At 41.4% G+C, this 144,179-nt stretch overlaps 9 protein-coding genes and 1 long non-coding RNA gene across 19 annotated transcripts in view; 4 read left to right on the top strand and 6 right to left on the bottom strand.

Moving 5' to 3' along the window:
• Positions 1 to 49,242: 49,242 nt before the first annotated feature.
• Positions 49,243 to 52,639, bottom strand: LOC139388546 (TNF superfamily member 13). Of its 3 annotated transcripts, none has more exons than XM_071135266.1 (6): positions 52,347 to 52,639; positions 51,048 to 51,138; positions 50,908 to 50,955; positions 50,432 to 50,553; positions 50,208 to 50,346; positions 49,243 to 50,083 (listed from the first exon to the last, which is right to left on the bottom strand). In XM_071135266.1, exons 1-6 carry the CDS (start codon positions 52,539 to 52,541, stop codon positions 49,974 to 49,976), a joined length of 705 nt encoding a protein of 234 aa, XP_070991367.1. In that variant the 5' UTR covers positions 52,542 to 52,639; the 3' UTR covers positions 49,243 to 49,973. The 3 variants fall into 3 exon arrangements, with proteins under 3 accessions (XP_070991367.1, XP_070991366.1, XP_070991368.1); XM_071135265.1 differs by having other exon boundaries at positions 49,846 to 50,083; positions 50,908 to 50,958; positions 52,347 to 52,623; XM_071135267.1 differs by lacking the exon at positions 50,432 to 50,553 and having other exon boundaries at positions 49,865 to 50,083; positions 50,908 to 50,958; positions 51,048 to 51,121; positions 52,343 to 52,623.
• A 1,084-nt stretch (positions 52,640 to 53,723) lies between these two features.
• LOC139388196 (protein INCA1) lies at positions 53,724 to 55,394 on the bottom strand. The gene is made up of 5 exons (XM_071134756.1): positions 55,275 to 55,394; positions 55,040 to 55,162; positions 54,853 to 54,928; positions 54,521 to 54,741; positions 53,724 to 53,949 (listed from the first exon to the last, which is right to left on the bottom strand). Exons 1-5 carry the CDS (start codon positions 55,373 to 55,375, stop codon positions 53,724 to 53,726), a joined length of 747 nt encoding a protein of 248 aa, XP_070990857.1. The 5' UTR covers positions 55,376 to 55,394.
• A 570-nt stretch (positions 55,395 to 55,964) lies between these two features.
• On the bottom strand, positions 55,965 to 58,934 carry LOC139388022 (proteasome subunit beta type-6-like). The gene is made up of 6 exons (XM_071134506.1): positions 58,810 to 58,934; positions 58,459 to 58,526; positions 58,152 to 58,283; positions 57,790 to 57,919; positions 56,663 to 56,807; positions 55,965 to 56,266 (listed from the first exon to the last, which is right to left on the bottom strand). The coding sequence occupies exons 1-6, from the start codon at positions 58,903 to 58,905 to the stop codon at positions 56,139 to 56,141; spliced, it is 699 nt and encodes a 232-aa protein (XP_070990607.1). The 5' UTR covers positions 58,906 to 58,934; the 3' UTR covers positions 55,965 to 56,138.
• A 10,383-nt stretch (positions 58,935 to 69,317) lies between these two features.
• Positions 69,318 to 85,895, top strand: LOC139387856 (voltage-gated potassium channel subunit beta-3). The gene is made up of 15 exons (XM_071134154.1): positions 69,318 to 69,571; positions 78,617 to 78,660; positions 78,824 to 78,861; positions 79,372 to 79,451; positions 79,601 to 79,645; positions 79,962 to 80,006; positions 80,098 to 80,141; positions 80,318 to 80,404; positions 80,614 to 80,699; positions 80,823 to 80,943; positions 81,028 to 81,122; positions 81,286 to 81,406; positions 81,825 to 81,913; positions 84,098 to 85,213; positions 85,724 to 85,895. The coding sequence occupies exons 1-14, from the start codon at positions 69,318 to 69,320 to the stop codon at positions 84,185 to 84,187; spliced, it is 1,239 nt and encodes a 412-aa protein (XP_070990255.1). The 3' UTR covers positions 84,188 to 85,213; positions 85,724 to 85,895.
• Positions 85,896 to 89,604: 3,709 nt separating this feature from the next.
• Positions 89,605 to 95,227, top strand: LOC139387857 (sperm associated antigen 7). Its single transcript, XM_071134155.1, has 7 exons — positions 89,605 to 89,711; positions 92,299 to 92,366; positions 92,576 to 92,664; positions 92,804 to 92,888; positions 93,069 to 93,158; positions 93,520 to 93,676; positions 93,788 to 95,227. Exons 1-7 carry the CDS (start codon positions 89,627 to 89,629, stop codon positions 93,907 to 93,909), a joined length of 696 nt encoding a protein of 231 aa, XP_070990256.1. The 5' UTR covers positions 89,605 to 89,626; the 3' UTR covers positions 93,910 to 95,227.
• A 1,234-nt stretch (positions 95,228 to 96,461) lies between these two features.
• On the top strand, positions 96,462 to 102,673 carry LOC139388500 (chordin-like protein 2). The gene is made up of 11 exons (XM_071135197.1): positions 96,462 to 96,656; positions 97,248 to 97,360; positions 97,595 to 97,688; positions 97,935 to 98,080; positions 98,744 to 98,837; positions 98,932 to 98,993; positions 99,236 to 99,404; positions 99,628 to 99,816; positions 99,918 to 100,100; positions 100,220 to 100,312; positions 100,688 to 102,673. Exons 1-11 carry the CDS (start codon positions 96,581 to 96,583, stop codon positions 100,819 to 100,821), a joined length of 1,353 nt encoding a protein of 450 aa, XP_070991298.1. The 5' UTR covers positions 96,462 to 96,580; the 3' UTR covers positions 100,822 to 102,673.
• Positions 102,674 to 129,712: 27,039 nt separating this feature from the next.
• Positions 129,713 to 132,953, bottom strand: LOC139388309 (uncharacterized). Of its 5 annotated transcripts, XR_011629265.1 has the most exons (7): positions 132,803 to 132,953; positions 131,506 to 131,630; positions 131,136 to 131,391; positions 130,962 to 131,034; positions 130,125 to 130,222; positions 129,910 to 130,010; positions 129,713 to 129,788 (listed from the first exon to the last, which is right to left on the bottom strand). It is a non-coding gene; the product is annotated as an uncharacterized lncRNA (long non-coding RNA). The 5 variants fall into 5 exon arrangements; XR_011629264.1 differs by lacking the exon at positions 130,962 to 131,034 and having other exon boundaries at positions 130,125 to 130,219; XR_011629266.1 differs by lacking the exon at positions 130,962 to 131,034.
• A 135-nt stretch (positions 132,954 to 133,088) lies between these two features.
• Positions 133,089 to 140,306, bottom strand: LOC139388030 (X-ray radiation resistance associated 1). Of its 2 annotated transcripts, XM_071134523.1 has the most exons (17): positions 140,012 to 140,306; positions 139,675 to 139,853; positions 139,450 to 139,521; positions 139,233 to 139,305; positions 139,028 to 139,125; positions 138,673 to 138,821; positions 138,176 to 138,277; positions 136,219 to 136,397; positions 136,079 to 136,131; positions 135,837 to 135,959; positions 135,663 to 135,756; positions 135,003 to 135,121; positions 134,493 to 134,792; positions 134,214 to 134,379; positions 133,983 to 134,098; positions 133,727 to 133,832; positions 133,089 to 133,621 (listed from the first exon to the last, which is right to left on the bottom strand). In XM_071134523.1, exons 1-17 carry the CDS (start codon positions 140,103 to 140,105, stop codon positions 133,467 to 133,469), a joined length of 2,178 nt encoding a protein of 725 aa, XP_070990624.1. In that variant the 5' UTR covers positions 140,106 to 140,306; the 3' UTR covers positions 133,089 to 133,466. The 2 variants fall into 2 exon arrangements, with proteins under 2 accessions (XP_070990624.1, XP_070990625.1); XM_071134524.1 differs by lacking the exon at positions 134,493 to 134,792 and having other exon boundaries at positions 140,012 to 140,288.
• Positions 140,307 to 140,566: 260 nt separating this feature from the next.
• Positions 140,567 to 143,266, top strand: LOC139388031 (sialidase-3-like). Of its 3 annotated transcripts, none has more exons than XM_071134525.1 (3): positions 140,567 to 140,614; positions 140,983 to 141,234; positions 141,374 to 143,266. In XM_071134525.1, the coding sequence occupies exons 1-3, from the start codon at positions 140,591 to 140,593 to the stop codon at positions 142,367 to 142,369; spliced, it is 1,272 nt and encodes a 423-aa protein (XP_070990626.1). In that variant the 5' UTR covers positions 140,567 to 140,590; the 3' UTR covers positions 142,370 to 143,266. The 3 variants fall into 3 exon arrangements, with proteins under 3 accessions (XP_070990626.1, XP_070990627.1, XP_070990628.1); XM_071134526.1 differs by having other exon boundaries at positions 140,571 to 140,765; positions 140,986 to 141,234; XM_071134527.1 differs by having other exon boundaries at positions 140,583 to 140,765.
• Positions 143,267 to 143,319: 53 nt separating this feature from the next.
• LOC139388033 (WD repeat-containing protein 73-like) overlaps positions 143,320 to 144,179 on the bottom strand; it is a 3,634-nt gene continuing 2,774 nt past the window's right edge. Inside the window, exon 3 of the mRNA XM_071134528.1 lies at positions 143,320 to 144,179. This exon is cut by the window's right edge and continues 1,544 nt beyond it. The gene's annotated coding sequence lies outside the window, so the exon portion shown is untranslated.

The following is a 144,179-nucleotide window of genomic DNA, read 5'->3' on the forward strand; positions in this document are numbered from 1 at the left end:
AGAGGAGTGACAGAGAGGACAGGAGAGACAGGGGAGAGGAGTGACAGAGAGGACAGGAGAGACAGGGGAGAGGAGTGACAGAGAGGACAGGAGAGACAGGGGAGAGGAGTGACAGAGAGGACAGGAGAGACAGGGGAGAGGAGTAACAGAGAGAACAGGAGAGACAGGGGAGAGGAGTGACAGAGAGGATAGGAGAGACAGGGGGAGGAGTGACAGAGAGGACAGGAGAGACAGGGGAGAGGAGTGACAGAGAGGACAGGAGAGACAGGGGAGAGGAGTGACAGAGAGGACAGGAGAGACAGGGGAGAGGAGTGACAGAGAGGACAGGGGAGACAGGGGAGAGGAGTGATAGGGGAGAAGTGATAGAGAGGAGAGGAGTGACAGAGAGGACAGGAGAGACAGGGGAGAGGAGTGATAGGGGAGAAGTGATAGAGAGGAGAGGCGTGACAGAGAGGATAGGACAGACAGGGGAGAGGAGTGACAGAGAGGATAGGAGAGACAGGGGAGAGGAGTGACAGAGAGGACAGGAGAGACAGGGGAGAAGTGACAGAGAGGAGAGGAGAGACAGGGGAGAGGAGTGACAGAGAGGACAGGAGAGACAGTGGAGAGGAGTGACAGAGAGGACAGGAGAGACAGGGGAGAGGAGTGACAGAGAGGACAGGAGAGACGGGGGAGATGAGTGACAGAGAGGACAGGAGAGACAGGGGAGAGGAGTGACAGAGAGGACAGGAGAGACAGGGGAGAGGAGTGACAGAGAGGACAGGAGAGACAGGTGTGAGGAGTGACAGAGAGGACAGGAGAGACAGGGGAGAGGAGTGACAGAGAGGACAGGAGAGAGGAGTGACAGAGAGGACAGGAGAGACAGGGGAGAGGAGTGACAGAGAGGACAGGAGAGACAGGGGAGAGGAGTGACAGAGAGGACAGGAGAGACAGGGGAGAGGAGTGACAGAGAGGACAGGAGAGACAGGGGAGAGGAGTGACAGAGAGGACAGGAGAGACAGGGGAGAGGAGTGACAGAGAGGACAGGAGAGACAGGGGAGAGGAGAGACAGAGAGGACAGGAGAGACAGGGGAGAGGAGTGACAGAGAGGACAGGAGAGACAGGGGAGAGGAGTGACAGAGAGGACAGGAGAGACAGGGGAGAGGAGTGACAGAGAGGATAGGAGAGACAGGGGGAGGAGTGACAGAGAGGACAGGAGAGACAGGGGAGAGGAGTGACAGAGAGGACAGGAGAGACAGGGGAGAGGAGTGATGGGGAGAAGTGACAGAGAGGAGAGGAGTGACAGAGAGGACAGGAGAGACAGGGGAGAGGAGTGACAGAGAGGACAGGAGAGACAGGGGAGAGGAGTGATAGGGGAGAAGTGATAGAGAGGAGAGGAGTGACAGAGAGGACAGGAGAGACAGGGGAGAGGAGTGACAGAGAGAACAGGAGAGACAGGGGAGAGGAGTGACAGAGAGGAGAGGAGTGACAGAGAGGACAGGAGAGAGGAGTGACAGAGAGGACAGGAGAGACAGGGGAAAGGAGTTGTTGGGTGGTCCTTTGCATGGGGGGATGTACGTTTCCTTTAACAATCAGTCTTCCAGATAGATGACACAGACACAGGAACCTTGGTATAAAACTCTTTAGTAATAAAATGCAATTGCAGACAGAGATTCACATACAGAATACCTCAGTAGTCAAAGTAAAGATCTGTGTGGCGAAACAGGAGACAACACTCTTTATACAACCTACCGTCAATCATATCTTAACATTGTTGCATTGGATTAGATACAAAGTATCTAAGATGAGAAAACATGTCTAGACTGTGGTTTGTCACTCTACTATCTCGGCATTCCTCAATGCCTCAATGGAGTGACAGAGAGGACAGGAGAGACAGGGGAGAGGAGTGACAGAGAGGACAGGAGAGAGGAGTGACAGAGAGGACAGGAGAGACAGGGGAGAGGAGTGACAGAGAGGACAGGAGAGACAGGGGAGAGGAGTGACAGAGAGGACAGGAGAGACAGGGGAGAGGAGTGACAGAGAGGACAGGAGAGACAGGGGAGAGGAGTGACAGAGAGGACAGGAGAGACAGGGGAGAGGAGTGACAGAGAGGACAGGAGAGACAGGGGAGAGGAGAGACAGAGAGGACAGGAGAGACAGGGGAGAGGAGTGACAGAGAGGACAGGAGAGACAGGGGAGAGGAGTGACAGAGAGGACAGGAGAGACAGGGGAGAGGAGTGACAGAGAGGATAGGAGAGACAGGGGGAGGAGTGACAGAGAGGACAGGAGAGACAGGGGAGAGGAGTGACAGAGAGGACAGGAGAGACAGGGGAGAGGAGTGATGGGGAGAAGTGACAGAGAGGAGAGGAGTGACAGAGAGGACAGGAGAGACAGGGGAGAGGAGTGACAGAGAGGACAGGAGAGACAGGGGAGAGGAGTGATAGGGGAGAAGTGATAGAGAGGAGAGGAGTGACAGAGAGGACAGGAGAGACAGGGGAGAGGAGTGACAGAGAGAACAGGAGAGACAGGGGAGAGGAGTGACAGAGGAGAGGAGTGACAGAGAGGACAGGAGAGAGGAGTGACAGAGAGGACAGGAGAGACAGGGGAAAGGAGTTGTTGGGTGGTCCTTTGCATGGGGGGGTGTACGTTTCCTTTAACAATCAGTCTTCCAGATAGATGACACAGACACAGGAACCTTGGTATAAAACTCTTTAGTAATAAAATGCAATTGCAGACAGAGATTCACATACAGAATACCTCAGTAGTCAAAGTAAAGATCTGTGTGGCGAAACAGGAGACAACACTCTTTATACAACCTACCGTCAATCATATCTTAACATTGTTGCATTGGATTAGATACAAAGTATCTAAGATGAGAAAACATGTCTAGACTGTGGTTTGTCACTCTACTATCTCGGCATTGAGGCTGTGTGACTATCAGCAGGTGCAGACACTTCTCATCCTGAGAACTAAAGCAGTACATCTCCATTACCCAGTACTTTTCCATCATTGCGCATTGCAAGCATACAAAGGTTATCACATACAGTTGATGTCAGAAGTTTACATACACCTTAGCCAAATACATTTAAACTCAGTTTTTCACAATTCCTGACATTTAATCCAAGTAAAAATTCCCTGTCTTAGGTCAGTTAGGATCACCACTTTATTTTTAGAATGTGAAATGTCAGAATAATAGTAGAGATAATTATTTAGTTCAGCTTTTATTTCTTTCATCACATTCCCAGTGGGTCAGAAGTTTACATACACTCAATTAGTATTTGGTTGCATTGCCTTTAAATTGTTTAATTTGGGTCAAACGTTTTGGGCAGCCTTCCACATGCTTCCCACAATAAGTTGGGTGAATTTTGGCCCATTCCTCCTGACGGAGCTGGTGTAACTGAGTCAGGTTTGTAGGCCTCTTTGCCACTCCAATACCTTGACTTTGTTGTCCTTAAGCCATTTTGCCACAACTTTGGAAGTATGCTTGGGGTCATTGTCCATTTGGATGACCCATTTGCAACCAAGCTTTAACTTCCTGACTGATGTCTTGAGATGTTGCATCAATATAGCCACCTAATTATCCTCCCTCGTGATGTCATCTATTATGTGAAGTGCACCAGTCCCTCCTGCAGCAAAGCACCCCCACAACATGATGCTGCCACCCCCGTGCTTTACGGTTACGATGGTGCTCTTACGCTTGCAAGCCTCCCCCTTTTTCCTCCAAAGATAACAATGGTCATTATGGCCAAACAGTTCGATTTTCATTTCATCAGACCAGAGGACATTTCTCCAAAAAGTGTGATCTTTGTCCCCATGTGCAATTGCAAACCGTAGTCTGTCTTTTTTCTGGCGGTTTTGGAGCAGTGGCTTCTTCCTTGCTGAGCGGCCTTTCAGGTTATATCAATATAGGACTTGTTTTACTGTGGATATAGATACTTTGTACCTGTTTCCTCCAGCATCTTCACAAGGTCCTTTGCTGTTGTTCTGGGATTGATTTGCACTTTTTGCACCAAAGTACATTCATCTCTAGGAGACAGAACGCGTCTCCTTTCTGAGCGGTATGACGGCTGCATAGACCCATGGTGTTTATACTTGCATACTATTGTTTGTACAGATTTACGTGGTACCTTCAGGCGTTTATAAATTGCTCCCAATGATGAACCAGGTCTACAATTTTTTTCTGAGGTCTTGGCTGATTTATTTTGATTTACCCATGATGTCAAGAGGGGCCTTGAGGCCCTGAGTTGGAAGGTAGGCCTTAAAATACATCCACAGGTACACCTCCAGTTGACTCAAATGATGTCAATTAGCAATTGTTAGAAAAATTACCTGTGTCATGCACAAAGTAGATGTCCTAACCGACTTGCCAAAACTATAGTTTGTTAACAAGGAATTCCATATTGTATATAGACTACATTATATATATTGTATATATGTATACATTGTATATAGACTTATTTTTTCTACTGTATTATTGACTGTATGTTTGTTTTACTCCATGTGTAACTCTGTGTTGTTGTTTGTGTCGAACTGCTTTGCTTTATCTTGGCCAGGTCGCAGTTGTAAATGAGAACTTGTTCTCAACTAGCCTACCTGGTTAAATAAAGGTGAGATAAATAAATACAAAATACAAATATCTAGGAGCTTTCATCACAGTGTGGGTGTTATGACAGAACCCAGTAGTCCAAATCAGAGTTACCAGTTGGATTGTTTTCTGTGGGAAAGGGACCATCAACAGCTTTAATAATAACTTTTAGAAAACAGTACTGTATGTAAGATTCATGGATAGCATTATCAAAGGTTTGTGTGTTATACTTCTAAAGCCACACGGTTATGCCACTCATCAAAGCTCATAAAACATCTTAGATGCACACAAGCACCAGTGTCAATCCAAATGTAGAGGAGAATATAAAAGAGAAACGCTATACCGTTGAGGATATACTGCATGGTTTGTTGTATTGGATCCTCTGCTCAGCTGAGGTGTGGGAACATTGCCTGGTGACGTCAGTGGCCTGCAGCTCCACTGTCGTCAGACAGACTCTGGTAGCGAGACAAGGAATCAGCAGCGGTGGCAGCGTTGCTTCAAGACTGAAACACACAAGAGGACCTCAGGTAGGTGTCATGTGAACACAAATTAATCTTCCCTCTTTGCAGGGCTTCCTCCTCTGCAGATACCAGCCAATTCCAGGCCTCCAGGTGGGTAGAGCTGCCACACTGTTTCCGAGTCAGGGTACCTGAATATAACAAAGCTGCCATAAAAGCAGACCTAGTAGCACACAATAACAGGAAGACTGGAGTAGTATTCATAGTTCAATTCACAGTGAATATCCAATAATTACTCACTCAGTGATGTTAAATAGTTAGGTTGCAGTTGTGACAGTCACGACAGTCACTTCTGGATCCATAAAAGTCCTGCAGAAGCAGGAGAGAAAAGGCGCATACACACAGATGGTTATCTGAGCCTTCTAAAGTAATGATAAATGAATGGCTTGTCTTGGTTTAAAATATCTTAAATGTAACTAAATTAAATCTACGAACCCCCAAAAGTAATTATTTATCATGAGACGGCCATAAACAATAACTAGTAAAGCTGCATACTCCAAGAAAGGTTCAAATCTCACCTTTCTGGTAAAAATAGTTATCAATTGCTGAGATGTAGTCACTTTTGAGGACACAAGCTCAAGTACACAATATAAAAATGACAAATAAACTATGTAAACATGAAATAAAACTATGAATAAGGCTTGAAATGACTTGTATTTTTTTCTAATTATAGCATAATCAATAAAACAAATGACTAACTATAATATTTCACCTTTTTATAACTGTAAAATACATATTTGTATATTTAGTGTTAGAGAAAATGTGCATATTTTCTAAAGGTCTCTCTTGATCAAAACATCTGCTCTCATCGCTGTAAATGTCTCACAAAGCTCTAGCTTGTCTTCCTGAACTCTTTAGGAACTCACCTTTCATATTTATATTGTCCCTCTAAGACAAAAATAACGTGTTTTTTGTTTAAAATCCCAGAATCGTTTTTTATAGCTGGCTATAACTCGATCTCCGAATGTGCTACAGCCATGAAACCTGTCACATTGGTATGAATGATTCGGGAGACAGGCGCAGGAAGGTGTAATAGTGTTTTTTATTTTACCCAAAATGATGGCGTGCCATGTAAAGGCACGGGGACGAAGACCAAACAAACACATAACAAAACACAGGGTAGAAACCCAAAACAAAAGAGTGAGGAGTACCTCAAATAAATAACACAAGCGCACAATGATTAACCCACGGGACGAGACCCGTAATCATCTGCGCAATCCACAATGGCACGAAAGCCAAAACGAAAGCCAAAACACACAGCACGGGCACCAACGGACATAGTAACAATAATTTACCCCCAATGGAAACCAAAATCACATATATACAAATACTAATCAGTGGGAATAGGGGACAGGTGTGCGTGATGAAAGTCCCGGTGGGATCTGTTATGATGTAAGGATTCCAGGCAAATTAGTTGTTAGTGGGGCCTCCCGGGTGGCGCAGTGGTGGCGCACTGCATTGCAGTGCTAGCTGTGCCAACAGAGACTCTGTGTTCGAACCCAGGCTCTGTCGCAGCCGGCCGCGGCCGGGAGGCCCATGGGGCGGTGCACAATTGGCCTAGCGTTGTCCGGGTTAGGGAGGGTTTGGCCGGCAGGGATATCCTTGCCTCATCGTGCACTAGCAACTCCTGTGGCGGGCCGGGCACAGTGCACGCTGACCAGGTCGCTAGGTGTACTGTGTTTCCTCCGACACATTGGTGCAGCTGGCTTCCAGGTTGGATGTGCGCTATGTTAAGAAGCAGTGCGGCTTGGTTGGGTTGTTTCGGAGGACGCATGGCTCTTGACCTTTGCCTCTCCCGAGTCTGTGCGGGAGTTGTAGCAATGAGACAAGACAGTAACTACTGACAATTGGATACCACAAAAAAGGGGGTAAACATTTTTTTTTAAACATTTTTTTTAAAATGAGTTGTTTGTGGCTGTGACTGACATAGGGTTCAGCCAGGACTTGATGGCCCATAAGATCTTCTGGACATCAGAACTGGGATTACTCACGACGGACTGGAAGAAGCTTTTTACTCACAACGGACTGGAAGAAGCTTTTCACTCACGACGGACTGGAAGAAGCTTTTTACTCACGACGGACTGGAAGAAGCTTTTTACTCACAACGGACTGGAAGAAGCTTTTTACTCATAACGGACTGGAAGAAGCTTTTTACTCACAACGGACTGGAAGAAGCTTTTTACTCAGGACGGACTGGAAGAAGCTTTTTACTCACAACGGACTGGAAGAAGCTTTTTACTCATAACGGACTGGAAGAAGCTTTTTACTCACAACGGACTGGAAGAAGCTTTTTACTCACGACGGACTGGAAGAAGCTTTTTACTCACGACGGACTGGAAGAAGCTTTTTACAAAAGTCCAACGAGAAAGATATACTGCTCTCCCGGGAACAGACCCAGATCCCCGCCTTTTGCGTGAAGAAAAGACGGAGGAAAAGAGGATGAGGCTCAGGCTGTCTTTTGAGAATCTGTAGGCGAATGAGTAAACTCCCATTGCCATCAATTCTACTTGCTAACATGCAATCATTGGAAAATAAAATGGATGACCTACGATTACGATTATCCTACCAACGGGACATTAAGAACTGTAAAATCTTATGTTTCACCGAGTCATGGCTGAACAACGACACGGACAATATAGAGCTAGAGGAACTTTCAATACACAGGCAGAACAGAGAAGCTACCTCTGGTAAGACGAGGGGTGGGGTTGTGTGTCTTTTCGCCAGTAGCAGCTGATGTGCGATGTCTAATATTAAAAGAAGTCTCGAGGTATTGCTTGCATCGAGTACCTTACGATATACTGTAGACCACACTATCTACCAAGAGAGTGCTCATCTTTATTATTCGTATTCATCTATTTACCACCACAGACAGATGCTGGAACTAAGACCGCACTCAACCAGCTCTATAAGGCCATAAGCAAACAAGAAAATGCTCACACAGAAGCGGCGCTCCTAGTAGCCGGGCACTTTAATGCAGGCAAACTTAAATCAGTTTTACCAAATTTTTACCAGCATGTCACATGTGCAACCAGAGGGAAAATAATTCTAGGTCACCTTTACTCCACACATAGAGATGCATACAAAGCTCTCCCCCGCCCTCCATTTGGCAAATCTGACCATAATTCTATCCTCCTTATTCTTGCTTACAAGCAAAAACTAAAACAGGAAGTACCAGTGACTCGCTCAATACAGAAGTGGTCAGATGACGCGGATGCTATGCCACAGGACTGTTTTTCTAGCACAGACTGGAATATGTTCCGGAATTCATCCAATGGCATTGAAGAGTATAGCACCTCAGTCATCGGCTTCATCAATAAGTGCATCAACGACGTCATCCCCACAGTGACCGTACATACATATCCCAACCAGAAGCCATGGATTACAGGCAACATCCGCATTGAGCTAAAGGCTAGAGCTGCCGCTTCAAGGAGCGGGACAATAATCCAGACGCCTATAACAAATCCTGCTATGCCCTCAGACAAACCATCAAACAAGCAAAGCGTCAATACAGGACTAAGATTGAATCCTACTACACCGGCTCTGGCGCTCGTCAGATGTGGCAGGGCTTGGAAACAATTACAGACTACAAAGGGAAACCCATCACCATCCTTCTTGGTCAAAGAGCCCTTATACAGCCTGGAGGTGTGTGGGGTCATTGTTCTGTTGAAAAACAATGGTGTATCGCTGCAGAATGCTGTGGTATCCATGCTGGTTAAGTGCACCTTGCTTCATGGTGGGAAGCACACGTGGTGATAATCCGTTCATCTACTCTGCGTCTCACAACGACACAGCGGTTGGAACCAAAAATCAAAAATTTGGACTCATCAGACCAGAGGACAGATTTGTACCTGTCTAATGTCCATTGCTCGTGTTTCTTGGCCCAAGCAAGTCTCTTCTTATTATTGGTGTCCTTTAGTAGTAGTTTATTTGCAGCAATTCGACCATGGAGGTCTGATTCACACAGTCTCCTCTGAACAGTTGATGTTGAGATATGTCTGTTACTTGAACTCTGTGAAGCATTTATTTGGCCTGCAATCTGAGATGCAGTTAACTCTAATGAAATGATCCTCTGCAGCAGAGGTAAATCCAGGTTTTCTTTTCCTGTGGCGGTCCTCGTGAGAGCCAATTTCATCATAGCGTTTGATGGTTTTTGCGACTGCACTTGAAGAAACTTTCAAAGTTCTCAAAATTTTAAGGATTGACTGTCTTAACTAAAGTAATGATGCACTGTCATTTCTCTTTGCTTATTTGAGCTATTTTTGCCATAATATGGACAATTTTGCCAAATAGGGCTATTTTCTGTATACCACCCCTACCTCGGCACAACACAACTTATTGGCTCAAATGCATTAAAGAAGGAAATAAATTCCACAAATTAACTTTTAACAAGGCACACCTGTTAATTTAAATACATTCCAGGTGACTACCTCATGAAGTTGGTTGAGAGAATGCCAAGAGTGTGCAAAGCGGTCATCAAGGCAAAGGGTGGCTACTTTGAAGAATCTCAAATATAAAATATATTTTGATTTGTTTAACACTTTTTTGGTTACTACATGATTCCATATGTGTTACTTCATAGATTGATGTCTTCACTGTTATTCTACAATGTAGAAAATAGTAAAAATAAAGAAAAACCCTGGAATGAGTAGGTGTGTCCAAACTTCTGACTGGTACTGCATACTGTACAAAAATATAAACGCAACATGTGAAGTGTTGGTCCCATGTTTCGTGAGCTGAAATAAAAGATCCCAGACATTTTCCATACACACAAAAAGCTTATTTTCTCACATTTTGTGCCCAAATTTGTTTACATCCCTGTTAGTTAACATGTCTCCTTTGCCAAGATAATCCATCCACCTGACATATCAAGAACTTTCTGCAGGGGACAATAAAAGGCCACTCTAAAATGTGCAGTTTTGTCACAGATGTCTCAAGTTTTGAGGGAGTGTGAAATTTGCATACTGACTGCAGGAATGTCCACCAGAGCTGTTGCCAGAAAATGTCATGTTAATTTCTCTGCCATAAGCCGCCTCCAACGTCATTTTAGAGAATTATGCAGTATGTCCAACCGGCCTCACAACCGCTGACCACATGTAACCACGCCAGCCCAGGACCTCCATGTCTGGCTTCTTAACTTGAGGGATCGTCTGAGACCAGCCACCTGGACAGCTGATGAAATCGAGGAGTATTTATGTCTCTACTAAAGCCCTTTATTGGGGAAAAACTCATTCTGATTGGCTGGGCCTGGCTCCGCAGCAGGTGGGCCATTCTCCCAAGTCGGTAGGCCTATGCCCTCCCAGGCTCACCCATTTCTGCGCCCCTGCCCAGTCATGTGAAATCCATAGATTAGGGCCTAATTAATATATTTAAATTGATTGATTTCCTGATTTGTACTGTAACTCAGTAAAATCGTTGTGATCGTTGCTTTATATTTGTGTTCAATATAGTTACGGCCATGAGTACTATTACAGCTGTTATAATATTACAGTGCCGTTACAGTTATACAATTGCAGTGCTTTTATTTTACTAAGGCTGCCAAGGTGATTACAGTGCTACACTATATTATTTCTGCCGTGTGTTTATTAGAGAGAGAGAGAGAGAGAGAGAGAGAGAGAGAGAGAGAGAGAGAGAGAGAGAGATGTTTAAGGCTTTATTGGCATGGGAAACATATGTTAACATTGCCAAAGCAGGTGGAGTAGATAATAAACAAAAGTTAAATGAAGAATACATTGCATCTGGTGCAACCAATTACCTACAGAAGTCACATAATTACTTAGATTGCACACAGGTGGACTTCATTTAAGTGTCTCATGATCTGTCACATGATCTCAGTATATATACACCTGTTCTGATAGGCAACCAGAGTCTGCAACACCACTAAGCAAGGGGCACCACTAACCAAGCGGGACTATGAAGACCAAGGAGCTCTCCAAATAGGTCAGGGACAAAGTTGTGGAGAAGTACAGATCAGGGTTGGGTTATAAAAAAATATCTGAAACTTTGAACATCCCATGGAGCAACATTAAATCCATTATTAAAAAATGGAAAGAATATGGCACCACAACAAACCTACCAAGATAGGGCCGCTCACTAAAACTCACGGACCAGGCAAGAAGGGCATTAATCAGAGAGGCAACAAAGAGACCAAAGATAACCCTGAAGGAGCTGCAATGCTCCACAGCAGAGATTGGAGTATCTGTTCATAGGACCACTTTAAGCCGTACACTCCACCGAGCTGGGCTTTACGAAGAGTTGCCAGAAAATAAATAAGCAAACATATTTGGTGTTCGCCAAAAGGCATGTGGGAGACTCCCCAAACATATGGAAGAAGGTACTCTGGTCAGATGAGACTAAAATTGAGCTTTTTGGCCATCAAGGAAAATGCTATGTCTGGCGCAAACCCAACACCTCTCATCACCCTGATAACACCATCCCCACAGTGAAGCACGGTGGTGGCAGTATCATGCTGTGGGGATGTTATTCATTGGCAGGGACTGGGAAACTGGTCAGAATTTAAGGAATGATGGAGGGCGCTAAATACAGGGAAATCCTTGAGGGAAACCTGTTTCAGTCTTCCAGAGATTTGAGACTGGGATGGAGGTTCACCTTCCAAAAGGACAACGACCCTAAGCATACTGCTAAAGCAACACTCGAGTGGTTTAAGGGGAAACATTTAAATGTCTTGGAATGGCATAGTCAAAGCCCAGACCTCAATCCAATTGAGAATCTGTGGTATGACTTAAAGGTTGCTGTACACCAGCGGAACCCATCCAACTTGAAAGAGCTGGAGAAGTTTTGCCTTGGAGAATGAGCTAGATGTGCCAATGGGCCAGTGGCTAGATGTGCCAAGCTTATAGAGACATACCCCAAGAGACTTGCAGCTGTAATTGCTGCAAAAGGTGGCTCTACAAAGTATTGACTTTGGGGGGGTGAATAGTTATGCACGCTCAAGTTTTCTGTTTTTTTTTGTCTTATTTCTTGTTTGTTTCACAATAAAAAAAATATTTAGCATATTCAAAGTGTGTATATCAAATGATACAAACACCCAACAATCTATTTTGATTCCAGTTTGTAAGGCAACAAAATAGGAAAAATGCCAAGGGGGTGAATACTTTCGCAAGCCACAATAGGTCAGTCACAGTGATCAGGTATTCTGCCAATGTGTACTCTCTGTTTAGGGCCAAATAGCATTCTAGTTTGCTCTGTTTTTTTGTTGTTAATTCTTGCCAATGTGTCAAGTAATGATCTTTTTGATTTCTCGTGATGTGGTTGGGTTTAATTGTGTTGCTGTCTTAGGGCTCTGTGGGGTCTGTTTGTGTTCATGAACAGAGCCCCAGGATCAGCTTGCTTAGGGGACTTCTCCAGGTTCCTCTCTTTGTAGTTGATGGCTTTGTTATGGAAGGTTTGGGAATCGCTTCCTTTTATGTGGTTGTAGAATTTAGCGGATCTTTTCTGGATTTTGATTATTAGCGGGTATCGGCTATTTCTGCTCTGCATGCATTATTTGCTTTGTCTCTCAGATTGTTCACAGCTTTGTGGAAGTTACCTGTGGCACTGCTGTTTTGGCCGGGGTCTTGTTATATAGATGGTATTCTGATGCCTTGGACAGTCTTTGGTAAATATAGCCATCATCTGGTTTTATACCCATGACAAACACTAGCTGAATGTGTTTATATCTTCGTTTACAAAACTCCAGTCTAGTAAATGAGAGACAATCATGGGTATCTGAGGAAATAAAGGCTACAAACACCAGAGTGGTATTCAATAACATTTTTACTACCAATATTGCCAGTTAAGGCATTTAATATGCAATACATGTCTGACAGTGCAAAATACTTCTGGTTTCCATATTCCATTTCTGAAGTATTATAACACAGACGGAAGGGGAAACCTTTCATTAGCTATGGGCTGGTTATCATAATCTTTCATTACACTCTAATACAACACCGACACCCTGTGGTGTACACACGAAGTACAACCACACAAACACTTCCAGGCTTTGTAATCAATCGTTGAGTCACCGGTTGTTTTAACGAGACCGGGATTGATTCGTCATGCCCTTATCGTCTCCAGACAGTCTGTTTCAATGGGCGCGTTCGACTTGTTTTGAAAGCTCGGAGTCGGAGCTAAATTTGATTTAGGGGTTTGAAAAAGATGCCGAACGATTTAAGTTAATGTTGCCCGATATGTCTTAATTCATTCATTGTGTGGAGAATCGATGCTGCGAACCATTGACGGTATAGCCAGCGAGTAAGCGACTTTAGGAACATTACTCTTTGGCTAACATCCATCTCGTTCAATCTTCTCTCACTGCCAGCCAGAGGGCTTCCTCTCACTACCATATTTGTGACTGTAGTTAATCGATAGCTGTAGTGACGTAGTCCAGCTAGCTACAGGCAACTGCCAAATAAAGTAAACACTTGAGTAAATGAGGAACGAAGTATAGACCCCTTTCTGTGTTTACAAATATTGCCGCACGAGGGCGATGCGCGCAAGTTTGTCAGAACTCTGGGGCGTTTAACATTATATAGAATGCCATACAAAAAATACTATGTCCATGTTGCATTTCACACTACTGCTTATTTTAGGCTCGTATGAACGTCCTGTTTTATATGTTTGTATCATCATCACAAATCAACTGCATTATACTTTTTTTTAAACACTTCAACCAGTAAAATGCCTCTTCAGCTAGCTTTTGCTACAGCCTATGTCAATGAGCGTTAGTGTTGTAGATAGCAATTTTTGATGCAGCAGTTATTTTGCAAAGATCACAACCAAATATAATCTTAGCGACTGTTGAAGCAATAATCAAAACATAATTGTAAGCTTATGAGAACCGCACAAAGTTATTTTGTTTAGAAGTAATAACGTAAATGTAGTCTGTTGAGCAGATGTCCATGGCTTTCTTACTGCAGCTAACGCGCATCTGTGCATGGCGTCAGTGTGTCATGTGCTGGAAACGGGTCTATATTGTAACGACCCTGGGTTTATAAGCGCGGAAATCGATTCTGCCGCACGAACTTAGCAGTAGAGACGGTTGAACAGGAGCTGCTGTTTAATGGAAACCGAGAACGAAAACCTACCGGCCATGAGGTGTATTATCAACAACGTATTAACTAACACACACTACACAGGAATTACAACCAATCATAACGTTAAGAAAAGTGCAAGGGTGACAATATGCACTGCTCAAAAAAATAAAGGGAACACTAAAATAACACATCCTAGATCTGAATGAATGAAATATTTGTATTAAATACTTTTTTCTTTACATAGTTGAATGTGCTGACAACAAAATCACAAAAATTATCAATGGAAATCAAATTTAGCAACCCATGGAGGTCTGGATTTGGAGTCACACTCAAAATTAAAGTGGAAAACCACACTACAGGCTGATCCAACTTTGATGTAATGTCCTTTTAACAAGTCAAAATGAGGCTCAGTAGTGTGTGTGGCCTCCACGTGCCTGTTTGACCTCCCTACAATGCCTGGGCATGCTCCTGATGAGGTGGCGGATGGTCTCCTGAGGGATCTCCTCCCAGACCTGGACTAAAGCATCCGCCAACTCCTGGACAGTCTGTGGTGCAACGTGGCGTTGGTGGATGGAGCGAGACATGATGTCCCAGATGTGCTCAATTGGATTCAGGTCTGGGGAACGGGCGGGCCAGTCCATAGCATCAATGTCTTCCTCTTGCAGGAACTGCTGACACACTCCAGCCACATGAGGTCTAGCATTGTCTTGCATTAGGAGGAACCCAGGGCCAACCGCACCAGCATATGGTCTCACAAGGGATCTGAGGATCTCATCTCGGTACCTAATGGCAGTCAGGCTACCTCTGGAGAGCACATTGAGGGCTGTGCTGCCCCCCAAAGAAATGACACCCCACACCATGACTGACCCACCGCCAAACCGGTCATGCTGGAGGATGTTGCAGGCAGCAGAACGTTCTCCACGGCTGTCACATCTGCTCAGTGTGAACCTGCTTTCATCTGTGAAGAGCACAGGGCACCAGTGGCGAATTTGCCAATCTTGGTGTTCTCTGGCAAATGCCAAACGTCCTGCACGATGTTGGGCTTTAAGCACAACCCCCACCTGTGGACGTTGGGCCCTCATACCACCCTCATGGAGTCTGTTTCTGACCGTTTGAGCAGACACATGCACATTTGTGGCCTGCTGAGGTCATTTTGCAGAGCTCTGGCAGTGCTCCTCCTGATCCTCCTTGCACAAAGGCGGAGGTAGCGGTCCTGCTGCTGGGTTGTTGCCCTCCTACAGCCTCCTCCACATCTCCTGATGTACTGGCCTGTCTCCTGGTAGCGCCTCCATACTCTGGACACTACGCTGACAGATACAGCAAACCTTCTTGCCACAGCTCGCATTGATGTTCCATCCTGGATGAGCTGCACTACCTGAGCCACTTGTGTGGGTTGTAGACTCCGTCTCATGCTACCACTAGAGTGAAAGCACCGCCAGCATTCAAAAGTGACCAAAACATCAGCCAGGAAGCATAGGAACTGAGAAGTGGTTTGTGGTCACCACCTGCAGAACCACTCCTTTATTGGGGGTGTCTTGCTAATTGCCTATAATTTCCACCTGTTGTCTATTCCATTTGCACAACAGCATGTGAAATGTATTGTCAATCAGTGTTGCTTCCTAAGTGGACAGTTTGATTTCACAGAAGTGTGATTGACTTGGAGTTACATTGTGTTGTTTAAGTGTTCCCTTTATTTTTTTGAGCAGTGCATTTGGCCACAATTGTATCTGTAGAACCAACCATGATAACATAGAAAATGTCATGTCTACCCTAAGTTTTGATGGTGCCAACAGTGCCGTGTATAACATCATAAACAGTTCAGATTATATAATGTTGGACTGCCATGGCAAAAAAATGCTGTTTCTGACAATGTTTACAATAGAAAATGATTTCTGCGGAATATAAAGTCTTATAGTTGTCTACTGCTGTTGTCGTTCCCCTTGCTGTGAATGTGTATACTGTGTGACACTGTAAATTCATGGAACACAGGAAGGCCTATGAAATGGTCTGGACCCAGGGACTTGGGGATTTCATGGGCACGTACAGTATGGACCTCAAGTGCCTGTGGGTTCCAAATGCTACTCATCAAATTATATTTGTTACGTTCACCAGCAAGAAAACCAAAAATGTCCCTCAAACAGAAGTCACTGATAACAATCTAAATGAAACAGGAGTGGTTCTGAAAGACACATGGGGGTGTCCACTGAAAGTTGCATAGCAACAATAACTGGGACCTAAAAGACACACCATGAGCGGCCACAAAATTTGCCCAACAAAAGAAAAACCCACAACAAACTTTAAGACAGGAAGAAAACCAAAAAGTGAGGCAATACAAAAACACAGAAGATCAGATAAAGGACTTAGTTATCTAGAAACAAATCGGGCGAGCCAACTAAAGGTGTTAACCTTCCACATCTCTCAAGACAACTGGAGCACTGGGCCACCCACTCTTAAATATCACCTCGGACAGCACAGGTGAAACACCTTCCAACTAATGAGATGAACAAGCCAGCACATGTGTAACACGTACTGACTAACGATGTGACAGCAATCGGTGCGCCCGACGTGCTAACGTGCTAACTTCCAACCTCGAAATGTAAAAGGAAAAACCAAAGCCTGCAACATCTTAACAGAACATTTCCATTTTGGAGTAATTCACAATTCTCCTTTATGATTGCACTAACAGTCAAGATAACAACATCAATCAAGCTCATTTGGAGATGTTCATGATGAAAGGAACAGAAAAGGAGTGAATCCTCCCACAAATTATGCATTTGTGCCGCACGTCAAAATCAGTTAACACAAATTGCCCTTTTCACAACAACTATTGTCACGGAGCGCTTTACAACAAACCAGCCAGACCCCCAAAGAGCAAGCGGCAGCTAAGTAAACATTAAAATATGAAACTAGGTGAGACAAACTGTCAATATTCTAGACTTCAATCAACTTCATCCCCATTGAGACTGAAGTCCATAATGAGTGTATCTGGGCATTCTGAGAACGTGACCAAGCCACCAGAGTCATAGTCTCTTGATGTGCTCGGTGACATTTTGACAACTGGTCTTCTTGTATAGCTTACTGTAGTGTATTTTATTCGGCCAGAAGATTCTGTTGAGACATCCACTGCTGAAAGACTCCATCCTTCTCCTGTCATTCTTGACAACACGGCGACACTCCAAACTATACAGCAGAACAGATTTGACGTTGCTGTTGTATTATAGGTGGATATTTGTTTTGAGGCTGTTCTGCTCAGACCTCCAAATGGGCCAATGAGAGATTGTTGTCTAGAGATCCTACAGCTGGGGAGAACAGGGTCCTCTCAATACCTCTGGGTTGTATGATGTGGTTTTGGCCATGAACCAGTCAGTGGTAATAAGGCTGTATCCCAGGCTGTATAACACCCGGATGTGATTGGGAGTCCCATAGTGCGGCGCACAATTGGCCCAGCGTCGTCCGGGTTTAGCCGGGGCAGGCCGTCATTGTCAATAAGAATTTGTTCTTAACTGACTTGCCTAGTTAAATAAAGGTTACATAAAAAATAAAAAATAAATATATATATATATATATATATGTATATACAGTGCCTTGCGAAAGTATTCGGCCCCCTTGAACTTTGCGACCTTTTGCCACATTTCAGGCTTCAAACATAAAGATATAAAACTGTATTTTTTTGTGAAGAATCAACAACAAGTGGGAATCAATCATGAAGTGGAACGGCATTTATTGGATATTTCAAACTTTTTTAACAAATCAAAAACTGAAAAATTGGGCGTGCAAAATTATTCAGCCCCCTTAAGTTAATACTTTGTAGCGCCACCTTTTGCTGCGATTACAGCTGTAAGTCGCTTGGGGTATGTCTCTATCAGTTTTGCACATCGAGAGACTGACATTTTTTCCCATTCCTCCTTGCAAAACAGCTCGAGCTCAGTGAGGTTGGATGGAGAGCATTTGTGAACAGCAGTTTTCAGTTCTTTCCACAGATGCTCGATTGGATTCAGGTCTGGACTTTGACTTGGCCATTCTAACACCTGGATATGTTTATTTTTGAACCATTCCATTGTAGATTTTGCTTTATGTTTTGGATCATTGTCTTGTTGGAAGACAAATCTCCGTCCCAGTCTCAGGTCTTTTGCAGACTCCATCAGGTTTTCTTCCAGAATGGTCCTGTATTTGGCTCCATCCATCTTCCCATCAATTTTAACCATCTTCCCTGTCCCTGCTGAAGAAAAGCAGGCCCAAACCATGATGCTGCCACCACCATGTTTGACAGTGGGGATGGTGTGTTCAGGGTGATGAGCTGTGTTGCTTTTACGCCAAACATAACGTTTTGCATTGTTGCCAAAAAGTTCAATTTTGGTTTCATCTGACCAGAGCACCTTCTTCCACATGTTTGGTGTGTCTCCCAGGTGGCTTGTGGCAAACTTTAAACGACACTTTTTATGGATATCTTTAAGAAATGGCTTTCTTCTTGCCACTCTTCCATAAAGGCCAGATTTGTGCAATATACGACTGACTGATTGTTGTCCTATGGACAGAGTCTCTACAGTTTAGAGGGACGGCCAGGTCTTGGTAGATTTGCAGTGGTCTGATACTCCTTCCATTTCAATATTATCGCTTGCACAGTGCTCCTTGGGATGTTTAAAGCTTGGGAAATCTTTTTGTATCCAAATCCGGCTTTAAACTTCTTCACAACAGTATCTCGGACCTGCCTGGTGTGTTCCTTGTTCTTCATGATGCTCTCTGCGCTTTTGACGGACCTCTGAGACTATCACAGTGCAGGTGCATTTATACGGAGACTTGATTACACACAGGTGGATTGTATTTATCATCATTAGTCATTTAGGTCAACATTGGATCATTCAGAGATCCTCACTGAACTTCTGGAGAGAGTTTGCTGCACTGAAAGTAAAGGGGCTGAATAATTTTGCACGCCCAATTTTTCAGTTTTTGATTTGTTAAAAAAGTTTGAAATATCCAATAAATGTCGTTCCACTTCATGATTGTGTCCCACTTGTTGTTGATTCTTCACAAAAAAATACAGTTTTATATCTTTATGTTTGAAGCCTGAAATGTGGCAAAAGGTCGCAAAGTTCAAGGGGGCCGAATACTTTCGCAAGGCACTGTATATATACAGTATATATATTAAATAAGTAAGACGATAGGAGAGATGAGTGTCTCACTACAGGCTGCATAGGGAACCACCTGGAGATGGTACTGCCAAAGATCTGCATGTTGCTCATGTGTAGGCTGTCAAATCAAGATTATATCAAGTTGTTTTTGACCAATGAAAACGTGTCAGTTTGTCGCTTTCACAAGTTTGTAGTAACGACATGTTTAGCTACTTGAGAAATTGGCTTGAATATAGGTTGAGAGAAAAGCAACTACTAAGAAAGAAATGTTCACTTCTCCCATTGACTCCCCAACCCCCAGCTGGTCTGTTGAGTCTGCTTCACGAGATGTTGCCGGTAGTATTGGCCACTTGGAACTCTGGGTTTGAAAACTCTTTGGTTTTGCCCATAAGGAAATGACATTTGAAGTAGTTGAAAAATGGCCCTATGATTGTATCAATCTTGATTAGAATACCATAGAATCTCAGAAACTTGCAGCCTTTTTTTTTACTGTTTTATGAGGTTTAGGAGTAGCAGTGTGCAGTTGCTCCTGCCTTAGGTGGGTGTCAATGGTGACTCCATGCATAGATTTTTTGTAGAGCACATTAAGAATACATTAAAACAAAAAAATGTATGCAATCCAATTTTCAAATCAACAACCGAAATAATATGATATTGTCCGAGGATGCTACATTGTCCCGAAACAGCGTTTTGATTGGATTTCTTCCCATGGCCGTCCACCATTGCATAATAATCTGAACTGTCTATGTTATTTTAATCATTTGCCATCAAAACATGGGGTAGACATCTTTTCTGTGTTATCATGTTTGGTTAAACTGACATAACAGACAATACATTGTCCGTTTATGACGAAATAGCAACATGGCCGCCTGTAGTCGTTTCTGATGTTGTGCGTGCATAAAGGAGAATTGTGAATTGCTCCAAAATGGAAGTGTTCTCTTCTGAAATATAATTAGAGAAGTGGAGGGTGGAATTTGGGACCCACAAGCACTTGAGGTCCATACTGTACGTGCCCATGAAATCACCAAGTTCCTGGGTCCAGACAATTTCAAAGGCCTTCCTGTGTTCCATGAATTTACAGTGTCACACAGTAAACACTTTCACAACCAGGAACAAGACGACAGCAGTAGACAACTGTATGGCTCTGTATGCCACATAAATAACATTCTATTGTGTTTACGTTGTCAGAAACTGCGAATATATAATAAATCAGAAATGTGTACGATGTTGTACATGGCACCATTGTATTCATTGACCTGAGATGTAGACATTAAAACATAAGTGTAGACATCAGCTTTCCTGTGGTATCATGGTTTGTTCTACAGATATGAAGGAAAATACATTTTCTGATTATGGCGGAATAGCAAAATGTCCTCCATGGCCACCTGAAGTAGTTTTTTATGTTCTGCATGGCATTATTGTAATCCTTGTTTCATCATGTTCATTCAGGAGATATGACGCAAAATACATTATTTGGTTATAGTGGAATGGAAAATGTCCCCCACGGCTGCGTGGAGGCATTTTTGTGATGGCTACATATCTGAAAATGTTCAGGGCCCCAAACATGTTCAATTGTACTAAATGTCATGCTTTTATGAAAAAGTTAACATATCACCTTGACATTTGGAAACAGGATCTTTCTCAATTCGTCTTTCTGCTATTTCTCGCCTCCTTGTCAACCGCATTGGTGGAGAAGGTCTAAGGTCCCTCCCCTAGACCCCCTTATCCAATGTGATTTGATTTGAGGAGGTGGTGAGGAGACAGGATGCAAGAAAAAAACTGTATTTTCTCGATTGGAATTGCTAAACTCCTGCGTCCTCTCTCCTATGTCCTCTCTCACTTTTTTAATTTTTTAAAAAGGTCAAATGTAATCGAGGAGAGAGAACGTGGACAAAAATGTGGTGGTATGAAATTAGACTCTCCTTCTCAACTCGTGCAGCATCAGGCAAATGCTGTTTTCAGGGGTTGATCCCAAAATAAATGTGTTAACCTCTGCGCACGGAACCCGGTAGCGGGCTGAAATTCCACAACATATGGTGATCGCTACATAAATAGTCATATTAAACATTCATGAATATACAAGTGTCTCACATGTATCGAAAGCCTAGAATCTTGCTAATCCAACTGCGTTGTCAGATTTAAAAAAGGATTTACTGCGAAAGAATATGATGCGATTATCTGAGGATAGAGCCCCATAAAAAAACTATTTCAACCAGCACAGGCTAGCTAACAAAATCACAAACTGCATTCAAATATATAGTTTACCTTTGACGATCTTCATCTGTTTGCAATCCCAATGCTCATTGTTACACAATGAATGATCTTTTGCTTGATAAAATACGTTTTTATAGCCTAACACAAAACATTTTGTGAACCGCTTGTGTCCTGAATTCCGTCTCATTCCATTTTCGACGACACATTTCGAGGGTAAATACCCACACAAAACGTGACTTTTCCAGTCATGTTTGGTTTCATTGCAATCAACTGGTTTGTTAGTAACATAACCAAACTTGATGGGCCATTTTGCGGGACGTATTGACTGAAAGAAACCGATTTGAAGACAACAAGTAATGACATCACTGTGCACCAATGATATGACCACTGTTTCGTTGATTGACTGTATTTTAACCCAATGACCACTGATCGTCTTGAAAGCTAGCTGGGTAGATAGCCAATGAGCTGAGGTAAATGGCAATATGCAATGGTTATGTGTTGAAAGACCAACCCATTGTAGTAAACACTGCGTAAAGAGAGTCATTCTCTATTGAAGTTTTATACCGGAAGGAGCTATGCATATTACGCACAGTATTGTTTGGTAAATGCGCAGATTCAGCTGTTTATATATCAATCAATATGGCGACTAAGTCAGGGAAAGCTAAATCGAAGTCTAGATATACAGGTGTACACACAATTTTAGAAGAAATTGATCGGAAAAGTGAGACAGAGATTGTTGTAGTACAATTCATTTAGCGATTCCCAAGTGGAGGAATATTTTTTGAACAGAGAAGACATGTTTTGGACTGGTAAGTTCTTCTCATGCTAATGCCCTTGTTTGAAATTAATAATATAAAATATTATTTGTAATTTTATTTATTTTAGAAGCAATATACAGTATAAAAAATTTAATATAATGAAATGTGAGATGCGTGTGTCTGCCGCCCCACCCCAACCCACATGAAATAGCCTATTTGAGGCTGTTGAGGGGAGGGCAGGCCCACAACAATGGCCAAGGTGAAATGGAGACAGTAGATACAGCTGGTCTGTTGTAATATAATAAAGACAGTAGATCTAGCTGAAATGTCATAATATAAAAGAGACAGTTGATCTAGCAGGTCTATAATAATATATTCAACCTTATGCTCTCTGTACTCTATATATATATATCTGTTTATTATACCTGTTGATACTCACTTTACAGCAGAAAGAGACTGCTATGGCACCTGGCATCAGCAGCACAATATTATGTAGAGCTTTGGCAAAGTGGGTGGGGTTATATCCTTCCTTTTTGGCCCTGTCCGGGTGTCTCATCGGATGGGGCCACAGTGTCTCTTGACCCCTCCTGTCTCAGCCTCCAGTATTTATGCTGCAGTAGTTTATGTGTCGGGGGGCTAGGGTCAGTTTGTTTTATCTGGAGTACTTCTTCTGTCTTATCCGGTGTCCTGTGTGAATTTAAGTATGCTCTCTCTAATTCTCTCTTTCTCTCTCTCAGAGGACCTGAGCCCTAGGACCATGTGTCAGGACTACCTGGCATGATGACTCCTTGCTGTCCCCAGTCCACCTGGCCTTGCTGCTGTTCCAGTTTCAACTGTTCTGCCTGCGGCTATGGAACCCTAAACTGTTCATATTTACTCTTGAGGTGCTGTCCTGTTGCATCCTCTACAACTACTGTGATTATTATTATTTGACCCTGCTGGTTATCTATGAACGTTTGAAAATCTCGGCCATGTTCTGTTATAATCTCCACCCGGCACAGCCAGAAGAGGACTGGCCACCCCTCATAGCCTGGTTCCTCTCTAGGTTTCTTCCTAGGTTTTGGCCTTTCTTGGGAGTTTTTCCTAGCCACCGTGCTTCTACACCTGCTTTGCTTGCTGTTTGGGGTTTTAGGCTGGGTTTCTGTGCAGCACATTGAGATATTAGCTGATGTACGAAGGGCTATATAAATACATTTGATTTGATAGAGGACTGAGGGTCTTCCAAATATTGAAAGTGTGTAAATAGTTACCCATGTTATTTTGTAAATGTATATATTTATTCATTTTTTTTCTTCATTTTTTTCCCTCCATTTTTTTAGGGGGGGGGTGTGTTAAAATACCATTTTGGCAATTTGTATATAGTTATTTGTTTTATATAGTTATTACCTTCACCAATTTGGCCACTTGGGTACATTTGGGCTACTTGTGTGGGACACCTGGGTGACTTCATGATAAATGTCATGTAGCACACTCATTTTGGAAGTTATCATTCTGAACCTTTGCACAAGTACTGTTGCCCTCTTATGTTTTTAACTGAAATTGTCCCCATCATCCTATCTGAATGTTTGTTTTATCTTGTTCATTTTAAAGATGATGATACAACAAAAATAAAAAACGTGTGTTTTTTTTCAATGTATTATTTAAACCAGATCTATTGTGTTATATTCTCCTACATTCAATTCACATTTACACAAACTTCAGAGTGTTTTCTTTCAAATGGTACCAAGAATATGCATATCCATGGTTCTGTGCCTGAGCTACAGTCAGTTAGATTTGGGTATGTCTTCAGGCGGAAATTGAAAAAAAGTAGGGGGTTAGCTCTAAAAGGTTTTAAGTGATGAAAACAAATGAAGTTAGTTTTGCAATACAACATAAAAAATAAGCAGCATGTTGTTTTTAAATATGTACATACTTTTCTCCTCCGACAAAACAAAACAAAAGCTGATTCGAAAGGGAAAGATTTCAAAACTCTTCTGTTTGCCTACTAGCGAATTGACAACTCCTCGACCACTCAACCACTTATTGGTTTCTGTGTGATGGAGGAGAGAGAATGGAGTAGAGAGGGAGGAGGACAGACTTTTTCCCAAATTAGAAATGGCCAAGGAAAGATGAGTTGAGAAAGAGCTATCAGTCTTAAACATGTCTAGATTGATGTCCACCAACTGTCTGCTTTCGATGATGTCATCAGACATATTAACAATGCATTCGGAAAGTATTCAGACCTCTTGACTTTTGGAAAGGCACACACCTGTCTATCCCCCAGTTGACAGTGCATGTCAGAGCAAAAACCAAGCCATGAGGTCGAAGGAATTGTCCATAGAGCTCCGAGACAGGATTGTGTCGAGGCACAGGTCTGGGGAAGGGTACCAAAACATTTCTGAAGCATTGAAGGTCCACAAGAACACAGTGGCCTCCATCATTCTTAAATGGAAGAAGTGTGGAACCACCAAGACTCTTCCTAGAGCTGGTCGCCCGGCCAAACTGAACAATCAGGGGAGAAGGGCCTTGGTCAGGGAAGTGACTAAGAACCCGATGACCACTCTGAACGAGCTACAGAGTTCCTCTGTCTTGATGGGCAAACCTTCCAGAAGGACAACCATCTCTGCAGCATTGCACCAATCAGGCCTTTATGGTAGAGTGGCCAGACGAAAGCCACTCCTCAGTAAAAGGCACAACAGCCCGCCTGGAGTTTGCCAAAAAGGCACCTAAAGGACACTCAAACCATGAAAAACTAGATTCTCTCGTCTGATGAAACCAATATTGAAGTCTTTGGCCTGAACTGAAGGCCAAGCGTCACATCTGGAGGAAACCTGGCACCATCCCTACGGTGAAGCATGGTGGCAGCATCATGCTGTGGGGATGTTTTCAACATAGGAGTCTCTGAATATCCTTGAGTGGCCCAGTCAGAGCCCGAACCCGATTGAACATCTCTGGAGAGACCCGAAAATAGCTGTGCAGCGACTCTACCCATCCCAGAGTCACACCCAAGAGGACTCGAGGCTGTAATCGCTGCCAAAGGTGTTTCAACAAAGTACTGAGTAAAGGGTCTGAATACCTATGTAAATGGGATATTTCGGGGGGGGGGGGGGGGGGGGTTTAATACATTTTGCAAGAAATTCTAAACCTGTTTTTGCTTTGTCATTATGGGGTATTGTGTATAGATTGATGAGGGGGGAAAATAACAATTTAATCAATTTTAGAATAAGGCTGTAATGTAACGAAACGTGGAAAAAGTCAAGGGGTCTGAATACTTTCTGAATGCACTGTACAGTATATTGTGAGTTTGACATGGATGACTTCTGCCCCACAGACTGAACTAACACACATCTGGGTTCTGCTGTCTCTCTCCTTCTGTTCTCAGGAACATGGAGAAGGAAAGAAGAGAACAGACAAGCTGCCTGATAGGACAGATAGAAACAGGTAGATGGACGGATGTGTGTATGACATCTGTCCTGTATTCTGTTACTGGTTGTTTTCAGATGTGTTTAATGTTTGGATTTCATGAAGCACTTTTTTAGTTTAATGTAACCTTCATTTAAACAAGCAAGTCAATTAAGAACAAATTCTTATTTACAATGATGGCCTGTCCAGAGGTGGAGACGACAGTTAAATAGAACACAACACACAGAAATCACAAGAGAGCAAGACAGATATACAGTACGATTCAAAAGTTCGGACACACATACTCATTCCAGGGTTTTTCTTAATTTTTACTATTTTATACATTGTATAAAAGTAGTGAAGACATCAAAACTAGGAAATAGCACATATGGAATCATGTAGTAACCACAAGTGTTTAACAAATTAAAATATATTTGAGATTCTTCAAAGTAGCCACCCTTTGCCTTGTTGACAGCTTTGCACACTCTTGGAATTCTCTTAATTAACCACCTTTATGAGGTAGTCAGTCACCTGGAATGCATTTCAATTAACAGGTGTGCCTTGTTAATTTGTGGAATTTCTTTCCTTCTTAATGCGTTTGAGCCAATTAGTTGTGTTGTGACAAGGTAGGGGTGGTATACAGGAGATAGCCCTATTTGGTAAAATACCAAGTCCATATTATGGCAAGAACAGCTCAAATAAGCCAAGAGCAATGACAGTCCATCATTACTTTAAGACATGATGGTCAGTCAATCCGGATAATTTCAAGAACTTTTAGTTTCTTCAAGTGCAGTCGCAAAAACCAAACTATGATTAAACTGGCTCTCATATGGACCGCCACAGGAGAGGAAGACCCAGAGTTACCTCTGCTGCAGAGGAAAAGTTCATTAGAATTACCAGCCTCTCTTGTCGGCAATTAACTGCACCTCAGATTGCAGCCCAAATAAATGCTTCACAGCGTTCAAGTAACAGACACATCTCAACATCAACTGTTCAGAGGAGACTGCATGAATCAGGCCTTCATGGTCGAATTGCTGCAAAGAAACTACTACTAAAGGACCAATCAGAAGAAGAGACTTGCTTGGGCCAAGAAACGCGAGCAATGGTCATTAGACCAGTGGAAATCTGTCCTTTGTCTGAGGACTCCAAATTTGAGATTTTGGTTCCAACCACCATGTCATTGTGAGACGCAGAGTAGGTGGACGGATGATCTCCACATGTGTGGTTTCCACCGTGAAGCATGGAGGAGGAGGTGTGGGGGTGCTTTGCTGGTGACACTGTCAGTGATTAATTTAGAATTCTATTCACACTTATCCAGCATGGCTACCACAGCATTCTGCAGTGATACGCCATCCCATCTGGTTTGTGCTTAGTTGGACTAACATTTGTTTTTCAACCGGACAATGACCCAACACACCTCCAGGCTGTGTAAGGGCTATTTGACCAAGGAGATTGATGGAGTGCTGCATCAGGTGACCTGGCCTCCACAATCACTCAACCTCAACCCAATTGAGATGGTTTGGGATGAGTTAAACCACAGAGTGAAGGAAAAGCAGCCAACAAGTACTCAGCATATGTTGGAAAGACTGTTTGAAAAGCATTCCAGGTGAAGCTGGTTGAGAGAATGCCAAGAATATGCAAAGCTATCATGAAGGCAATGGGTGGCTACTTTGAAGAATCTCAAATATAAAATAACCGTACGGCCGTGATGCGGCCGACCCGGTGTGCACGTTCTCCGCGCTACAGTCCGAGTACGGCCTGAAGCCACACTTCCTGCAGAACCTCTCAACAGCCGGACTCAGCATGCACGCACACACACACACACACACACACACACACACACACACACACAGCTGAATGACTGCCTATGAATATATGTAATGTAACACAAAGCCTTCTTGTCTTTGTATGTATCTTGAGTCTCTCCTTCCCCAGGGTCGTGAGTTGTTGGCAGGTGCTCCAACAGGTTCTGTCTCCCTCTCCTCACACACCTCCAACAGCCTGCTAACCTGGGCTTCAGAGCACTGGTCATCTCCCCAACCAGAGAACTGGCCAGCCAGATACACACACACTCACCTTAAATAGCCAGCTAACCTGAGCTTTATTTAGAACAGTGTTTCCCAACTCCAGTCCTCCAGTATGTATGCCCAATAGCACACATTTGTGTTACGGGCCCAGCTCCAACAGTAATATGGTAAGAAATACAGGGCCAGCTCCAACAGTAATATGGTAAGAAATACAGGCCCAGCTCCAACAGTAATATGGTAAGAAATACAGGCCCAGCTCCAACAGTAATATGGTTAGAATTACAGGCCCAGCTCCAACAGTAATATGGTTAGAATTACAGGCCCAGCTCCAACAGTAATATGGTAAGAAATACATGCCCAGCTCCAACAGTAATATGGTTAGAAATACAGGCCCAGCTCCAACAGTAATATGGTAAGAAATACAGGCCCAGCTCCAACAGTAATATGGTTAGAAATACAGGCCCAGCTCCAACAGTAATATGGTTAGAAATACAGGCCCAGCTCCAACAGTAATATGGTTAGAAACACAGGCCCAGCTCCAACAGTAATATGGTTAGAAATACAGGCCCAGCTCCAACAGTAATATGGTAAGAAATACAGGCCCAGCTCCAACAGTAATATGGTTAGAAACACAGGCCCAGCTCCAACAGTAATATGGTTAGAAATACAGGCCCAGCTCCAACAGTAATATGGTAAGAAATACAGGCCCAGCTCCAACAGTAATATGGTTAGAAATACAGGCCCAGCTCCAACAGTAAAATGGTTAGAATTACAGGCCCAGCTCCAACAGTAATATGGTAAGAAATACAGGCCCAGCTCCAACAGTAATATGGTAAGAAATACAGGCCCAGCTCCAACAGTAATATGGTAAGAAATACAGGGCCAGCTCCAACAGTAATATGGTTAGAAACACAGGCCCAGCTCCAACAGTAATATGGTTAGAAATGCAGGCCCAGCTCCAACAGTAATATGGTTAGAAATACAGGCCCAGCTCCAACAGTAATATGGTAAGAAATACAGGCCCAGCTCCAACAGTAATATGGTTAGAAATACAGGCCTAGCTCCAACAGTAATATGGTAAGAAATACAGGCCCAGCTCCAACAGTAATATGGTTAGAAATACAGGCCTAGCTCCAACAGTAATATGGTAAGAAATACAGGCCCAGCTCCAACAGTAATACGGTTAGAAATACAGGCCTAGCTCCAACAGTAATATGGTAAGAAATACAGGCCCAGCTCCAACAGTAATATGGTTAGAAATACAGGCCCAGCTCCAACAGTAATATGGTTAGAAATACAGGCCCAGCTCCAACAGTAATATGGTTAGAAATACAGGCCCAGCTCCAACAGTAATATGGTTAGAAATACAGGCCCAGCTCCAACAGTAATATGGTAAGAAATACAGGCCCAGCTCCAACAGTAATATGGTTAGAAATACAGGCCCAGCTCCAACAGTAATATGGTTAGAAATACAGGCCCAGCTCCAACCGTAATATGGTTAGAAATACAGGCCCAGCTCCAACAGTAATATGGTTAGAAATACAGGGCCAGCTCCAACCGTAATATGGTTAGAAATACAGGCCCAGCTCCAACAGTAATATGGTTAGAAATACAGGCCCAGCTCCAACAGTAATATGGTTAGAAATACAGGCCCAGCTCCAACAGTAATATGGTAAGAAATACAGGCCCAGCTCCAACAGTAATATGGTTAGAAATACAGGCCCAGCTCCAACAGTAATATGGTAAGAAATACAGGCCCAGCTCCAACAGTAATATGGTTAGAAATACAGGCCCAGCTCCAACAGTAATATGGTAAGAAATACAGGCCCAGCTCCAACAGTAATATGGTAAGAAATACAGGCCCAGCTCCAACAGTAATATGGTAAGAAATACAGGCCCAGCTCCAACAGTAATATGGTAAGAAATACAGGCCCAGCTCCAACAGTAATATGGTAAGAAATACAGGCCCAGCTCCAACAGTAATATGGTTAGAAATACAGGCCCAGCTCCAACAGTAATATGGTAAGAAATACAGGCCCAGCTCCAACAGTAATATGGTTAGAAATACAGGCCCAGCTCCAACCGTAATATGGTAAGAAATACAGGCCCAGCTCCAACAGTAATATGGTAATAAATATATGCCCATCTACAACAGTAATATGGTAAGAAATATATGCCCATCTACAACAATAACTACAGTACGTAGGCAGGGAATATATTCAAATGATATGTAAATACACTGAGCTCTTTCTTTTTTTTCTCTCTCTCCCTTCCCTCTCTTCCTCTTCCTCACAGCCAGGAGAAAGAAAACAGCAGTAAACAACTGTATGGCTCTTTATTCCACAAAAATAATATTCTATTGCGTATGTTTTTAGAAACAGTGATTTCATTGTATTCTTTGTTTTGTTGAAGTCAATTAAGAACTAATTATTATTTACAATGACAACCTGTCCAGAGGTGGAGACAACAGTTAAATAGAACAACACAGTTATCAACACAGACATCAGACATTAAAAGAGATCACCATGACAGATACACAAGACAAGATATACATGGCAACAGGGCTTTCATTGGTAGCAGTACTGCTAAAATCTCTACGCATCTGAGGTCGAATTAGCATTTATTTGCATATTGTTGAAACCATAGTGCTCGTCAGATCTGTTGTTACTCAGACTTGTAGGAAAACCTCTGAGTTTGAGCACCTCGTTTTGTAGATTTTGTAATGTTATTGATCTTCAACCAGATATGAAGGAGAGGAGAAAACATGAAGGGGAAAGAGGAAGGTGGAAGTCTCCGGGATTGAACCCTTACCACTAGGATTACATCCTGAATCCAGGATGCAACACTACCACTAGACCAAACTCAAACTAGTCATGGAAGAGATAAAGTTATTTTACAGTTCAACCTGATTACATTATTTTACAGTTCAACCTGACCAGACGTCCACATGATGGAGAAGCAAGGTATGTTGGGAAAGTTTACCTCACTATTAAACTTGAGGGGCAGTGTTTCCAGACTCGTATTAAGCCTAGTTCAAAACTAAAACACTTTTAATGGAGATTCTATATTGAGAATTTGTGGGATCAAGTTTTGGGGGTAAAAATGTTAACATGGCAATGTATGCATGATGATATAATTTCGTATGTACTGTATATCACTGTAGTTTTACCGGAAGATACACACTCTTCCGGTAATATCTACCAAACTACACAAGGTTGACACAGGAAGGATATCTCTGTCAAAGTAAAGTATTTAGTATTCAACATTATTGCCTGTTGTAACATGGGGGTAAGTTTATTAGCTAATATCATGATTTGTTAAATGTTTACTATTGTATTTGTTGTGTACTGGAAGTATATCATTAAACTTTGTCTGATGTGCGGCGCTGAATGTGGTTGCATGTGGTCCCCACCATGCTTAGCATGGACAGTACGGAACAGATACTACGGATGAATGTTGTGAATGTGTTTTGTTTATATGGCTAGTCAGCAGACATCCAAGCTACAGTACTTTATGATCTGTTGCTTGTGTTATACATTTGAATATTTGAATGATTAGAAGGTTTTAAGTTTTGGATGAGGCCTGCTAACGACTCAGCAGCACCACGTGTTGAGCAGATCAGCAGACAAAAGAGGGACAAAAAGTTGTGATTCACAAATACAGTATATTACAATACAACTTTTAGAAAAATAAATGAACAAGTGTTTAGATTTGGCCTTTTGGTATTTTTTTGTGACGAGAATTTGGTGTTTCAGGTACCATTGTTGAACTCCAGAGCTGGGACTGACATCCTTAGCCTATAATGGTGCAGTTTATAAATATAATATAAGCATATTTGGATGAAAATGTGTTGAGGGTAGATACTGCTATTTTACAAGTGTAGTAGTATTGTGTATTAAGTTTGTTTTATTGCAGCCAATGTTTCATCTCCATTGCACTGCCTTTTCAGACATGAGATGTTTTATTGCATCGTGGTTGTAAAACAGATGTTTTATTGCATCGTGTTTGTAAGACAGATTATTTATTTAATTGTGGTTGTAAGACAGATGTTTTATTGCATCGTGGTTGTAGGACAGATGTTTTATTGGATCGTGGTTGTAGGACAGGTGTGTTTATTGGATCGTGGTTGTAGGACAGGTGTGTTTATTGCATCGTGGTTGTAGGACAGGTGTGTTTATTGCATTGTGGTTGTAGGACAGATGTTTTATTGGATTGTGGTTGTAGGACAGGTGTGTTTATTGGATTGTGGTTGTAGGACAGATGTTTTATTGCATCGTGGTTGTAGGACAGGTGTGTTTATTGCATCGTGGTTGTAGGACAGATGTTTTATTGGATCGTGGTTGTAGGACAGGTGTGTTTATTGCATCGTGGTTGTAGGACAGATGTTTTATTGGATCGTGGTTGTAGGACAGGTGGGTTTATTGGATCGTGGTTGTAGGACAGATGTTTTATTGGATCGTGGTTGTAGGACAGGTGTGTTTATTGCATCGTGGTTGTAGGACAGGTGTGTTTATTGCATCGTGGTTGTATGACAGATGTGTTTATTAGCTAATGGCATCTTGTTTTATTCTTCTACCTCTCAATCATATTAACATGTCTTGATTACTTATTACAATGTAATAAATTATAACCTAATTCACAGAATGAACACTCAAATGATCAACTTGACCAGGCAGTCCCAGAACCCCTCTCTGGAGAGACCAACCCTCCTCCCAGCATCACCCCTCCTCCTGTGAGTGTAGACATACACACAAATTGGCAAATAATCAGTGACTATGGTTAAAAACAGTTTTCAGACACATTGATACTGTAGGTTACTATGTTTACTATGTGTTGTGTTTCAGGGTCCAGTCCAGTGTGTAGACAACCCCTCAGGTGATCCTGGAGAGGTGGTCTATGACACAGACACATTTCCCATCAGACATCAGCCTCCTGTGAGTAAAGTGTGACAGTTCAGAGACCCTCAGTTCATATCTGGCTGTTGTTTGGTTGTCTGACTGCTGTCTGTGAAAAATAGAGGTAGGGTTGTAGAGAATCGAAGGACCATGAATGTAACCACTTTAGAATGTCCGGTCAGAACAAGGATGAGGTGGCTTTCCAGGTTAAGGGGAGTTTAACGGAAGAAGATGTCCACATTCACACGTCACACACATCTGACCACTCATGGTTCATATCACTGAGAATCATGTCCAGTGAGAACTGACATGAACTATATGTTGTTTAGATGCACGCACAATTAAACATCAGACATACAGGAATTCAGTCCACAGGAGGAAAAGTGCAACAGGAGGGTAAACTGTGGAAGTGCTCATCAGGATAGGGAAAGCACGTCTTTGACCACACAGTGTGCTGGGGTCAGACTAACTAAAACTGTAGTCCCGGGAATCAAGGCTGCTGATAGGCTGAACGAGAAGTGGTGATAAGTATTTGGCGTGACCTTGACCAATAAGACACTAACAAAAGTGGGGGTCCTCTGAATAGGAGACTAACACCGTACCCAAACCGGCCGCAGGTGTGCGCTGTCTTGCGCAAATAGATTTTGTTTTTATGGTTAAAAACAGTTTTCAGAAACATTGATACTGTAGGTTACTATGTTTACTATGTGTTGTGTTTCAGGGTCCAGCCTTACACACCATGAACAATCAGATCCTCTCACGGTTGGGTGCCTCAGGCTCTGCACACTCTTGGCTTGCAGATTGTAAAATAAACAAACATTTTTGCTAAAATGATGATTATATTATTGATTGATTGACTATGGCTTTTCAAATCACCCAGTATTGCTATCTGCAATGTTAGTTCTAGGCAAATGTTGCATTTCTTCAGCCATTCCTGGACCTGTAACCAAAAACAAGCTACATGTGGACAATACCAAAATAAATGATCCAATGACTGCCTCCTCTCAGCAAGATCTGCAGAGCTTGGTTGCAAGAATGTTGTATAGTAATTTAAATTAAAAAATGTAAAGCTTTGAATCCAGCGTTGTTTTGCGTATCAATTCATAAACCATGTGCCATGGCATGGGTCGAAAAACATCGAAAATCTCTTCCCAACTATTTTGCAGTTTATATGGCACAGCTGTCAGTGTTTTGGTCCTTAAATGAAATTGCTATATGTTTTCATTTATCACACACGACATATAAATTCCTTACTTTTTTCTCCTTCTACTTGTCTCTTCCATTTTTTGGTTGTAATTTTGGGTAGAGCAGACATTTCTATATGTGTGTGTTAACTGCATGTGTAACATAACTCCACAAGTCCTATTTATGATATCATTCACTAAGATTATACATTTTTTTTAAAGTTTCTTCGAAAAATACGTATTTTTTTTATTATAAATTTGCATATTCGAGTTTAACCACAATATTAGTTGCATTATTGTTCTGTCTTTTCAGATGGATTAAACTGAAATTGCAACCAACTTTCTAAGGCTTGTTTAAAAAATAAAAACATTTTTGAGATGATTTCCTTTTCAAACAACCGGAAGTGAGCAAGTGTAATCTGAATAAATGGGAAAAGGTCATTCTTGAACATAGCATGAGACATTCCTATCAATTTACTAGAGAACCAGTTTGGATTTAAGTATAACTTCTGTATGACTGATGCCTTTAGTGAGAGGTCTAATGCTTTAATATTTAATCATTTCTGCCCTCTGAATTCATATTCGTAATATAAAGAGGCCCTTTTAATTTTGTCTCGCTTGCCATTCCAAATCAATATTTTTTGTTGTTGATATAATTTAAAAAGCAGGTCACTAGGTGTAGGCAAAACCATAAGAAAATAGATAAACTGTGATATGACTAAAGAGTTAATTATCATGATTTTTCCACAAATAGACAGGAATTTTCCTTTCAAAGTTGGCAAGATCTTTTCTATTTTTGCTAACTTTCTATAAAAATGTATTGGAGTGAGAATGTATTTATTTTGGGATTTGTTTTCCGAGTATGTCCACATCTCCGTCAGACCATTTAATTGGTAAATTGCAAAATGTGCATTGTTTTGTGATCCAATATGTAATACTTGGTTTTATGTCATTTGGCTTTCCAGAGAGGATAGCAAAAGTATCTAGATCCTCTATGAGGCCGTGGAGAGATTCTAATTGTGGTTTAAAAAGAAACGTGAATCATCAGCGTACAATGACACCTTCGTTTTTAAACCACGGATTTCTAATCCCTTAATATTAATGTTTGATCTAATTTTAACAGCTAACAACCTTGTTTTACTCCTCTAGATAGTTTAAATCTTTCTGAGATGTACACATTATTTACTATTTTACACCTAAGATTACTATATAGAACTTTAACCCATTTTATAAGAGGTTCCCCAAAATGGAAATATTCTAGGCATTTACAGTGCCTTGCAAAAGTATTCGGCCCCCTTGAACTTTGCGAACTTTTGTCACATTTCAGGCTTCAAACATAAAGATATAAAACTGTATTTTTTTGTGAAGAATCAACAACAAGTGGGACACAATCATGAAGTGGAACGACATTTATTGGATATTTCAAACTTTTTTAACAAATCAAAAACTGCAAAATTGGGCGTGCAAAATTATTCAGCCCCTTTACTTTCAGTGCAGCAAACTCTCTCCAGAAGTTCAGTGAGGATCTCTGAATGATCCAATGTTGACCTAAATGACTAATGATGATAAATACAATCCACCTGTGTGTAATCAAGTCTCCGTATAAATGCACCTGCACTGTGATAGTCTCAGAGGTCCGTTAAAAGCGCAGAGAGCATCATGAAGAACAAGGAACACACCAGGCAGGTCCGAGATACTGTTGTGAAGAAGTTTAAAGCCGGATTTGGATACAAAAATATTTCCCAAGCTTTAAACATCCCAAGGAGCACTGTGCAAGCGATAATATTGAAATGGAAGGAGTATCAGACCACTGCAAATCTACCAAGACCTGGCCGTCCCTCTAAACTTTCAGCTCATACGAGGAGAAGACTGATCAGAGATGCAGCCAAGAGGCCCATGATCACTCTGGATGAACTGCAGAGATCTACAGCTGAGGTGGGAGACTCTGTCCATAGGACAACAATCAGTCGTATATTGCACAAATCTGGCCTTTATGAAAGAGTGGCAAGAAGAAAGCCATTTCTTAAAGATATCCATAAAAAGTGTTGTTTAAAGTTTGCCACAAGCCACCTGGGAGACACACCAAACATGTGGAATAAGGTGCTCTGGTCAAATGAAACCAAAATTGAACTTTTTGGCAACAATGCAAAACATTATGTTTGGCGTAAAAGCAACACAGCTCATCACCCTGAACACACCATCCACCCTGTCAAACATGGTGGTGGCAGCATCATGGTTTGGGCCTGCTTTTCTTCAGCAGGGACAGGGAAGATGGTTAAAATTGATGGGAAGATGGATGGACAGAGATTTGTCTTCCAACAAGACAATGATCCAAAACATAAAGCAAAATCTACAATGGAATGGTTCAAAAATAAACATATCCAGGCGTTAGAATGGCCAAGTCAAAGTCCAGACCTGAATCCAATCGAGAATCTGTGGAAAGAACTGAAAACTGCTGTTCACAAATGCTCTCCATCCAACCTCACTGAGCTCGAGCTGTTTTGCAAGGAGGAATGGGAAAAATGTTCAGTCTCTCGATGTGCAAAACTGATAGAGACATACCCCAAGCGACTTACAGCTGTAATCGCAGCAAAAGGTGGCGCTACAAAGTATTAACTTAAGGGGGCTGAATAATTTTGCACGCCCAATTTTGCAGTTTTTGATTTGTTGAAAAAGTTTGAAATATCCAATTAATGTCGTTCCACTTCATGATTGTGTCCCACTTGTTGTTGATTCTTCACAAAAAAATACAGTTTTCTATCTTTATGTATGAAGCCTGAAATGTGGCAAAAGGTCGCAAAGTTCAAGGGGGCCGAATACTTTCGCAAGGCACTGTATGTCTCACTAGGTCAGGGTATTTAAGCCTCCATATAGCCACTAATTCAAATATCTCCATGACATTCATGATTTCCTTAAGTGCCTGAGGGTGATAGTTTGTAGTGTGATTTCCTTTACGGTCCATAGAGGTATTTAAAACCATATTAAAATCTCCCACCATAATAATAGAGTCTAGTGTTGCTAGTAGAGTTGATCAATTCTTATATATATTTTCAAAGAAGCTTGGATCTGTAGTATCTGGGATCTACATCTGTTTATATTAGTTACTATGCTGTATTACGGCAGTGTTACGTTACTACACCTATTAGGAAATGCACATGCGCACTGGGGTGCCGGGAACTGTAGAGCACGAGGGGTTTTGACTAAAGGAAAACTAACTGTACTGCCGTCTCCTGCCTGGTCATTTCTCCACAACACAAATATTACAGTGGCGACGAGGTGATTAAACTTCTTAAACGGACATTGCTTGAAGGGAAGAATGTTGCGTGAGTAATGAAACTCAAAATAATTATGTAATTCTTCAGTTATTTTTTTTTTCTTTCGCCAGTGGAAAAGGCTAAGCACTGCTAGTAGGTACAGTGTTCAGGAGCTGCCAAGTAGCAAGACTATTGGAGTCCAGAATAGCGACACTGCCCTCTGGTGGTTAAATAAATAAAAAACGAATTGAATCTTTTGAAATTAGGCGATCTCAGTGGAGAAATATTGGGGGGATAAAAGGAAGAAGGAACGTAACACGGTGTGTACATTATTACAAATGAGTACAGTGAAGTAAGTAATTGCAGAAACTTCTGAAGTGAAGAATTAGATGAAAATTAAGGAATACAAGAAATAAGGAAACTGCAAATGAAATCAAAGATGAAAAGAAAGCAGACGTATTTCTCAGTGGTTTGGGTCCAACTGAGTATGAATTGCTGAAAGGTCTCATTGAACCAATAAAAGAAGTGGAGTTGAACTATGCAGAACTGACTGAAACTCTTTCAAGCCAATTCTCATTGCAGAACGTTTCAGATTTTACCAACATCACCAGAGTCAAGGGGAAACCGTGGCTGACTACATCCTTGCTTTGAAAAGGCTGGCAAGTACATGTGACTTTGCACGATTTCTTGATGATGCTCTTCGAGACAAGTTTGTATGTGGTCTCACAGGTGAAGCATATCACAGAAGGCTTTTGTCAGAGAAGGATCTGACCTTTAAGAAAGCCTGTGATATCGCACTTGGACTCGAGCTTGCCCACAGGAATACTATTGCGCTATCGGGACATGCAAAACGTCAGAAAGGTGTTCACAAGGTCAGTGATGCACGTGGTGAAAAAGGCTCACAAAAGTCACACTTTTCTCAGTCCCGTCCTCAAGGTTACACAAGAACAAAGCAGCCCACATCTCAAAGGTCTAAGCCAAGTTGCTACAGATGTGGGGGAGATAATCATCAGCCCAGTGAATGTCAATTCCAAAATGAAAAGTGCCACAATTGTGGAAAGGTTGGACATTTACAGAGAGTGTGTAAAGCTCCAAAATGCACAGCAAGAGCGCACAAAGTGTCAGACGCAGCACAAGAAGAGGAAGGTACACCTGAAACAGTATTGGAACTGTTCACAGTGTACACAGCTCAACAACAAAAAGATGGAATCTATCTCAGCATGGAGGTCGTGGGAAAACCAGTAGTCATGCAGCTGGACACCGGAGCGTCTGTATCTCTGGTTCCAGAGAGACTCTACAAAGAAAAACTGAGTGTGCCCTCTTCAGCCAGCGTCCATCCGCCTTTCTTCATATACTGTTGACACTATTCCTGTGTTAGCACAGATCCAGGTACCAGTCCGGTACTGCTGCAGGCAGTTGGTGAACTTGGCGGAACTTGGTGGAATGGGTCCCCACAACACAGAGATTAAGCTGAGACTTGCGTGTGATGCATCTCCATACGGAGTAGGAGCCGTCATCTCACATGTTCTACCGTCAGGTGAAGAACACCCTATTGCATTTGCATCATGGACTCTGTCACCAAGTGTGAAAAATGATGCTCAAATTAAGAAGGAAGTCCTGAGCATAATATTCGGAGTGAAGAAGTTTCACAAATACCTCTACGGAAGGAAGTTCCAACTGCTGACAGATCACAAGCTGTCAGCCAAGCTGTCGGCTATACCAACCCTTGCTGCACTTCAAATGCAACATTGGGCTCTGATATTGTTAGCCTACGACTATGAGATTGAGTACAGACGATCCAGTGATCACACAAATGCAGATGCACTATCAAGAATACCATGCAATAATGACTCAGACAGTGAAGATGATAGAGCAGTCTCCCAGATCTCTCTCATTGACGAACTGCCCATATCTGCTTCAGACATAGCAGAGGAAACAAGGAAAAAGACCCAGTGCTTTCCAAAGTCTTAGACTTAACATTAGGCGGTTGGCCAACCTTTGTAAATGACGATAACCTTTGTCCATTCATCGACAAGAAAGACCAGTTGTCCACTGATCAAGGATGTGTTCTGTGGGGATCAAGGGTGGTAGTACCTCACAAATTCCAGAGGAGACTGCTATCTGACCTGCATGAGGGACATCCAGGGATCACTCGAATGAAAGCACTCGCCCGCAGGTAGCTATGGTGGCCTGGACTGGATCAGGACATTCAACAGCATGTAGGCCACTGCTCACCTTGTGAAGCTGTTCGCAACAAGCCTGCTGCTGCACCTCTGCATCCATGGTCCTGGGCTGCTACACCTTGGGAACACATCCATGTGGATTACGTCGAGATTGACAAGCAACATTTCCTTGTTGTCGTCGATGTCCATTCCAAGTGGATGGAAGTGTTCCCTACTCAACTGACCACAGCTGAGAAGACCATCAATCTTCTCAGACACCTGTTTGCATCGTTGGACTAATCAAGAAGCTCGTATCGGACAATGGCCCTCCTTTCACATCAAACGATTTTGAAATGTTTCTCAAGAACAACTGCCATATGGCCACACTGTATAGAGATAGAGTGAAGTTTCATAGAGAACAAAGCAATTTCTTCCACCTCACAGAACTTGAGGGCTGAACAACGTTTACGTTCCGAAGAAGGTATAAAAGATCGGTGAAGAATCCAGCTACGAACTGGTCCGTTTGTTACAACTTGGGGAAGCTCATGGGAGACGGTATGGCCACATTACCATAACGCTGTTTATATAATAGCCTCAGATATGAGGTTTACATCTAATTGTTGAATAAGATGAATGAGTGAGTATGATACTGTTTGTAAAATTGTGTAATGTGATTTTGGACTGTTTAATTGTTGCAGGAATTAAATTCCTCTGTTTTAATACCCAATTAAAATGAAACACTCTGTCAATTCATAAGAATTTGTAAGACTCTTATTTGTATAAAATGGACAGAGCCCAGTCTTAAAGTCAACCAGCAGCGTTTACTCACGAGAGTACTGCCCATTATACATTTTATCACAGGTTATAAACTGAAAATGACGTCAGCGTTTTCTAAACTGTTCCTTCTCTTCTCGACACTGGTTCAAAGGCTGTATAATTCTCAAGCCTTCCCACATCGTCTAGAGCCAAGGTCAGCCTGTGTAGATAAGCATTCTAGCCAGTCTGGCGATATAGTTCATTCATTTCTACCAAGGAACAGACAGTCATTGTTCTAATTCTTGATTATATTTACACACATTATATTCAGTACTAGGATTAAAAAGAAAATTCATACATATACAGTAACATAATAGTATTCTGATTAGTACATATACAGTAAAATAATAGTATTCTGATTAGTCAGTCCTGATTGAAATGTATACATAATTAGTCATTATTGATTAAAAAAAATTCCCTTAACATTAATGACGGAAATTCCAATACCCTTTTGAGTTGAACTAAATCAGAGGACCGCCCATGAGCCCAGTTAGGGTCAGGCATCCTGGGACAGCCCCTTTTCTGCAATTCCGAATAAAACCCAACTTTGAGAAATTCTCAGCAGACTATGTTTCTCTCAATCACGGGTGGACGAAGGTTGCAGACCATTGCTGAATCTTTTAACCATACCACGTGGTTAAACTCTTAGACTATCGATACCGACAGAATAAGAACAAGTCTTTGATATTAATTACTCATCTGCAGCTAGGAATTCAGTATCATTGAACGCGAAGAACGACAACCGCCAAAACATCCATTCTACAACAACATGAATGAATGTCACTCTGAACTATCCACTATAACCACGACAGAGAGAGACAGACGGACAATTCTACAAAAGAAACAAACTTTTCAACAGCGATCAAGAAGACACACTGAGCGTAAATATATACACTGCTCAACAAAAATAAAGGGAACACTTAAACAACACAATGTAACTCCAAGTCAATCACACTTCTGTGAAATCAAACTGTCCACTTAGGAAGCAACACTGATTGACAATAAATGTCACATGCTGTTGTGCAAATGAAATAGACAACAGGTGGAAATTATAGGCAATTAGCAAGACACCCCCAATAAAGGAGTGGTTCTGCAGGTGATAACCACAAACCACTTCTCAGTTCCTTTGCTTCCTGGCTGATGTTTTGGTCACTTTTGAATGCTGGCGGTGCTTTCACTCTAGTGGTAGCATGAGACGGAGTCTACAACCCACACAAGTGGCTCAGGTAGTGCAGCTCATCCAGGATGGTACATCAATGCGAGCTGTGGCAAGAAGGTTTGCTGTGTCTGTCAGCGTAATGTCCAGAGCATGGAGGCGCTACCAGGAGACAGGCCAGTACATCAGGAGACGTGGAGGAGGCCGTAGGAGGGCAACAACCCAGCAGCAGGACCGCTACCTCCGCCTTTGTGCAAGGAGGAGCACTGCCAGAGCCCTGCAAAATGACCTCCAGCAGGCCACAAATGTGCATGTGTCTGCTCAAACGGTCAGAAACAGACTCCATGGGGGTGGTATGAGGGCCCGACGTCCAAAGGTGGGGGTTGTGCTTACAGCCCAACGCCGTGCAGGACGTTTGGCATTTGCCAGAGGACACCAAGATTGGCAAATTCGCCACTGGCGCCCTGTGCTCTTCACAGATGAAAGCAGGTTCACACTGAGCACGTGACAGACGTGACAGTCTGGAAACGCTGTGGAGAACATTCTGCTGCCTGCAACATCCTCCAGCATGACCGGTTTGGCGGTGGGTCAGTCATGGTGTGGGGTGGCATTTCTTTGGGGAGGCGCACAGCCCTCCATGTGCTCGCCAGAGGTAGCCTGACTGCCATTAGGTACCGAGATGAGATCCTCAGACCCCTTGTGAGACCATATGCTGGTGCGGTTGGCCCTGGTTCCTCCTAATGCAAGACAATGCTAGACCTCATGTGGCTGGAGTGTGTCAGCAGTTCCTGCAAGAGGAAGGCATTGATGCTATGGACTGGCCCGCCCGTTCCCCAGACCTGAATCCAATTGAGCACATCTGGGACATCATGTCTCGCTCCATCCACCAATGCCACGTTGCACCACAGACTGTCCAGGAGTTGGCAGATGCTTTAGTCCAGGTCTGGGAGGAGATCCCTCAGGAGACCATCCGCCACCTCATCAGGAGCATGCCCAGGCATTGTAGGGAGGTCATACAGGCACGTGGAGGCCACACACAGCCTCATTTTGACTTGTTTTAAGGACATTACATCAAAGTTGGATCAGCCTGTAGTGTGGTTTTCCACTTTAATTTTGAGTGTGACTCCAAATCCAGACCTCCATGGGTTGATACATTTGATTTCCATTGATAATGTTTGTGTGCTTTTGTTGTCAACACATTCAACTATGTAAAGAAAAAAGTATTTAATAAGAATCTTTCATTCATTCAGATCTAGGATGTGTTATTTTAGTGTTCCCTTTATTTTTTTGAGCAGTGTATATTTATTGCAATTGTTCCCGAATGAGTTAGTGTTCATGTGTAAAGGATTAGCATTTCAATTGTTATAATTAACTCCGCAGTGACTTCTTAGTCGACCCCCACTTCCCTTTTGTCTAACAAGCCGCCATGCCGGTTTAACCCACTAGGGCACATTCTCCTACCATTTCTTGTAACCATATCTACTTTGTTGTTTTGTGTATGCATTTCTGTGAATTACTTAGTTAGAAATAAATAAATGATTTAAGACAATTGATGTATAGATGACTCATAGTGAAGACTGCGTTCGTGCAGATAACCAACAATTTACGACGTTTGGAATGAGACTAACGTGAGGTAAAGTAAATAATTCATTAATCAGAAGACTATGGATCAGATATGAAAATACCTGAAAAGTTATTTTAGGAAATGATAACTTTGTAATCTGAATATTTTCCTTGGTGCCCCGACTTCCTAGTTAATTACAGTTACATGATTAATCAGTTTGATCGCGTAATACTAATTACAGAGAATCTTTGATAAAAACTAAGTCTTCAAGATCATCTGCTACGGTCCAACACCCCAGCAGAGACATGCCGAGAGAACAAGAACAATAACGACCCCCAGGACTAGTCTCCTGACTGTGGACGTACGGGAGAGACAGAGCCTGACCATCTACCCGAACCTGGTCCACCACCGGAAGCCCAGGAGGAGCGGAGATATTCTATTCGACAGTGAAGGGCACCTCAAAAGCTTGACCTGTGAGTTGAGCTGTTTAAGGAGGTAACAGTGTCACGACTTCCGCTGAAGTTGGCTCCCGGTGCTCGGTGGTCATCGTCACCGTCCTACTAGCCGCCACCGATCCCTTTTTCGTTTGTCTGTTTGTTTTGTCTTATTAGTTTCACCTGTGTTCTGTTGTATGGCTTAATGATATCTTCAACCACCGACTTACCATCCTGAGACAAGGCCGAGTATAGCTCACAAATATCTCCGCCACGGCACAACCCAATGGGGGGCACCAACCCAGACAGGAAGACAACGTCAGTGACTCAACCCACTCAAGTGACGCACCCATCCTTGGGACGGCATGGAAGAGCACCAGTAAGCCAGTGACTCGGCCCCTGTAATAGGGTTAGAGGCAGAGAGAATCCAGGTGGAGAGAAGGGAACCGGCTTGGCAGAGACAGCAAGGGCAGTTTGTTGCTCCAGTGCCTTTCCGTTCACCTTCACACTCCTGGGCCAGACTACACTCAATCATAGAACCTACTGAAGAGATGAGTCTTCAATAAAGACTTAAAGGTTGAGACTGAGTCTGCATCTCTCACATGGGTAGGCAGACCATTCCATAAAAATTGAGCTCTATAGGAGAAAGCCCTGCCTCCAGCTGTTTGCTTAGAAATTCTAGGGACAATTAGGAGGCCTGCGTCTTGTGACCGTAGTGTACGTGTAGGCCTGTACGGCAGGACCAAATTCTGAAAGATAGGTACGAGCAAGCCCATGTAATGCTTTGTAGGTTAGCAGTAAAACCTTGAAATCAGCCCTTGCCTTAACAGCAAGCCAGTGTAGGGAGGCTAGCACTGGAGTAATATGATCAAATGTTTTCGTTCTATTCAGGAATCTAGCAGCCGTATTTAGCACTAACTGAAGTTTATTTAGTGCTTTATCCGGGTAGCCGGAAAGTAGAGCATTGCAGTAGTCTAACCTAGAAGTAACAAAAGCATGGATGAATTTTTCTGCATCAAGTTTGGACAGAAAATGTCTGATTTTTGCAATGTTACGCAGATGGAAAAAGCTGTCCTTTGAAACAATCTTGATATGTTCGTCAAAAGAGATATCAGTGTCCAGAGTAAGGCCGAGGTGCTTCACAGTTTTCCTTGAGACGACTGTACAACCATCAAGATTAATTGTCAGATTCAACAGAAGATCTCTTTGTTTCTTGGGACCTAGAACAAGCATCTTTGTTTTGTCCGAGTTTAAAAGTAGAAAGTTTGCAGCCATCCACTTCCTTATGTCTGAAACACAGGCTTCCAGCGAGGGCTTCGCCATGTTTCATTGAAATGTACAGCTGTGTGTCATCCGCATAGCAGTGAAAGTTAACATTATATTTTTGAATGACATTCCCAAGAGGTAAAATATATAGTGAAAACAATAGTGGTCCTAAAACGGAACCTTGAGGAACACCGAAATTTACAGTTGATTTGTCAGAGGACAAACCATTCACAGAGACAAACTGATATCTTTCCGACAGATAAGATCTAAACCAGGTCAGAACTTGTCCTTGTAGACCAATTTGGGTTTCCAATCTCTCCAAAATAATGATGCAGAGCCTCGGTCTGACGCCATTAAAAGGTAATTTACCACCTTCACAAGTGCAGTCTCAGTGCTATGATGGGGTCTAAAACCAGACTGAAGCATTTCATATACATTGTTTGTCTTCAGGAAGGCAGTGAGTTGCTGCGCAACAGCTTTTTCAAAAATGTTAGAGGAATGGGAGATTCGATATAGGCCGATAGTTTTTTATATTTTCTGGGTCAAGGTTTGGCTTTTTCAAAGAGAGGCTTTATTACTTTATAGAGAGCCGTTTATTATGTTCAACATAGGAGGGCCAAGCACAGGAAACAGCTCTTTCAGTAGTTTAGTTGGAATAGGGTCCAGTATGCAGCTTGATGGTTAAGAGGCCATGATTATTTTCATCATTGTGTCAAGAGATATAATACTAAAACACTTGAGTGTCTCCCTTATTCCTAGGTCCTGGCAGAGTTGTGCAGACTCAGGACAACTGAGCTTTGGAGGAATACGCAGATTTAAAGAGGAGTCCATAATTTGCTTTCTAATGATCATGATCTTTTCCTCAAAGAAGTTCATGAATTTATTACTGCTGAAGTGAAAACCATCCTCTCTTGGGGAATGCTGCTTTTTAGTTAGCTTTGCGACAGTATCAAAAATGCATTTCGGATTGTTCTTATTTTCCTCAATTAGGTTGGAAAAATAGGATGATCGAGCAGCAGTGAGGGCTCTTCGATACTGCACGGCACTGTCTTTCCAAGCTAGTCAGAAGACTTCCAGTTTGGTGTGGCGTTCCAATTTTCTGGAAGCTTGCTTCAGAGCTCGGGTATTTTCTGTATACCAGGGAGCTAGTTTCTTATGACAAATGTTTTTAGTTTTTGGGGGTGCAACTGCATCTAGGGTCTTGCGCAAGGTTAAATTAAGTTCCTCAGTTAGGTAGTTAACTGATTTTTGTCCTCTGATGTCCTTGGGTAGGCAGAGGGAGTCTGGAAGGGCATCAAGGAATCTTTGGGTTGTCTGAGAATTTATAGCACGACATTTGATGCTCCTTGGTTGGGGTCTAAGCAGATTATTTGTTGCGATTGCAAACGTAATAAAATGGTGGTCCGATAGTCCAGGATTATGAGGAAAAACATTAAGATCCACAACATTTATTCCATGGGACAAAACTAGGTCCAGAGTATGACTGTGTCAGTGAGTAGGTCCGGAGACATGTTGGATAAACCCAACTGAGTCGATGATGGCTCCAAATGCCTTTTGGAGTGGGTCTGTGGACTTTTCCATGTGAATATTAAAGTCATCAAAAATTAGAATATTATCTGCTATGACTACAAGGTCCGATGGGAATTCAGGGAACTCAGTGAGGAACGCTGTATATGGCCCAGGAGGCCTGTAAACAGTAGCTATAAAAAAGTGATTGAGTCGGCTGCATAGATTTCATGACTAGAAGCTCAAAAGATGAAAACGTCATAGTAACTCCTCTTAATGACTCATCCCCTCTGGCATTTAGCCACCGTTATCTTTTTGCCATGCACTAATTTTTGTTTGGTTTCACAGAGCCACAGCAATGTTTAAAAAATAAACAGTCACGATTGATTTGCACTTTCCGCACAAAAGTACATTCATCTCTAGGAGACAGAACACGTCTCCTTTCTGAGCGGTATGACGACTGCATGGTCCCATGGTGTTTATACTTGTGTACTATTGTTTGTACAGATGAACGTGGTACCTTCAGCCGTTTGGAAATTTCTCCCAATGATGAACCAGACTTGTGGAGGTCTAAAAAAATGTTCTGAGGTCTTGGCTAATTTATTTTGATTTTGCCATGATGTCAAGCAAAGAGGCACAGAGTTTGAAGGTAGGCCATGAAATACATCCACAGGTACACCTCCAATTGACTCAAATGATGTCAATTAGCCTATCAGAAGCTTCTAAAGCCATTACATCATTTTCTGGAATTTTCCAAGCTGTTTAAAGGCACAGTCAACTTAGTGTATATAAACTTCTGACCCACTGGAATTGTGACACAGTGAAATAATCTGTCAGTAAACAATTGTTTGAAAAAGTACTTGTCATGCACAAAGTAGATGTCCTAACAGACTTGCCAAAACTATAGTTTGTTAGCAAGAAATTTGTGGAGGGGTTGAAAAACGAGTTTGAATGACTCCAACCTAAGTGTATGTAAACTTCTGACTTCAACTGTATATGTAGCAAAACAAACGAAAAATCAACAAAGATAGTTGTCCTCCAATGAGGGGTGGAGGGGTTAAAAATAGTAATAATAATACATTAAAAAAATAAACACACCCAAGCCCCCACTCTGCCACTGATTGGATCCTTTGAACTATCTGTATATATCCTTAAAAACAAATAAAACCTATTCTCTCTCCACACCTCTTCTCACGTCCTCACCCCCTCTCTCCTGCCCTCAATCATGTCCACATCTACACTTGGTTTCGGAAACAGCCACGGAGGAACATTCCCCGGTGCAATTGCTGGCCCTCTCTCTCTCTCCCCCAGTCCATATTCTTGTTAGAGGTGCACACCGTCACCTACTGTAAACTACGTGCGTATGTATATACAATGGGGCAAAAAAGTATTTAGTCAGCCACCAATTGTTCAAGTTCTTCCAGTTAAAAAGATCAGAGAGGACTATAATTTTCAGCATAGGTACACTTCAACTATGACAGACAAAATTAGAAAAAAAAATCCAGAAAATCACATTGTAGGATTTTTAATGAATTTATTTGCAAATGATGGTGGAAAATAAGTATTTGGTCACCTACAAACAAGCAAGATTTCTGGCTCTCACAGACCTGTAACTTCTTCTTTAAGAGGCTCCTCTGTCCTCCACTCGTTACCTGTATTAATGGCACCTGTTTGAACTTGTTATCAGTATAAAAGACACCTGTCCACAACCTCAAACAGTCACACTCCAAACTCCACTATGGCCAAGACCAAAGAGCTGTCAAAGGACACCAGAAACAAAATTGTAGACCTGCACCAGGCTGGGAAGACTGAATCTGCAATAAGTAAGCAGCTTGGTTTGAAGAAATCAACTGTGGGAGCAATCATTAGGAAATGGAAGACATACAAGACCACTGATAATCTCCCTCGATCTGGGGCTCCATGCAAGATCTCACCCCGTGGGGTCAAAATGATCACAAGAACGGTGAGCAAAAATCCCAGAACCACACGGGGGGACCTAGTGAATGACCTGCAGAGAGCTGGGACCAAAGTAACAAAGCCTACCATCAGTAACACACTACGCCGCCAGGGACTCAAATCCTGCAGTGCCAGACGTGTCCCCCTGCTTAAGCCAGTACATGTCCAGGCCCGTCTGAAATTTGCTAGAGAGCATTTGGATGATCCAGAAGAAGATTGGGAGAATGTCATATGGTCAGATGAAACCAAAATAGAACTTTTGGTAAAAACTCAACTCGTCGTGTTTGGAGGACAAAGAATGCTGAGTTGCATCCAAAGAACACCATACCTACTGTGAAGCATGGGGGTGGGAAAAAATCAGGCTTTGGGGCTGTTTTTCTGCAAAGGGACCAGGACGACTGATCCGTGTAAAGGAAAGAATGAATGGGGCCATGTATCGTGAGATTTTGAGTGAAAACCTCCTTCCATCAGCAAGGGCATTGAAGATGAAACGTGGCTGGGTCTTTCAGCATGACAATGATCCCAAACACACTGCCCGGGCAACGAAGGAGAGGCTTCGTAAGAAGCATTTCAAGGTCCTGGAGTGGCCTAGCCAGTCTACAGATCTCAATCCCATAGAAAATCTTTGGAGGGTGTTGAAAGTCCGTGTTGCCTAGCAACAGCCCCAGAACATCACTGCTCTAGAGGAGATCTGCATGGAGGAATGGACCAAAATACCAGCAACAGTGTGTGAAAACCTTGTGAAGACTTACAGAAAACGTTTGACCTCTGTCATTGCCAACAAAGGGTATATAACAAAGTATTGAGATAAACTTCTGTTATTGACTTATTTTCCAATATAATTTGCAAATAAATTCATTAAAAATCCTACAATGTGATTTTCTGGATTTCTTTCCCTCATTTTGTCTGTCATAGTTGAAGTGTACCTATGATGAAAATTACAGGCCTCTCTCATCTTTTTAAGTGGGAGAACTTGCACAATTGGTGGCTGACTAAATACTTGTTGCCCCACTGTACAGTGCATTCAGGAAGTATTCAGACCCCTTAACTTTTTCCACATTTTGTTACAGGTTACATTACAGCCTTATTCTAAAATGGATTAAATTGTTTGTTCTTATCAATCTACACACTATAGCCCATAATGACAAAGCAAAAACAGTTATTTAGAAATGTTTGCAAATGTATTACAAATACAAAACTGAAATATAACATTTCCAAGTGTTCAGACCATTTACTCAGTACAACGCTCCCCATCCAACCTGACAGTGCTTGAGAAGACCCGCAGAGAAGAATGGGATAAACTCCCCAAATACAGATGTGCCAAACTTGTAGCGTCATACCCAAGAAGACTCTAGGCTGTAATCGCTACTAAAGGTGCTTCAACAAAGTATTGAGTAAAGGGTCTGAATACTTATGTAAGTGTAAATAATATTTCAGTTTTTTATTTTGAATACATTTGCAAAAATGTCTACAAACCTGTTTTTACTTTGTCATTATGGGGTTTTGTATGTAGATGGATGATTGAAAAAAACAAACAATTTAATCAATTTTAGAATAAGGCTTTAACGTAACAAAATGTGGAAATAGTCAAGGGGTCTGAATACATTTTGAACGCACTGCATTGACCACAAGAGGTCCCTGTTGGATTATACATCAGTCTTCAATAGACAAGGATGGCAAACTGAGAACGTTTAATTTAGCAGAGGGAAATTCACAATGATGCTGTACACTGTACTCATATTGGGTCACCACTCACTGTACTGTTTAGAGCTAGCAAGAAAGACATTTCACTGTACTTGTGTACGTATCATTAAAACTTGAAATTTGATATTGGGTCACTGTACTACTGCACTATTTTGCTTGATTAATATCCTATGTATTTTCTATCATGGAATTAAAACATTACATCTGTGCACTTTCCGATGCTAAAATAGGCTACATTTTGTGATATTTGGTGACTGTTCTGTATCAGGCTACCGCAATATGAGTGCTGAAAGGAAAACACTGGCTGAGTAGTACTTGCAAAACTTTTGATATTGATAAGAGTTTATTAAATATCAGGCAACACAATGCAGTAGGTCAGCATGTCGGGTTATTATAGGCAGTGATTGTAGGGTTCTGGAGAGACATGGTTTTGTGTTAGATCGTCACTCAGTGTCAGATCCTGAACATGCCAAGGAAGGTGGAGTGAGGCTTGAGGACAAGCCCAGCAGATTTCCTGGGAATGGAGAGTTCCAGAGTGGATCCTGGCTCCAGGTAATGGACACCTGGGAGAGAAACACCAGTAACTTCAGCACTGGGTGTAGTAGTGCTGTAATTGTGTTCCGTATTCTAAGTAATTAATTTGAATGTTGTTTGTAACACACGCTGGCCGGGGTTGAGTCGACTCACCGGCTGTGTAGCAGGTGTTTTGGGCCACAGTGATGTTGCTGGGCATACTCTGTATGCACTTCATCAAGATGGTCTCAATACCATGTAGACGCTTCTTGATGACATGACCCATAGTCCATGTGGTGTCTTTATACAGCACCTGTACACAAACACAGTGATGGTATAGAGGGACCTTGGCTTGACCGCCTCTCTAGAGATGACAATGTCTAGTTTTAATAGGCTACCTGACTGTAGATGAAGTAAGTCCCTTCGGTTACCACGGTGACCTTTTCTCCAAAGACCTGCAGCCCCTCCCCTAGACGACTCAGTCCTAGAGCCCATTCTACCAGAGTGTAATCATCTTCATCTGAGACAACATAGTGGTTAAAAACATGGAGTATGTGTATGTTGGAGACAAAATCATGTTTGAGAGTATTGTAGTTAATGCAAAGCGCCGTTTATACCGGGTTCTAACATGCGTCCTTTTTCCAGATGTTGTCCACATTCCGATTGTGCCAACATTTTTAGCCAGGTGTAGACAATTAAAAGAGGCATAGTGATCTAATTTTGAAAATATCTTATAAGTTTAAACTGGCATAATCAGGACAAGATAAGGACGCATGTTAGTGACAGGTATAAACAGGGCTATAGCGTGTGTGTGTGTGAGAGAGAGAAAGAGAATGTACAGTATAGATGTGAATTCATTGCCCATTCGACTCACCATATGAGTGTGATGACAGAGGAACAAGATGAAGAAAGGCACTACTCCCTGCTGGATGACATGGAAATTATAAATGATTAAGTAAATTGTGTGTATGTGTGTGTGTGTGTGTGTGTGTGTGCGCGTCGGAAGGGACTGACCAGTGCGCCGCTGTCTCCGTCTCCCATGTCTTGAAATCTCCCTCTTTCCTCGAATTCCATTCCATTGTGTATGTCTGTGAGAGTCAGATATCTGTGTCAAATGCCAGATGACATCAGATGTGAACCTCATAGTGTGACAAGAATCCGTTGTTTCAGATATGTGGTAAACAATCAAGTAATTGTCATCCTTTTCCAGACTTCAACTCCATTGAGAAGTGTGGTGGATAATAAACCTTATTGCTCGAACTCCAAAGCATTAATAACTTAGAAATAGCCCACTAGCCTAAGAATATTCATTGATGTCTCATAAATTCTCAAATCATACTTTACACATCAGCTGATAGCGTGATAGGAGTCAAATGTTTCAGATATGTAGTAAATAGGGTTGGTGTAGGTTACTTTCTAAATGTAAACTGTTCCAGTTATTAGTTACCTGTCCAAAATTGTAATCAGCAGCGTAACTTTAGGATTACTCAAAATCAGTAACGTAATCAGATTACTTTGTTACTTTTGGATTATTTTCCTCTTATGGGGCATGAGGTGGGGTACTCCAGTCCTCGCGCATGATTGTCACACTTTCTCTCCATCCCTAGAAAACACAGTTGATTAATTGCAAATTGCATTCTGAACTGAAGATCATGATTAGGTGATTATTGGAGTCAGGTGTGTTAGCTGGACATGGGGAAAAACTGTGACACCAATCAGGCTCTCGAGGACTGGAATTGCCCACCCCTGCAAGACTAAAAGGATTCATCAAATGCATTTGGTGTGTCATCGTAGTGGTCTCTGGCTTGTGGTCAGGCTGAACAAAGTTAAACTTGCACCTATTTTAGATTCTGAATTGAATGTCATTGAGGAAACCGAAAGGTATGATCATGTATTTTTTCACAAACATCCTTTCTGGCTTTAAAAGTAATCCAATAAATAATCATCTAGTTTTCCAAAAGCATGTCGTCTGATTTCAATATTTTTCCAGGTTATTTTGTAATCACATTACATGTAACAACTACCCAACCCTGGTGGCAAACAATTAAGTCATTGTCATCATTTTCTAGACTTCAACTCCATTGATAATTGTGGTGAAATTGGCCTTATTGTTCTAAGCATTAACAAGCATCTGGATTCCTTACTTCAAAATCTGACATTTCCTAGTGGGTAGGCCTAGCCTACGAATATTTATTGACTTCTTATAAATTCTCAAAAACATAGAGCTACTTCACACATCAAGCAAAGTTTCACAATAGTGTTTTCTTTTTCGTGTAGCCTATAACCTATTAGTAAATGTACGAACTCACCTACCCCGCAGCGCGAGATATCAGTAGACGATTCCTTTATGTCCCCGCACACCAGACTGGTCCACTGACGCAGCTCCCGCAGTTCGACCTGCATCTCTCTGACCCGGTTGGACTGCAGGACCATCAAGCAGGCCAAGAACAGCGACACAGCGTACAGCAGATATGAGCCATGAAAATGTACTGTATAACGGTTTGTCATTATGTCACACAGGCGATACCAACTGTTACGAGGACGAGGGGATGGCGTCCTTTTTAAATGAAGGCTTTGTCAGGGCCGTAATGATCCCGTTACAATGTGCACTTTCACTTTCTTCATGTCATCATCCCATCATTTGGAAAACGATGACTCATGCAGTCTCGGATTACAAAACTGCTATGAAGACCTGGAGGACGTGTGAAAACAAAGTGATAGGCTACAGTAGGCCTACAAAAGTATGAAGCTAAAGTTAATGTCTTTATTAAATGTTTGTACTACAATTTGTTTTGAGAAAGGCAGTGACCAAGACAGGCAAGTGGTTCATAAAAATAACTGATTGTAATAACTTAATGAAAAGGGAATACAGTTCAGTAGGTTTGAAGCACTGTAGACTACATTATAATTAATGAATGTATATATGCTTGGCTCTCGAGGGAAAAGGAGTACTTGATAGCCAAACATGAATACATGTACTTCTAGTCAGGCCTATGTGCTTGTCTGGCTATGACAGAACAGGTCAAAGGGTCCTTTGAGAGATGGACTCAGTTGAAGGCTGATGCCACCAGTTTCGCACTCCACTACCTCAAAGACCGCCTCGCCAGCCCTTCGGGAACTTCTCAGAGGAGAGGGATGGGCTCTGTCTGTCAAAACAGGAGCAGGGTGAGCAACCAAGTCAAATCCTTTTTTTTCTCCAATTCATTTCTTCATATAACGCTCCCCAGTTCAAGACCATACTAGTCACACTGGAATGCAATGTTATGTATTTATTTACTTTTTTTTCCATTGCTTGGCTATCCAGTATAAAATGAACTGACCAAATGTTGTACATCATTTTTAAGCAGTAAAATCTTAACAAAGTAATTGTAACATTGCAAAACATATCCCTTAAACTCTGAATCTGATCAATACAAACTATGAGCCCTTATACAATGTGAACTCTACAAGTGCTTTGGAGAAATGTAACAAAAATTCAATTATTCCTCTGGAGTGTGCCCAATACCCCAAAATTCATTGTGGGACAGACGAGGGCCTTGCCAACCCCCCTTGGCTTGTCTATCAGCAGTTGCCAGGACAAATGACAGCATCGGATTTCCTCCAGGAGCAAGATGGGATGCTTGTTCAAATCCTCCAAACAGACCCTGCAAAGACATCACAGTCGAATAAGGGATATCCACATTTGCTTCCTCAATTCCAGTTACTCTTAAATATAATATCAGTCAGTGAGAGTTGAGTCCATGCCTCCTTCTGGGTGTAAGGACGAGTGAGGGTTGGACTGAGGTAGTCCGTAGCTTCATCCTGCTTCTCCACTGTGGTGCTGATAGTCATGCTGCTGTCCTCTGCTTGCCTCTGGGAACGGCCCTTTTCTGCCTTACACCTGGGTTTGGAGCCCCACCAACTCCCCCGCTTCAACCTGGGACATGATCGTGTTTGGGTTCATTTTAAAAACTGTTCTATATTTAATGCTTATCGTCCAAAGTCAACCAACAATGGTAAAAGTAGGAATAATATGAGTTTTTCTGTTTTATTTAGTCACCTATGATATTCTACTTTGACTCAACAGCCTTTCAGAGTTGCCTTTGTAGATTTCTATCCCTGTGTAGCACATGGGGATGTGTGAAACTTAATCCTCAGCCTGAAGTGTCCCCACTTGCACCAGCGAATAGCTACAGTAGCTTTTTGCGTGGCGCTGACTGGTAAGACGGTTCAGGAGGGCGGTCACGTGTCCTAGCAAGGCAGAGTTCCTGCCAGGTATGGGCCGAATCGGTAAGAAGTGGTATTCGCTAAGCAAGCAGCATGATGTCCTTTACACCTGCACTGAATGTATAACCACATTTCTGCCCCCATTGCATCCAATTAAAATCAGTTTCCCCTCATTCTACCCTGAGGGCACAGTAAAACCAACAAGTAATACCAACGAGCCACAGGCCATCCATCTCCAATGTCCCCTATGCACTATCTAGCATCAGAAACCTTTCACTTACTGGTCAATAGAGCTCTGTCTCCTGCGGAGGTCCCCAATGTGCTGCAGCACTGCTGCCACCCTGGGTTGCACCACCTGGCTGCTCTGTGCTGCACCCCCTGTCCTCCCCTTCTTCTTCCGGCCCATCAGTTCCACTGGAGAAGGTAGCTTTCCTAGACCCAGCCTTCCCCCTTTTTTAACTCTCTGTCCTGCTGGAGGTGATCCTGCCATGTCCACACCAACCTGCGTGTAAACATAATGGCAAAATAAAATCTGAAAACTCAATCGTAGGATGTGCCATTTTAAAAATGACAGCCACAGTGAAACATGTTTACCAAGTCTTAGGGTACTCACTAGTCCTTCAGGTTTATTTGAGAACATCTGCATCTGAACTGGGCCGTAGGATGGGGTGGGCTCAGGAGACACGTCACTAAGAAACAGCATACTCTATCAGTAAGAGTGAATTTGATTGGAGCATTTCTAAACCTTGTGTTTATAAAAAAGTGAGATTGTTGGTGGTGAAAGTGAAGAGGACATCCACCTTGGCTGACATAGAATCCTGTGCCAGAAATTGTCTCTACTCTGACACAAGGAGCTAGACTGTGGGGGAGGGCTAGGCTCAGTCTCCATCTCTGAACACTGACGCTGCACAACCTTGGACCTCCTGAGGGTGTGAAGAATACAACACAAAGCAAGCCTCATATTACCTGAAATAATGGCTTAACTTTAAAAAAAAAAAAAATACGTTCTGAACTCTTGCAACATAAGCAACTCACTTGGCAAACGAGAGGAACTGATCACCATCTTCTGCCTCTGGTTGTTCTACCGGAGTAAAATGCCCAGCATTATTAACAACTCTGTCTGCTAGGTGCCACATTGTTACCCTGGGAGGGAAAAGCAGCTGAAATACGAATACTAATGTAGAACGTGACCTTTAATCAATTAATAATAGTCTTGAAATAAAACTATTGCCTGGTATCCTAGCCAATACCAGAACGACCCTACAATAAAAACAAATTTTAATAGGCTAACGTTAGCCAGACGGTTTCCAATCCAGCCTGCATTTAAGGCCAACAAACGATATCAAAGTCCCGCGCAAAACGTGAGCGCGTGCCATAAAGTCAGCAGCACGAGAGGAAAATACACAGCAGATCAACGTAATAGATCTACTCCTTGGCGTCACCTCTTCAAGTCCGTATTGCTTGGCATGCAACATTTCTCGGGGTAGTTTTTGTTAAAAGTCCTCCCCATGATGTCTGTCTGCATTCCTCACTATACATCTTGGAAATGGTGTTGTGTTTAGTCTACTTCCAACTCACTGCAAAGAAGGTGAGATCACCTCTGAAAATGTTATGCCAATTATCTCTTCCAGTTATCCTTTATAGTCTTGTGTGCAGTTTCACTCAATTTCCAAGAAATAATAGCTAATGAAAAACAGGCCTGAGAGACGGGAACACAAATGTATCTAAGGTTCAGTATTTTTTTATTGCATGACAAATCTTAGTTTGCAAAACAAAAATAAATGAGACACATTCACACTGCTTTCCAAAGTCCTACACTGCACAGGACTAGGTATAGCGTTTAAGTGGATGGACTTGACAGGGTCTGCACAGCAAAGGAATTTCCCCTCTGCTCCTTGTCTAGGCGTTGGAGAATTTGGGCAGCTGGTTTCCCAGAACAACCCGCCTCTCCAGGCCCTCCTCTGTGATGGCTGCCAGACGAGCCACTCCTCCACTAGAACCGTCCCGCTCCATGGCCAGTGCCAAGGCTGTATGGAGAGAGAGACATTAACAACACCTAGATGTGACCCGACAACCAACATATTACAGATCCAACTATCAAGTATTTTCAGTTCAGTTGTCATGACACAGGGTGGAAGAGAGATTAGAAAAGCTACAGCTGAAGATATTTGAAACAGCCTAATGACAGTGTAAAGATCATAGGTGGGCTACAGGGTCCGCTGTGCTTGTGCAGGCAAATGTTCCTTCCCAACAGATTCAAATAATCTACTTATCAAGGTCTTACATTTTAAACAACGCTATTAGGTATATTTCAATCAGCTTTGTTAGTACAGGGCTCAAACAATTGCCTGCAGACACTGTTGCTCTCCAGGATTGGAATTACCCACCACTGTGCTAGACTGTCAACCTCTGGTCCAACTCACCCTGGGTACAGAAGTGAAGACACTCCTCCTTGGTCATCCCAGGCTTGTAGTTAGAATCCATGAAGCCATATATGTAGGAGCTGCCAGAACCACCTACTGACACTGGCTGCCTCACTATCATACCTCCCATTGGGACTGTGTACACCTGTGTAAGAGGGAAGGGTCACTGGAGAGTCAATCCATGTAATCTCAGCAAGCCATGACACCCACCACCAGGGCCTAAAATGTCATTTTTGGTCACCAGCCACTGTGGCAGGTAGATCAAAAAATATATACATCTACCAGCTACTAGGATTTTTTACCAGCCAAAATATGTTTTCACCATAATTACATCAAAAACACAAAATGGATGACCATGCTTTGTAATGTTTCTAAAACAAGAAATGTATTAGTAAGAAGTAATGTGGTATATTGCTCAATTTCCATTTATTTTTGGTGACCTGAGTCTTTTAATCAAAATATGCAAGACAAAATGTTTAGCTGCCCCTTTAATGATGCGAGTTTACCATGGTAACGACACCACTTGATTCCTGTCACGATTTGAGATCTGACTAGTGTGTGTCTTCACTATCAGTTGAAGCAGAAGACTCAAAATGTAAATTGCCAAAAAAACATAAGGACAAAGTACATAGTAGACTTTTGAGTAAATTAGACCAACTTTTATGCCTGTGGGCAGTGCTTTCAAAAAGGAATCCATCAGCTCCTCATTCATTGCACACAGCAGCTCCCCTGTCAGGCAGTGTTCCTGTGCGAGGTGGGATATAGTATTCCTATTTCTCTGTGTTTTTAATATCTAATTAAACAAAACAGCTACTGCAGAATTTTTCTAACCCTAACTCGTATGTGCTCATACTTTACTATTTTTTTTATTTGCAAATGTAATGCTCTCACTGTAGAGCCCTGCAAATTGACCAACATGGCTGGTTAAACAGACATTCTTACCCACCAATACCCAGATCTTCCCACATTTGGCAGGTGCTAATTTTATACCCTACCCACCACCATCCCAGATTGTTCTGAAATCCTTTCTTTGCTTTTTGCAGTGGAATGACCCTACACATTTCTCTGAGACAGTGGGGGAAAAGTGGTTGGAGTGTATGATCCAAATACAGATGCTGATAACTCACCTGTCCACCCCTTCTTTTGTCCCAGCCAGCCACAATGATGCCAGCCATCAGCTCCTCTCTGTATCTGTAGCACGTCTGTTTGAAGAGATTGGCTGCCGTTTGCACAAGTGGAGGCTCATCCAGCTCAATACTGCAGCAGGCACAGAGGGAGAGATATTTCACAGTGAATAAATATAGAATGACACTCAAGAAAGGCATTTCACTGTGCTTGTACATTAAAACTTGAATCAGACACTCAAAACAATATTTTGATAGTTCTCAAAGCACTTATTTTATCCTGGGAGTGGTATGAAGATAGCCACTAACTATATAGCTGTGTGAAGAGTTTTGATCTTTGTGTAGAGGTATAGCCGGTGTGTTACCTGTGAAAGCCCAGCTGATAGGTGACTATATCAGCAACAGCCTGTGTGTCAGCTGCAGAACCAGAGCGGCAGCAGAAGATGCGGTCGTGAATGGGAGTCAACTTGTCAGTAACTCGATTGGCAATGTAAGCACTACAACCAGTTGGGGAAAAAATAACGATTGGGAGTATTAGGCAGCTCTAGCTATAATGTTTTTAAAACACAAAAATGTCAATGGAATAGAGGCCGACTTAATCAGCAATCTATTCCCTATTGGGTCAGGAAGCCGGTAAGACACAGTTGCTTGATTTAAAGTAACTTAACTTACCCTGTTGTTGTTCTGGAGTCCGCGCCAATCACAACCCCTCCATCAAACTCCACTGCCATAATGGTAGTCTGCGATTAGACATGAAGAATCAGAACAACATTTTTGCTTTATTTATGTGAAAATAATCCCAAGGACATTATGTAGAAAGAAACGGTAATGGCTAGCTGGCTACCAACAAAATCAGCTGTAAAATGCTATAGCTAGGTACATACATGGCGAGCGCTTCTGCAGTCTCATTGTTAGCTAGCTAGCTAGCTAGCTAGCTGAAGTGGCATGTAAATGCCTGTGTTCAGTTTGGGCAACGCAATCAAACCTATGTAAAGTGAACGGTGCTATACTACATTTCCTCACCCCAGTGCTAACTTCTTCTTGTGCCCACTCTGGCACCAAATCAACTGTACTAAAAGCATTTTCGGACCGGTTCGCTGACATGTACACAGCAGCCATCTTGACAGTTGATGAAATAATGTTCTTCTTCGCTGGTCTGGTTTAACAAATTATGTTGTGCTGACTATCGCCACCTGTTGGATTGCATGAGAATAACAACTTCAAAAATCAAATCAAATTGTATTTGTCATATGCGCCGACTACAACAGGTGTAGTAGACCTTACAGTGAAATGCTTACTTACAAGCCCTTAACCAACAATGCAGTTTTAAGAAAAATACAAACAAAAATAAGAAATATAAGTAACAAATAATTAAAGAGCAGCTGTAAAACACCAATAGCAAGGCTATATACACGCAGACCCGGTATAGAGTCAATGTGCGGGGAACCAGTTAGTCGAGGTAATTGAGGTAATATATACATGTGGGTAGAGTTATTAAAGTGACTTATACATAGATAATAACAGAGAGTAGCAGTAGCATAAAGGGGGGGGCAATGCAAATAGTCTGGGTAGCCATTTGATTAGATTTTCAGTAGTCTTATGACTTGGGGGTAGAAGTTGTTTGGAAGCCTCTTGTACCTAGACTTGGTGCTCCATTAGCGCTTGCCGTGCAGTAGCAGAGAGAACAGTCTATGACTAGGGTGGCTGGAGTCTTTGACAAGTTTTAGGACCTTCCTCTGACACCGCCTGGTATAGAGGTCCTGGATGGCAGGAAGCTTGGCCCCAGTGATGTACTGGGCCGTACGCACTACCCTCTGTAGTGCCTTGCGTCGGAGGCCGAGCAGTTGCCATACCAGGCAGTGATGCAACCATTGGTGCAGCTGTAGAACCTTTTGAGGATCTGAGGACCCATGACAAATATTTTCAGTGTCCTGAGGGGTAATAGGTTTTGTCGTGCCCTCTTCATGATAAAGGTGGGAGTGCCAGTTCTAGATGATAGTCAAATCATGAATTTAGAAAATTCTCGATTTTCAGTATATATGAGCAAGCCTAATGCCAGACTTTCTTTAATTATTATTGTATGCTTTGATAACAGGATATGAAGGGAATTCTCAAATATTCTCAGTAAGATTATTTGTGAAACACTGTACCACTCTCTGGTATTGGATCTGCTACAACTATTTCTTAAGGCGAGATTGAATTTTGCTCCAGGGATTTTGCTATTGATTGGGATGATGGTTAAAACATGTAGTGTGATTCATGGGGAACTGAGGAAAAGCTTTGCAAGAGTACTGTATAGATGGGAGTACTATGAAAGAGCAGCAGATTTGATTTGATTTGACTGCAGAAGATGGAAGTGACCATTAGTGTTCTGGCCATTCATTCAAACCATTCATTTTTCTTTAAAAAAAAAACTTGAATACATTACTTGTACTTTTTTCAGAATAGAAGAAGGTCTGCACAAGGTTGAATGCAACTCTAAACTACCATTTCTAAAGACTTCTGGTGTGAATAAACTGATTGTGTTACAAGGACTATGACGCAAATCGCCATTTTTAGGAAAAAAACACCCGATATTGTGTATTTGTAAGCTGTGAGAGAGCCTCAGGATACCCACAGATGTGATGGTGGTGGTACTCTCGCTGCATTGCAGATGTAGTCACCGTGTCCTCTGGCTGTTCCTGTGCCCTTCTAGGTCCATCCTGTCTCAAACAATCACATCCGCTTTCTTATTGTGTGTGTGTGTTTCTATTTGCAGGCATCTGTAGGATTATCAAAGTGCCAGGTTCTTACATCTCTATACAGTTATGCAGCAGATAATAATACTAATAACCGGCACTGCAGTGGAGGCTGCTGAGGGGAGGACGGCTCATAATAATGGCTGGAATGGAGTAAATGGGATCGTATCAAACACATGGAAACCACATCTTTGATGTGTTTGACACCATTCCATTGACTCCATTCCAGACATTATTATGGGCTGTCCTTCCCTCAGCAGCTTCCACTGCTGCACTGGATTAGCCTAGGTAATTATTTGAGGGCATCAAATTGGGGATGAAGCACACAGACGCACGCTATATGTGCACACTCATTTTGTTTGCAAAAGAAAATGCCTTAATCGTCCAGACTGACCTCTTCTTCTGTGCCTTGAGGCGCAGGTCAATATAGGCAGACGGCGAATAAAATGTGTTTTAGGTCAAACTCGTGTAATGTGAGTATGAAACATAACCTGAAATGTGCTCCACTGCAGTCCTGGAGGCACTGAAGGAGAATAAAGACCGACCCATTATTTCTGTTTAAAACAGCCTAGATCCTAGTAATGCATACACACTGGCTCTCTCCCTCGCTATTAGTAACCATGGTTTCCTAAGCTCTAAGGTGCCTAGTTGTTAGAGAACCTTGGGGTCTGTAATGTTCAACGGGAAAAGAGAGATTGGCCTTAGCCAGCTGCCAGTGTGATTTGAGTCAATCAAAAGAGCGCTTAGAGAAGCTTAATCCCAGATAATCGCCACTGCAGCATAGACCAGGACTAACACAGCATTGAAATAGTCCCTACTGACATCTCCACAAGGCTAACCGATGGCCCTGCACAAGACAGACATATCAAAAATAGACCTAATGATAAATCCACTCAAACATCAATGAGTTTTGATGGAATCACTGAGTTGTTCTGTATTGATGCTCACTTGTCTTGTCTGCTGTCATCTCAGAGGGACATAAAGAGCGAGAGAGATGCAGATTGTTGTTTCTGTCCATCTTCAGTAAAAGAAGCGATGCTCATAAATCCGTCTCCGTGTTTGAATGTTGTTGTCACTTTAGGATTGATTTAGATTCATTCTGGATTAAGACATCAGAAAAGAGCAATCAAGACTTGTTGACGTTTAACAGGTGTTTTGAATCAGCGGGACCAGTGAAGAGTTTTTTCTGCTTCAAGATGGATTTTTTAACTCTTCATCTCAGCCATATCCTACCTGCATAAACATGTAGATCTGTAACAGTGATACTGGTTTGCATAACCTTTTTGGTGGGCATATTTTTTGCTACTTTTTGGTCACATAAATGCAAAAGAAAGAGGACTTGTAGGCAACAAGTAAGAGCAGAGGAGTGAGTCAGAGCTGGCCTCCCAAATCCTGGAGGCCACCCACAGGCTGGTGGAGAAACGCAGACTGATGCTGTACCTCAGAGAATGTGCAATCTCCCTGACTGACTATGAGGCTGAATGCACTTCCATGATATACAGGTGAGAGAGAGAGGTAGATGGAGAGCACTGCCATGATATTCAGGTGAGAGAGAGAGGTAGATGGAGAGCACTGCCATGATATTCAGGTAGGAGAGAGGTAGACGGAGAGCACTGCCATGACATACAGGTAGGAAAGAGGTAGACGGAGAGCACTGCCATGATATACAGGTAGGAAAGAGGTAGATGGAGAACACTGCCATGATATACAGGTGAGAGAGAGGTAGCCCGAGAGCACTGCCATGATATACAGGTAGGAGAGTTAGACAGAGAGCACTGCTATGATATACAGGTAGGAGAGGTAGACAGAGAGCACTGCCATGATATACAGGTAGGAGAGGTAGCCCGAGAGCACTGCCATGATATACAGGTAGGAGAGTTATCCAGAGAGCACTGCCATGATATACAGGTAGGAGGGAGGTAAACGGAGAGCACTGCCATGATATACAGGTAGCCCGAGAGCACTGCCATGATATACAGGTAGGAGAGTTAGACAGAGAGCACTGCCATGATATACAGGTAGGAGAGGTAGACAGAGAGCACTGCCATGATATACAGGTAGGAGAGAGGTAGACGGAGAGCACTGCCATGATATACAGGTAGGAGAGAGGTACACGGAGAGCACTGCCATGATATACAGGTAGGAGAGGTAGACAGAGAGCACTGCCATGATATACAGGTAGGAGAGAGGTAGACGGAGAGCACTGCCATGATATACAGGTAGGAGAGAGGTACACGGAGAGCACTGCCATGATATACAGGTAGGAGAGGTAGACAGAGAGCACTGCCATAATATACAGGTAGGAGAGGTAGACAGAGAGCACTGCCATGATATACAGGTGAGAGAGAGGTAGCCCGAGAGCACTGCCATGATATACAGGTAGGAGAGGTAGACAGAGAGCACTGCCATTGATATACAGGTAGGAGAGGTAGACAGAGACCACTGCAATGATAACAGGTAGGAGAGAGGTAGATGGAGAGCACTGCCATGATATACAGGTGGGAGAGAGGTAGACAGAGAGCACTGCCATGATATACAGGTAGGAGAGGTAGACAGAGACCACTGCAATGATAACAGGTAGGAGAGAGGTAGATGGAGAGCACTGCCATGATATACAGGTGGGAGAGAGGTAGACAGAGAGCACTGCCATGATATACAGGTAGGAGAGAGGTAGACAGAGAGCACTGCCATGATATACAGGTGAGAGAGAGGTAGACAGAGAGCACTGCCATGATATACAGGTAGGAGAGAGGTACACGGAGAGCACTGCCATGATATACAGGTAGGAGAGGTAGACAGAGAGCACTGCCATGATATACAGGTAGGAGAGGTAGACAGTGAGCACTGCCATGATATACAGGTAGGAGAGAGGTAGACGGAGAGCACTGCCATGATATACAGGTAGAAGAGGTAGACAGAGAGCACTGCCATGATATACAGGTAGAAGAGGTAGACAGAGAGCACTGCCATGATATACAGGTGAGAGAGAGGTAGACTGAGAGCACTGCCATGTTATACAGGTAGGAGAGGTAGACAGAGAGAGAGAGAGAGTGAAGATAAAGATGAAAGAGAGAGTGTAGCCCCACTCTCTCTAAAATTAGTGTTACATAGTATTCAAATGTTTAATGGTAAAAAACATAATCATCTCCTTTTAACACCTTGTATGTCCTGTCCTATTATCAGTGGTAGTACACTCTTTAAAAAAAGTGCCATCTAGAATCTAAAACGGATCTTTGGCTGTCCCTATAGGAGAACCCTTTGAAGAACCCTTTTTGGTTCGGGGTATAACCCTTTTGGTTCTGGGTAGAACCCTTTTGGGTTACATGTAAAAAAAACTTTCACAGAGTTCTATCTGGAACCAAAAAAGGGTCCTCCTATGGGTACAGCCAAAGAACCCCTTTGGAACCTTTTTTTCTAAGATTGTAGCCTAAAAAAGGAATGTATGTTCTCATCACTTTCACATTGATTCCATCAATCTGTAAATGATAATAGGTTTATATTCCAATGTGTTTTAAATCGGATTTCCTAGTGTAGTGGAGGTAAGCCTCCTGATTTCACACACACAGAATCAAATGAATTCTGAGAAAGAGAGAGAGGATGGGATTATGTTCTTATAAGAGGAAGGGAGGGAGGGCGTACGGTGTGGGTTGTGACAAATCAAACATCAGTCTTTGGCAGAGCAACAGACAGGGGCACAGCCTGCTCTCATTACGCCTGCTATCTGTGGCTAATACACTGGCAAACTGTTTTAAAAATACATTTTTGGTATGGAGTTGTCACTTTGAATGGCCTGTTGTTGGTGTGTGTGTTGTTTTCTACTCCAGAACCCAGGTGAAAGCCCCTGGCTTGTTTATCATCACTAAGAGATGATGGTGATATAACCTAAAAGAGAGTGACAGATGTGCATGCTGCTTGTGAAAAATGTTCACCTTGCAGTTATACATTTCCCCCACTAGAGACCAACAGAATGCCAGTGTGTCCCTATAGCCCAGCACCGGATAACAGGATTTCAACACACAGATGGTGTAAAATATGGTTGTGTGAACCATTTTTCTGACTGTAAAAATGTTTGTGCCTGACATCCTAATCATGTCAGTGTTAGTAGGATGTGAGTCGCTTGTCACACTCTTACCCTCAGTTTGACAGGGTTATGATTAAGGTTAAAGGTCAATGTTAGATACATGATTTTACAGCAGAAGGTTAAGGTTTGGACTAATGCTAGGTTTAGGGGTCAAAGGTTGTGGTTGAGGTCAGGATTATGTATTTTCAGTATCATCAGTTGGATAGGGACCTGGCCATGGTTCTGCAATTATTCCAGGTATGATTTCCCAGTTTAGGCCCAATGTAGTCAAAATGCTTTAAAAAAAATCTGTGTTTTATATCATATGGTACCACAGCTGATGAAACTAACACCTTAAAAGTGTGAAAACATTTGATCAGTGTTATTTCCTGATAGTTGCTGGTTGAAAATACAATCTACACAGGACCTTCTAATCAGCAGGTTTTCATGGGCGGGAGTTTTGGCTTTCCATGGTGACATCACTATGCTGTAAATTGGTTAATAGACCAAACTTCTCTGTCTGTAACAGCTATACTGAACAAAAATATAATTGCAACATTCAACAATTTCAAAGATTTTACTGAGTTACAGTTCATATGAGGAAATCAGTCAATGTAATAAATTCATTAGGCACTAATCTATGGAATTCACATGACTGGGAATATAGATATGCATCTGTTGGTCAAAGATTCCTCCCCAAAAATGGGTATCACAATAGGCCTCAGGATCTTGTTGCGGTATTTCTGTGCATTCAAATTGTCATTCATAAAATGCAATTGTGTGTTATGCCTGCCCATACCATAACCCCACCTCCACCATGGGGCACTCTGTTCACAACTTTGAAATCAGCAAACCGCTTGCCCACACGATTTAACATTAAATTAACATTAAATTATCTGGCAACAGCTCTGGAGGACATTCCTGCAGTCAGCTAATTGCACACTCCCGTAAAACTTGAGACGCCTCCCGAATAGCGCGGCAGTTTAAGGCACTGCATCGCAGTGCTAGCTGCGTCACTACAGATCCTGATTTGATACCAGGCTGTGTCACAAACAGCCACGACTGGGAGACCCATGCGGCGTCGAACAATTGGCCCCGCGTCGTTCGGGTTAGGGGAGCGTTTGGCCAGCTGGGTTGTTCTTGTCCAATCGCACTCTAGCGACTCCTCTGGTGGGCCGGGCGCAATGCACACTGACACGGTCGCCAGGTGTACTTTGTTTCCTCCAACACATTGGTGCGACTGGCTTCCGGGTTAAGCGAGCATTGTGTCAAGAAGCAGTGCGACTTGGCTGGGTCGCCTCTCCCAAGTCTGTATGGGAGTTGCAGAGATGGGACCAGACTGTAACTACCAATTGAATATTGTGAAAGTTTTTTATTAAACTTTGAGACATCTGTGGTATGGTGATGTGTGACAAAACTGCACATTTTAGAGTGGCCTTTTATTGTCCCCGGCACAAGGTGCACCTGTGTAATGATCATGTTCTTTAATCAGCTTCTTGATATGCCACACCTGTCAAAGGATAAATGTTCACTAACAGGGATGTAAACAAATTTGTGCACAAAATATGAGAAATCAGCTTTTTGTGAGTATGAAAGATTTCTGGTATCTTTTATTTCAGCTCATGAAACATGGGACCAACACTTTCAGCTCATGGAACATGGGACCAATGTTGCGTTTATATTTTTTGTTCAGTGTAGTTTTCAGTTTTCCCCCTACCCACTTCTTTTTGTTGCTAAAAATCTATCTAAAATATATTTATCTATCTACAATTTTAATGGAAATCTTTTACAGTAAGGGATTTGATATTGATATAAACATGTCTGCATTGGGTCTTTAACCCCTCACATCATCACTGGTGCTGAAATAGCAAATACATACATCAGAAACTCTGCACGCCAATGAAAAAGCAAGTGTATTTGTATTTCACACAGCTGAAATTATCTTATCTGCTGTATATTAATGTTCGTTTTACATGGGATATTATGATGACACATTTTATTTAATCATAAGGTAAATGTTAGTAAATGTTACAGGTAAACAGGTAACTGTAAATTTATCATTTTGACATAGACATTTATTAATATAGTCTGTGTATGTAATCCTAGTTGGATGAGTTTGTGGGGCACTCAGATTCCCAACAAAAAGATCAATGCTTAGTTTTGCTTTTAGGATCATTGATTTGTTTTGGTCTCACTCAGTACACTAGCCAACCATCTGGCACCAATACTGTAGACTGCCTGATAACTTATGTCATGGTTCCTTTCAAAAGCCAATTGAATAAGAGCTGTCTCAACTATTGTCTCCTATCCACATGTATCCCTGTCCCCACCATTCACTCTGAACTGCCAACAGTACTAGGCTGTATAATACTAACACTACCTCACAGACTGTAGAGTTAATCAAGCGATTGATCAACTGTATGCCTGTGTTTCAATACAGGGGGAGAGAGAGGGTGACAGAGACAGAGAGATGGAATGAAAAATAGGGGGAGGGGGAATCATCATCCATATGCTTGAGTATTTATTGAAAAGGGAGTGGTCATTAAGGGTTTATTGAAAAAAGTGAGGTTGCTTTTAACAGACATGCGTCTGCGTGTATACAATGTATTGAATTTAAGGCTGGCAGTGCAGTCCCGGTTTATCGATGTGTATGCCTGTGCACCAGTGAAAGGGAAGAATGAGATTATTTATTTGTGAATTGTCAGACTGGTTTTATAGACTAGACGTAACATAGTACATGTAAATCCGGGCCACTGAAGTTAGTTTAATATGTTATGTTTGGTATGGTTACATAAGATATAAGGTTACTTAAGGCAAACATGAAAGGAAGGTCGTTGGGTAGGCGTGTAACGAGAACTTCTAGCAACCCGAATATTCTATGTTCAGATCTCATCAAGAACAACATAGTATTTGAGCTAATTAGCAACTTAGCATGTTAGCTAACCCTAACCTTAACCCTTTAAACTAACTCCTAAATGTAACCCTAACCCCTAACCCCTAGAGCTAGCTAACTAGTGGTGCAGCGGTCTAAAGGCACTGTATTGCAGTGCTAGAGGCGTCACTACAGAGCCTGGTTCCATCCCGGGCTGTATCACAACCGGCAGTGATCAGGAGTCCCATAGAGGTGCGCACAATTGGTCCAGCGTCGTCCTGGTTAGGGTTTGGCCAGTGTAGGCCGTCATTGTAAATAATAATTTGTTCTTAACTGCCGAATTAAGTAAAGGTGAAAAAAATTGCCACAATAAATTGGAATTCGTAACATATCATACGAATTCGTAGCGGATGATGGACGATGATGATGGACGTCCACAAATTGACACATACCATACAAAATGTAACATATCATACTTCGAGTGTCTCGGATTTGCTTACAGAATAATATGAAATGGCCTAAAACCACGTTGGAATTGTGCTATTAGAATAGATTGTTATTTTATGTTAGAAAGCACCCGTTTTGTTAAATTTGTACAGAATGTGTGAGAGAGGGGGGGGGGGGCGCCTTTCGCAATCATTGACTTTGAATGTTTCGTGATTAACACGTTGGGACCCGCTGCAAGGAGAACCAGGGATTGGAATGATACTTCTGAAGAGAATTGCCACCATCATCAGCATCTCAAATGAAACAGATGGGACACAGGGTAACTGTGGCATCGATGTATGCATTTGATTAAATCATCACATTTTTGCCGATCATGCCAATTATGCTGTGAAATGGTTACTGTGTGTCAGGATCCTTTTCGATTGGGAAAATGTATAGCCTGACTGATATCCGAAATAGATTATTATAGCAGTTATGCTATTGACAATATTCAACAAAGTGGATAAAAATTACCACACGATTTGGAGCTGCTGATGCTGCCTTTTGCATCAGTTCGATCTTGCATGAGTTTGGGCACTGTGCCAGATAGGGGAAATACACTGGATGTGTGCATTAGAAGACTATGGTGTTTTAGCGCGTGTTGAATTCTGTTAGCATATACATTTATGGGAATCTGCGAAAACATGTCTGAAGCTCATCTACAGTGTGGTTGTTGCGAAGCACTCCGGGGCTCAAGATGGGCTCGACACTGATAGACTAACCTACGTTTGTAGCTGAAGAGGAGACAAGCAAGCTGATTAATGCTTTACCACCCTGCCTATCAATCAAGCTGTATCAAAAACATATAGCAAGCGTCTTCCTCGCCACCACGATCTTTCCGGATGTCTCTGCAAGACTAGGCAAGTCAGTCAAGTGAGGAATCTGTTGCGCTCGCCGTCCGTGGAGAGCGCGGTTCGAGAGGTAGCCTACCCGAGCCCGTGGAGCTGCGCCCCTTGATCAGCCTACGAGGACGACACTATGTACCAGCTCCCCGCTGATGATGATGGGAGGAATCAATGTTCTCACTAGAAACCTCTTGAGACTAAGCGAACTCTGAGGAGCTCTGCCTGGACTGCAACAGGACCAGACAGGAGAGAAGAGACTGAGACAGACCAGACGCTGACTGCATGCGCCAGGTTGGGCCTGGGTTCTTGCCTGCTCCTGTGGCTCTGGACAGATAAGACAAACCTTCCCTGTTTGGGCATTTGTCTGGACAGGTACATCTTAGCTCTATCCCATCTACACTCTACCAAAGCAACTTTAAGTTGTAGCATCAATTTAGCAGACATTAGTATTTTGGGGTCTGACCCTAAGCCGCATCCCAAAGAGCCTCTCCAGGGGCCAGTTTTGTTTACCAGACTAGGCAGTGGTCACCATGCAGGTCTCTTTTGCCTGCACGGAGCACAATCTGAAGAGCCGCAGTGAGGACCGGCTTTGTGGTCTTCGCACTGCGCCCCCCCCTGGGGGAAGCAGTGGGGGAGGTGGTGGAGGGAGCAGCCAAGGGGGTAATGGCAACTACAACACCCAGGGCTCAGCCAAGTCCAGGGAGCAGTCAGGGTCCCGCCCGGTCCCCCAGGGCCATGCCCACATGAAGGAGGCAATAGGGCGCCACAGCAGTATGAAATACAGGTGAGCAGGGGGAGGGAGGGATACGGAGAGGAGTGCTGATTATTTGGGGTGGAGAGTCAAAGGGCATGCCAACAGAGTTGGCACAAACAGGTTGGGAGGGTATCTGATTCAATTAGTGTTTTTTTATGTTGTTCCTGAAGAGTAATGAAGGCTCATGAACCTCTACCTAAACGATGGATGATTATGATGAAGGACTCAGACACTGCCCTCTCTCTCCCTGGAACATGATGGCAGCTCAGGTTACCCCAGAGCACTTCCACTTACCATGAAGGGCCTCTCAGACAGCACCGGCTGCCAGGGGTAACTTCATTGTATTTCAGTAAACACCTGAGTTGTTGTGGACAGTGAGCAGCTGCATGAGGATGACATCATTTATGGGGCTGGGAGTTTTGGTGTTTGTGTCTCTCATGTCTGTTCTTGCATGTGTGTGTAAGCTACGGTGAAAATGACAACAGCCTCGTCATATTTAGATGGTTTCCCGAGCATTTATAAATGTTGAATTCATCCAGCTGTGAACGTTATAGTGGGAAGTACAGTACGCACTATGTGCTCCTTTGATAGAATTAGCATCACCAGATAAAAACAATATTGGTCTGTTTCTATTTCACATATTGTGATATTGAAATGCAGCAGACAGACATCTCTAATCCCTTTTATTCATTCCAGAATCAGATGGAATGTGATAGAATTGAACAGTCTTTATCAGATTGAAAGCTGCCTATACCAGATGATGTAGGAAGGCAGCTATATTCTGGATGGGTAAAGGAACATGCCCCTTAGCTCAATCCTGACACCATTCTCTTCACTTAATTATGTTTTAATTTAAGAGGCAGTTTAAGTAGGGAATGAGGCTCAGGAGGAAATGCCAGGACATAGTGGTTTATTTCATTTATGCATATATTGATTTAATTGGATGGGGAATACTACCCCTGAAGGGGTGACAGGTAGCCTAGCGGTTAAGTGCGTTGGGCCAATAATCAAAGGTCACTGGTTTGAATCCCTGAGCTGACTAGGTGAAATATATGTCAATGTGCCCTTGAACAAGGCACTTAACCCTAATTGCTTCTGTAAGTCGCTCTGGATAAGAGCGTCTGCTAAAATGTAAATGGTTCTGTCATAGTTCTTTTGTTGTTTTTATGAGGTTGCAGCCAATAGGCGATGGAATAGTGACAGCCGCTCCAGTTGCCAACGGTAACACCCCTGTGGTGCCTAGTGCCCACAGTTTGTGTTATTTCCAAAAGCAGAAGACTTATTAGTCTGCCTCTACTGGAGCACTCATCTCAAAATTCACCCTGCTGCCACCACCAGGGAACAGTGTCACTAAGCCTCATGTGCAAGGATGATTATCAGAGAGCACTTTATATACATTTATATAATTATTATTAATCTGAAACATTCTTTTAACCCAAACATTTTGGACACATTACACCAAAATGTTATGCATGAGAATCAGTTTGAATATGATCATAGAATATGAAGTCCTTTTCCCACGCTAACTAAAATGGCCAGCGAAGACTAGGCCTTCACTCCTAAAACAAGCTTAATCAGCATCACTATCACTATCCCCACCATCATAAAGTGACTTTACCGCACACACGTATCTACTATAAGACATGCTCATTTCACTTCTCGTAAGGAGAACAGCAGACAGTGATGATACTGATTGTAGTGAGCCCCGCTGTGTTGACTGTGTGAGTCTTCTCCTTCTGAGGGAAACAGCTGAGAAAGGGGAGGAGAGGGGGAGGTTGGGGAACTCACAACCTCCCTCTGCCTCCCTTTTCTCTAATTGTTCCTTAACTGCATATTTTAACTCATTAGCCAGAGTATTCATCAGAGCTGAGAGGGAGTCCTCTTTGGCAGGTTGCAAAATAGAGGAGAAAAACACATGTACAAGTGTGTATATTATACACGGGTGGAAATGTTTATTTATTTGTAATAATCTATTTCAAACATGCATATAATACACACTTGTACATGTGTAAAACAGGACAAATTTAAGCTCCCACCAAATTATTATAATTATAAATCACACCCTGGCCACCAGTCCCACTAACGCTCTATCTATCTATCTATCTATCTATCTATCTATCTATCTATCTATCTATCTATCTATCTATCTATCTATCTGTCTGTCTGTCTGTCTGTCTGTCTGTCTGTCTGTCTGTCTGTCTGTCTGTCTGTCTGTCTGTCTGTCTGTCTGTCTGTCTGTCTGTCTGTCTGTCTGTCTGTCTGTCTGTCTGTCTGTCTGTCTGTCTGCCTGCCTGTCTGTCTGCCTGCCTGCCTGCCTGTCTGTCTGTCTGCCTGCCTGCCTGCCTGCCTGCCTGCCTCTATATTGTTGTCTCTCTCTCTCACTCCTGTCTCCTTTCTAATTCTCTAAATGTTCTCTCTCCCTGTAATCTCTCTTCACCATTCTACCCCTCTCTCTTTTTCCCTGTTACACTCCCTTCCTCTCCTCTTCTCAGCCAACACTTGCGGTGCATTGCAGCATTCTCTGCACGGTAGTCTTGAGAATCTGTTGTGTGTATGTGTGTGTCTTTGTATAAATGTGTGTGTTTTATATTAGTTTTCATATAGAACGTCAGTAGGTGTAGATGTTGTATGAGAGTATGCATGCATTAGTATGTATGAACATAAAGGCTTGTTTGTATTATGTGTGTGTGTGTGTGTGTGTGTGTGTGTGTGTGTGTGTGTGTGTGTGTGTGTGTGTGTGCAACACATCTTCATGTGTTAAACCACTCCTTTGGGTGATGTTTAAGTAATGCAGTGTACATGTATATTTGCATACTCTGCCTATCCAGTTTGAGATGAAACTCCCCTGACTTGTTGCATGTTCCAGTTCTCTGAGTCTTGGTGTGAGTTGGAGCAAAATGGTTCTTCGGCTGTCACCATAGGAGAACCGTTTTTGATTCCAGGTAGAACCATTTTGGTTCCAGGTAGAACCCTCTGTGGAAAGTGTTCTACATGGAGCCCAAAGGGGTTCTAACTGGAACCAAAAGGGTTCTACCTTGAACCAAAAAGGGTTCTGCAAAGGGTCCTCCTATGGGGACAGCTGAAGAACCCTTTTAGGTTTTAGATAGCTCCTTTTTTTCGGGGTGTAGTTTGAGGGAAGCCTCCAGGACCTGGATTCTCCATAGCGATGGAACTTAGGCTTACTAGTGTTTTAACAATGCATCTTACTAGTGTTTTAACAATGCATCTTACTAGTGTCTTTAACAATGCATGCCAAAGATGTAACATGTGTTTCCCAAAACACCACACAGAGAGATCAGTGTGTCGTTGGAGCATGTGTCGATACTGATAGGATCAAAAGAAAGACAGCACTGTTCTCGGATCAGCTTTCTCAATTTAAATCTTACCTTGACATTAGAATTATTTCACAATACTGAAGACGAATCAGCAAGAGATGTTACCACATATGGCTTCAACAATTGAGGCAGCTTTTTCTAATAAATTCTTACTCAATTAAAATGCACTAAATGACAGATTTGGCACGTCATTGTGCATGTTAGGCTACGCATCATGAAAAAAATTGAGACAAATTACAGACGGTAGCCCACAAGTAGCAAAATAGAATTGATTGAACATTACATTTATTTCAATATAAATGAAATGGGCCTATAGCTTACTGTAGACTATTTATATTTGAATGCGGTCATCTCGGTTTTCATTTGAACCATCTTTTTATATGTGGCTTGTTTGTATCAATTGCAAAGACAATGGCAACTTTGTTCTGAAGTTATTGGTGGTCACAGAGAGACAGATAAACTATATGATTCTATGTTTAGCGGAGATCTTCTGTGTATAAAGTGACGCGGGAGGGCAAAAATGCATCTAACAAAGCACTTAGCTGTTCTACGAGTGGTCTGAGGCAGGCTGCTGAATGTTTTCAAGAGCAACGTTAATAATGATGGTTTTAGCTCGGAGAGTTAACAATGCTCCTACAAAGGTTATAAGAAGTGCTAAGCATTAAGATGCTTTCAGGAAACCGGGCCCAGGATTAGAAGAACAAGGTCAGGGTAGGGTTGTTAGGAGAAGGTTGTGTGGAGACCAGCTCACAGTCCAGCTCACAGACCAACACACAGAGCAGCTCACGGACCAACACACAGACCAACACACAGACCAGCTCACAGACCAACACACAGACCAGCTCACAGACCAGCTCACAGACCAGCTCACAGACCAACACACAGACCAACACACAGACCAACACACAGACCAACACACAGACCAGCTCACAGACCAACACACAGACCAGCTCACAGACCAACATACAGAGCAGCTCACAGACCAACACACAGACCAACACACAGACCAGCTCACAGTCCAGCTCACAGACCAACACACAGACCAGCTCACAGACCAGCTCACAGTCCAGCTCGCAGACCAACTCACAGACCAGCTCACAGACCAGCACACATACCAGCTCACAGACCAGCTCAGAGACCAGCTCACAGACCAACACACAGACCAGCTCACAGACCAACACACAGACCAGCTCACAGACCAGCTCACAGACCAACACACAGACCAGCTCACAGACCAGCTCACAGACCAGCCCACAGACAAGCTCACGGAACAACACACAGACCAGCTCACAACCATCTCAGACCAGCTCACAGACCAACACACAGACCAGCTCAGACACCAGCTCACAGACCAGCTCACAGACCAGCTCACAGACCAACACAAAGACTAGCTCAGACACCAGCTCACAGACCAGCTCACAGTCCAGCTCACAGACCAACACACAGACCAGCTCACAGACCAGCTCACAGACCAACATACAGACCAGCCCACAGACAAGCTCACAGAACAACGCACAGACCAGCTCAGACCAGCTCACAGACCAGCTCACAGACCAGCTCAGTCACCAGCTCAGACACCAGCTCACAGACCAACACACAGACCAGCTCAGAAACCAGCCCACAGACCAGCCCACAGACCAGCTCAGAGACCAACACACAGACCAGCTCAGAGACCAGCTTACAGACCAACACACAGACCAGCTCACAGACCAACACACAGACCAGCTACCAGACCAACACACAGACCAACACACCGACCAGCTCACAGACCAGCTCACAGACCAGCTCACAGACCAGCCCACAGACAAGCTCACGGAACAACACACAGACCAGCTCACAGACCATCTCAGACCAGCTCACAGACCAGCTCACAGACCAACACACAGACCAGCTCAAACACCAGCTCACAGACCAGCTCACAGTCCAGCTCACAGACCAACACACAGACTAGCTCACAGACCAGCTCACAGACCAACACACAAACCAGCTCAGAGACCAGCTCACAGACCAGCCCACAGACCAGCTCACAGACCAGCTCAGAGACCAACACACAAACCAGCTCAGAGACCAGCTCACAGACCAGCTCACAGACCAACACGCAGACCAGCTCACAGACCAGCTCACATGTACGCATGTTTTATGCTCATATACTGTAGTATAAACTGTAGTATGTTCTGTAGTATGTGCTGTAGTATGTACTGTAGGCTATATAATGTAGTATGTACTGTAGGCTATATACTGTATTATGTACTGTAGTATATACTGTAGTATGTACTGTAGGCTATATACTGTAGTATGTACTGTAGGCTATATAATGTAGTATGTACTGTAGGCTATATACTGTATTATGTACTGTAGTATATACTGTAGTATGTACTGTAGGCTATATACTGTAGTATGTACTGTAGGCTATATAATGCCGCATGTACTGTAGTACGTACTGCAGTATATACTGTAGTACGTAATATAGTATGTAATGTAGGCTATATACAGTAGTATGTCAAATCAAATCTAATCACATTTATTTGTCACATACACATGGTTAGCAGATGTTAATGCGATTGTAGCGAAATGCTTGTGCTTCTAGTTCCGACAATGCAGTAATAACCAACGAGTAATCTAACCTAACAATTCCAAAACTACTACCTTATACACACAAGTGTAAAGCGATAAAGAATATGTACATAAAGATATATGAATGAGTGATGGTACAGAGCGGCATAGGCAAGATGCAGTAGATGGTATAGAGTACAGTATATACATATGAGATGAGTAATGTAGGGTATGGAAACAAAGTGGCATAGTATTAAAGTGGCTAGTGATACATGTATTACATAAAGATGCAGTAGATGATATAGAGTACAGTATATACATATACATATGAGATGAGTAAAGTAGGGTATGTAAACATTATATTAAGTAGCATATGTACTGTAGTATGTACTGTAGGCTATATACTGTAGTGTATACTGTAGTATGTGCTGTAGTATGTACTGTAGGGTATATACTGTAGTATGTACTGTAGGCTATATACTGTAGTATGTACTGCAATATGTACTGTAGGCTATACACTGTAGTATGTTCTGCTGTACGTACTGCAGGCTATGTGCGTTTATGTGTGTACTGTATGTTTATTTGTGTATGTTTTGTTTCTCTTTATGCTTTTTTCTTTCTGTTAGCGTGTGTGTGTGTGTGTATATGTGTGTGTGTGTGTGTGTGTGTGCCTATAGTCCCCCACAGACTGACAGACAGCAGCTTTGTGGATCACAACACTGCAGAGGGAGGAGGGGGGGTAGTTGTCACACATACTGACAATGACAGTGACACTCCATCACCCTGAACCCAATATAATAATAAGAATAATAAGAATAATATTAATAATATGAATATGAACAATGTATATGAATATTGATAATAAGTGTGTTTTGCATATCTAGCAGTGGCAGCTCTAATTCATATATGCCCCTCTGTTTGTGTGTTTGTCTCTCTGACTGTCTCAGGGCCAGATATTAACTTGATTTCAACTCTCAAAGTGACATTGATGCATGATATACGCTAAAGGCTCCAGCCTCAGTTTGTGTTCTCCAAAGGAATTTGAGGATAGAATTAAGCAAGCATATTGAGCTACACTCTTAGAAAAAAAGGTGCTATCTATAGCCTAAAAGGGTTCTTCGGCTGTCCCCATAGGATAACCCTTTGAAGAACCCTTTTGGGTTCCATTTAGAACCCTTTCCATGGAGGATTCTACTGTACATGGAACCCAAAAGGGTTCAACCTGGAATCCAAAAAGGGTTCTCCTATGAGGACAACGGAATAACACTTTTTTCTAAGAGTGTAGGTACATGGGAGCTGTAAAAACATAAGCTTTCAGGAAAGGCTTGAGATTTTGTGTAGATATCAGCTAAATTGTAATATATCTGTGTTGATGTGGTCAGTATGTTGTGATTTGAATCCCTGTCAGCGTTGAAAGTGAGAGCTAGACTGTTGCCCAGAGGCTGAATTATTTGGGGGAAATAGAATGACTAATGTCATTTACAAAAAACTACTCCATCCTCTCCTTGCAGATACATCTACATTGGATCAATTACACATGTGTTATTTCTTGAGAGTACATGTGACAGGCACACAAACACACAACATGCCCATGTACGTACACACACAAGGGCACACAAAAGCACAATTCTAAAAATAGCTGGCCAGGCAAATAACAATAGAGCAGGGAAAATAAAGCATCTCTCGTCTGCCTCGATCTAAACGCTCTGACAGTCTGTCTCTTTCCATAGAGCTATTTGTAGCGGACGCAGACAGACAGACAGACAGGCAGGCAGGCAGATAGATAGACAGGTGTACAGACAGGCAGACAGGCATGGAGGTAGACAGGTATACAGGCAGACAGACAGGCAGGCGGGCTGGCAGATAGACAGGCAGATTGGTAGACAGGCAGGTTGACAGACAGGCAGGCAGGTAGACAGACAGACAGTTTGACAGGCAGGTAGATAGGCAGTCAGACAGGCAGGCAGATAGACAGACAGACAGTTTGACAGGCAGGTAGATAGGCAGTCAGACAGGCAGGCAGATAGGCAGACAGACAGACAGCGAGGTAGACAGGCAGGTAAACAGAAAGACAGGCAGATAGCCAGGCAGGTAGACAGGCAGACAGGTAGACAGACAGTCAGATAGAGAGGCAGGTAAACAGGCAGGTAGACAGGCAGGTAGACAGGCAGGCAGGTATATAGGCAGACAGGTAGAGAGGCGAGGCGCTGGAGATGAAGACAGTGAGCAGCAATGAGTTCTGCTGCAATTCTGCTGCCTTCCCAGCTGGCTCCCCAGCTGGCTCCTAATTAGAATGGAGGAGAGCGCCAGCAAAGGAGGGGAGTAGGAGAAGGAGGGCAGGGATGAAGCCCGCAGAATTTCTGTGGCACATGCTTGCATGACCAGGGCTCACTGCAGCTCTCTGATTCCAGTTCTATCCTTCCCTTCAACAATCGGCTTTCTGGTAATCAGATGTGGCATGCCCAGCACTGGACTCCAACCATATAAACTATTTCAGTCAACCCATGTGGAAAGGAGAATGTTATTATGGATATACAAGTATATACTGTACAGCTTTATCCGGTGTTGGGGTTAAACCACCCAGTGCCCTATTGTTATAGCCAAGTACACTATATTACACTGAACTGTTGATGTGAGAAGGGTAGAGGTCACCTGTTCAACAGGGGCCGTCTGGGTACTCAGGCGATAATCACTGCCAGAAATACACTCACTTATCCAGATTGATAAAGCAGTGTTATTCAGAATGCGTATCTGCAGATTGTGTTGTAAAATTTAGTTGAGAGGTGTAGGCGTTGAACCTAGTTATTTAGGAACCTCATTCTGTGACTGTGCGTACTATGCTAGAAAGCACAAGAAGTGCAAACGTAGGTAGATTTTGGGGTAAATGTCATGTCCCTAAGAAAGTGTTCATAACTCTTATTGTCATCGGATAGGGAACTGTGGATCTGTCTCCGTTCATTCGTACGTTAGTCACACGCGATCCCTCAGAAAGCACTGGGATGATTTTGATGAAACTTGATGGTGAATGATGCGTCTTGCCATAGAGATCGGGCATTTACAAAGTTACACTGATTACACACGCGATATCTCAATTGGCCCATGGGGGGGAGGGGGGCTGCATAATTTGTGGGGGACGACATGTTTACTGTTGCCTTGTTTTCTCTTCCCTGACCCCTGTCTTTCTCAGGAACCTGGGGAAGTCTGGTCTGCGTGTGTCCTGCTTAGGGCTGGGTGGGTACAAAATAAATGGACCAGAAAAATATGCATTAGAGACTCCCTGAGCAGTGTAACCGAACTGATAACAATATGCATTAGACTCCCTGAGCAATGTAACAGAACTGTCTCTCGCCATCTGTCTACCTGTCTGTCTGTCTCTCTGTCTGTCTGACCGTAGGCACCTGGGTGACATTTGGATCACAGATATCTGACGAGGTGAGTTATGTAACAATGTTTTGGGACACCCTGTTTAATTACTGCAGTTTGCTAAACCAGGGTCCCACAGAGTGTTTCTTGGTAGTCTTAAACAAATCTACTTTGAAACAAAAGTACACACCTCACACACATGGTTATGGGCTTAACAAAAAGAGGACACCTGTACCATGTCAGATATTTTGAGTTTCCATCCCAATATTACACTTTATATACATTACTGAAATATAACAAAACTGTTTGACTTAGGTTTTTTCTAATAATCTTTATGAATTATGTAATTATAAAAAATACTAATTACATTCCACCCATGAGGCCAAAGAGAGCGTTTTTGGTCATTGACTGCAGGAAAGGGCTACCCCGTTCTGAGGCTGCACCTTTTTGACCTCTCAGTCTCTCTATCACAATGTTAGTGTCTATGTCTGTCTCACTCTGTCTCTTTCTCTCTCTCGCTCTGTCCACTGTCTCTCCCTCAGTTTCTCTCTCTCAGTGTCTGTCTCTTTGTCCCCTCAGATGGCTGAGAACCTGATGACCATTGCCTATGAGGCCGGGGTGAACCTCTTTGACACAGCAGAGGTGTATGCCTCCGGCAGGTCAGCTTTTCACACCTCCTTTCACTGCTCTCTTCTATTCCTTATCTTTGTCTGTATACACTTCCTGCCTCTGTCTATCACTCCATCTTTTTCTGTCAATCTTTCTGTCTCCCCACTGATTTTTATTCCATCACATCCTCTCTCCACAGGGCTGAAATCACCCTAGGGAACATCGTCAAGAAGAAAAGATGGAGGTGATATTACTCATATTTCTAATGTGACTCATGTGGATATGAATAGCTGTCTGTCTAACTATATTACATCACAAATATTTTTCTGTGAACTTTGCTTTTCACATTTATTAAGAACAGACAGACCTTTATTTTTAAATATGATAGATTGTTTGAATAAGAAGATTGTTTATTTTCATACTTGTTTTATTATTGCTGGTTCTGTTGGCACTTTTTCTAATGCTTTTAGTTTCTCTGTGGTTGACATCAAATTACTATGTGATGAAAAGATAGTCTATTTCCTTGTCCCCTCTAACCTCTCCTCCCATTTCTTTGGCAGGCGTTCTAGTTATGTTGTGACAACCAAGATCTATTGGGGAGGGCAGTAAGTATCCTGGGAAAAAGATGCCAGATATAACAGTCATAAGTTCTTCATTGTTCTGACAAAGTGACTTTGTATTGTTGCTGTCACTCAGGGCAGAGACAGAAAGGGGACTCTCCAGAAAGCACATCATTGAAGGTAGAGTCAAATTGACTTATAATAGGATACAGTGGCAATAGTGATTATGAAGATGATGACGACAATGATGAAGATGAGGATGTGAATGATGAGGATGATGACCAATGATGAGGATGATGACCATACTGATGAAGATGATGATGAAGATGATGATGATGATGCCCATTACATTGCAGGTTTGAGAGGATCCCTGTCCAGACTCCAGTTAGATTATGTGGACATTGTCTTTGCCAACCGGAATGACGTCAACAGCCCTATGGAAGGTCAGTCATAGTCACACCAGTCCTTCGACTTTATTGTCCATCTGTTACAACGGAAATGTGTCTCCTGCTCTGCTCACAACCCTTTGTGGCATTTATTGCTGAATGTACTCGTTAAAAAGTGTCTTCATGTTTACATTCTAAGCATGCAATATCTTTGTTACAGTATGTTTATTACCCGCGTGTAACAAGTTGGTTCATGTTATTTGCAGAGATTGTCCGGGCCATGACCTTTGTAATAAATCAGGGCATGGCAATGTACTGGGGCACCTCTCGCTGGAGTGCCATGGAGATCATGGTTAGTCCCCTGTTATTGCTCCCTGTTACCTAATACATTCCAGTCAACCTGCTCTTGTCAGTCAATGACGTAAGGCCATGGGTTCTCTGTGGTGATGGTGTTATTCTGTTTTCCTGCCACCAGGAGGCGTACTCAGTGGCGCGTCAGTTCAACCTGATCCCACCTGTATGTGAGCAGGCTGAGTATCACTACTTCCAGAGGGACAAGGTGGAGGTGCAGCTCCCTGAACTCTACCACAAGATTGGTCAGTCATCCACACTCACACAGCCCAGCGAACAGCACCGGATGTCCTCTCAACAGGATCTCTCTCTCTCCCTCTCTTGTCTAGGTGTAGGGGCAATGACCTGGTCCCCCCTTGCATGTGGACTGATCACAGGGAAGTACAGTGAGGGTGTACCTGACATCTCCAGGGCTAATATGAAAGTGAGTTCTCCAGAGAAAATAAACATGTTTTTAATTAGTGGATGTGTGTTTTCTATTTAATTGGAGTTCTGTAGGTGCTCCCCGACTGTGTGTCTATTAGGCCTACAACCGTGCATGACACCGTTAAATATTTCCGGGTTTGTTCCGTCTAATATTGGTGCAGGGTTACCAGTGGCTGAAGGAGCGTGTCAACAGTGAGGAGGGACGCAACCAGCTGGCCAAGATTAAAGAGCTCCACCTAATGGCCGACAGACTGGGCTGCACCGCCGCACAGCTAGCCATCGGTATGGTGTGTGTTTGTGTGTGCGTGTGTGTATGTGACTCTGTGTGTGACTCTGTGTGTGTGTGTGTGTGTGTGTGTGTGTGTGTGCGTGTGTGTGTGTGTGTGTGTGTGTGTGTGTGTGTGTGTGCGTGTGTTAATTGTTTTGTCCATCTCTGTTATCTTATGACTGTCTGACACTCAGAGGCTGCGTTTAAACAGGCAGACGAATTCTGATATTTTTTTCAGTTAATGGTCTTTTGACCAATCAGATCAGGTCTGAAAAAGATCGGATGTGAAAGAAAATATCAGAATTGGGATAAACGTAGCCTAACATACTGTTTAGAATTGTTTTAATTAATTAAAAAGGATGTGTCAATGTGCCACATCCACACAGCCTCCATCTCTAAGCTGTGTTCTCTCCCTCTTTTCTGTCCTCTCAGCCTGGTGTCTGCGCAGTGAGGGAGTGAGCTCAGTGCTGATGGGTGTCTCCAACACTGACCAGCTGGTGGAAAACCTGGGTGCCCTTAGGGTAACCACCCTCCCCTCAACATCACACCATCTTGATGTTACACTGCAATGCACACTTAATCAGAGCTCATCAAACTAATGACATTGTCGTGATATAAGCATACCTGCATATACATTAATATACAGTGGGGAGAACAAGTATTTGATACACTGCCGATTTTGCAGGTTTTCCTACTTACAAAGCATGTAGAGGTCTGTAATTTTTATCATAGGTACACTTCAACTGTGAAAGACGGAATCTAAAACAAAAATGCAGAAATTCACATTGTATGATTTTTAAGTAATTAATGTGCATTTTATTGCATGACAAGTATTTGATACATCAGAAAAGCAGAACTTAATATTTGGTACAGAAACCTTTGTTTGCAATTACAGAGATCATACGTTTCCTGTAGTTCGTAACCAGGTTTGCACACACTGCAGCAGGGATTTTGGCCCACTCCTCCATACAGACCTTCTCCAGATCCTTCAGGTTTCGGGGCTGTCGCTGGGCAATACGGACTTTCAGCTCCCTCCAAAGATTTTCTATTGGGTTCAGGTCTTGAGACTGGCTTAGCCACTCCAGGACCTTGAGATGCTTCTTACAGAGCCACTCCTTAGTTGCCCTGGCTGTGTGTTTCGGGTCGTTGTCATGCTGGAAGACCCAGCCACGGCCCATCTTCAATGCTCTTACTGAGGGAAGGAGGTTGTTGGCCAAGATCTTGCGATACATGGCCCCATCCATCCTCCCCTCAATGCGGTGCAGTCGTCCTGTCCCCTTTGCAGGAAAGCATCCCCAAATAATGATGTTTCCACCTCCATGCTTCACTGTTGGGATGTGTTCTTGGGGTTGAACTCATCCTTCTTCTTCCTCCAAACACGGCGAGTGGAGTTTAGACCAAAAAGCTCTCTTTTTGTCTCATCAGACCACATGACCTCCTCTGGATCATCCAGATGGTCATTGGCAAACTTCAGACGGGCCTGGACAAGCGCTGGCTTGAGCAGAGGGACCTTGCGTGCGCTGCAGGATTTTAATCCATGACGGCGTAGTGTGTTACTTACTAATGGTTTTCTTTGAGACTGTGGTCCCAGCTCTCTTCAGGTGATTGACCAGGTCCTGCCGTGTAGTTCTGGGCTGATCCCTCACCTTCCTCATGATCATTGATGCCCCACGAGGTGAGATCTTGCATGGAGCCCCAGACTGAGAGTGATTGACCGTCATCTTGAACTTCTTCCATTTTCTAATAATTGCGCCAACAGTTGTTGCCTTCTCACCAAGCTGCTTGCCTATTGTCCTGTAGCCCATCCCTGCCTTGTGCAGGTCTACAATTTTATCCCTGATGTCCTTACACAGCTCTTGTCACGGCTTTCTTCTGTTGAAGGAGAGGCGGACCAAAACGCAACGTGGTTATTTTGATACATCTTTAATCAAGATGAAAATAGAACAATATACAAAAACAAGAAACGTGAAAAAACAAAAACAGCCCTATCTGGTGTAACAAACACAAAGACAGGAACAATCACCCACAAAACCAAACGCCAAACAGGCTACCTAAATATGGTTCCCAATCACAGAAACAGACAAACAAGACATCCAACATAGAATGCCCACTCAGATCACACCCTGACCAAACAAAACATAGAACATACAAAGCAAACTATGGTCAGGGTGTAACAGCTCTCTGGTCTTGGCCATTGTGGAGAGGTTGGAGTCTGTTTGATTGAGGGTGTGGACAGTTGTCTTTTCTACAGGTAACAAGTAAAAAAAGGTGCAGTTAATACAGGTAATGAGTGGAGAACAGGGGGGCTTCTTAAAGAAAAACTAACAGGTCTGTGAGAGCCAGAATTCTTACTGGTTGGTAGGTGATCAAATACTTATGTCATGCAATAAAATGCAAATGAATTACTTAAAAATCATACAATGTGATTTTCTGGATTTTTGTTTTAGATTCACAGTTGAAGTGTACCTATGATGAAAATGACAGACCTCTACATGCTTTGTAAGTAGGGAAACCTGCAAAATCGGCAATGTATCAAATACTTGTTCTCCCCACTGTATATATATTTATGATTTTAAAAAATGTCAAAAATGTAGGCGTTCTTATTAATGTCACTTAAAATTCCATTATAGATTGCGCAAACAAGCAAGCAATCACCAAATCATTATGTCCTAGTCCTAAACTGACATGCCATGTTATGCCTGCAGCTTATTTCACAGATGACTCCTCAGACCGTGGCTGAGATTGACTCACTTTTGGGAAACAAGCCCCACTCTAAGAAAGAGTCGCGAGCATGAAGAGGAAACGATGGAGCCAAAGACAATCAGAGAAAGATGAAGAACAGCCGAGGAACATCGCTCTTTCACCATCCAGTATAATCAAAAACTTGCATGTCCTCAGTAACATTTTACTTCAAGAATTTGCGCATATCCATTTTGCGCATTGCATTGTACCATGTATGAAAAAAGGAAATATTTGAACGTGCAAAAACAAAGATTATAAACTGGGTGGTTTGAACCCTGAATGCGGATTGTCTGAAAGCCGTGGTATATCAGACCGTATACATCAGGTATGACGAAACGTTTATTTTTACTGCTCTAATTATGTTGGTTACCAGTTTATAATAGCAGTAAGGCACCTCGGGGGTTTGGGGTATATGGCAAATACACCACGGCTAAGAGCTGTGTCCAGGCAATCCGTGTTGCGTTGTGCATAAGAACAGCCCATAGCAATGGTATATTGGCCATATACCACACCCCCTCTGTGCCTTATTGCTTAATTAGATCATATATATTACAGATCCCTCACTGACTGATCATGTCCACAAACAGAGGGTGAGGCCAAAGCATGGAGCATTAGTTTTCTGTCTTCCAGAGAGACCAATGAGGGCAAAGTTGGAGATGGAGAGAGATGGTGGTTGAATGAAGGAGGCGTTGCACTCTACTTTATCAAACATGATGGTGTTATCAATGAAAGGAGAACTCTTTGATGCCACGAAGCAACACGAGGCTCAGCTCTCTCACTGAATGTGTGACCAGCTCTACCATAGGACACTCTTTCTCTGCAGCTGCCTCTGAGTCCGCGGAATGCCTAGTACCCAGCAGAAAGCCAAAGGTTAGCATCACCTCGTCATCTCCGTATGTGACTGGCCTGTCACTCTATGTCCTTTAACAGCAGTTTCTTCCTTTTTATCTTCTCTGTGTGTAAACTGTGCACATGTCCCTTTAAGAGAGACCAGCCCAAGCAGGGTGTAAATGTGGCATGGCTTTAGTTATTTGGGCAGATTTGCAGTGCCCCTGTAAGCAGTCTTTTTGCACTAGCAGGTGGGATGGGCTGATCCAGGCTCTGCACTAGCAGGTGGGATGGGCTGATCCAGGCTCTGCACTGGCAGGTGGGATGGGCTGATCCAGGCTCTGCACTAGCAGGTGGGATGGGCTGATCCAGGCTCTGCACTAGCAGGTGGGATGGGCTGATCCAGGCTCTGCACTAGCAGGTGGGATGGGCTGATCCAGGCTCTGCACTAGCAGGTGGGATGGGCTGATCCAGGCTCTGCACTAGCAGGTGGGATGGGCTGATCCAGGCTCTGCACTAGCAGGTGGGATGGGCTGATCCAGGCTCTGCACTAGCAGGTGGGATGGGCTGATCCAGGCTCTGCACTAGCAGGTGGGATGGGCTGATCCAGGCTCTGCACTGGCAGGTGGGATGGGCTGATCCAGGCTCTGCACTAGCAGGTGGGATGGGCTGATCCAGGCTCTGCACTAGCAGGTGGGATGGGCTGATCCAGGCTCTGCACTAGCAGGTGGGATGGGCTGATCCAGGCTCTGCACTAGCAGGTGGGATGGGCTGATCCAGGCTCTGCACTGGCAGGCACATCGTGGAGCTTCGCTTTATTCACTGTTTGCAGCCCGCTGACATGGTCTGTGTCCATGTGATGTGTATTGTCCTCCATATCAAACCATTTCTGCGTCAATGACAATTAAAACCAAGGCTTTCCCTGCTTGTTTGGAAGAACCTCTTTACTCCTTCATTAAAGACTGGAGTGTGGACCCCATAATGAGAGGCACAGTAGATCATTCCTACTCAGCCTGAGACACAGGGTAGAACCCACTGTGGTAAACTAGCAGTCTTTTAATGTGTTTACGATGCTTTGTTTTAGCAACAAAAACATTTAAATGAGGCCAGATAACATGCAAATCATAACCTTTACATCAAGAATTCCGCTGTCCTCAAAGTGCAATGTTCACCCCATAATATTGTCTGTGTTCAGTCTCACTGGGACTGAGTCAGACAGAGAGATTGGCAGCAGAGTGATGTCAAGTCCCACTGGGCAAAAACTGGTTGAATCAACGTTGTAATTTCCAAAATAATCAATGTTATAATCAATGATTTGTAAAAAGTAATGTCGGGGAATATCGTCTTTTTTTCACCCAACCTTTAACCTCAATCCAATGACAGGGTGCCATTGTTGTTGATGATTTAAACTTGAATTCACACTATTTGACAACTCAACCAAATGCAACTCAAAACTAGACGTTGAACTGATGTCTGTGCCCAGTGGGGTGTTTGAATTGATGAGACTATCATTTTAGACATAGGAAGTTAGGAACTCTTTTAGCAGTGGACAAATGATGGGTGAGTACACTGACATACAACACAACAGAAACACATGTACACACTCGCTTACTCTGTCATCAGCCTGTGAAAAAATATTTCAATATGTTGCAAAAGATGCAAATAAATGCACAGGACCTAAGGGCGATCAGGATTTAGACTGGTGGGAGGTGTTATATTTGGGAGCAGGGACATAAATGATGATTCTGTGCCACGGCCGTTGAAAGAACAATACCAAGGTGCAGCGTGGTGAGCGTACATTTTATTTTTATTAGAAAAGACGCCGAACAAAACAATAAACACTACACCACAAACCATGCCATTAAAGGCTATAAACAAAGTCAACTTCCCACAAAGACAGGTGGGAAAAGGGCTACCTAAGTATGGTTCTCAATCAGAGACAACGATAGGCAGCTGTCCCTGATTGAGAACCCTACCCGGCCAAACATAAAAATACAAATAATAGAACATAGAATACCCACCCCAAATCACACCCTGACCAAACCAAATAGAGACATAAAAAGGGTCTCTAAGGTCAGGGAGTGACATTCTGACTGATTGAGATTTAGACTGTTGTTTTGGAAGCAGATTATATTGTGTATTTTATTGGACAGCTTGGACACACAGCTGCTTAGCATATTTCTGTAGCTCATTGTAGTTTTTCTTTCAAAGCAAATATAAATATTGTCGAATCTCTCCCAATTGTATTATATATTTCTGTCAATTTTCGTCACTATTTAATATCTGTTAATTACATGTAGATATTACCCCCAGTATCAGGATTTACTCCTGCTATGTGAACCTGTCATGTAAACCCTTGGTTTGTGATAAGGCTCAGGAAATACTCCAGGGCACTAGTGAATTTGGAATGAGAGAGATTTGTTCCACCATTGTTATCCCCCTGTCATTATTGATGAGTGTTCCCGGTGCTTTTTGATACCTGTCTGTTCATGTTTTAATCCCTGGTGTATGTAAATACTTTACTGTTATTGGAATATGTTGAATTCATGTGAAGATTCTGAAGTGAGCAAATGACAGATCCAACCAGCTTGACATGTGGTTTTGTTCTGTGTTTCTGTACCATTATTAACAGAATCTAAGTTGAACTGAAAATCAACTATCCAATGAACATAAATGCCTAGACTGTAACTTGCCTGCATAATTTATATTTTACTGTCTTGAAAGAAAGAAAAGTTTTTAAAAAAGAGAGAAAGAATCCCTGTTTTGAATGTATTATGCTCGCCCTTAAAATATCAGAGAAAATGATATCTCCTATAACTCCTATGTCTTTTGTAGGTGGCCATGCAAACAGGTATACTGGCAGCTTGGCAGGGCCTCACACACACAGCAGATTTCATGGTCTGTCTGCCTTCCGACTATTGTGAAAATTAAGATAAATATTTTTCATTTATTTGAAATAATATCAAGCTTCCGTACTGTATATCCATGTTCCCACAATAACCATTAAATGGCTAAAGTGTTTTACAATATTACATTTTTTAACAGGGAAGAGCAGTATTTCAATGACAGGTAATGTTGATAGTTATTGCATGCTACAAACAGGTTATAGAAAATATTCTAGTGGCTTTCTATTAATGCATCCCTTATACTGTATGCATCAAATCTGATGTTATTTACATACTCATCGCACACAGTCACTCATTTAGCGATCTGGTTATCAATTTGTGTGTGAGCAGAAAGAAAACAAGGTGGTTTACATTTAGCAGACAGCCTTGTGTAAGGGGAACGTCAAGAGAATCATTACCCTGGCAGCAGTGGACAGGGGTATTTTGGAGATGAGACAACAAGACATTCATCATCACCACCTTGTGCCTGTGTGATTAGATGGACTGGTCACCACCTGCTGTGCTCACCATCCCTAATGGACCCACACCTGTTCCTAGTGCATTTTACAGGCTCTTCTCAACCATGTGGAATGTATTTTTCACAGGACACAGACACTATGTGAGTGAATAATAGCCAGCCAGAGTACAGAAGTGTCCTGGTGAGTCTGCTTGCACTCTCACTGGTGCACGTCACATCTTCCCCCTCCAGTCTGCTGTCTGTCACTAGTCTGTCATCACTACTTCCTTGACTCTCTCCTTCTGCCTCACTTCCTGTGTTGAAGTAAACCCTCGAGACAACTGGAGGTCTGACCTTTGCAGAGTGAGAAGTGGGGAGTGGGGAGAGACATCAAGGTTACTTGTTGTGTTGCCAACACTGACCGCTTCTGTGTTATGCACTGCACATACTGGAAAACCAGAATTTATGTCAGATTACATCGTTGAAACACCCTCATTTTGCTGGAAAAGGTATACAAGTGCTACAAGTTCTACTTGCTGCTCCTTCCATTTGTGTGTGAATGAAAGAGCTGATTCATACCTCATCTTAAGATCAACAAGATTCTTCACCTCTTGACAGAGAGAAATCACATTGACTGATACAATGCCAATGAAGTTCAATGTCGCATACGTATACACACTGCATGGTTTACTGTTTACGGAGGTCCTCTTTTCATACATTTAGTGTGACTTTAACTGTAAGATATAATCCTCCCTTCATCTGATCAATCGCTAGTTGTATTTTTTCATGAATATGGATATTAATGCTTTATATTTAATGTTTTACATTTTAGCAGACACTCTTATCCTGAGCAATTAGGGTTGATCACTAGGCTCAAGGGAACATAGACAGATTATTCACCTAAACTCCTTGGCTCAGGGATTCGAACCATCAACCTTTCGGTTACTGGCCCAATGCTCCTAACCACTAACGCTGGGCTACCTGCTATTTATTTCATGAAGAAAATGTTCTATCATTGATTAGAGCTATTATAAAAAAATATATAAACGTATATTGCAAATTGCAATATTTACATTTTTCTGTGTACTGTAGCATTCACAGACAATTTAAGACAACAACAAAAAAGGCACCGTAATTAAACTCAAGAAACAAAAAATATATATTATTTCAGTACATTCACTAATATAACCCACCATTTGTCAATAGAAGGCTATAATAAATACCCTGTTATTCTAATATTTTTTGTTGATATGCGCATGCGTATTCCCTCCCCACGAATGATTTTAAACATCATGCTTCCGGTAGTGATCATTCAGTCCAAAATGGCGGACCTCCTGGGCTCAATTCTGAGTTCGATGGAAAAACCTCCCACAGTCGGCGACAAGGAGAGCCGACGAAAGGCCCGAGGTATATTCAGTATTTATCTACAGTTATTTATCCCCAATTCGTTTGTGTTATTCGATTGTAAAGATAAGAGTATTTCGTAAATGTAGCTGTTTACAGGATCCCTTCCGTGGAGTTCTCAACCTCCCTATCGTCTGTACAGAAAAGTATCCAGTCACGAACGAGTATTTGCCCTTGTAGTGAATTACGTTTTTGTATAAAATGCATCCTATTGGTCAAAGTCAGTCCTCTCATTGGCCAAATGAGCCATCATTCATTTTTGTTTGCACACGCAAAGCAGCACAAACTGGTTGAATCAATGTTGTTTCAATGTAATTCGACAACGTGTTGTGACGTTGAATCTACGTAAAAAAATACATTTGATTTGAAAAAAATCATAAACTTAAACTACATGATTATGTCCGCATGGTTACCAAATATTAAAACAGACAAACCTTGTATAAAATGTTGAATGTATGCCTATTAAAATAAGACTTTCAACATCTGCTATCAGAAAACAAAATAGTCAGGGCAGCACCTCCTACTGGAGAACTATCTATCTGCCCTTTGGGCTCCCTTCTAGGGTTTTAACCAAGCCCAGCTATGTTTGACACTGACTATTACCCATGCACTATCGAAGTCATTCCAAAGAGTAGGTTTAAGAGAGCAAATGAAATGGGACCTTACTTTGTCAATCACCAACTATGTTTTTTAGGCCTACAGTGCATACGGAAAATGTATTCAGACCCCTTGACTTTTTCAACATTTTGCTAAGTTACAGCTTTAATCTAAAATGTATTTTTGTCCCCCTCCTCAACCCACACAATTCCCCATAATGAAAAAGCAAAAACTGGTTTTAAACAGTTTTAAAAATGTATTACAAATAAATAAAATTAAATATCACACATACATAAGACCCTTTACGCAGTACTTTGTTGAAGCACGTTTGGCAGCGATTACAGCCTTGAATCTTCTTGGGTATGAGTCTCAAATCTCTGGAAGACTGAAACAGGTTTCCCTCAAGAATTTCCCTGTATTTAGCGCCATCCATCATTCCTTCAATTCTGACCAGTTTCCCTGTCCCTGCCGATGGAAAAACATCCCCACAGCATGCTGTGCTTCACTGTGGGGATGTTGTTCTCGGGGTGATGAGAGGTGTTGGGTTTGCACCAGACATAGCTTTTTGTCCATCAAGGAAAACGCTCAATTTTAGTCTCATCTGACCAGAGTACCTTCTTTCATATGTTTGGGGAGTCTCCCACACACCCTTTGGAGAGCACCAAATGTGTTAGCTTGTTTTTTTTATCTTTAAGCAATGGCTTTTTTTCCGTAAAGCCCAGCTCTGTGGAGTGTACGGCTTAAAGTGGTCCTATGAACAGATACTCCAACCTCTGCTGTGGAGCTTTGCAGCTCCTTCAGGGTTGTCTTTGGTCTCTTTGTTGCCTCTCTGATTAATACCCTCCTTGCCTGGTCTGTGTGTTTTGGTGGGCGGCCCTATCTTGGTAGGTTTGTTGTGGTGCCATATTCTTTCCAATTTTAAAATAATGGATTTAATGGCGCTCCGTGGGATGTTCTAAGTTTCAGATATATATTTTTTATAACTCAACCCTGATCTGTACTTCTCCACAACTTTGTCCCTGACCTGTTTGGAGAGCTCCTTGGTCTTCATGGTGCCGCTTGGTGGTGCCCCTTGCTTAGTGGTGTTGCAGGCTTATGGGCCTTTCAGAACAGGTTTGTGTGTGTGTGTAGTGATATATATATATATATATATCTGAGATCATGTGACACTTAGATTGCACACAGGTGGACTTTATTTAACTAATTATGTTACTTCTGAAGGTGGGCTTCATAGCAAAGGGGTGAATACATATGCACACACTTTTCTGTTTTTTTTGGGGGGGGGGTTGAAAAAAATGTCACCATGTTTTTTTTTTCCACTTCACCAATTTGGATAATTTTGTATGTCCATTACATGAAATCCAAATAAATAAAGAAATCATTTAAATTACAGGTTGTAATGCAACAAAATAGGAAAAATGCCAAGGGGGATGAATACTTTTGCAAGGCACTGTTACATTTATTTAACTTTTAAATGGGTGAAAGTGCTGTAATTGGCATTTGGGTGAAAACTAAACAAAAAACAGACATTGTTTTTCCATTGGAATTTGGTTGTGCTTTTAGATAACACATTAGAAATTCAACTAACTTATAGGTTATCTTATTGAACAACGTCTCAACCAAATATTATCCACATTGAAATGACGTAGTGTGCCCAGTGGGTGCATTATTTGGTAATAATGAACATCATACTGAACACCTGTTATGCAAGTCACATGTGCTATGTCAGTAGTCCCTCATCCAAAAATGATGTGAATTACACTTAAGCAGCTATAGCATAGGATCTTGTTGCTCTTTGGATTCATTTGCTCAGATGACACTAAATCCAGAGTTTACCAACATAATTAAAGTGATGTCCAGGTAATTAAAGTATGGTATAGGAAATAGATGCTATTCAGACAATCTGTTATAACATCTCATGGGAATTAATAGGCCTATATTTTCAGTATGAAAACAATTGAATAATATAACCTTGTTTTCTATCCCTCAACAGAACAGGCAGCAAGAATGAAGAAGATGCAGGAGGATGAGAAGAAAAAGAAAGCCGAGTTCAGGAAACGGGTGAGAGGCTCTGCCTGCAGTCAGACAGAATATAATCCTCCATCTCCTTTGTGGGGTCATTTTCTGCTCATCCAGCTGAATGTCCAGTCAGTAACTTGGACAACCCAAATCCCAAGAAACAAATCCAAGAATTGTTTCCAATTCTTCGTTGACTGATCTTTGGTGGGTAAAGAACAATCTAGTTTATACTGCCTTCATCTCTTTTTCAGATGGAGAAAGAGGTGTCAGAATTCATTCAAGACACTAAGCAACAGAAGAGGAAGTACAATCCCATGGGAAAGATTGAAAGGAGCATATTGTAAGTGAAAAATTATAAATATATCATTGAATCTATAAATAGAGAGCATTATGTAATAAGTTTATTTTATGAGGGGACTACAAACATAATATTTAACAGTTTGCATGTAAACTTTTACTGACATCCTGGCTTGTTAAAGGCATGATGTAGCAGAAGTTGCTGGTCTGGCATCGTTTTCTTTCGGAGAGGATGAGGAAAGCAGATACGTCATGATTTTTAAGAAGGTCAGACCTCTTTTGGATGTTCTTTATGGCTGCGTTCACAAATATCACCAGATTTACATGCCCTTCCCATGAGTTGCACTATTATTTTAGTGCATAGTGGTGGCATTTTATTATGTGTTGTATATGTGTTATTCTTCCTGATTCGTAACTGAATTTATGTATTCAAAATGACTGTGGCAGGAGTTTGCTCCATCAGACGACGAGCTGGAGGCTTATCGGAAAGGAGAGGAGTGGGACCCCCAAAAAGCTGAATACCGCCGCAGACTTAAAGTACGACTGGAGACTCAGTCACACTCACCGAGGAACAAAACTGAATAGAAACACATACTCTAGTAAACATGTCCATAACTGTATATCATTTGGCAGAATATGTTCATTTACACAGTGAAATCCGATTTCAAGTCATGTAAACTTGTTATAACATTGCAAGTACTGATGGTTCACACTTTCTGCACCTTAATAGATCTAATCACTCTAGCTGTAGTTCTTGACATGTTGCAGGTAACCCTTTGCTCTATAATATGTTGCTGGGTTTTGTTCACTCAGCATAATATCTACGGAGTATAGGTTGGGTTCAGAGCTATTGCTCAAAGAAAGTGTTTGATAATTAAACCTGTCCACTGCTCTTCAGGAGCAGGCTGCGTTAGAAGAGGAGACCACCGGTAAGACACAGAAGAGGGCAGCGTCTCCCAGCTCCAATTACCGTGACAAGTACAGCCATCTGATCGGCACCTCTTCTGCTAAGGATGCAGCACATACGCTAGAGGCCAACCAGGCATATGGCATGGGTCAGTGTGAAGAGGCTCAGGATTGATTTCTCATCCTCGGTGAATCACATCTCCTCATGGTGTGTGCTGTGTACTTTGCCTAACAAAATGTATTTGTCTCTCCTCCCTCAGTACCTGTGGCCAACAAAAGGGACACCCGCTCCATAGAGCAGGCCATGAATGAGATTCGGGCCAAGAAACGTCAGAAGACTGGAGATGAAGACACCGGGGCAGGGAGCACCTCCACCTCTTGAGAGGGCTTTTGCGTGTGTGTGTGTGTGTTTGTGTGTGTGTGTGTGTGTGTAAAAGAGAGAAAACAGCAGTTAGTCTTGAGTGTAAAAGTGAGAAAACGTATGAGGGGCACAGAGGGAGTACCTCAAATCTGTATTAACCTACAGGAGGCCTACTACATTGAAAGATCCTACATGTTTCCCAGGACATATACAGTAGGTGAAACTTGTGGGTATGAAAGGAAGGTTCTTGAATTATGTTTCTCCTCTGTCCTTGACTCGGGTTGACTGTTTTTATGTTCCAACCAAATTGGTCGTGTGGAAGTCTGATTAAGGGCATTTTGTCTATTGGCTTTCTTTCTGTCTACCCCAAAGTCCTGTAATTTCTCCCACACAAAGTCATCCTTTTTCTCAGTGAACGCAAAGAGGAGAGTAGCACAACCATGAGGGGCAACAGTAGGTTGCCTGTAGTTTAGCATTTGTCTGTTTTCACCTTTACGAGGAAAATAATTCCTATTGTGACATATTGTGGCAGTTAGGAGTTACAGGATATGTTTTTATTCTGTTTGTTTTTAGCTACATTATGGGCTCTATTCAGTCTCATCGCTGAAGCGTTACAGATTACCTGATAGAAAGGTCATTTCAGATTGAGCTGACATATGCAGCGTTTACTGTGAATGCAGTCTCCGCTAAATGTCAGTCACGCTGTACCCACTTGGACACACACTGGTTGAACCAATGTCTTTTCCACGTCATTTCAATGAAATTACGTTGAACCAATGTGGAATAGATGTTGAATTGACGGCTGTGCCCAGAGGGTAACACTGAACTTCTGCAGTACGGCTTGAATAGAGCCCTAAGTCTTTGTTCTCAGGCCCATATAGTGTTTCGATCCCACAAATGAAAATTGAATGGAGGCTGAAGATTTAATTTGAGAATGAAACCACTGCAGTTTGTAGGCCTACATGGTAGATATACTAGCAAACATCAAGTTGATGATGATTACATTTCTGGGGTCATATTCATGGGGAAGTGTCTCATTTAGAGACGCAAAGCACTGTTTGAATCTCACTGTCTATAAATCATTGTTACCTTCAGCAAATGTAATACAGCTCTGCTCCGTTGTGTAGTCTGGTCAAACTGAATCAGTCACATTTTTAAATGAGGATTGAAATAAGTGTCCTATGCTATGTGGACAATGCTGTGTTGTCAATGTTTTATTCTATGCGCTCTTTCACTTGCTCAGTGTGTAAAGATGTTGGCATGATGGCATCTAGCTGTAACCATTTTAATCCCTTTGTTTCCTGTATGTTTTAATAAATTGGGAGAAATGTTGATTTAATAGGCCTTTTATGTTGTGTCCCATAACATTGCAGTGTGTTGGTAGCACTTGTAGCCCCTTTCACCATTTTTAGGAGGGTAGCTAGATGTCTAGCGAACAAAAACAGTAGGCCTAAAAGTATCTTTACAAATGTTTTAATGCTTTGAGGCCTCAATCTGCACTTTCATTTCTAATTGGGCAATTCTCCAACACGAAGTACCACGCGTCGGCCTTTCAGTCCTCGTCTCACATCTGCAAATGATCTTGACTGTGGAAGCAAGCTTAATCGTTTTCGTGGCCATCTCCATTTCTCAACCATCGGACCCACTTGACATCGGGGGCGTCGACTCCGAGGCCTCTCTCTCTGAGGTCTGTCATGACGGGGCCTCGGACTTTGTGGCCCTCCACGACGACCCAGATGCTGGTCGTTGCGTTGAGCAAGCAGCGCCACTTGCGCACGGGTCCTAACCATTGTGCTCCAGTAGGAATGTGGTTCTCCGTATTGAAAGGTCTTACCTGCCTTAGAATCTTTGACAAATTAGTGGCAGGCTTTTGACCTCAAGGAGGTCATGTCATTTAAATTATGACATCATAGGCTCCCATCCCATTTTTAGTATGACATCACAGGCTCCCATCCCACTTTCATTAGCGGGTGTGTTCAATCTGGAGTGCCAGAGTGTGCTCTGGGTGTTCGTAAATTGAGTGTTCTAGCCGAGGAGTAGGGTTGATCGAGCGTTCTGACCTCACAACGGCAGTCAAGCACCCAAGCTAACATTGGCTAGTTTGCTCTACTTCCAGACACAAATTAGAGAATCTCATTCTGACCATTTCACTCGCCCTAGCAGAGTTGGTTAGGGTGTTATGTTGTCCAGAGCGTTGGTGACTAACTGCAGTTGACAATTTAATTGTTTTTTTGCCGACGTTTACTGACACCGGCTATATTCAAATTAATCAGTTATTCTGCGCTCTGGCACACAGACGAGAGTGCTCTGAAATCGGAGTAGATAGCCAGAGTGAATTTGCTAGACACTGACATATCTAGCAGGGTGTTATACTGTTTATGTTAGGGTGTGCATTTGAGAGACACTAATATGTTCTGCCTCCTATAAGTTATTTGACAATATCTATATGCTTTATTCCTACTTTAGGCCTACTTGACAACCAACAAACTTAGACTTATTCATTCCATTTTCTTTGACATCACATCATTCACTTCACCCAGTTTATAAATTGGCGTATTCTTCCTGTAGGAGGCGCCTTCGATGAAAACCAAGAATAAATTCGTGATTTTATGGGGAGTTTCACACTGTCCTGGGGTTTGCTGTCGCAGTTGCTGCTATTTCATTTCATATTGACAAGGATTTATCCCCCAACATGAAGCATATATTCTTATTAATTAGCATCTGTTTGTTCGTTGGTTGTGCTTCGGATGTTATAAGAGCAAGAAAAGGTAGGACAGACTTTCTCTGCAAATCTAAAGTTAAACCGTTATCCACAATTGATGAAATGCGCCTGTAGCTCAAATCAAACGAAGAGTTTTACTATAGGTATACACTACAACTACTCACAACTGGCGATTAAACATGGGTTTATGTTATTTTTTTCCTTTTCTGGATTTCATCATTGTTCCAACCAACTTTAGAAAAAAATATTTGGCAAGTTTATACAGCGTGTATTTCTAGCCTGTCTATAAGGTCAGTGTAGTATTAAACTGTATTTAGTATTAAACTGTATTTAGTATTCAATTGTGCTAATTCCGGTTGAAATGTATTAATTATATAACCACAACATTAATTATATAACCACATAACATCAATTATGACAGTATACTGATTTAATCCGCGTGTTTTTTTTGCCAGAAGATATTAACAGTTATTACTCTGACAGGTTTGTGAGCCATGGAAGATAATTTTTTATTAGATTAGTCTCTTTCGTTTTCTGTTTATGAAAATTCCTGCTTTGTTTCATATTAAAGTGCTTCTACTGCTAAAATAACTTTCCATCTTACCTTCCATCTTTACTTTCCATTTTTTTCACCCAGTGTCTGCAGTGTTCTGTTCTTTCAAAGAGAAAACATACAGTCCTGGAGACAGCTGGCATCCTTATCTGGAACCCTTTGGTTTCATGTTTTGTATGCGGTGTTCCTGCACTGAGGTCAGTTTTGTCACATCTGTAGCCTAATATGAAACCATGTACAAGTGTACCAAAAGAAGCCCAACACTGCCCTATATTCTACTGTATCAAACTGTCCAAATCTGAGTATTGGATTGTAGGCTACTGTGTGCAAATAGGATTTAGGCTACACATCCTATTGGCAGTTGCTTTAAAGGGTTCTGGTGGGTGGGATTTCAAGGTATGCCCCTAAACCATGTAACGTTTCCCTCATAGACAGGCCATGTGAAATGTAACACAATTAAGTGTCCTACTCTGCGGTGTGACAACCCAGTGACTGACTCTCAGCAGTGCTGCCCTCGCTGTACAGGTAGGATCAAGCATTCTCATACAATAAGCACACACAGGCAGTACAATAAAGTTATTTAATCATTTCTATGACACCATTTGGTCAAGTAGTACCTGTGTGCTTTTATGCCATGTCTAGTCACAGGACTTCAATTGCATACACTAGTTCTATCCTTGAGGGAAAAAAGGCTAGAGGTGTGTAAAACAAAAACATCCTGCTTTGGCATTCACTTATTCATCTTGTGCTTACCATTCATTATCTGCTCAGATGAGCCTAGGATTCCAGCAGGCTTGAGAGCCCCAGTGAAGTCCTGCAGGTATAATGGAACTTTCTACCAACCAGGGGAGACCTTTGCCAACCATGACCTCTTCCCATCTCGACAAACCAACCAGTGTGTCATGTGCACATGTTCAGTAAGTCACACTCTCTCTTCCTCGTTCTCACTCTGAGAACGTAACTGGAAGTTTTTCCTCGTGTGTCAGCCATAATACTGGCAGTAAGCGACTCTTTTTTATTTTTTTTAGAAACTCAGTTTGGTCTCAACTTATTGTTGAGAGTTAGAATAGTAGAATACACAAGGGGCAATTTTGAAATTTGGTTGTGCATCAGCAGTTTTTTTCTTGTTATATCAGTCACTGACAATCACTCAATTAGCCCATGTCAGCAAAACATTTTCAGATTGGTATGTTAGTCTAGCCAACTATCTAAACTTGTAGTAATCATGGTTGAATTATCGACCGGGCAAGAAAGGGTATGTGCCCACATTTTTATCCATTGGTTTTGTTAGTCACTCTCACTCAGATATCATATTAACATGGAAAAGTGTGTAGAACTGCAAGAAATTAGCTTTAAAACGGCAAAAATGTATCCCCACCCTTTGGCATTGCACTGAATTGCAGGAAATTGGCTGATGATCTCTCTGCCGTCAAGAGGGAAGCCACTAAAATGTTTTGCTCGCGAGTTGGGGGCCCCGAAACAACATTTAGCTTAGGGCCCCCAAAAAGCTAGGGCTGGCAATGTCTACAATCACTTCTGTTCTTCCTTCACCTTTGGCTTTGTTCCACATTTGATTTTAGAATGGAAATATTTTCTGTGCTCTGAAAAGTTGCCAGCCGCTGACCTGCTCCTCACCAGTCTCATTCCCAGATACCTGCTGTCTGGTGTGCAAAGGTGATCACATTTGTTTCTTACCACAGCAGATTTTCACCCTACTTTCTATTGTTATCAAAGTCAATGTATATCCTCTTCATTTGTCTTTGATTAGATGGTGGCATTAATGGGTACTCATCAGTGGAGGATGTAGGCCAACAGCTGAACCGAGGCGTTGTAGGTGGCTTTCTGTTAATTCCTTGATGGGTTTAGTCTTGTAGATTTGTCCAACCATAACATCCAAAACACCACACATTTGCAGAGAAGACAACAACTAATATTGAATCTTCATTTGTGGGGCATGTAAATCAAGTTTACCTGGAGTGGGGTGGGGTTCCAACTCACTGGCATCGGAGCTGCACATACATCCAAAATAACCCCATAATAACTGTGTCTATTTGTCTCTGTGAATACACAAGAGGCATTCAGTGGACCAGTGTGCTGGAGAGCAGTTCCGAGGGCGGTCTGTCCGCTCTACTCCTTCCACAGTCAGGGGTACTCCCAGAGGCCTGAGCCTGCCCAAGCTCCACTTCAAAGGTGCTGCAGAGACCACTGTGAATTTCCTGCTGCAGAAAAAGCACCAGAAGGGTGAGAGTTAAATGATAGCCCTACAATAATTAATAATATTAATTAATGCTATTCATCTTCTTCTTATTATTATTATCCTATTAATAGTAGTACTATTTTCATGGCCTACAATAGGGAGTCACTTACCTGGTCATTGAGCAGTCAATGTATTCTAACTCTTACAGCTCTGTGATTGTAATAATATGTAGTACTAGAGCATATATGTTGTTCCTATTTCTCTCAGCATGTCAGTACAGCGGCAACACCTACTCTCATGGTGATGTGTGGCACCCAGTCCTGGGGAAGGTCCTGGAGTGCATTTTGTGCACCTGTAAGGATGGCATACAGGACTGCAAACGCCTCTCATGTCCCAGCCAGTATCCATGCCAACATCCCATTAAAACCGTGGGGAAATGCTGCAAGATTTGTCCAGGTACTATAGCTCAGCAGTATTTACAATGCACTTCCGAAAATGATTTTAACCATAGGTTTTGAACAATATACATTTTTAATCTCTCTGATTTCTGCCCCTAGAACATAATGCTGAGAGCAACAGGACTGACTGTTACATGAATCTTGGACATGACAATAACAACCTCTTGGTGTACAAAGTTAAGCCATCGTCAAAGGTTCACACAGAGGACACAGTTAGGATAATTGCTATTGAAAGACAAGGGACTGCTGAAGTTGAAGTGCAAGTATGGAAGACAGTAGGAGGTAATAGGAGGGGGGACGTATTAGAGGGCACTAGCATGGCAGTGTTAATAACAAAGCTACAGCTGTGGATTACCTAACTATTTAGAATGTCACCCAATATGTATTTTCACTTTTCCCAGAAGTTTTACAATTAATGGAAACTGGGGAAGTTCTGAAGAAAGATCTTCTAGATAATCCAGATAACTACACTTTACTGGCGACATTGGATGAAGGTGAGTTTATCCATGTTTTTTGTGTGTTTTTTGTTGTTTTTGTATGCATACCTTTATTTTAAAGTAATTTAAAAGTTATCTAGGTATAAATCTTGTAATACTTTAGTTTCTTTTAAGTAAAGCTTTTCCATTGTTTTTACAATCTGAATTGTTAGGCAATACAGCTCAATCCATTTCTAGACATAAGGTCATAGACCAACCAGACATATTGTAGACCAAAGGAAATTTCATTTCATTTCAACTGATTAAAAAATGTCTGCTTCCTCTTGTCAGTGACCATCTTGTTTCCTGCTGAGGGAAAAAAAGTTATGGATTTGTACGCTTTTTGTCTGCTGTTGGATGGCAACATGTCAATTCTTTGTTCTTTTTACACAGAGACTTGGAAAAGATTCAAGGAGGAAGAAGACAACCAGAAGGAATTTCCCAAGACCAGGACCTGTGAGGATGGTATCAGGGAGGTAGTGAAGTTCTTGTATCCAGACCAGCTAGAAAGCCTGTGCTCTTCTTAACTCTCATCCCCTGACTTTGACATCAATGGAAAATGCACAGCATTCATATGCATTTCATTAAACATGAAACATAGCACTGCTTATTGGTTATAGAATAACAAGCTTTTGTTTATTTTTAAATGTTATCATAACTCATTACAATGTGATGTTCCATATTCGCAGTAACAATTAGTCAGCAGAATTGTCAACATTGTTGGTAGCATTTGGTAGTAGAAGAAACCAAAATGGAAAAAATACTTTAAATGAATTACAGTTGTATCTAATTTTTGTTTTCTGGCATACTGGAATACAGTAAAAACAGTATTATCTAAAAAATACAGGTGTACATGTATATAATAGAAAAATACACTGGGCAAATTAGACAGCCATCTGGCAATAACACCTTTATAGAGTAGACCATATTTACAATCACTTTACTGTTCTGCTAAATACTGCTGTTTGAAATTGTATGCCTTTTCAGAATGTACCGAGAAATATTCATTAACATATTTATTGTAAATACAAATATGCTAACAGATGTCATTTTGAGGCAGAGCGTACAACATTGGTTTGTTTAACATGTTTGTTTGTACATTCTGTAGACATTTGAGTGTGTACTGGAAGGTCCTTGCCTGAGACGCCATGGCTTCAGTTCATTGGGCTATACTGCCCTACCAAGCAAAAAGGCAGTAACTGCTCATTTGGTTGAAAATTAGTTAATGTCATTTTTCTAAATTAAATACATGCCTAAACATGTGGACTTGTATCCTGCCTCTATTGTATTGTGTTTTGGAGAAAATGGGGGTCATGTTAGCAGTTACTGCATAAAGTTACTGTGAAACCAAGGTAAATAAAAACAATTTTTCTCAGTTCCACGCTGTGAGCAGTTACTGCCTTTTTGCTGGTAGGGCAGTATACATATAGGGCTTTCCTCAGAAAACGTGGGTTTGATATCTGGGCATCGGTATTGGCCTGCAACAGCAGTTGTATCTGTTCTTTCATAAGAGTGGCTACATTGGTTTGCTGGAATTACTTTCTATTATGTTCTCTGAGGTGTTTATCATTATGTTTGGCCAGTTTTCTACAGACTAAGTTTCCAAAGGATTATGTGTGATTTCAGTACTTGATGCATCTTTTTTCCCTTTGCAAAGTGGCAAGGCATTCTTGCACGTGATTGACAAGGCTAAAAGTTGGAGCCAACCAAAAATATGATATAGTTGAGCTCTACCTGAGGCAAGAATTCCTGCACAAATCAGGCTGTTGTTATTCCTTGGACTACCCTCCAGTGAACCCAGTCGGACCAGGGGAATTTCTCCTTTATAAATTGTGCCTGTAATTTGGATTTGTGCTCCATTGCTATAGTTTGTTTTCTCAAGGGTTGTAATGGCCTAACAGGATGAGCACAACAATAGAGCTCTGTTAATTTGATATAAATGTAGGTCATGAGTTGGAAGGACACCAACATTTTCCAATACAGAGAACTGAAGAAGAAGAGAGGGCTCAGGGAGGAATAATATTGAAAAATAAGAATACTGTTGATGGAGGACCCAGTCTTTAAAAAAAGGTATAGAGCATGGTTTCCCAAACTCAGTGTTGCCCCTCAGGTACACATTTCGTTTTTTGCCTTAGCGCTACACAGTTGATTCAAATAACAAACTCATCATCAAGCTTTGATGATTTGAATCAGCTATGTAGTGCTAGGGCAAAAAACTAAACGTACACCCAGGGGGGGCCCAAGGACCAGGTTTGGAACACACTGGGATAGAGCACAACAGTAACATGCTTGTCAAATAGTTAGACACAATTAGATGATTTGCCGTATGTATAATACACCAAACCCAAGAAAAATAAATCCTTGGTCTTTAAAAATGTAGGATATTATTGGAGTGTTCTTCTATTATATCAAAGAACTATTATGAAACGTTATTGAGATAGCCTGTCATTACTGTTCTACACACATTGAGATAGCATGTCATTACTGTTCTACACACATTGAGATAGCCTGTCATTACTGTTCTACACACATTGAGATAGCATGTCATTACTGTTCTACACACATTGAGATAGCCTGTCATTACTGTTCTACACACATTGAGATAGCATGTCATTACTGTTCTACACACATTGAGATAGCCTGTCATTACTGTTCTATACACATTGAGATAGCATGTCATCACTGTTCTACACACATTGAGATAGCCTGTCATTACTGTTCTACACACATTGAGATAGCCTGTCATTACTGTTCTACACACATTGAGATAGCCTGTCATTACTGTTCTACACACATTGAGATAGCCTGTCATTACTGTTCTACACACATTGAGATAGCCTGTCATTACTGTTCTACACACATTGAGATAGCCTGTCATTACTGTTCTACACACATTGAGATAGCCTGTCATTACTGTTCTACACACATTGAGATAGCATGTCATTACTGTTCTACACACATTGAGATAGCATGTCATTACTGTTCTACACACATTGAGATAGCCTGTCATTACTGTTCTACACACATTGAGATAGCATGTCATTACTGTTCTACACACATTGAGATAGCATGTCATTACTGTTCTACACACATTGAGATAGCATGTCATTACTGTTCTACACACATTGAGATAGCCTGTCATTACTGTTCTATACACATTGAGATAGCCTGTCATTACTGTTCTACACACATTGAGATAGCCTGTCATTACTGTTCTACACACATTGAGATAGCATGTCATTACTGTTCTACACACATTGAGATAGCCTGTCATTACTGTTCTACACACATTGAGATAGCATGTCATTACTGTTCTATACACATTGAGATAGCATGTCATTACTGTTCTACACACATTGAGATAGCCTGTCATTACTGTTCTATACACATTGACATAGCCTGTCATTACTGTTCTACACACATTGAGATAGCATGTCATTACTGTTCTATACACATTGAGATAGCATGTCATTACTGTTCTACACACATTGAGATAGCCTGTCATTACTGTTCTACACACATTGAGATAGCCTGTCATTACTGTTCTACACACATTGAGATAGCCTGTCATTACTGTTCTATACACATTGAGATAGCCTGTCATTACTGTTCTATACACATTGAGATAGCATGTCATTACTGTTCTACACACATTGAGATAGCCTGTCATTACTGTTCTACACACATTGAGATAGCCTGTCATTACTGTTCTACACACATTGAGATAGCCTGTCATTACTGTTCTATACACATTGAGATAGCATGTCATTACTGTTCTACACACATTGAGATAGCATGTCATTACTGTTCTATACACATTGAGATAGCATGTCATTACTGTTCTACACACATTGAGATAGCATGTCATTACTGTTCTACACACATTGAGATAGCATGTCATTACTGTTCTATACACATTGAGATAGCCTGTCATTACTGTTCTACACACATTGAGATAGCCTGTCATTACTGTTCTACACACATTGAGATAGCCTGTCATTACTGTTCTACACACATTGAGATAGCCTGTCATTACTGTTCTACACACATTGAGATAGCATGTCATTACTGTTCTATACACATTGAGATAGCATGTCATTACTGTTCTACACACATTGAGATAGCCTGTCATTACTGTTCTACACACATTGAGATAGCATGTCATTACTGTTCTACACACATTGAGATAGCATGTCATTACTGTTCTATACACATTGAGATAGCATGTCATTACTGTTCTACACACATTGAGATAGCATGTCATTACTGTTCTATACACATTGAGATAGCATGTCATTACTGTTCTATACACATTGAGATAGCATGTCATTACTGTTCTACACACATTGAGATAGCATGTCATTACTGTTCTATACACATTGAGATAGCCTGTCATTACTGTTCTACACACATTGAGATAGCCTGTCATTACTGTTCTACACACATTGAGATAGCCTGTCATTACTGTTCTACACACATTGAGATAGCCTGTCATTACTGTTCTACACACATTGAGATAGCCTGTCATTACTGTTCTACACACATTGAGATAGCCTGTCATTACTGTTCTACACACATTGAGATAGCATGTCATTACTGTTCTATACACATTGAGATAGCCTGTCATTACTGTTCTACACACATTGAGATAGCCTGTCATTACTGTTCTATACACATTGAGATAGCCTGTCATTACTGTTCTACACACATTGAGATAGCATGTCATTACTGTTCTACACACATTGAGATAGCATGTCATTACTGTTCTATACACATTGAGATAGCCTGTCATTACTGTTCTACACACATTGAGATAGCCTGTCATTACTGTTCTATACACATTGAGATAGCCTGTCATTACTGTTCTACACACATTGAGATAGCCTGTCATTACTGTTCTACACACATTGAGATAGCCTGTCATTACTGTTCTACACACATTGAGATAGCCTGTCATTACTGTTCTACACACATTGAGATAGCCTGTCATTACTGTTCTACACACATTGAGATAGCCTGTCATTACTGTTCTACACACATTGAGATAGCCTGTCATTACTGTTCTATACACATTGAGATAGCATGTCATTACTGTTCTACACACATTGAGATAGCATGTCATTACTGTTCTATACACATTGAGATAGCATGTCATTACTGTTCTACACACATTGAGATAGCATGTCATTACTGTTCTACACACATTGAGATAGCATGTCATTACTGTTCTATACACATTGAGATAGCCTGTCATTACTGTTCTACACACATTGAGATAGCCTGTCATTACTGTTCTACACACATTGAGATAGCCTGTCATTACTGTTCTACACACATTGAGATAGCCTGTCATTACTGTTCTACACACATTGAGATAGCATGTCATTACTGTTCTATACACATTGAGATAGCATGTCATTACTGTTCTACACACATTGAGATAGCCTGTCATTACTGTTCTACACACATTGAGATAGCATGTCATTACTGTTCTACACACATTGAGATAGCATGTCATTACTGTTCTATACACATTGAGATAGCATGTCATTACTGTTCTACACACATTGAGATAGCATGTCATTACTGTTCTATACACATTGAGATAGCATGTCATTACTGTTCTATACACATTGAGATAGCATGTCATTACTGTTCTACACACATTGAGATAGCATGTCATTACTGTTCTACACACATTGAGATAGCCTGTCATTACTGTTCTACACACATTGAGATAGCCTGTCATTACTGTTCTACACACATTGAGATAGCCTGTCATTACTGTTCTACACACATTGAGATAGCCTGTCATTACTGTTCTACACACATTGAGATAGCCTGTCATTACTGTTCTACACACATTGAGATAGCCTGTCATTACTGTTCTATACACATTGAGATAGCCTGTCATTACTGTTCTACACACATTGAGATAGCATGTCATTACTGTTCTACACACATTGAGATAGCCTGTCATTACTGTTCTATACACATTGAGATAGCCTGTCATTACTGTTCTACACACATTGAGATAGCCTGTCATTACTGTTCTACACACATTGAGATAGCATGTCATTACTGTTCTACACACATTGAGATAGCATGTCATTACTGTTCTACACACATTGAGATAGCATGTCATTACTGTTCTACACACATTGAGATAGCATGTCATTACTGTTCTATACACATTGAGATAGCCTGTCATTACTGTTCTACACACATTGAGATAGCCTGTCATTACTGTTCTACACACATTGAGATAGCCTGTCATTACTGTTCTACACACATTGAGATAGCCTGTCATTACTGTTCTACACACATTGAGATAGCCTGTCATTACTGTTCTACACACATTGAGATAGCCTGTCATTACTGTTCTACACACATTGAGATAGCCTGTCATTACTGTTCTACACACATTGAGATAGCATGTCATTACTGTTCTACACACATTGAGATAGCCTGTCATTACTGTTCTACACACATTGAGATAGCCTGTCATTACTGTTCTACACACATTGAGATAGCCTGTCATTACTGTTCTACACACATTGAGATAGCATGTCATTACTGTTCTACACACATTGAGATAGCCTGTCATTACTGTTCTATACACATTGAGATAGCCTGTCATTACTGTTCTACACACATTGAGATAGCATGTCATTACTGTTCTATACACATTGAGATAGCCTGTCATTACTGTTCTATACACATTGAGATAGCATGTCATTACTGTTCTATACACATTGAGATAGCATGTCATTACTGTTCTATACACATTGAGATAGCATGTCATTACTGTTCTACACACATTGAGATAGCCTGTCATTACTGTTCTACACACATTGAGATAGCATGTCATTACTGTTCTATACACATTGAGATAGCCTGTCATTACTGTTCTACACACATTGAGATAGCATGTCATTACTGTTCTACACACATTGAGATAGCCTGTCATTACTGTTCTACACACATTGAGATAGCCTGTCATTACTGTTCTACACACATTGAGATAGCCTGTCATTACTGTTCTACACACATTGAGATAGCATGTCATTACTGTTCTACACACATTGAGATAGCCTGTCATTACTGTTCTACACACATTGAGATAGCCTGTCATTACTGTTCTACACACATTGAGATAGCCTGTCATTACTGTTCTACACACATTGAGATAGCCTGTCATTACTGTTCTACACACATTGAGATAGCCTGTCATTACTGTTCTACACACATTGAGATAGCCTGTCATTACTGTTCTACACACATTGAGATAGCCTGTCATTACTGTTCTACACACATTGAGATAGCCTGTCATTACTGTTCTACACACATTGAGATAGCATGTCATTACTGTTCTACACACATTGAGATAGCCTGTCATTACTGTTCTACACACATTGAGATAGCATGTCATTACTGTTCTATACACATTGAGATAGCCTGTCATTACTGTTCTACACACATTGAGATAGCATGTCATTACTGTTCTACACACATTGAGATAGCCTGTCATTACTGTTCTACACACATTGAGATAGCATGTCATTACTGTTCTACACACATTGAGATAGCCTGTCATTACTGTTCTACACACATTGAGATAGCCTGTCATTACTGTTCTACACACATTGAGATAGCCTGTCATTACTGTTCTACACACATTGAGATAGCCTGTCATTACTGTTCTACACACATTGAGATAGCCTGTCATTACTGTTCTACACACATTGAGATAGCCTGTCATTACTGTTCTACACACATTGAGATAGCATGTCATTACTGTTCTACACACATTGAGATAGCCTGTCATTACTGTTCTACACACATTGAGATAGCATGTCATTACTGTTCTACACACATTGAGATAGCCTGTCATTACTGTTCTACACACATTGAGATAGCCTGTCATTACTGTTCTACACACATTGAGATAGCCTGTCATTACTGTTCTACACACATTGAGATAGCCTGTCATTACTGTTCTACACACATTGAGATAGCCTGTCATTACTGTTCTACACACATTGAGATAGCCTGTCATTACTGTTCTACACACATTGAGATAGCATGTCATTACTGTTCTACACACATTGAGATAGCCTGTCATTACTGTTCTACACACATTGAGATAGCATGTCATTACTGTTCTACACACATTGAGATAGCCTGTCATTACTGTTCTATACACATTGAGATAGCATGTCATTACTGTTCTACACACATTGAGATAGCCTGTCATTACTGTTCTACACACATTGAGATAGCCTGTCATTACTGTTCTACACACTTTGAGATAGCATGTCATTACTGTTCTACACACATTGAGATAGCCTGTCATTACTGTTCTACACACATTGAGATAGCCTGTCATTACTGTTCTACACACATTGAGATAGCCTGTCATTACTGTTCTACACACATTGAGATAGCATGTCATTACTGTTCTACACACATTGAGATAGCCTGTCATTACTGTTCTACACTCATTGAGATAGCCTGTCATTACTGTTCTACACACATTGAGATAGCATGTCATTACTGTTCTACACACATTGAGATAGCATGTCATTACTGTTCTACACACATTGAGATAGCCTGTCATTACTGTTCTACACACATTGAGATAGCCTGTCATTACTGTTCTACACACATTGAGATAGCCTGTCATTACTGTTCTACACACATTGAGATAGCCTGTCATTACTGTTCTACACACATTGAGATAGCATGTCATTACTGTTCTACACACATTGAGATAGCCTGTCATTACTGTTCTACACACATTGAGATAGCCTGTCATTACTGTTCTACACACATTGAGATAGCCTGTCATTACTGTTCTACACACATTGAGATAGCATGTCATTACTGTTCTACACACATTGAGATAGCCTGTCATTACTGTTCTACACACATTGAGATAGCCTGTCATTACTGTTCTACACACATTGAGATAGCCTGTCATTACTGTTCTACACACATTGAGATAGCCTGTCATTACTGTTCTACACACATTGAGATAGCCTGTCATTACTGTTCTATACACATTGAGATAGCATGTCATTACTGTTCTATACACATTGAGATAGCATGTCATTACTGTTCTACACACATTGAGATAGCATGTCATTACTGTTCTATACACATTGAGATAGCATGTCATTACTGTTCTACACACATTGAGATAGCATGTCATTACTGTTCTACACACATTGAGATAGCATGTCATTACTGTTCTATACACATTGAGATAGCCTGTCATTACTGTTCTACACACATTGAGATAGCCTGTCATTACTGTTCTACACACATTGAGATAGCCTGTCATTACTGTTCTACACACATTGAGATAGCCTGTCATTACTGTTCTACACACATTGAGATAGCATGTCATTACTGTTCTATACACATTGAGATAGCATGTCATTACTGTTCTACACACATTGAGATAGCCTGTCATTACTGTTCTACACACATTGAGATAGCATGTCATTACTGTTCTACACACATTGAGATAGCATGTCATTACTGTTCTATACACATTGAGATAGCATGTCATTACTGTTCTACACACATTGAGATAGCATGTCATTACTGTTCTATACACATTGAGATAGCATGTCATTACTGTTCTATACACATTGAGATAGCATGTCATTACTGTTCTACACACATTGAGATAGCATGTCATTACTGTTCTATACACATTGAGATAGCCTGTCATTACTGTTCTACACACATTGAGATAGCCTGTCATTACTGTTCTACACACATTGAGATAGCCTGTCATTACTGTTCTACACACATTGAGATAGCCTGTCATTACTGTTCTATACACATTGAGATAGCCTGTCATTACTGTTCTACACACATTGAGATAGCATGTCATTACTGTTCTACACACATTGAGATAGCCTGTCATTACTGTTCTATACACATTGAGATAGCCTGTCATTACTGTTCTACACACATTGAGATAGCCTGTCATTACTGTTCTACACACATTGAGATAGCATGTCATTACTGTTCTACACACATTGAGATAGCATGTCATTACTGTTCTACACACATTGAGATAGCATGTCATTACTGTTCTACACACATTGAGATAGCATGTCATTACTGTTCTATACACATTGAGATAGCCTGTCATTACTGTTCTACACACATTGAGATAGCCTGTCATTACTGTTCTACACACATTGAGATAGCCTGTCATTACTGTTCTACACACATTGAGATAGCCTGTCATTACTGTTCTACACACATTGAGATAGCCTGTCATTACTGTTCTACACACATTGAGATAGCCTGTCATTACTGTTCTACACACATTGAGATAGCCTGTCATTACTGTTCTACACACATTGAGATAGCATGTCATTACTGTTCTACACACATTGAGATAGCCTGTCATTACTGTTCTACACACATTGAGATAGCCTGTCATTACTGTTCTACACACATTGAGATAGCCTGTCATTACTGTTCTACACACATTGAGATAGCATGTCATTACTGTTCTACACACATTGAGATAGCCTGTCATTACTGTTCTATACACATTGAGATAGCCTGTCATTACTGTTCTACACACATTGAGATAGCATGTCATTACTGTTCTATACACATTGAGATAGCCTGTCATTACTGTTCTATACACATTGAGATAGCATGTCATTACTGTTCTATACACATTGAGATAGCATGTCATTACTGTTCTATACACATTGAGATAGCATGTCATTACTGTTCTACACACATTGAGATAGCCTGTCATTACTGTTCTACACACATTGAGATAGCATGTCATTACTGTTCTATACACATTGAGATAGCCTGTCATTACTGTTCTACACACATTGAGATAGCATGTCATTACTGTTCTACACACATTGAGATAGCCTGTCATTACTGTTCTACACACATTGAGATAGCCTGTCATTACTGTTCTACACACATTGAGATAGCCTGTCATTACTGTTCTACACACATTGAGATAGCATGTCATTACTGTTCTACACACATTGAGATAGCCTGTCATTACTGTTCTACACACATTGAGATAGCCTGTCATTACTGTTCTACACACATTGAGATAGCCTGTCATTACTGTTCTACACACATTGAGATAGCCTGTCATTACTGTTCTACACACATTGAGATAGCCTGTCATTACTGTTCTACACACATTGAGATAGCCTGTCATTACTGTTCTACACACATTGAGATAGCCTGTCATTACTGTTCTACACACATTGAGATAGCCTGTCATTACTGTTCTACACACATTGAGATAGCATGTCATTACTGTTCTACACACATTGAGATAGCCTGTCATTACTGTTCTACACACATTGAGATAGCATGTCATTACTGTTCTATACACATTGAGATAGCCTGTCATTACTGTTCTACACACATTGAGATAGCATGTCATTACTGTTCTACACACATTGAGATAGCCTGTCATTACTGTTCTACACACATTGAGATAGCATGTCATTACTGTTCTACACACATTGAGATAGCCTGTCATTACTGTTCTACACACATTGAGATAGCCTGTCATTACTGTTCTACACACATTGAGATAGCCTGTCATTACTGTTCTACACACATTGAGATAGCCTGTCATTACTGTTCTACACACATTGAGATAGCCTGTCATTACTGTTCTACACACATTGAGATAGCCTGTCATTACTGTTCTACACACATTGAGATAGCATGTCATTACTGTTCTACACACATTGAGATAGCCTGTCATTACTGTTCTACACACATTGAGATAGCCTGTCATTACTGTTCTACACACATTGAGATAGCCTGTCATTACTGTTCTACACACATTGAGATAGCCTGTCATTACTGTTCTACACACATTGAGATAGCCTGTCATTACTGTTCTACACACATTGAGATAGCCTGTCATTACTGTTCTACACACATTGAGATAGCCTGTCATTACTGTTCTACACACATTGAGATAGCCTGTCATTACTGTTCTACACACATTGAGATAGCATGTCATTACTGTTCTACACACATTGAGATAGCCTGTCATTACTGTTCTACACACATTGAGATAGCATGTCATTACTGTTCTACACACATTGAGATAGCCTGTCATTACTGTTCTATACACATTGAGATAGCATGTCATTACTGTTCTACACACATTGAGATAGCCTGTCATTACTGTTCTACACACATTGAGATAGCCTGTCATTACTGTTCTACACACTTTGAGATAGCATGTCATTACTGTTCTACACACATTGAGATAGCCTGTCATTACTGTTCTACACACATTGAGATAGCCTGTCATTACTGTTCTACACACATTGAGATAGCCTGTCATTACTGTTCTACACACATTGAGATAGCATGTCATTACTGTTCTACACACATTGAGATAGCCTGTCATTACTGTTCTACACTCATTGAGATAGCCTGTCATTACTGTTCTACACACATTGAGATAGCATGTCATTACTGTTCTACACACATTGAGATAGCATGTCATTACTGTTCTACACACATTGAGATAGCCTGTCATTACTGTTCTACACACATTGAGATAGCCTGTCATTACTGTTCTACACACATTGAGATAGCCTGTCATTACTGTTCTACACACATTGAGATAGCCTGTCATTACTGTTCTACACACATTGAGATAGCATGTCATTACTGTTCTACACACATTGAGATAGCCTGTCATTACTGTTCTACACACATTGAGATAGCCTGTCATTACTGTTCTACACACATTGAGATAGCCTGTCATTACTGTTCTACACACATTGAGATAGCATGTCATTACTGTTCTACACACATTGAGATAGCCTGTCATTACTGTTCTACACACATTGAGATAGCCTGTCATTACTGTTCTACACACATTGAGATAGCCTGTCATTACTGTTCTACACACATTGAGATAGCCTGTCATTACTGTTCTACACACATTGAGATAGCCTGTCATTACTGTTCTATACACATTGAGATAGCATGTCATTACTGTTCTACACACATTGAGATAGCCTGTCATTACTGTTCTACACACATTGAGATAGCATGTCATTACTGTTCTACACACATTGAGATAGCATGTCATTACTGTTCTACACACATTGAGATAGCCTGTCATTACTGTTCTACACACATTGAGATAGCATGTCATTACTGTTCTACACACATTGAGATAGCCTGTCATTACTGTTCTACACACATTGAGATAGCCTGTCATTACTGTTCTATACACATTGAGATAGCCTGTCATTACTGTTCTACACACATTGAGATAGCCTGTCATTACTGTTCTACACACATTGAGATAGCATGTCATTACTGTTCTACACACATTGAGATAGCCTGTCATTACTGTTCTACACACATTGAGATAGCATGTCATTACTGTTCTACACACATTGAGATAGCCTGTCATTACTGTTCTACACACATTGAGATAGCATGTCATTACTGTTCTACACACATTGAGATAGCCTGTCATTACTGTTCTACACACATTGAGATAGCCTGTCATTACTGTTCTACACACATTGAGATAGCCTGTCATTACTGTTCTACACACATTGAGATAGCATGTCATTACTGTTCTACACACATTGAGATAGCCTGTCATTACTGTTCTACACACATTGAGATAGCATGTCATTACTGTTCTACACACATTGAGATAGCATGTCATTACTGTTCTACACACATTGAGATAGCCTGTCATTACTGTTCTACACACATTGAGATAGCATGTCATTACTGTTCTACACACATTGAGATAGCCTGTCATTACTGTTCTACACACATTGAGATAGCCTGTCATTACTGTTCTACACACATTGAGATAGCATGTCATTACTGTTCTACACACATTGAGATAGCCTGTCATTACTGTTCTACACACATTGAGATAGCCTGTCATTACTGTTCTACACACATTGAGATACTGTCATTACTGTTCTACACACATTGAGATAGCCTGTCATTACTGTTCTACACACATTGAGATAGCATGTCATTACTGTTCTACACACATTGAGATAGATGTCATTACTGTTCTACACACATTGAGATCTGTCATTACTGTTCTACACACATTGAGATAGCCTGTCATTACTGTTCTACACACATTGAGATAGCATGTCATTACTGTTCTACACACATTGAGATAGCCTGTCATTACTGTTCTACACACATTGAGATAGCCTGTCATTACTGTTCTACACACATTGAGATAGCATGTCATTACTGTTCTACACACATTGAGATAGCATGTCATTACTGTTCTACACACATTGAGATAGCCTGTCATTACTGTTCTACACACATTGAGATAGCCTGTCATTACTGTTCTACACACATTGAGATAGCCTGTCATTACTGTTCTACACACATTGAGATAGCATGTCATTACTGTTCTACACACATTGAGATAGCATGTCATTACTGTTCTACACACATTGAGATAGCCTGTCATTACTGTTCTACACACATTGAGATAGCCTGTCATTACTGTTCTACACACATTGAGATAGCATGTCATTACTGTTCTACACACATTGAGATAGCATGTCATTACTGTTCTACACACATTGAGATAGCATGTCATTACTGTTCTACACACATTGAGATAGCCTGTCATTACTGTTCTACACACATTGAGATAGCCTGTCATTACTGTTCTACACACATTGAGATAGCATGTCATTACTGTTCTACACACATTGAGATAGCATGTCATTACTGTTCTACACACATTGAGATAGCCTGTCATTACTGTTCTACACACATTGAGATAGCCTGTCATTACTGTTCTACACACATTGAGATAGCCTGTCATTACTGTTCTACACACATTGAGATAGCCTGTCATTACTGTTCTACACACATTGAGATAGCCTGTCATTACTGTTCTACACACATTGAGATAGCCTGTCATTACTGTTCTACACACATTGAGATAGCCTGTCATTACTGTTCTACACACATTGAGATAGCCTGTCATTACTGTTCTACACACATTGAGATAGCCTGTCATTACTGTTCTACACACATTGAGATAGCATGTCATTACTGTTCTACACACATTGAGATAGCATGTCATTACTGTTCTACACACATTGAGATAGCCTGTCATTACTGTTCTACACACATTGAGATAGCCTGTCATTACTGTTCTACACACATTGAGATAGCATGTCATTACTGTTCTACACACATTGAGATAGCCTGTCATTACTGTTCTACACACATTGAGATAGCATGTCATTACTGTTCTACACACATTGAGATAGCATGTCATTACTGTTCTACACACATTGAGATAGCATGTCATTACTGTTCTACACACATTGAGATAGCCTGTCATTACTGTTCTACACACATTGAGATAGCCTGTCATTACTGTTCTACACACATTGAGATAGCCTGTCATTACTGTTCTATACACATTGAGATAGCATGTCATTACTGTTCTACACACATTGAGATAGCCTGTCATTACTGTTCTACACACATTGAGATAGCATGTCATTACTGTTCTACACACATTGAGATAGCATGTCATTACTGTTCTACACACATTGAGATAGCCTGTCATTACTGTTCTACACACATTGAGATAGCATGTCATTACTGTTCTACACACATTGAGATAGCCTGTCATTACTGTTCTACACACATTGAGATAGCCTGTCATTACTGTTCTATACACATTGAGATAGACAACCATTACTGTTCTACACACATTGAGATAGCCTGTCATTACTGTTCTACACACATTGAGATAGCATGTCATTACTGTTCTACACACATTGAGATAGCCTGTCATTACTGTTCTACACACATTGAGATAGCATGTCATTACTGTTCTACACACATTGAGATAGCCTGTCATTACTGTTCTACACACATTGAGATAGCATGTCATTACTGTTCTACACACATTGAGATAGCCTGTCATTACTGTTCTACACACATTGAGATAGCCTGTCATTACTGTTCTACACACATTGAGATAGCCTGTCATTACTGTTCTACACACATTGAGATAGCCTGTCATTACTGTTCTACACACATTGAGATAGCATGTCATTACTGTTCTACACACATTGAGATAGCCTGTCATTACTGTTCTACACACATTGAGATAGCATGTCATTACTGTTCTACACACATTGAGATAGCATGTCATTACTGTTCTACACACATTGAGATAGCCTGTCATTACTGTTCTACACACATTGAGATAGCATGTCATTACTGTTCTACACACATTGAGATAGCCTGTCATTACTGTTCTACACACATTGAGATAGCCTGTCATTACTGTTCTACACACATTGAGATAGCATGTCATTACTGTTCTACACACATTGAGATAGCCTGTCATTACTGTTCTACACACATTGAGATAGCCTGTCATTACTGTTCTACACACATTGAGATAGCATGTCATTACTGTTCTACACACATTGAGATAGCATGTCATTACTGTTCTACACACATTGAGATAGCATGTCATTACTGTTCTACACACATTGAGATAGCCTGTCATTACTGTTCTACACACATTGAGATAGCCTGTCATTACTGTTCTACACACATTGAGATAGCATGTCATTACTGTTCTACACACATTGAGATAGCCTGTCATTACTGTTCTACACACATTGAGATAGCCTGTCATTACTGTTCTACACACATTGAGATAGCATGTCATTACTGTTCTACACACATTGAGATAGCATGTCATTACTGTTCTACACACATTGAGATAGCCTGTCATTACTGTTCTACACACATTGAGATAGCCTGTCATTACTGTTCTACACACATTGAGATAGCCTGTCATTACTGTTCTACACACATTGAGATAGCATGTCATTACTGTTCTACACACATTGAGATAGCATGTCATTACTGTTCTACACACATTGAGATAGCCTGTCATTACTGTTCTACACACATTGAGATAGCCTGTCATTACTGTTCTACACACATTGAGATAGCATGTCATTACTGTTCTACACACATTGAGATAGCCTGTCATTACTGTTCTACACACATTGAGATAGCCTGTCATTACTGTTCTACACACATTGAGATAGCATGTCATTACTGTTCTACACACATTGAGATAGCATGTCATTACTGTTCTACACACATTGAGATAGCCTGTCATTACTGTTCTACACACATTGAGATAGCCTGTCATTACTGTTCTACACACATTGAGATAGCATGTCATTACTGTTCTACACACATTGAGATAGCCTGTCATTACTGTTCTACACACATTGAGATAGCCTGTCATTACTGTTCTACACACATTGAGATAGCCTGTCATTACTGTTCTACAAACATTGAGATAGCCTGTCATTACTGTTCTACACACATTGAGATAGCCTGTCATTACTGTTCTACACACATTGAGATAGCCTGTCATTACTGTTCTACACACATTGAGATAGCATGTCATTACTGTTCTACACACATTGAGATAGCATGTCATTACTGTTCTACACACATTGAGATAGCCTGTCATTACTGTTCTACACACATTGAGATAGCCTGTCATTACTGTTCTACACACATTGAGATAGCATGTCATTACTGTTCTACACACATTGAGATAGCCTGTCATTACTGTTCTACACACATTGAGATAGCATGTCATTACTGTTCTATACACATTGAGATAGCATGTCATTACTGTTCTACACACATTGAGATAGCATGTCATTACTGTTCTATACACATTGAGATAGCATGTCATTACTGTTCTACACACATTGAGATAGCCTGTCATTACTGTTCTACACACATTGAGATAGCATGTCATTACTGTTCTACACACATTGAGATAGCCTGTCATTACTGTTCTACACACATTTAGATAGCCTGTCATTACTGTTCTATACACATTGAGATAGCCTGTCATTACTGTTCTACACACATTGAGATAGCCTGTCATTACTGTTCTACACACATTGAGATAGCATGTCATTACTGTTCTACACACATTGAGATAGCCTGTCATTACTGTTCTACACACATTGAGATAGCATGTCATTACTGTTCTACACACATTGAGATAGCCTGTCATTACTGTTCTACACACATTGAGATAGCATGTCATTACTGTTCTACACACATTGAGATAGCCTGTCATTACTGTTCTACACACATTGAGATAGCCTGTCATTACTGTTCTACACACATTGAGATAGCCTGTCATTACTGTTCTACACACATTGAGATAGCATGTCATTACTGTTCTACACACATTGAGATAGCATGTCATTACTGTTCTACACACATTGAGATAGCCTGTCATTACTGTTCTACACACATTGAGATAGCCTGTCATTACTGTTCTACACACATTGAGATAGCATGTCATTACTGTTCTACACACATTGAGATAGCCTGTCATTACTGTTCTACACACATTGAGATAGCATGTCATTACTGTTCTATACACATTGAGATAGCATGTCATTACTGTTCTACACACATTGAGATAGCATGTCATTACTGTTCTATACACATTGAGATAGCATGTCATTACTGTTCTACACACATTGAGATAGCCTGTCATTACTGTTCTACACACATTGAGATAGCATGTCATTACTGTTCTACACACATTGAGATAGCCTGTCATTACTGTTCTACACACATTGAGATAGCCTGTCATTACTGTTCTATACACATTGAGATAGCCTGTCATTACTGTTCTACACACATTGAGATAGCCTGTCATTACTGTTCTACACACATTGAGATAGCATGTCATTACTGTTCTACACACATTGAGATAGCCTGTCATTACTGTTCTACACACATTGAGATAGCATGTCATTACTGTTCTACACACATTGAGATAGCCTGTCATTACTGTTCTACACACATTGAGATAGCATGTCATTACTGTTCTACACACATTGAGATAGCCTGTCATTACTGTTCTACACACATTGAGATAGCCTGTCATTACTGTTCTACACACATTGAGATAGCCTGTCATTACTGTTCTACACACATTGAGATAGCATGTCATTACTGTTCTACACACATTGAGATAGCCTGTCATTACTGTTCTACACACATTGAGATAGCATGTCATTACTGTTCTACACACATTGAGATAGCATGTCATTACTGTTCTACACACATTGAGATAGCCTGTCATTACTGTTCTACACACATTGAGATAGCATGTCATTACTGTTCTACACACATTGAGATAGCCTGTCATTACTGTTCTACACACATTGAGATAGCCTGTCATTACTGTTCTACACACATTGAGATAGCATGTCATTACTGTTCTACACACATTGAGATAGCCTGTCATTACTGTTCTACACACATTGAGATAGCCTGTCATTACTGTTCTACACACATTGAGATAGCATGTCATTACTGTTCTACACACATTGAGATAGCCTGTCATTACTGTTCTACACACATTGAGATAGCATGTCATTACTGTTCTACACACATTGAGATAGCCTGTCATTACTGTTCTACACACATTGAGATAGCCTGTCATTACTGTTCTACACACATTGAGATAGCATGTCATTACTGTTCTACACACATTGAGATAGCCTGTCATTACTGTTCTACACACATTGAGATAGCCTGTCATTACTGTTCTACACACATTGAGATAGCATGTCATTACTGTTCTACACACATTGAGATAGCATGTCATTACTGTTCTACACACATTGAGATAGCCTGTCATTACTGTTCTACACACATTGAGATAGCCTGTCATTACTGTTCTACACACATTGAGATAGCCTGTCATTACTGTTCTACACACATTGAGATAGCATGTCATTACTGTTCTACACACATTGAGATAGCATGTCATTACTGTTCTACACACATTGAGATAGCCTGTCATTACTGTTCTACACACATTGAGATAGCCTGTCATTACTGTTCTACACACATTGAGATAGCATGTCATTACTGTTCTACACACATTGAGATAGCATGTCATTACTGTTCTACACACATTGAGATAGCATGTCATTACTGTTCTACACACATTGAGATAGCCTGTCATTACTGTTCTACACACATTGAGATAGCCTGTCATTACTGTTCTACACACATTGAGATAGCATGTCATTACTGTTCTACACACATTGAGATAGCATGTCATTACTGTTCTACACACATTGAGATAGCCTGTCATTACTGTTCTACACACATTGAGATAGCCTGTCATTACTGTTCTACACACATTGAGATAGCATGTCATTACTGTTCTACACACATTGAGATAGCCTGTCATTACTGTTCTACACACATTGAGATAGCCTGTCATTACTGTTCTACACACATTGAGATAGCCTGTCATTACTGTTCTACACACATTGAGATAGCCTGTCATTACTGTTCTACACACCTTGAGATAGCCTGTCATTACTGTTCTACACACATTGAGATAGCCTGTCATTACTGTTCTACACACATTGAGATAGCATGTCATTACTGTTCTACACACATTGAGATAGCATGTCATTACTGTTCTACACACATTGAGATAGCATGTCATTACTGTTCTACACACATTGAGATAGCCTGTCATTACTGTTCTACACACATTGAGATAGCCTGTCATTACTGTTCTACACACATTGAGATAGCATGTCATTACTGTTCTACACACATTGAGATAGCCTGTCATTACTGTTCTACACACATTGAGATAGCATGTCATTACTGTTCTACACACATTGAGATAGCATGTCATTACTGTTCTATACACATTGAGATAGCATGTCATTACTGTTCTACACACATTGAGATAGCATGTCATTACTGTTCTATACACATTGAGATAGCATGTCATTACTGTTCTACACACATTGAGATAGCCTGTCATTACTGTTCTACACACATTGAGATAGCATGTCATCACTGTTCTACACACATTGAGATAGCCTGTCATTACTGTTCTACACACATTGAGATAGCCTGTCATTACTGTTCTACACACATTGAGATAGCCTGTCATTACTGTTCTACACACATTGAGATAGCCTGTCATTACTGTTCTACACACATTGAGATAGCATGTCATTACTGTTCTACACACATTGAGATAGCCTGTCATTACTGTTCTATACACATTGAGATAGCATGTCATTACTGTTCTACACACATTGAGATAGCATGTCATTACTGTTCTACACACATTGAGATAGCATGTCATTACTGTTCTACACACATTGAGATAGCATGTCATTACTGCTCTACACACATTGAGAAGCTGGCTTATGATCACATCATCTGAAATCCATGTTTGCCTTTGAGTTGAGCTGCCCTGTGAACAGCTTGTCAAAAGGCTTGTTTAGGTCAACAGGTGTAAGATAAGCCCATTTGTCCCTGTGCCATTTTCATTGCAGTAAACAAGAGCCATACACCGAGTCCTGTCGATATGGGAACGGTGCACAGACTTGTGACTAATATCCCTCATCTGTGAACCCCAACAGTCCACTCTCTCCCTTCACAGCTACAATGACTCATTGTGTTGGCTTCACACATTGCGCCAGACATTGCTGCCCATCTCTCACTAAAGGCCTGACAAAATATTTTGAAACAGAAGCCCCTCAGTTGTAGACCTTAATAGTTTTACAATGAAGCTGTGACTTATTTCTACAGGCTGTTGGACTTGACAGTTCCTGGCAATATCTTCTTTTGAGAGGTTCAAGGTGGTCCTCTTCCATAAAGGAGGTAGATGTGCCTCTTTCCACTTCTCCATAAAAAAACACATCTTATTTCTCTTCCAAATTGATGAATGAGAAAGTATTTGTAGAATGCAGTGTTATATTTAGAGGAAGTAACTTGATCCCGGATAATAACGCAAAGTACAACATCCCTCATTGTGGCAGGCCAGGTAGTGAACAGGGGTGGTGGGACTGAATTTTTTTGTCACATTGACATTTTTATACCTCAAGGTTCTATATTTTATTGCTGGTGGAAAATCTTGAAACTTTTCAGCATTTATATGGTCTGTTAATTTTTTGGAGGGGAACGTTTCAAATTCCCTCTAAGTAGCATTTGGCCAATTCAGCTATGCATGCTTAGTCTTGGCTCAGGCAATAGTAACAGCTGGGGGCAGTCAGTGGGTATAAATCAGGTAGTGGGGTCAGCTCTCTGTAGGAGCATGTCTACTCAACCCTGCTGCTGCCCATTGTTAGAGAATATGTCAGACCAGGGAATTTTCCCAGAACTGAAGAAACCTCACCATTTTAAGTACATTAAGGGTTAGAATCGGAGTAAGAATATTTACTACAATACTGTAATTACATCTGTAGTGTTATTGAAAAGTGTCTCAACGTGTGAGTAGCCAAAATGTAGCCATTTCCTGTGGATAACGGGCTACAGCGAGCCGTTAGTTGCAGTAGATGGAGGCAGGTGAGGTGAGCAAACTAAATAAATATTAGAAATATCTGTCCCTAGGCTGCTACACCATAATTATGGTGCCTCACAGAAACAGTGTTTGTGAGGAACTGAAGCATTGAAAATCAATCAAGCAGTCTTTTGATTCAAAGGGAGCCAAATTGTGTTAAGTTAATTAAGTCTGATAGATGTGTTTGCTTTCATAGCTGATTAAGGTGTTCAAGAGAACCCCTGAGTTTTTGCTTCATCAAAATACTTCCGAAATCTATTAAGGGCACTGTTTTTTACACCCTACCCCTTTCCTTAATTAAGTTGGCCCTGATCATTTCAGCTGATGATCTGGGCAGTGCCAAGAAAATATGGACAATACTGGGATTCATGTCATTAACACTTCAGTCATTACACCCTCTTTCCTGAACCCCACTGTTAGAGGTTCACATTTTTAAACACATGCTTGTGATGGAGGCATGATTGATAAACCAAGACCACGTTTCACAGGAATATTTTTGTTCGTCGCTGAAATTATTATTGTTCAAGAGAAAAATTGACTACAAATGTACAATTATGGACCATTCAATCACTCTCCCTATGATTTCATGTTAAGTGTGTACTACAGTTTCTAAGTATACTTGTGCATCAAAAAGACTATGATGAATGGGGCCAATCTTGAATAAACTCATTTGGCACATTGATTAATGAGGAGTGTTGGTGAGGTAATCAGCTGCTTGGCCTCAGAGCCAAATGAACTGTTTCAGCCTCCCCACACAGTAGTATTCTCCTACTGTTAGGCCTCAATTTATGATCCAAAACAACAGTTGTATCTAAACATCTCTCAGGCTTGATTGCAACGATTAAGCCAGATGTGGAGATACTGGCGCACCCAGATACACTGAAATTGACCCGAGGATATAAATTCCTGAAGATCCTCAGACTCCACATTGCCTTTCCCAGCTATGTCTGCCTATGTTTTATTTTGGACAGAGAGCAGAGCCAGGTTCTATTACATCACCAAGTCCTAAGAGCATGTGTAAAAACCTGCTTTCAATTAATCATTTTCTTTTGAAGAGTTTTTCAAGAAGAGAAAGAAAGGGATTATAAAAGTAAATTACAAGTGAATGTTTATTTGCCTTTAAAGTTGTTTGTTGATATTAATCTGAACAAGAACTCAAAATAGACAAGAACAAAAACTTTTTTTCTCTCAAACTGTTTTTCTCAAACGCAATTCACAACCACATGTTTCTCTAACATCTAGAATCAGAGAGAGAGAGATCTGTTCAATAAGGATTACTGGCAATAGGTGCCTTTGCAATTTAGTCAATTGTATCAAGAGGTTGAGCAGTGGCTGTGCCAGTAGTCAAATGTGTGCTGTATTTGTATAGTGTAGTATGTCTTCACATTGTAGATGTAGATCTATTACAGCATGCTTTACCTTGAGATAACTGCATACTTATGGTTTTCTGCGGAACCTAAAATAAACATAAATATAACCGCAAACATTATTTTATACATAAAAACAAACAGGAGAGCAATGAACCGTCTAACAACCTCCAGATGTACTCGGTAAATCATAGGATTTCATGTGATGATGACAGATAGTATTTAAACGCAACTCAACATATGTATTATTTGTATGCATGAAATCAATCATAGATGTTTTTCTACAGGCAAGTGTTTTTTGATAACACTTCTAACTCAAATGTGCAGGTAAAATGTGCAGGTAAATTACCATGTCATATTATCTTCTGATTTCAACATGTATTTCTGCTTGTTAGAATATGAATGTAATGTATGTTAGTTGTTTTATGTGATTATTGACAGAGAATTAAGACTGCAGAAGGAATGTGCATGGGCTGCGCATGCTTACCACAGACAACACCATATCTAATGTATTCAGAGACTGGGAAGAAATCCAGTGCTCAAGGCCTGTTTGAATATAGTAATGTGGAATCACTTGATATATTTTTTTAAATGCCCACTGATTTATTCCACCTGGGTTTTAAAGTGCATTCCACATCTGCCTAGCTGGAATATAATTTAAATCGTACGGTGGGCAAGACCATGCAATCAAGGAGAAGGAAAGAACAAGGGATGGACAGAGAAACCAATATGTGGAAAGAACAAGGGATGGGCAGTGATCAAGGGATGGGCAGTGATCAAGGGATGGGCAGTGATCAAGGGATGGGCAGTGATCAAGGGATGGGCAGTGATCAAGGGATGGGCAGTGAGTGCACATTCAGTACCACATTCAGGTGGTGTGGCAACACTAAACCACAATTACAGAGTCAGAGTACTTTGTAATTGACTGTATGTTACACAGTAGAGATCTTTAATCTACGCTGATTGTATAACTAATTCTGAAATTTGTGAAATAATGTCCCTCCTTTAGCAAACACACAGCTGACACGCTGTGTTTTAATTTCTTTCCTTGAATTGAGGATTTAATCAGCCTGTCAGTTTTGAATAATACACGTTTTTAATAATACATAATGCTATAGGCTTCTAGACTCCGTAGGTAACTAACTATCTGTAGATTTGATGCTGTGCTGTTGTTGGTTTCGGAAACTTCAGATCTGCAAATAAGTCATTGTGTTTTCACTTTTATTTGCCTGGTTTAATTTGTTTTGTTCACAGCTTTCACCGTGTTTCTTTGAGTATCCCTTTTATCAGTCTAGATGCAGGGATTTTGACTGTTTTGTTTTATGTACCAAAAAAACAAAGATTCATTAGTCCACATACCTGCATGCCCCATCCTCTCGTAAAGAGTTCTTTCCTGCTGTGTGTGATAGTGTATGAATCTCCCAGCCCCTCCCTCACACGAATGTACCTTTGAAGAAACCTGGAAACAGTTCATCATGTTCCCTCATTGCATAGCCAAGTCATGGAGAGGGAACCCTGCCTCAGTTTAGACCATCCGTGGCCTGTTTTTCCATTGCATGGGTTTGCTCAACAGTTGCCTTTTACTCATGAAAGCAACTCTGCTTACTGCATGGCACACGCAATGTGTTATTTTATTATTCACTAATATGATATATTACAAATGTGTAATGTCTTACGTTGGCATCTAAAATAAGACAACTTTCATGCTCTTGACCCAGAGCACCTAAAGTAAGATTGGGGTCAGTTCAGATTTGGTAACTGTTGATTGATGAAATTAATCCAAACATACATTCCCAAATCACATGAATGTCATTTCATCTGGTCCTGTGAAATTCAGAGAGACAGTTTCAATTGATAAGCCTGTCAAAGGGACAGGGTACTATCCTGCATCAAGGGACGTTGCAAGCCGTGCAGCAAGCAATAACACGGCTGTGGCACTGGATCAGACACCAGTGGATTCCAAAGTGTGCTTCCAAAGTTAAGCCCTGCCAAAGGCAGACCATTGTGTATCAAACATAACCTGAGTGCCTCATTGTGCCAAAGTGATATCATGCATGTCAAAACCATAGGAAGCAAACCTATTACTCAAAGATACGATGCATCTAAAATGCCACCGCTGTGTTTTCTACACCAGTGGTTCCCAAACTTTATAGTCCTATACCCCTTCAAACATTCAACCTCCAGCTGCGTACCCCCTCTCAGCACCAGGGTCAGCACACTCTCAAATGTTGTTTTTTGCCATCATTGTAAGCCTGCCACACACACACACTATACACTACATTTATTAAACAGAAGAATGAGTGTGAGTTTTTGTCACAACCCATTATTTCTATTTCTACTTTGCACATTCTTCCATCGCAAATCTACCATTCCAGTGTTTTACTTGCTATATTGTATTTACTTTGCCACCATGGCCTTTTTTTGCCTTTACCTCCCTTACAGTGCCTTGCGAAAGTATTCGGCCCCCTTGAACTTTGCGACCTTTTGCCACATTTCAGGCTTCAAACATAAAGATATAAAACTGTATTTTTTTGTGAAGAATCAACAACAAGTGGGACACAATCATGAAGTGGAACGACATTTATTGGATATTTCAAACTTTTTTAACAAATCAAAAACTGAACAATTGGGCGTGCAAAATTATTCAGCCCCTTTACTTTCAGTGCAGCAAACTCTCTCCAGAAGTTCAGTGAGGATCTCTGAATGATCCAATGTTGACCTAAATGACTAATGATGATAAATACAATCCACCTGTGTGTAATCAAGTCTCCGTATAAATGCACCTGCACTGTGATAGTCTCAGAGGTCCGTTAAAAGCGCAGAGAGCATCATGAAGAACAAGGAACACACCAGGCAGGTCCGAGATACTGTTGTGAAGAAGTTTAAAGCCGGATTTTGATACAAAAAGATTTCCCAAGCTTTAAACATTCCAAGGAGCACTGTGCAAGCGATAATATTGAAATGGAAGGAGTATCAGACCACTGCAAATCTACCAAGACCTGGTCGTCCCTCTAAACTTTCAGCTCATACAAGGAGAAGACTGATCAGAGATGCAGCCAAGAGGCCCATGATCACTCTGGATGAACTGCAGAGATCTACAGCTGAGGTGGGAGACTCTGTCCATAGGACAACAATCAGTCGTATATTGCACAAATCTGGCCTTTATGGAAGAGTGGCAAGAAGAAAGCCATTTCTTAAAGATATCCATAAAAAGTGTTGTTTAAAGTTTGCCACAAGCCACCTGGGAGACACACCAAACATGTGGAAGAAGGTGCTCTGGTCAGATGAAACCAAAATTGAACTTTTTGGCAACAATGCAAAACGTTATGTTTGGCGTAAAAGCAACACAGCTGAACACACCATCCCCACTGTCAAACATGGTGGTGGCAGCATCATGGTTTGGGCCTGCTTTTCTTCAGCAGGGACAGGGAAGATGGTTAAAATTGATGGGAAGATGGATGGAGCCAAATACAGGACCATTCTGGAAGAAAACCTGATGGAGTCTGCAAAAGACCTGAGACTGGGATGGAGATTTGTCTTCCAACAAGACAATGATCCAAAACATAAAGCAAAATCTACAATGGAATGGTTCAAAAATAAACATATCCAGGTGTTAGAATGGCCAAGTCAAAGTCCAGACCTGAATCCAATCGAGAATCTGTGGAAAGAACTGAAAACTGCTGTTCACAAATGCTCTCCATCCAACCTCACTGAGCTCGAGCTGTTTTGCAAGGAGGAATGGGAAAAAAATTCAGTCTCTCGATGTGCAAAACTGATAGAGACATACCTAGCTGTAAATCGCAGCAAAAGGTGGCGCTACAAAGTATTAACATAAGGGGGCTGAATAATTTTGCACGCCCAATTTTTCAGTTTTTGATTTGTTAAAAAAGTTTGAAATATCCAATAAATGTCGTTCCACTTCATGATTGTGTCCCACTTGTTGTTGATTCTTCACAAAAAAATATAGTTTTATATCTTTATGTTTGAAGCCTGAAATGTGGCAAAAGGTCGTAAAGTTCAAGGGGGCCGAATACTTTCGCAAGGCACTGTATCTCACCTCATTTGCTCACATCGTATATAGACTTGTTTATACTGTATTATTGACTGTATGTTTGTTTTACTCCATGTCGTTGTATGTGTCGAACTGCTTTGCTTTATCTTGGCCAGGTCGCAATTGTAAATGAGAACTTGTTCTCAACTTGCCTGCCTGGTTAAATAAAGGTGAAATATTTTTATTTTATTTTGCATCATCAGTACAGATACCAACATGAGCAGCAGCTACATATGGACCGTTAGTGGAATTCCCAGGAGAGATTAAGGGTTAATGTGATTGGATGTTAATTATTTGATATGGCTACCTATATTTGACATGGTGTTATTTCACTGAATACTAGATGGTTTTATTTGATTTTTGGCAGTGAAACGAGGCTCCTCAGGTGAGAAAAAAACCTCACCCAAATGTATAGCCCCGCTGGAAAATATAAATCGACTGTTTAAAAATCTGAGGGGAAAAAAAATATTTAAAAAAAAATGTGATTCACATTTTTATTTGACCAAAAGCATTGCACCCCAGTTTGGGAATACCCATTTTCTACACCTACCATTTCCGTGATTGATCAGAATGTATATTGTGAATATTGAAAATGTTTCAACTTGGCTTTAATATACTGTAGCGAACACAAGTAAATATATGAAAACACTATCTTTAATAAAAATGCAGATTAAACATTCAAGTTAATTTTTTACCATAAAAAAAAAAAAAAAAAGCATTCAGACAGACATTTTTTTCCACAAGACCCAAGGAAAGGCACCAGTTGAGGAGGCAGGTAAGAGCGTGCCGTACTGCGGCTGTTCAGAATCTGTTCTGGTCCCCCCCCCCTTCAATACTTGCAGAATTGTAACCAATTTCAAACCCACAAAACAAATGCTACAATAACATGGCAATGGTCAACTATCTCTGACAGTACTTTACAATGTGTTGTGGATATATTTATGCCACTTTATCATATACAGTAATGTGGAAATATATTCAAAAAATTACAGCATTCTTCCAAATTTTGCCGGGACATTTGATAATGTGCGTCAGTCTAGATTCTCTCCACCTGGGCCTCAAGTCCCTCAAAATGGATGTTAATCTTCTCAGTGTTCAGTACATTGAGAGTATGTCGATCATTTATTTTGAAAGAATCCCATAATAGAAGCCTGCTTAGTTGATTTATTAGAGGCTGCAACATTCTTCCTTCTCTTCTCCTCCCCTTTCTTGCCAGTTGATGGTTTTGGTGGGTCTGGATTCATCTGGGATGGTTTACTTGCCTTAAAGTCATCCTCCGTCTCAGAGTGGGATTCACTCTCTTTCTCAGTCACTGGAAGGTAGACAGTTTAAAATGGTTTTGAGATGAGACATCATTAAGACATTGAGATATATATATATATATAGATATATATATATCTCTCATCTTAGCTTTAACAGACACACACTTCAAGGAGAAGAAATAGGCGTCATGTGTATGTCAGAGGCGTTATACTTAAGCAAAATGTTTACAAGAAAAAGTCATCCAAAGAAAAAGTCATCCAAAAAGGTGCGCGGTTTCAAGACAGGTCTCCTCTTCCTCCTCTTACAATCCGAAAGCTCCTGCATGGACTGATAGGTAGATAACGATCATTACAAATTGGTGATAAAAAAAATTAAAAAAAATGTCTAACTAATAACATCCTGCAACTTCAACAGTTTAGTACTTAAATAAAAAAATGTGAACGCTTACATCTGAATGAAAAATAGCAAAAGGTTCTTTCTTTTTTTGATTCAGAAGGCTTGGTGATGGGCCCCTCTGTTCTTGCAACCTCGGAGGAGAATCTGGAATAACTAACATAGAATAGTTATGTTATTAACCATGAAACAGTTGAACTCTGAAGTCCAGTGTGAATGTCGAGGGGAGCCTGAGCAATAAGCATGCCCTCCCTTTACAGCTCATCTTACCCTTATCATCAGTACTGTCTGACTGGGGCTTCTTTATCCTCCAACGCTTGTTCTTCTTCTCTTCACTATCGGAATGGTCAAGACGCTTGCTCTTACTACTGAAAGGAAAATATTCTGTTAAAGCATATTCTGGAAATGCCATTCAAAACACTCACCGTTCACCAAGATGACAAGGTTTCTGCGAGATGTTGGTTCTGAGCAGGGATGGAAGTTAAGCTAGCCCGCTAGCACTTTTCAGACTGGGCTAGTAGAACATGTGCCAACTAGCCCGGTGGCCAGGGAATTATTGTTATTTGATTATTATTTTTTACAAGTATCGCTCGGCACAGACTTTGAATACGAATAAGACCCAGGCTAGTAAAAAAAACACAAAAAAAAACTGTCTACTAGCCCGCCTGGATGGTGACCAAAATCCTTAAGATTCATCACTGGTTCTAATATACTATACAAGCCCTGTGTCAAACAAATACTTCCTCTTCTAATCACTGCAGTGCCCATGGTATTTTTTAATTATGACACAAGTTGTATATTCATACAAGGACTCCTACAAGAGTTAATAATACACACCTAATATCTTTCTCAACCACAGCACCTTTTGGTAGTTCCTCCTTGACAGGAGTCTCTGCTTTACAGACTGGGCTTGAGGGCTTCTCATCCACTGAAGAGGACATATGGGCTGCTTCTACCTCTTCCTTGATGGATTTGTCAGATGTAAGCCAGATGTGGCGGACATACAGGATTTATCTTAAGAGATGTAAAGGACAATAGTGCAGTATTTACATGTGAAATTATAGAACGATATCCCCATATATGATATGTGAATGTTGAAAAACTCACTGGTTGCTTTATTCCCAAAGAAGTTACTCATAGGATGTGTCTTTGGAGCTGGTTTAGTTTTGGAGGGCTCAACCTACAATATCAAATAAATGTGACATCACAAGGTATAGCATTATGGGTTGTACTGGATGAAATGAACATCACATGGCTTTTGCAGAGCACAGAAACACGCACCACAGGTGCATCCTCTCTCTGCTCCAATGTTCACTCTTTGCTTGACTCTTGATTCTTGGAGACATTCTTGTTTGCAAACATTCCCATAACGCCTTTGGACTGCTTGGAGGTGGGTTTAGAGGCCAGACTAGAATGACCATTGATGCCAGATTTGGTGTGCGACGTCTCTAGCGGTGGGGCCTGTGTCATCTCATGAGCCTGCTGCACCTCTGTCGAGGACATGGATACTGCATCAGCACAGCGAATTGCACTGTACCTGCAAATAGATAGGTATGTTCTGATAAATAACTCACCAAACTTTATATTTAACAGTCATTTCTTAATCTATTATTTTGACTGAGTCAAGTAAGAAGTGTGAAGATGGATATACCTGCTGCAGTTCCTTAGGTTCTCTTTCACAGCATCATAATCCGCACTGTACAGGGGACCACTGTCTTCCAGCACTGTCTTCTGAACACTGTACGCTGACGGTCAGGCTCTGCTTCGACTTCACATCTACAACACATGACATTTATACATTCACAACACTTCATATTCATCTAGATGGAGTTAGGAAAGGAGGCAGGTGAACTGGTCATTTACCCTCCAACTGATCCTCTTGCACTAATGACACCTTGTGACACTTAAGGGGAAAAAAGCATTGAAAAATAACCTAAGTACAAACTCAGACATACCAAAAACAAAGCAAGAATCCTATGTCCAATGTTGTTTCCAAATGGGCCTACTGTTTAATGTCGAGTTGTGTAGGGGCATGGTGAATGAAATTGGGCATTTTGGCTTGTTCTCTTACCGTGGTATCATTCTTGACAAACTTGCCAGATGTAACAGTACAAGTTTAAACCGTCCCCTTCGCCCATACCCGGGCGCGAACCAGGGACCTTCTGCACACATCAACAGTCACCCTCGAAGCATCGTTACCCATCGCTCCACAAAAGCGCGGCCCTTGCAGAGCAAGGGGAACTACTACTTCAAGGTCTCAGAGAAAGTGACGTCACTGATTGAAACGCTATTTAGCGCCCAGGCTAACTAAGCTAGCCGTTTCACATCCGTTACACAGACACAAGGTAGGTAGCATGGAGCAGAGCTGAGCTTTCGTTCCTCTTGCGGTCCAGGTAATGATATAGCATTCTGAAATGTACGCATCATGATGGACTCGGTTGTAAAAGGCAGTTTAGGAGGTTGGATCTGGATACACATTGCTTGGCTAAGTTGACATGGACCCCAAGAGTGAGACTCAGCCATTTGTATGTCACCTGTTAGCACACACACAGTTAAAAAAAAAAAGTATGTTGTCAACAGAGATCTGTGGGATCCATACAAATCAAATTGTATTGGTCACATACACAAGGTTAGCAGATTTTAATGCGAGTGTAGCGAAATGCTTGTGCTTCTAGTTCCGACCCAATTTATGTAGTTTACCCTGAGACTTGCAAGCTCGATCTGGTATGTTATATTCCTATCTTCTAGGAAGGAATACTGCTCGAAGTTTCCCCCAACCGACTGTGTAGTCACACAATTTCGGGACCTGATGCAGTCATAAAACTACACTGCATCATTCGACAATAGCAAGGTGGGCAAGTGATAGCAATCTAGCCTGAGCAGTCAGGTAGCTGACCCGAACAGCTAGTTGGATCGGTCGAGATAGATTAGTTAGCTAAGTGACTTACGATTTTATACTGGTCGTTGACAAATTCATCAATGTTATCCAAAGAAAGGTCATCCATTGTCCAATGTATGTTGCTATCTATTCGATAGCTCTTTTGCCTCCGTTTCAGGCGGGAACACACCGACGTCACTTACGGTCCTTTATTTACTTCCTGTCATGAGTGTTTGCGCGGGATATGTTCAAGAGTATCAAGCGTTCAGGGTCTGTTGCATAGTATTTGTACAGAATCATAACGACACACAAAGTTGAAGTGATGACAGGTCACCCCATATCACATTGGCACCTTGTTAGATTGTTTTACCAACTAATTTATTAAAACAGATTTTATTGATACCCCACTGAAATACAAAACTGCCATGAGCCTGGGTGACAGTGCCTCCCTTTGCAAGATCCACTGTCACCTTCTTGTCAAGGTTGAATAAAGTTGAAACAGAGCTATTTAATAATGAAAGACAAACAAATGCATGATGATAATGTTATACATATACATTATGTTATACATTAACAGTTGTCATAGATGGGCTAAATAAACTCAATAAGAACGTTTTCCCTTCAGCCCAGAAATAATTTGTAGCTGATCATTCTCTTCACCTAAATTGGAAGAAGAGTGTTTGGTTGATTGTTTAATGTTCATGTTTCATGAAAGTAACAGAGTTTGTGAATCTCTACTTGTGGTTGGTGGTCCTCTCATACTCAATATGTGTTGCTTGCTCCACTGCCTTCATGTGAACCATCTTGTACCTTTTCTTCATATCCCTCAGCAAAGTCAAAGCCTCTTCATACTCATCCTTGAAGACGCCCTTGCCTTCTAAAACGTTAGCTATGAAAGAACAGGATTACATACTTAACAAATAATATTACATATAATAAATAGATAGATATTCACTTCCCATGTTATTGATGACAATAAAAAGAGGTTTAGTACTTAGAGGGATTTTGCTGATTGTTTTCCTCTCGTTTATTTGTATGAGCATCTCTTCAACTCTTTCTCCTCTCTGCTTTCTTGGTCTCAGAGATGGTAGATTTCCAATCTGAGAATTAAAGGTTGTTGTTGTTTTATTATTAAATATGGATGACTGACACACAACTCAACAGGTTGAAGCAGATAACACGTGACAGATAAGATCATGTGACATTTTCACTAGTAGGCATGTGCTTTGAATGTTATTCACATAGCTCACCCTTTTCTCCTTCTCTTCATATGGCTTCTGCAGGCAATCAAGGTTAGGTTTGGAATCTCTGTAAACTAGGAGATTCTTGAGTTTTTGTTCCAACATTCTCACAGTGTGTTGTAGTCCTGTAGAACACATAAGATTACATTACTTAAGGGAGTGCAGCATTGAAATTGCCCACAATCCCGTTGACTCGTAGGAAAATTTGACTTAAATGATTCATAAAAGGGTCCTCCTCACCAACAGGCTCCACCATGTCTGGATCTGGTTTGGCATCCAATAGCAATTCAAAGCCTCTGAATTTTCCTGGAATTGCATTTGACTCATTTTTCTCCTCAATCTCTTTGACTTCTTCTGTCTCGTCAGATAGCAGATGGTATTCAGATTCATCATGTAAATCTGTCACCTGAGAATAACAAGTTAACTATTATACTCATGTCACCATACTGTACATTGGCATGTTCAACCAAAGCAAATAACTGTCCTCTTGAATATCATGAAAGAGACCCTTCAAATTACCTGCGTCACAAAGAATGACTCTCCATGTTGGAAGGTATCATCTGATGATTCTATTGCATCCTCTATGGCCTCGACTCTATGAGCAGTTCCCATGGATTCCTGTTTATTTCCCTCATCCATTGCGTGTGAGGAGCAGCCAGACTTTTCTGTTGACTTTCTCTCTACTGAGAGAGGATTCGTACAGTGATCTTCAACATGCTTCTCCTCCAGAGAGCCAGGATCAAGTAAGGCAGGACTAGAAGGTTCTTCAAGGAGAATCAATAAAGGCACCTTTGTTACCTTTGGGATTTTGTTTTTTACCTGAAGAAAAATCTAAATGTGAATGTTCCTCAATTAGTTTCAAAATCAAAAGTCTCTGTTAGACCCGAATGATGTAAGATGCATTGAGTTTGAAACATATTGAAATGAAAAGTAAGACAGTGCAGTCAAAAATGTGCAGTTATATCTTACTTCCTAGTTAAATGAGCATGTGCTATGCCAAAATATGGATTAAGAATATTGCATTCAAACCTTTCGTTTTGAGTCAATACATAATATCAAAGGGGGCTTCACAACTTCTGATGTCTTTTTGCGCCTAATTCTAATACCCAACCTTTCCTGGAGAAAGTATGTCAGAAGTGGTGGGTCACCTGGATGGAAATACAATAAATGACAAGAATAAAAAGTTAAAGGCCCAGTGCAATCAAACACTTGATTTCCTGTGTTTTATATATATTTCCACTCTATGAGTTAGGAACAATACTGTGAAATTATAAAAATTCTGATAAATGCCGTTTTGGTGTAACAGCTGTTTGAAAAGACCGCCTGAAATTGCAGCCTGTTTTGGTGGGATGGAGTATTGGCTTTCCTGGTGACATCACCAGGCGGTAAATTAGCCAATAAGAAAGAGAGTTCCAAACCTCTCTGCCAACAGCTAGTTTTAATTTTTCCCCTACTCACTCAGACCACTCCCAGACAGTCCTAGCAAAAATGTTGCTTGAGAAATTGCTCTTTGCTAAGAAGCTATTTTTGGTTATTTGTTTACCATATTAAATGATTTGATATTGAGATTCAAATGGCTGCATTGGAACTTTAATAAAATGTCTGTGTTCATACTTAAATAGATTATTTAACAAAAGCTCAAATTCATATCTAATAAAGGCTTCAAATAAATATAGAGAGTCAACATACCACTTCTCTGTGTGGTCAGTGGGTTGGAGTGAATAACAATCTCACTGAGCATAGGAAACAGGGCCACAGACAACAGTGCTTCTTCCTCAACAATCTGGAGGCAATAATGAGACACAAGTGACTCCACTTACTCACAGTATAGTCTTCCCAAATATATTCAGACAATATACAGACCTTATTGTCAGCCAGATTGAGGAAACAAAGCTCTGGTAGTGGCAAACCGTATGCTCCAGAAAATTCCTCAGTGTCAAGGGATATGCGAATGGGGGAATCGTTTTTGGATTGACCACACTCATCCTATAATAGAAAGAACATGCAGAAAAAAGAGCAATAAGTTGCAAGTGTTAGTGTTATAGAGTATGAAGGAGTTATAAAAGCACAAAGAAGTGATACAAATCACCATAACAACTTTGTACCTCTGAACTGTTCTTGATATGTTCATGCTGGTTTTCCGGAACACCGGAGACGGCTAGATTTAAGAAATAGTAAACACATGAATATTGTCCGAAGAAGTGTACAAGCCAGCTACGTTATTTTAAAAATATAGCATACCAACCATTCATGTATTCAGTCTCCAGCCCCTCAAAGACACGGTGATTCCTGAGGTCCTGTAGGTCACCATTTTGTTTGTGAAACACCTGCTGGTGTTGCAGATATCCCTTCTGTTGCAGGTTCCTCGGCAACACCTCTGGTACCTCTGAGATACGATTCCCTTGCAGGTTTAAATGCTGTAGCCTAAAATGGACATGCCATATTGCTATGGAAGTTTACAGATATATACAGTGCCTTGCGAAAGTATTCGGCCCCCTTGAACTTTGCGACCTTTTGCCACATTTCAGGCTTCAAACATAAAGATATAAAACTGTATTTTTTTGTGAAGAATCAACAACAAGTGGGACACAATCATGAAGTGGAACGACATTTATTGGATATTTCAAACTTTTTTAACAAATCAAAAACTGAAAAATTGGGCGTGCAAAATTATTCAGCCCCCTTAAGTTAATACTTTGTAGCGCCACCTTTTGCTGCGATTACAGCTGTAAGTCGCTTGGGGTATGTCTCTATCAGTTTTGCACATCGAGAGACTGAACATTTTTCCCATTCCTCCTTGCAAAACAGCTCGAGCTCAGTGAGGTTGGATGGAGAGCATTTGTGAACAGCAGTTTTCAGTTCTTTCCACAGATTCTCAATTGGATTCAGGTCTGGACTTTGACTTGGCCATTCTAACACCTGGATATGTTTATTTTTGAACCATTCCATTGTAGATTTTGCTTTATGTTTTGGATCATTGTCTTGTTGGAAGACAAATCTCTGTCCCAGTCTCAGGTCTTTTGCAGACTCCATCAGGTTTTCTTCCAGAATGGTCCTGTATTTGGCTCCATCCATCTTCCCATCAATTTTAACCATCTTCACTGTCCCTGCTGAAGAAAAGCAGGCCCAAACCATGATGCTGCCACCACCATGTTTGACAGTGGGGATGGTGTGTTCAGCTGTGTTGCTTTTACGCCAAACATAACGTTTTGCATTGTTGCCAAAAAGTTCAATTTTGGTTTCATCTGACCAGAGCACTTTCTTCCACATGTTTGGTGTGTCTTCCAGGTGGCTTGTGGCAAACTTTAAACGACACTTTTTATGGATATCTTTAAGAAATGGCTTTCTTCTTGCCACTCTTCCATAAAGGCCAGATTTGTGCAATATACGACTGATTGTTGTCCTATGGACAGAGTCTCCCACCTCAGCTGTAGATCTCTGCAGTTCATCCAGAGTGATCATGGGCCTCTTGGCTGCATCTCTGATCAGTCTTCTCCTTGTATGAGCTGAAAGTTTAGAGGGACGGCCAGGTCTTGGTAGATTTGCAGTGGTCTGATACTCCTTCCATTTCAATATTATCGCTTGCACAGTGCTCCTTGGGATGTTTAAAGCTTGGGAAATCTTTTTGTATCCAAATCCGGCTTTAAACTTCTTCACAACAGTATCTCGGACCTGCCTGGTGTGTTCCTTGTTCTTCTTGATGCTCTCTGCGCTTTTAACGGACCTCTGAGACTATCACAGTGCAGGTGCATTTATACGGAGACTTGATTACACACAGGTGGATTGTATTTATCATCATTAGTCATTTAGGTCAACATTGGATAATTCAGAGATCCTCACTGAACTTCTGGAGAGAGTTTGCTGCACTGAAAGTAAAGGGGCTGAATAATTTTGCACGCCCAATTTTTCAGTTTTTGATTTGTTAAAAAAGTTTGAAATATCCAATAAATGTCGTTCCACTTCATGATTGTGTCCCACTTGTTGTTGATTCTTCACAAAAAAATACAGTTTTATATCTTTATGTTTGAAGCCTGAAATGTGGCAAAAGGTCGCAAAGTTCAAGGGGGCCGAATACTTTCGCAAGGCACTGTACAGTCGGTATACAGGTAGGTGTGTATTATGCACTGTAATGTATTGGAGTATTTTCTTAATTTACCATACTGTGGACAGTAAAAGTACTAACTTTATAAACAATGACTGACCTTTTCAGGTTGGCAAGGCTGCTGAAGACACCAGAGGACAGCTTATTGTCATCTAGCATCAGCACTTCAAGAGTTTGAAATCGCATGCCATTATCCTTTGCGCTATTCAGTAGGAGTAAATATTAGCTTATTATTCCACATACTTATAGTTTTCATAAAATTACTTTAAGTGTGTATTGTCCATCACTGTTTGCAGGTATTCAGTGCAAACTTGTATAACGAGACAGAATGTAAATCTCTCTTCTTTGTAATTCTATACTGCCACCTAACGGAATATAGGGTACTACACCATAAACTGTAAGCAGATAACAATTAACAAGAGCCACGTTTCTGAACACTTGCACACCAGGAAGCCACTCATTTCATTCCTGTCGTTAAACCCTGTTGAGTAGGAATATTTCATCAATGACTGGGTGAACTAAACCAGAAAACTGCACTACAGTAAAAAGTTGACTATTTACAATAAAAACAATTTGATTCCAGTAACATAAACTTACCGTTGTGAGGGGCCATGGGGAGGGGCTGCCAGGTTGGGAGGAAGAAACTGAAGTTGATTCCCGGTGAGATGAAGGACTTTCAGACAGGGAAGTAGACCAACGGACATGATGTCATCACCAGACAGATTGTTGTAAGACAAATCCAACACCTGTGCCACATGAAATACAGTTAAACATAATTTAGTTGGGACAGATTAAGGTAATTCCTTCTCAATCCAAGTCAGTGTAGGGATTCAATTAGAACATCTAAAAACATCTGGCTTAAACAATAAATGTATCTGCCTTTCCAATATAGCTTTGCCAACATGTTAATTATGAGAGTACAGGGTATTGTAGAACCATAGTGTCATTTTACCTCCAGGTGAGGGAAGTCTTCCGCATTGAGTGTCACATTGCAGAGGCCATTCAAGGATAGCTCAAGTTCCCTCAGGGAGGGGAATTTACCAAAAGGCTCTGAAACAGAAAATCATTTTTGTTGTTACTTTTCTATTCTGTTTAAATGAACATTTATGTATAAGATGTTAAATAATGAAGAAAAAGCACATAATTACATGATATACCTATGGTAAGACTGTTGTCAGATGCGTTGACATAAGCAACATTCTCAAAATCCAGGAAATCTTCTGTATTGATCTGTTGAAGAAAGAAAAAAACTTCAAACATTACTGAACTTTATGAAGCTATGTGTCTACCTATAAACTATCTCCCATTGGAGTTAAGACTGTTTGAATTCATCCAACACTAAATTAAATGAATCGCTCAAAGAGCAAATCTTACCAAATTCAATCTCTGCTCACTGATGTCAACAGAGCACAGGTCAGATGGCTTGTCCACACAATGCAATGACAACTACAAGGCAATATAAAACAATCTCAAAATAGTTATTTTTATTAACTAATGAGATTAAATATATTATTTCATAGATACATTGTTCATTGTTTACTGCATGGATTTGCGATTTTCTGAAAAAGAGTTGTAAAACCAAATGTGTTCTTTGCTTACCAGGAGAGGAGCATCCAATGTGTAGCCAGGAATATCTGATGTCGCACACTCTTCAACCCGTGTGCACTCAGACACAATTGAGTTTGAGGCAAAACTGTTTCCCTCTGATTTCTTAGTTCGTGTATTTTTGTATTTATGTTCCACTGCATTTCTGTGAGCAACCAGCCAGTGACCAGCCCCTAACGAATCAACAGAAAACAAGCACCATGCTGAATTATTTTATTCCAGACAGTCTTGGGTAGATTAATCAAATGCCATTCGATAGGCCTATCAGTGAAGTGATAAAACTACAGTGAACAGTGAATACTATTGCTGTTAGAGAGTGGTGAATTCATACCGTTTTTTCGTTGATGAAACAATGGTCGGATGGGAAAACAATTGGCGGGGTAACTGTCTCCCACATCTAATTTGTAGAGTCCGGCTGCAGCCATTAACGTCCACTGTTACATCTACCGCAAGTACCTTTTTGTTGAGAGCTATCCAGATTATTTACACAATTTACAGCCCAAATTGACCTATTTTACCATAACTGTTAATTTACCAGCCAGACATAAAAAAAAACCCACAATTTTCATGATGTGCGTACATGGATAAACATCCAATCAGTCAAGACTCCGGTATCCTAGCAACACGTCAACAAGTCGGGACTACATTCCCTCCAGCTGTTGGCAGTATAGAATGTTTTGGTCTCTTTTGCCGCCACTGACTTTCACACAACATGGGTGTATTCATTACAGCAATTATGTTGTAAAACGTTTAGCAACAGACACGTTTACTCCAAATGGAAATGTGCAAATTTGCAACAAAAACGAGAGTTTCAATTGGACAAATTCATGTTGGTAGCGGTGTTGTTCCATATGCTCTGTTTGCCCCCGTTTGGTTCTTCAACGGTAAACGGTTTCCGTTGCAGGACGTAATGAATACACCCCAGACGAGCTACGTACGCTGTTATTTCACGACACGCTTCCACATTTAATAGCGAAAGGAAAAATAATAATAATAAATAGTTTTAGAGGTAGCTAACGCTATGCTCGTTTTAACTGGGTCTCACGACTCAACGGTGTGATTTGTAGGCTAAGAAGCCTGCTCCTGTAAGTATGTGTTCTGGCTTATAACGACGTCGACGTAGTAGACCATCTTTTTGCATGTAAAATGGCTTGATGATTTACTTGAATGTAAGCTAGCAGTCGTGCGAAGCGTTTATCCGATTCAACCTATACGCCTTACTTTCATGTCAAGGGAATAAATATAGTGAATTTAGTGGCTCAGGTGATATGTCATGTGTGTTTGAAGTAATCCCTCTGTTAGCAGGAACCAGCAATTTCAGCTATGGGGAACACATCATCAAGGAGTTATTTACCAGGAATCGAAATGCAACCTGCAAAAACAACTCTGTTCAAACAGGAGCAAACTGGGACAAGATACAGAATTCCAGCTCTCATTTACCTAAAAGAGAGTCAGACATTCCTTGCCTTTGCAGAAAAGCGCTCTTCCCTCAGTGACAGTGATGCAAAAAGTATTGTTATGAGGCGAGGAACTCAACAAAATGGATCCACTCAGGTAAATGTCCCCTCCAAATCTAAACACATCACAGTCATAATACACAGTTGAAGGTGTTCATCTTTAATTGAGTTGTTTCATACAGCTTACAGTTTCTACTTGTTAATTTTTGTTTAAATTATTTTCCATTGTTCCCCAGTGGTCAGAATCCCAGGAGCTGTTGTCAGCATGTTTACCAGACCACCGCACCATGAACCCCTGCCCGGTGTATGAGAAGAATACCAAGACTCTATTCCTGTTTTTCATCTGCATTTTAGGGAACACTTCAGAGCACCATCAGATCAGGACAGGCAAGAATAAGACCCACCTGTGCTACATCACCAGTAATGATGAGGGCCAGAGCTGGAGCCCGACAAAGGACTTGACAGAGAGTGTGATTGGCAAAACGGTCAGAAGGTGGGCTACATTTGCTGTGGGACCAGGCCATGGCATTCAAATGGAGAGTGGAAGATTGATCATACCTACCTATGCCTATTATATCCACTTCAAATGCTTCTCCTTCCCCTTCCCCTTCACGGTACAGCCTCATGCTCTCTCAATATACAGTGACGACTTCGGTCAGACATGGCAAATGGGCAGGATGCTTCAAAGAAAGTCCTGTGAGTGTGAGATGGCAGAGATCATAGACCACGAGGGCAGGAGTCACCTGTATTGCAACGCCCGCCATGGAGGACATAGAGTGGAGGCTCTGAGTGAGAGCAGTGGGGTTTACTATGACAAGCCTCGCTTGGCTCCGAGGTTAGTGGAGCCAGGCCATGGTGGTTGCCAAGGTAGTGTGATTGGCTTCCCTGCCCCTGAGCAAGGTGAAGAGGGCATGGGTGGTACCACATCATCACCACGGGCCTCAGACACGCAAACCTGGCTTCTCTTCACCCACCCGACCAATAAGAGGGCGAGGAAAGACTTGGGAGTGTATTTGAACCGTTCCCCACTGCACACGTCAGGTTGGGACCGGCCCTGGATCGTCCACAGTGGACCCAGTGGTTACTCAGACCTGGCCTACAGTGAGGACACTGAGCACTTTGCTTGCCTGATGGAATGTGGGGAGAAGAGTGAGATTGAACAGATTGCTTTTGTGTCTTTTCCACTCAGTGATGTCATGCAGACCATTGATGAGAAAGAAAAGACCTTCTAGGTTTTCGTTAGGGTTGTATTTCAGAAATACACTCTAACTCCAATCAGATTCAGTGGTCAGTAGATGCATTATCATCCCTATACTTTATTAGTATAGAAAAATAAGCAATCTGAAAAGAATATGATCATTTATATCAAAGTCGTTTTGTGTAGAAAAGGCAACTTACACTAAAATGTCATTGAAATGCAATCATAGTTAAATGTGATATAATCTGTAGATGTGATCATTTTATGAAGTCGGACTATCAACTGCAATGCATGCTGTCATGGGACGACAGTCTATTTAAACAGCATACGTTTGTTACTTAGTTCTGCAATGTAACTCCTTTCACCTCTACATTGATTCAAAGGATTCAGTTCCTCATGCTTGTCAAGCACACTGTGAAGAGAACAACCTGCTCAGCCACAACTCTGCTCCCTGTTGAATGAACAGACATCCCTCGATCATGAAGTTGTTTGTTATCTACTGTGACTCATCTGTTCAAACTGCATGGGCTTCCCAATGCCACACTATCCAACCCTGTCTTTATGCACATTGTATCCCTGTCTGGACAGTTCAAACATTCCCCATAGCATTATAAATGTTATGACTATGTCATTTGTGAATGTTATTGATGTAATTTATGCTGTTGTTCAGACCCTCTGTAATGACAGTGAGCCACTCTGAAAAGTGTCTGCTAAAGGACAGATCAGCTTCATTTGCTGAGAACTCCAATGTGCCAAATTAGATTATTTTTCCCTGTCTCTAAGTAATGCTACAATATTAGTCCTGTCTCAACTATCTGCACAATCCTGTCCCTGCCTGTATCCTTGGCTATGCAGAAAACATATTGTTAATCATTTCTGTGAATGGCATGCAGAACTATCTTTTGAAAATAAATGTAACAAATCTGATAAACTATGTTTAGCTTTTTGATTTACAAAGTGTTGTGAGCAAACAATGTGGTGCAACTGCCTTCCACCTTTATCTCCAGGCCAGGGTTGAACTTATTTAGCAGGTAGATGAAGAAATCAGTTTACTTATTAACATGTTATTATCAATTATGTAACAAAAGTGAACAATCTTGCTTTCTTATAAAATACAGTGCATTCGGAAAGTATTCAGACCCTTTGACTTTTTCCACATTTTGTTACGTTACAACCTTATTCTAAAATTGATTAAATGGCTTTTTTTCACATCATTAATATACACACAATACCTCATAATTACAAAGCAAAAAGAGGTTATCATTTTTTGCAAATTTATAAATAAATAAAAATATTTTACTATCATATTTACATAAGTATTCAGACCCTTTACTCAGTACTTTGTTGAAGTACCTTTGGCAGCGATTACAGCCTCAAGTCTTCTTGGGTATGACGCTAGAAGCTTAGCACACCTGTATTTGGGGAATTTTCCCATTCCTCTCTGTAGATCCTCTTATGCGCTGTCAGTTTAGATGGGGAGCGTCGTTGCGCAGCTATTTTCAGGTCTCCAGAGACGTTCGATTGGGTTCAAGTCCAGGCTCTGGCTGGGCCACTCAAGGACATTCAGAGACTTGTCCCGAAGCCACTCCTGCATTGTCTTGGCTGTGTGCTTAGGGTTGTTTCCTGTCGGAAGGTGAACCTTTGCCCCAGTCTGAGGTCCTGAGCGCTCTGGAGCAGGTTTTCAACAAGGATCTCTCTGTACTTTGCTCCGTTCATCTTTCCCTCGATTCTGACTAGTCTCCCAGACCCTGCCGCTGAAAAACATCCCCACAGCATGATGCTGCCACCACCATGCTTCACTATACAAGGTTTCCTCCAAAAGAGTTCAATCTTGGTGTCATCAG

This window comes from Oncorhynchus clarkii, chromosome 29 (genome assembly GCF_045791955.1).
Source record: "Oncorhynchus clarkii lewisi isolate Uvic-CL-2024 chromosome 29, UVic_Ocla_1.0, whole genome shotgun sequence".
Classification (NCBI taxonomy): Eukaryota; Metazoa; Chordata; class Actinopteri; order Salmoniformes; family Salmonidae; genus Oncorhynchus; species Oncorhynchus clarkii.

Coding starts and splice junctions, on each gene's coding strand:
- LOC139388546 (XM_071135265.1), bottom strand. CDS start 52,541: ATGACAAACCGTTATACAGTACATTTTCATGGCTCATATCTGCTGTAC. Junction 51,139..52,346: donor CTGATATCTCGCGCTGCGGG/GTAGGTGAGTTC, acceptor CATTTGACACAG/ATATCTGACTCTCACAGACA. Junction 50,959..51,047: donor ACGGAGACAGCGGCGCACTG/GTCAGTCCCTTC, acceptor CATGTCATCCAG/CAGGGAGTAGTGCCTTTCTT.
- LOC139388196 (XM_071134756.1), bottom strand. CDS start 55,375: ATGTGGCACCTAGCAGACAGAGTTGTTAATAATGCTGGGCATTTTACT. Junction 55,163..55,274: donor CAGTTCCTCTCGTTTGCCAA/GTGAGTTGCTTA, acceptor TCACACCCTCAG/GAGGTCCAAGGTTGTGCAGC. Junction 53,950..54,520: donor AGACAGAGCTCTATTGACCA/GTAAGTGAAAGG, acceptor ATCATGTCCCAG/GTTGAAGCGGGGGAGTTGGT.
- LOC139388022 (XM_071134506.1), bottom strand. CDS start 58,905: ATGGCTGCTGTGTACATGTCAGCGAACCGGTCCGAAAATGCTTTTAGT. Junction 58,284..58,458: donor GACTCCAGAACAACAACAGG/GTAAGTTAAGTT, acceptor AACTGGTTGTAG/TGCTTACATTGCCAATCGAG. Junction 56,267..56,662: donor TCTTCACTTCTGTACCCAGG/GTGAGTTGGACC, acceptor CTCTCCATACAG/CCTTGGCACTGGCCATGGAG.
- LOC139387856 (XM_071134154.1), top strand. CDS start 69,318: ATGCAGGTCTCTTTTGCCTGCACGGAGCACAATCTGAAGAGCCGCAGT. Junction 79,646..79,961: donor GTCAAGAAGAAAAGATGGAG/GTGATATTACTC, acceptor TTTCTTTGGCAG/GCGTTCTAGTTATGTTGTGA. Junction 81,914..84,097: donor AAAACCTGGGTGCCCTTAGG/GTAACCACCCTC, acceptor TTATGCCTGCAG/CTTATTTCACAGATGACTCC.
- LOC139387857 (XM_071134155.1), top strand. CDS start 89,627: ATGGCGGACCTCCTGGGCTCAATTCTGAGTTCGATGGAAAAACCTCCC. Junction 89,712..92,298: donor GAGCCGACGAAAGGCCCGAG/GTATATTCAGTA, acceptor ATCCCTCAACAG/AACAGGCAGCAAGAATGAAG. Junction 93,159..93,519: donor AATACCGCCGCAGACTTAAA/GTACGACTGGAG, acceptor ACTGCTCTTCAG/GAGCAGGCTGCGTTAGAAGA.
- LOC139388500 (XM_071135197.1), top strand. CDS start 96,581: ATGAAGCATATATTCTTATTAATTAGCATCTGTTTGTTCGTTGGTTGT. Junction 99,405..99,627: donor GCAGAAAAAGCACCAGAAGG/GTGAGAGTTAAA, acceptor TATTTCTCTCAG/CATGTCAGTACAGCGGCAAC. Junction 99,817..99,917: donor ATGCTGCAAGATTTGTCCAG/GTACTATAGCTC, acceptor TTCTGCCCCTAG/AACATAATGCTGAGAGCAAC.
- LOC139388030 (XM_071134523.1), bottom strand. CDS start 140,105: ATGGCTGCAGCCGGACTCTACAAATTAGATGTGGGAGACAGTTACCCC. Junction 135,757..135,836: donor TCAATCTGGCTGACAATAAG/GTCTGTATATTG, acceptor TATTGCCTCCAG/ATTGTTGAGGAAGAAGCACT. Junction 134,380..134,492: donor AGTCATTCTTTGTGACGCAG/GTAATTTGAAGG, acceptor TGTTATTCTCAG/GTGACAGATTTACATGATGA.
- LOC139388031 (XM_071134525.1), top strand. CDS start 140,591: ATGAATACACCCCAGACGAGCTAC. Junction 140,615..140,982: donor ATACACCCCAGACGAGCTAC/GTACGCTGTTAT, acceptor TCCCTCTGTTAG/CAGGAACCAGCAATTTCAGC. Junction 141,235..141,373: donor AACAAAATGGATCCACTCAG/GTAAATGTCCCC, acceptor ATTGTTCCCCAG/TGGTCAGAATCCCAGGAGCT.